Raw genomic sequence first — 127942 nt, 5'->3', positions numbered from 1 at the left:
CTCTTGGGAATGATGCAACAAGTTTTTCACATCTGGATTTGGGGATCCTCTGCCATTCTTCCATGCAGATCCTCTCCAGTTCCATGTGCACTTGAGTGGAGCTGGGGTGGACTTTGTTATCTGCCATGCATAGACAGATCAGGAGGGTAGGGGGCGGCAGGTTTCTTTGTTGCCAGTGGGGGGAGGGGGATCAGTAATGTGTCTGGTGGGCTTTCTTAGTGTTTTTGGGGAGTTCAGGAGGGTGTGGTTAGGCCCCCTCTTGTGTCACACTGATGGGTCTTTTTTGGGAACTGGGTGTTTGATCCTTCGGCCTTTGCCCCTCATTCTTTTAGGACTGGGGCGGCTATGGAAGCCACGGTGTGGGGGTTGGGTCGTGACATGGTGCAGCGCAACGATTGATGGGTATTCGGTCGTTTTCTGTCCTACGTTCGCCCTCATTTGCTGTAACATGGGTGTGTGAAAGGCGAGTGGTTGCTCTGTGTGTGTGCGTGTGGGGGGGTCATTATTTCTGTTTGTGTTGCAGGGTCAGGGTGTGTGCGTGTGTTTGTGTGTGCGTGGAAGGGGGGGTTGTTTGGTAGCTTACGATTGTGTTTTTTCTGTGTTCCAGGTCCTCCCCCTTGCTTGGTATGGATAGTGGGTCATTCATATGTCCACTGGGGGACTGAGCGTGCGGAAATGCGCCCCAATGGTCGGCAGTTGGGCTTCTCAAGGTTGGTGGCAGTGGTTCGGTGGTTGGGCTTCCGCGGAATGCTTTGGGGGCGTATGCTGAGGGAACTTACCAGATTTGTACAGTTAGATCGGGCTGGATCGAGGTGTTGGTGTTGCACTTGGGCAGGAACGATCTGGGGTCTCCCCCCTTTAGAGATCTAGTACGTGATGTAAAGCATGACTTGCTTTGTCTGTGGGTCCAGTGTCCGGTAGTAGTGGTGGTGTGGTTGCATATTTTCCCACGGCACACGTGGCGGGGGGTTAGGTTGGTTCCCAGGATTAACCGGGCAATGGCTAAGGTCAATACGGCTGTGGGGGCTTTTGTGGTTCGGCGTGGTGGTCTGTCATCATGAACTGGAGGAGCTGGCAGGTGGTTTTTGGTTAGCTGATGGCGTTCATTTAAATGCAGTCGGGATCAAGTTTGGGCCCTGGGTTTGCAGGGCAGTATTGAACGTTCCGTGGCTCTGTGGGGAGGGGGCTCAGCCTTGAGGTGGTCAAGGCGTGTGCCCTGTGGTGGGTCCTTGGAGTTAGGTGGAAGCCGGGTTGGGGTAGACATGATGGTAGTCTCCTTCACCATTTACTACTGTTTTTTGGTTAGTCTAAATGTGTTTGGGCTCCTGCTGGGTGGTGTCCCGGTTTTGTTATGTTGTGGGAGACTGCCATTTGGTTTTACGGTGCCCGAGCCTGTGGTTTTGCGGCTGGGGGTGACTTGGTGTGGTGGACAATCTGGCAGCCAGATCTATGTAGCTCCAAGGATCTCCCCCTCAAGGGTTAAATGTCATTTTTGGTATATGTTTGTTTAGTTAATTTTTGTTTATTTAGGTTAATTATCTTATTTTGAATTATTTACGGTGATATTTTATTTAATAGGGGGATATTTAGGTAGGTAGGTGGGGTTTACTGGTTATTGAGTTAAATGCTTGACAATAAATTGTTTGTACTGTTTCTTAATAAAACGGCTGCTGTGGCCAATTTATCCAACTTTTGTGCTTCTTTCTTCTTTTTAGGTACACCTAGGGGAAGGTGGGTGGTGTTTGGGAGGATGGTGGGGGCCACGAGCCGGTATGGGTAAGTGTTAAGACAGGTAGGCTGGGGTCATCAGTGCCAATGTCATGGCAAGACAACCATGGTGGAAATTATCCTGCAAGCTGTGAAGCAGGGGTCGAAGGTGAGTGCGTCTGTGTCTGCACTTATCAGGACATTGCGTTCCTGGTTGCAAACTATTTTGTTCTGTAATATAATTCTGATTCCCGTCACTTTATTAGGTCACCTTCTGTGGAGAAATGACAAAAATGTTGTTTGTTGGACCTCGGTGGCGAGCCGTGACGCCGCCTTGTCATTGTATTTTCTCGCTTAGAACAAGCGCTGGTTAAATGGTGTATAAGGATGGAAATGCAAAGCTTGTGATGTAGCCATGATACCTCTAGGTGACAGCAAGGCATTGCCTTATAGAACGGAGGTGGCCAGCATGTCACATTATAGGGACCTCATATGCAGCCTTGACACCACCAGTGGGTGACACATTCCACCTGGAACACATCAAGGTGCAGATACAGGGCATTGTTTTTGGGGAGAGAATGATAACTTATTCTCCATATGAATTTGCCTTGCTCTCCATGCACACGATTGTAGGATCTGAGAAAAACAGACCGGACTGCACACAGATGGCATCCATTTTCTATCCGTGTTTTCTACTCCTGGAATGAATGAGCCTGGATTGCAGAATGGACAAGAGTAGGACGTGCTCTGCATTTTGTGGCGCAGGTTTGTGAAAACCACATTGTGTACATGCACATGAAAATGAAGGGGGCCGTATACTATCCATAAAAGCAGATCCATAGTTAGTATATGGAAAGTAAATACGGTCATGTGCATGGGACCTTAAAGAGGTTGTTGTAAACCTAACTATGCCACATGTCCTGCCCCTATCCACAAACCAGCACATTTTGGCAGGACTGTTTCAATTGCATTTCTTATTCCTTCCCCAGGTCCTTTGCTGTGCTCCATCTAACATAGCTGTGGACAACCTGGTGGAGCGATTGGCTGTGTATAAAGAGAAGATATTACATCTGGGTCATCCTACAAGACTTACAGCATCATTCTCTGGACGTGGAGTTGGCCCGCAGCGATAATGCACAACTTGTGGCTGATATACGGAAGGATATTGACCTGACCTTTGTGAGTATTATGGAGAGGGCCTACAGTAAATATCTGCTTTGGTTTCTAATTACTTTATACTTTGTTTCATTTACAGAAATCAAATTGAATTCTTTATGCAAATAATATAAATGCTATACCTGAGCCTCACATTGCACTCCTCTACAGTGTCCTTTCCGACCTTCTTATTTCGGCACATCAGGCTCCCTGCAAACCTTCATCTCAGGTTCGTTCGGGCTTCTGGTGTCCAAACATAAAAAAAACAAAAACTGTCTGTGGTGTCAAAGGGCGGAGAAATGAAAGATGAACTCTGACCTTTTTTTTTTCAATGACAGAAATTTAATAATTTAGGCCTTTTGGTAACGAATGAAATTTTGCAGCATTTGCATGTAAATGTAAAACATCTTTCCATTAAGGGGTGTAGAGACTGCGGCTGTGTGACTGCGGTGTCATATCATTTACTATTCTATCGCTATGTTATAGGTCATTGCTATTATTTGAAAATTTTCTCTTCATCTTGAAAGGCAAAAATGAGAAAACTGCAGAACAGAGATGAAAAGTTCGGATTCAAGACGGAAATCAGGGCTCTGAGGAAGGAGCTGAAGGAAAGAAAGGATGTGGCCATGACAGAGACATTGAGAAATGCCAATGTCATCCTGGCCACAAACACAGGTCAGTCGAGGGCGGGGCTAAGCGCCATCCATTGGGCTTTAATCACATTTCGGCCATTTCCACTGGTCATGATGAAATCCTCATCGAGCTTTATGATTCATATGTAGTCTATGTTCTGTCTCCCAATGGATATAAATAGAGCAGCTGTTATGAGTCATTTCTGTAAATCAATGTACAAAATATTTTCACATTTAGGGTCATTCCGTGTCAAGTGAACCAATGATTTTTCCCTCTATATTTTAATTCTTTTGAGATTTTGTTATTTGGTAATAGTGTGTCAGAGAATGCAAAATGTGAAGAAAAAAAATTCTAGAAATTTTTTTGGATTTTTAATTGATTTTCAAAGTTCAGAAAAAGTGCGAATTTCTGTGTTGCCTGCCTTTACATTTCTCCTCATAACTTAGGCTAGAAAAAAGATAGAGAAACAAAATAAACGCCATTCTACTCAGAACTATACAGGCTTTCACCAAATATGTCACAAGAGTATCTTTGTTAATATTTTACCCATGTGAACGCAAACGCAAAATTTTAAAACGCATTTCTGAAAAAAAACGTTTTATTTAAAAAAATTTTAAAAATGCACATGGGCCTGCTATGCTCCAAGCCACATGTGTACCAAAATTCAAGTTGGGATCGCGATGGGATAATATTTTAAAATATAACTATTACAGTGTCATTCTGAAAATCTTGAATTCAGATCTGTTCAGCCTGTGGTCTAAAAGTGTGGGGTCTATATGTGAGATATGTACAGAGAATGAGCCACCTCACAAAATTTTAATGTTAACTAGTGTCAGACTAGCAGTATACAGGTCCTGTAATATGACACTAGAGTGGGACCATCTCTCTTAGGGGTGTGTTTCTGGTAGGACACTTATTGTAGTTCACCTCAGATAACCACAAGAAGGGAGGTTCCAATCTTCATGTTTGATGCATGTCCCTTATTATTAAAGGTAGAGTAGAGTAATTAATACAGAAGTCATGTTGTTATGTTCTCATATTGCATTGCTCAGTATATGTTGATGCAGTCACTGATGTAAGGAATGACTGAGGACTTGATGCTAATGTACAATTACTAGGTAGTATGGAAGGACACTTATTGTAGTGCACCTCAGATAACAAGGAGAAGGGAGGTCCTAATCTCCGTGTTTGATGCATGTCCCTTATTATTACAGATGAATGTTAATAAAGAATATAACCCCCCCCCCCAACCACACCAGTGTCAACTCATTAGGTGTGCAACATATAATTACCAAATAATCCATGATTTTTAGATATCACTGTATTATTTTATTATGTTGATGATAAAAGGCCAGTAGTTTAAAAATGTCCTATTAATTGTTTGATTAGTTCATATTTTATAGAATGAGGATTTATCTACTGGACTATTTTTCTTAATAAATTACATGTTTAGTGATATAATAAAAAACAATTGTTACATGTAGAAATAGGTGTTATAAATATTGGTTCTTGTACTCTTGTTAACATCTACCGTATTTTTCGGACTATAAGACGCACTGGACTATAAGACGCACCTAGGTTTTAGAGGAGGAAAATAGGGGAAAAAAAATTTGAAGCAAAAATGGTAAAATATTTAATATATGGGAGTTGTAGTTTTGCAACAGCTGCAAGGCCACATTGACAGGTGACCCTGCAGCTGTACGGGGATGTATAGAGTGGGTTTTTTTGCGGGGCCAGAAGTACTTTTTAGTTATACCATTTTGGGGAATATCTATTGCTTAGATCACCTTGTATTGAAAAAAAAAACCGGTGGTTTATGACATATGATTTTCTACTTTTATATATATATTCTAGGGACAGGAGGTGATTTAGAACTTTTATTTTTCATATTTTTATTATATATTTTTAAAGGTGTTTTTTTTTTTTTTTTTTTACTATTTTATTCCCCCCCGGGGGCTTGAACCTGCGGTCACTTGATCGCAAGTCCCATAGACGGCAATACAAGTGTATTGCCGTCTATGGGACATTCTGTCTATTAGTATTACGGCTGGTCATAGAGACCAGCCGCAATACTAATACAGCAGTGACAGGCCGGGGAGCCTCATTAGGCTCCCGGCTGTCACCCGAACAGGTCGGCTCCTGCGATATCGCCGCGCAGGAGCCGGCCTGCAACTCTACAGGTACGGGGCCGGTGGGGACCGGCCCCGGGGGAGAAGAGGCCGCTGACAGACTGCAGACCCGGCATCCGCTGTACTAGAGAGGCGGATGCCGGGAAGGGCTAGACGCCGGGGCCTGAGACATCGCTCCTCTGCCCTGCCTGAAGCCAGCGGCGGGGGGACGGAGGAGCGGAATAGCATCACTCCTCCCGCTGCTGGCTTCATTCAGGGCAGAGGATCGCAGCGATGTCTCAGGTCCCGGCGTCTATCACTTGCCGGCATTCACCTCTCTATTACGGCGGGTGCCAGGCCAGGCACATTCAGACTATAAGACGCACCCTTCTTTTCCCCCCAAATTTTGGGGAAAAAAAGTGCGTCTTATAGTCCGAAAAATACAGTAATTAGGATGAGACTATTTAGAAAATCGCACTTGAGGATACGAGCAGCTTTTTTCTTTCGGTTTGTTCAATGCATTCAGGTTGAAAATGCTGGACAAGTTGTGTTCTGATGATATTTGTTCTGGCACTTACAATATTTGTTTTTTATGTTTTTTTATTGTTGCATATAAATGTTGAATTCAGCAAGTTGTAATTTGAAAAGAAAAAAGGAAGAAGCTCACACAAACATAAAATCAGATGATTCAAGGCTTAAAAAAAAAAATTGATCCCAATTTGGTCCCAAGTTGAAAACCTGTACAAATATAACCAAGAACACAAGTAACACAAATGCATTTTTTCACAATTTTAAAACATACGGTTTTTTCACAATTGTGCATCAAAATTTTGAATTTGATTTCTCCAAAACAAAATATAAAGAAACATCATCTTGTGACATATCAAATGAAAGCCTGTATCGCTCTGAGAAAAATGATGCCTCTCCCACCTATTTATCTTAATTCTAGCCCAAGATATGTTAAAAAATGTAAAGCCATACCAGGCCAAAATTCACACTTTTTCAAAACTTTAGAAGTCTATAAAAAATTAACTGATGAAGAAAAAAATTCGAAACTTTTTATTTGTAATTAACTTAAGTTGTACTTCATAAAAAATAAAAATAAAAAAAATCCAAAGACGTCAGGTAAAAAAAATATTCCTATTTGGATCACTTGATATGGAATGACCCTTTAATATTATTTTATAACAATTATAGCAATGTAATAATCATCAGCACAAACCTCCAAGAACCTGGCAAGGATACAGCGAAATGAAAGGGGTATTCCCAGCAAAAGTAGTGATGTCAGGGGAGAAAGTAGGAATAATACAGTGATATCACAGTACAGAGATAATACACACCGCGATGTTACAGTGCAGAGATAATACACACAGTGATGTCACAGTACAGAGATAATACACACAGCGATGTTACAGTGCAGAGATAATACACACAGTGATGTCACAGTACAGGGATAATACACACAGTGATGTCACAGTACAGGGATAATACACACAGTGATGTCACAGTACAGGGATGATACACACAGTGATGTCACAGTAAAGGATAATACACACAGTGATGTCACATTACAGGGATAATACACACAGTGATGTCACATTACAGGGATAATACACACAGTGATGTCACAGTACAGTGATAATACACACAGTGATGTCACAGTACAGCGATAATACACACAGTGATGTCACATTACAGGGATAATACACACAGTGATGTCACATTACAGGGATAATACACACATTGATGTCACATTACAGGGATAATACACAGTACATAACATTCAGGTAATATATAACATAATATATAATATAGATTCCATCTTGACCTCTTGTATATGCCTAGTCTTTCCTCGTCATTTTCCTTCCATGTGTCACTCCTGCATTTTTCCAGACATGATCTTCTATTCTTGCAGACAGTTTTTGAAGATCTTCAGGGGAATAGATGGGGCAGGTTCTCAAGAGATGTGACTGGTTTGTAGATTATTGTTACCTGACCACACGGTAAAGCTTGTTTCGGTAGGATCTGACTATTGTAGGATCCAGTCTACCAAAGTCCGTCCTTCGGCTGTTTCTTCACAGCAGCTTTTACGTAGATGTATAAATGGATAAGGGGATGGAGGGATTTCTCCTGCTGTGCAGTGCAATGTGCATCAATCCCTGGCACAGAGGGGGAGTCCACATTGTAAAATAGTCCTGATACTGTGTGGGGGCATTAATAGGGCGTTATACTGTACAACAGCCACTAATGGAACATTGTACTGTATTGGGTCACTATTGGGGCATTATACTGTGTAGATGGTATAAATGGAGCACTAAACTGTAGGGGGCACTAATGTAACAGTGGACTGTGTGGGGGCACTAATGAGGCATTATATTGCATAGTAGGTACAAATGTGGCATTGTACTTTATGGAGGTACTAATGGGGCATCATATTGTGTGTCAGGCTCCTTGGAGCTTTATACTGCATGGGGGACTAATAAAGCATTATACGGTATTGGGGCACTTATTAGGCATGATACTGCATAGTAGGTACAAATGGTGAATTATAATATATGGGGCCCTAATGGGCATTACACTGTATGAGGGCACTAATGGGGCATTAAACTGTATGGGGGAACTAATGCGGTATTAAACTGTAAGGGGGCACTAATGGGGCATTAAACTGTATGGGGGAACTAATGCGGTATTAAACTGTAAGGGGGCACTAATGGGGCATTAAACTGTATGGGGGCACTAATGGGGCACTATGCTATATGGAGTTTGATATGGTGAAACCTGATTCTACTCTATTATTTCAGATACTTCAGATACCAAAATCTGTCTAACCTGTCATGCTTCACATTTATTAATTAATGCAAAATGGGGCAGGACCTATTGAGAAAGGGGTGTGGTCTAAGTTGCAACTTTGTGCATCAAAAGTGCAGCAAGAACTTTAAAGACAATTAATAAGTGGAGTAATGTAAACTAGACAGTGCAACAATACGCCAGACAGCAAAAAGCACCTTGGTAAATCTGGTGCAGTTTAAGGCTAAACCTTAGACATCAGTAAATCTGCCCCATGACAGAATATTCATTATTTTGATTCCTTATTATGTAAAAGACATGCTGTGGTTTTATGTAGTTATTTAATAAAGATATAACATTCAAAAAAAAATCTGCAGATGTCACAGAATGTTGCGGATTGTTAGCTCTGCTAGAATGTTATGACATCACGCACCTTATATAACGGGCCCGCACGGACATTCCCTTGAGGGTTACAGTTGTTGGTGTAGTGAAGAAGTTACAGAGTTTCTGAACATAAAAGTATCAGTCAGTATGGAGAACATGGAGGAGTTTCCTGACAAAAAATGGATACCCATGGTCAAGAATGCAAAGCCAGCGTTCAAGCCTTATCGATTTAGAAAGGTCTCACGTTGGCCCTATCTGGAGACCATAATTGAAGAGGAGGAGGAAATGGAAGATGACATGGAAGAGATCTCATTGTACTCCAGTGAGATAAGAACACCCCAGTATTTTTATGATTCTGATAGCATGTATGAGGAAGAGAACAACATGGAGGAAGCTCAAGAGAGCATAAGTGAGGACGTCTACAAGACAGTGCAGGCTCCGTTGGACTATACTATGAAAAATCAGGTGAAGGCAGCATGCCCGAGCTGCGAATCAGTAACATCCCAAAGAAAATGGTGGATACCAAAATGTTGCCGGAGGAACAGAAACCCCACAGTAGAAGAGGCCCGACCATCATGGCTCCTTAGAGCATTTCTATGCTTGTGGGGAGTGAACGTTGATTAAATAATTTAACATCCAATTTAAAATTTATGATGATTATAATTTATGATGATTAAAAATGTATCAATAAAATTTTTTGTGTATCGTTCACTTCTTGTGTTTTCTGACTCATATATTATAGGCAGATCAGCCCTGGGGTCCTGGATACTTATCTGACCAAGTACAATGCCTGTAAGGAGTTTGTATGTTCTCCTGTGTCTGGTGGGTTGTTTCCTCTGGGGATTAGTTTCTTCCCAGACCAGTAGCTCAGACCTGATAGGGAATGTAGATTGTGAGCTCTACTGGGGACAGTGATGACAATGGGGGATTTATTAAGACTCACATTTCTGATGCCCGCCTTAATATACTGGCTCTGTGAGATGCGACAGAATTATTAACCATCTCTGGCATCTTAATAATTCCAGCACATCTTGGAAGGTCGCGTGCGCCAGAATGGAAATCTACATCACTGAGACAACTGGCACAAGTTATAGGAAAGTGGCATTCACACTTACGCCAGTGTCTGCCCTGTGTCATTCCGATGGGTTTCCGTCCTCAGTGCCGAACTGGACAGTGGACGGCTACCCGGCGGTCAGTCCTGAATGTCCGACTTTGTATCTGGCCAAAAAAAATGGTTTCTTCTTGGAGAGGCTACAGGCAGATACTGGCGGTATGCTTTTAAAACCCATTCAAATGAATGGGTTTTAAAACTGACTGTTGGGTAGCCGCCCCCTGTTCAGTTTCAGCGGGGCTGAGGATGGAAACCCGGCAGAATGACACAGGGCAGACACGGGCACAAGTTTGAAGGCCCCCATCCTGACCTCTATGTCCGTCATTCCCCCTACCTATACCCCTGCCCTCCCCCCTACCTGTAAGCCCGCGCTCCCCCTTACCTGTACGCCCACTGTTCCCCCTACCTACCTATATGTTAGGGCGAGTTCACATCTGCGCCCGTGTACGTTTTAAGCAATCCTGCTTGGTTTCCGTGTTCTGCCCCAAGAAACTGGACAGGGGAAACCCGGCAGTCAGTTTTCAAACCCATTCAAGTGAATGAGTTTGAAAAGTGAGCGCCCGTGAGCGTTTTGTACCTGTCCGCTGCAAAATCGTTTTTTTTAACCGGACTCAACGTTGGACATGCAGGATGGGTTTGAAAACTGACTGCCGGGTTTGCGTCCCCTGTCCAGTTTCTCAGGACAGCAGACAGAAACCCAGCAGGATTGCTTAAAGTGCGTACGGGCGCAGATGTGAACCCGCCCTTAAGCACCTTTTCTGTCACGGAATAATGTATGAATAAAAGAACACTTTATTCATCACAAGAAACAAGAGTGTGTGCAGCAATATTTATACTTTAAGGGAGGGATCACATGGTGTAACGTGCCGCGTGATGTGGCACGTCTACGCCGCGAGACCCTTTGCAGGCCGTACACGCTCCCAGTGATTTCGATGGGAGCGGGGATCGTATGCGCCACCCTAGTTTTCGGCCGTGACGCAAACTGTTTGTGTCTGATAAGTAGCGGAGCTTCTCAGATAGGGGAGGTGAGAACTCCAGGATTTCTGAGCTCTTATCAGTCGGTTTAATTGAATTTGGCTGATAAGGGCTGAGATAGGGAGTCCTTTACCTCTGTATGTAATGCAAACTGACTCAAATCCAGCTCTGCTACATCAGCTTCACACTGTGGTAATTCATTTACAACAAATCCTGTGCAAGTGAAACCCCGCCCACCTATGTGCCGAGAGAAGCAGGAAGTGAAGAGAGCACAACAGCCTGCAGGTTAGTGAACAATAGAGATGAGCGAACACTAAAATGTTCGAGGTTCGAAATTCGATTCGAACAGCCGCTCAATGTTCGTGTGTTCGAACGGGTTTCGAACCCCATTATAGTCTATGGGGAACAGATACTCGTTAAGGGGGAAACCCAAATCCGTGTCTGGAGGGTCACCAAGTCCACTATGACACCCCAGGAAATGATGCCAACACCTCTGGAATGACACTGGGACAGCAGGGGAAGCATGTCTGGGGGCATCTAACACACCAAAGACCCTCTATTACCCCAACATCACAGCCTAACAACTACACACTTTACACACTCAATACCACCTCTCTGACAGTAGGAAAACACCTTGAAACATGTGTATTTGGCACTTGCAGTGAGGAGAGCTTGTCACCAGCAGTGAATTTGGCCCTTGTAGTAAGTTGAGGTTGGCACCAACATTTGTTTTGAAAATCAGGGTGGATTGAGCCTCTAACCAGCAGAGTTTGGGCAAATTCATGGTGGAGGGAGCCTCTAAACACCCCAGTTTGGGCAAATTCATGGTGGAGGGAGCCTCTAAAAACCCCAGTTTGGACCAATTCATGGTGGAGGGAGCCTCTAACCAGCCCAGTGTGGGCAAATTCATGGTGGAGGGAGCCTCTAAAAAACCCAGTTTGGACCAATTCATGGTGGAGGGAGCCTCTAACCAGCCCAGTTTGGGCAAATTCATGGTGGAGGGAGCCTCTAAAAAACCCAGTTTGGACCAATTCATGGTGGAGGGAGCCTCTAACCAGCCCAGTTTGGGCAAATTCATGGTGGAGGGAGCCTCTAAAAAACCCAGTTTGGACCAATTCATGGTGGAGGGAGCCTCTAACCAGCCCAGTTTGGGCAAATTCATGGTGGAGGGAGCCTCTAAACAGCCCAGTTTGGGCAAATTCATGGTGGAGGGAGCCTCTAAACAGCCCAGTTTGGGCAAATTCATGGTGGAGGGAGCCTCTAACCAGCCCAGTTTGGACCAATTAATGGTGGAGGGAGCCTCTAAACAGCCCAGTTTGGGCAAATTCATGGTGGAGGGAGCCTCTAAACAGCCCAGTTTGGACCAATTCATGGTGGAGGGAGCCTCTAAAAAACCCAGTTTGGACCAATTCATGGTGGAGGGAGCCTCTAAAAAACCCAGTTTGGACCAATTCATGGTGGAGGGAGCCTCTAAACAGCCCAGTTTGGGCAAATTCATGGTGGAGGGAGCCTCTAACCAGCCCAGTTTGGACCAATTCATGGTGGAGGGAGCCTCTAAACAGCCAAGTTTTGGGAAATTCATGGTGGAGGGAGCCTCTAACCAGCCCAGTTTGGACCAATTCATGGTGGAGGGAGCCTCTAAACAGCCCAGTTTGGGCAAATTCATGGTGGAGGGAGCCTCTAAAAAACCCAGTTTGGACCAATTCATGGTGGAGGGAGCCTCTAACCAGCCCAGTTTGGACCAATTAATGGTGGAGGGAGCCTCTAAACAGCCAAGTTTGGACCAATTCATGGTGGAGGGAGCCTCTAAAAACCCCAGTTTGGACCAATTCATGGTGGAGGGAGCCTCTAACCAGCCCAGTTTGGGCAAATTCATGGTGGAGGGAGCCTCTAACCAGCCCAGTTTGGACCAATTAATGGTGGAGGGAGCCTCTAAACAGCCAAGTTTGGACCAATTCATGGTGGAGGGAGCCTCTAAAAACCCCAGTTTGGACCAATTCATGGTGGAGGGAGCCTCTAACCAGCCCAGTTTGGGCAAATTCATGGTGGAGGGAGCCTCTAAACAGCCCAGTTTGGGCACATTCATGGTGGAGGGAGCCTCTAACCAGCCCAGTTTGGACCAATTAATGGTGGAGGGAGCCGCTAAACAGCCCAGTTTGGACCAATTCATGGTGGAGGGAGCCTCTAAAAACCCCAGTTTGGACCAATTCATGGTGGAGGGAGCCTCTAAAAAACCCAGTTTGGACCGATTCATGGTGGAGGGAGCCTCTAACCAGCCCAGTTTGGACCAATTAATGGTGGAGGGAGCCTCTAAACAGCCAAGTTTGGACCAATTCATGGTGGAGGGAGCCTCTAAAAACCCCAGTTTGGACCAATTCATGGTGGAGGGAGCCTCTAACCAGCCCAGTTTGGGCAAATTCATGGTGGAGGGAGCCTCTAAACAGCCCAGTTTGGACCAATTCATGGTGGAGGGAGCCTCTAACCAGCCCAGTTTGGGCAAATTCATGGTGGAGGGAGCCTCTAAAAAACCCAGTTTGGACCAATTCATGGTGGAGGGAGCCTCTAACCAGCCCAGTTTGGGCAAATTCATGGTGGAGGGAGCCTCTAAACAGCCCAGTTTGGGCAAATTCATGGTGGAGGGAGCCTCTAAACAGCCCAGTTTGGGCAAATTCATGGTGGAGGGAGCCTCTAACCAGCCCAGTTTGGACCAGTTAATGGTGGAGGGAGCCTCTAACCAGCCCAGTTTGGGCAAATTCATGGTGGAGGGAGCCTCTAACCAGCCCAGTTTGGACCAATTCATGGTGGAGGGAGCCTCTAAAAAACCCAGTTTGGACCAATTCATGGTGGAGGGAGCCTCTAAACAGCCCAGTTTGGGCAAATTCATGGTGGAGGGAGCCTCTAACCAGCCCAGTTTGGACCAATTCATGCTGGAGGGAGCCTCTAACCAGCCCAGTTTGGGCAAATTCATGGTGGAGGGAGCCTCTAAACAGCCCAGTTTGGACCAATTCATGGTGGAGGGAGCCTCTAAAAAACCCAGTTTGGACCAATTCATGGTGGAGGGAGCCTCTAAACAGCCCAGTTTGGGCAAATTCATGGTGGAGGGAGCCTCTAACCAGCCCAGTTTGGACCAATTCATGGTGGAGGGAGCCTCTAAACAGCCAAGTTTTGGGAAATTCATGGTGGAGGGAGCCTCTAACCAGCCCAGTTTGGACCAATTCATGGTGGAGGGAGCCTCTAAACAGCCCAGTTTGGGCAAATTCATGGTGGAGGGAGCCTCTAACCAGCCCAGTTTGGACCAATTAATGGTGGAGGGAGCCTCTAAACAGCCCAGTTTGGACCAATTAATGGTGGAGGGAGCCTCTAAACAGCCAAGTTTGGACCAATTCATGGTGGAGGGAGCCTCTAAAAACCCCAGTTTGGACCAATTCATGGTGGAGGGAGCCTCTAACCAGCCCAGTTTGGGCAAATTCATGGTGGAGGGAGCCTCTAACCAGCCCAGTTTGGACCAATTAATGGTGGAGGGAGCCTCTAAACAGCCAAGTTTGGACCAATTCATGGTGGAGGGAGCCTCTAAAAACCCCAGTTTGGACCAATTCATGGTGGAGGGAGCCTCTAACCAGCCCAGTTTGGGCAAATTCATGGTGGAGGGAGCCTCTAAACAGCCAAGTTTTGGGAAATTCATGGTGGAGGGAGCCTCTAACCAGCCCAGTTTGGACCAATTCATGGTGGAGGGAGCCTCTAAACAGCCCAGTTTGGGCAAATTCATGGTGGAGGGAGCCTCTAACCAGCCCAGTTTGGACCAATTAATGGTGGAGGGAGCCTCTAAACAGCCCAGTTTGGACCAATTAATGGTGGAGGGAGCCTCTAAACAGCCAAGTTTGGACCAATTCATGGTGGAGGGAGCCTCTAAAAACCCCAGTTTGGACCAATTCATGGTGGAGGGAGCCTCTAACCAGCCCAGTTTGGGCAAATTCATGGTGGAGGGAGCCTCTAAACAGCCCAGTTTGGGCACATTCATGGTGGAGGGAGCCTCTAACCAGCCCAGTTTGGACCAATTAATGGTGGAGGGAGCCTCTAAACAGCCAAGTTTGGACCAATTCATGGTGGAGGGAGCCTCTAAAAACCCCAGTTTGGACCAATTCATGGTGGAGGGAGCCTCTAACCAGCCCAGTTTGGGCAAATTCATGGTGGAGGGAGCCTCTAAACAGCCCAGTTTGGGCACATTCATGGTGGAGGGAGCCTCTAACCAGCCCAGTTTGGACCAATTAATGGTGGAGGGAGCCGCTAAACAGCCCAGTTTGGACCAATTCATGGTGGAGGGAGCCTCTAAAAACCCCAGTTTGGACCAATTCATGGTGGAGGGAGCCTCTAAAAAACCCAGTTTGGACCAATTCATGGTGGAGGGAGCCTCTAACCAGCCCAGTGTGGGCAAATTCATGGTGGAGGGAGCCTCTAAAAAACCCAGTTTGGACCAATTCATGGTGGAGGGAGCCTCTAACCAGCCCAGTTTGGGCAAATTCATGGTGGAGGGAGCCTCTAAAAAACCCAGTTTGGACCAATTCATGGTGGAGGGAGCCTCTAACCAGCCCAGTTTGGGCAAATTCATGGTGGAGGGAGCCTCTAAAAAACCCAGTTTGGACCAATTCATGGTGGAGGGAGCCTCTAACCAGCCCAGTTTGGGCAAATTCATGGTGGAGGGAGCCTCTAAACAGCCCAGTTTGGGCAAATTCATGGTGGAGGGAGCCTCTAAACAGCCCAGTTTGGGCAAATTCATGGTGGAGGGAGCCTCTAACCAGCCCAGTTTGGACCAATTAATGGTGGAGGGAGCCTCTAAACAGCCCAGTTTGGGCAAATTCATGGTGGAGGGAGCCTCTAAACAGCCCAGTTTGGACCAATTCATGGTGGAGGGAGCCTCTAAAAAACCCAGTTTGGACCAATTCATGGTGGAGGGAGCCTCTAAAAAACCCAGTTTGGACCAATTCATGGTGGAGGGAGCCTCTAAACAGCCCAGTTTGGGCAAATTCATGGTGGAGGGAGCCTCTAACCAGCCCAGTTTGGACCAATTCATGGTGGAGGGAGCCTCTAAACAGCCAAGTTTTGGGAAATTCATGGTGGAGGGAGCCTCTAACCAGCCCAGTTTGGACCAATTCATGGTGGAGGGAGCCTCTAAACAGCCCAGTTTGGGCAAATTCATGGTGGAGGGAGCCTCTAAAAAACCCAGTTTGGACCAATTCATGGTGGAGGGAGCCTCTAACCAGCCCAGTTTGGACCAATTAATGGTGGAGGGAGCCTCTAAACAGCCAAGTTTGGACCAATTCATGGTGGAGGGAGCCTCTAAAAACCCCAGTTTGGACCAATTCATGGTGGAGGGAGCCTCTAACCAGCCCAGTTTGGGCAAATTCATGGTGGAGGGAGCCTCTAACCAGCCCAGTTTGGACCAATTAATGGTGGAGGGAGCCTCTAAACAGCCAAGTTTGGACCAATTCATGGTGGAGGGAGCCTCTAAAAACCCCAGTTTGGACCAATTCATGGTGGAGGGAGCCTCTAACCAGCCCAGTTTGGGCAAATTCATGGTGGAGGGAGCCTCTAAACAGCCCAGTTTGGGCACATTCATGGTGGAGGGAGCCTCTAACCAGCCCAGTTTGGACCAATTAATGGTGGAGGGAGCCGCTAAACAGCCCAGTTTGGACCAATTCATGGTGGAGGGAGCCTCTAAAAACCCCAGTTTGGACCAATTCATGGTGGAGGGAGCCTCTAAAAAACCCAGTTTGGACCGATTCATGGTGGAGGGAGCCTCTAACCAGCCCAGTTTGGACCAATTAATGGTGGAGGGAGCCTCTAAACAGCCAAGTTTGGACCAATTCATGGTGGAGGGAGCCTCTAAAAACCCCAGTTTGGACCAATTCATGGTGGAGGGAGCCTCTAACCAGCCCAGTTTGGGCAAATTCATGGTGGAGGGAGCCTCTAAACAGCCCAGTTTGGACCAATTCATGGTGGAGGGAGCCTCTAACCAGCCCAGTTTGGGCAAATTCATGGTGGAGGGAGCCTCTAAAAAACCCAGTTTGGACCAATTCATGGTGGAGGGAGCCTCTAACCAGCCCAGTTTGGGCAAATTCATGGTGGAGGGAGCCTCTAAACAGCCCAGTTTGGGCAAATTCATGGTGGAGGGAGCCTCTAAACAGCCCAGTTTGGGCAAATTCATGGTGGAGGGAGCCTCTAACCAGCCCAGTTTGGACCAATTAATGGTGGAGGGAGCCTCTAACCAGCCCAGTTTGGGCAAATTCATGGTGGAGGGAGCCTCTAAACAGCCCAGTTTGGACCAATTCATGGTGGAGGGAGCCTCTAAAAAACCCAGTTTGGACCAATTCATGGTGGAGGGAGCCTCTAAACAGCCCAGTTTGGGCAAATTCATGGTGGAGGGAGCCTCTAACCAGCCCAGTTTGGACCAATTCATGGTGGAGGGAGCCTCTAACCAGCCCAGTTTGGGCAAATTCATGGTGGAGGGAGCCTCTAAACAGCCCAGTTTGGACCAATTCATGGTGGAGGGAGCCTCTAAAAAACCCAGTTTGGACCAATTCATGGTGGAGGGAGCCTCTAAACAGCCCAGTTTGGGCAAATTCATGGTGGAGGGAGCCTCTAACCAGCCCAGTTTGGACCAATTCATGGTGGAGGGAGCCTCTAAACAGCCAAGTTTTGGGAAATTCATGGTGGAGGGAGCCTCTAACCAGCCCAGTTTGGACCAATTCATGGTGGAGGGAGCCTCTAAACAGCCCAGTTTGGGCAAATTCATGGTGGAGGGAGCCTCTAACCAGCCCAGTTTGGACCAATTAATGGTGGAGGGAGCCTCTAAACAGCCCAGTTTGGACCAATTAATGGTGGAGGGAGCCTCTAAACAGCCAAGTTTGGACCAATTCATGGTGGAGGGAGCCTCTAAAAACCCCAGTTTGGACCAATTCATGGTGGAGGGAGCCTCTAACCAGCCCAGTTTGGGCAAATTCATGGTGGAGGGAGCCTCTAACCAGCCCAGTTTGGACCAATTAATGGTGGAGGGAGCCTCTAAACAGCCAAGTTTGGACCAATTCATGGTGGAGGGAGCCTCTAAAAACCCCAGTTTGGACCAATTCATGGTGGAGGGAGCCTCTAACCAGCCCAGTTTGGGCAAATTCATGGTGGAGGGAGCCTCTAAACAGCCCAGTTTGGGCACATTCATGGTGGAGGGAGCCTCTAACCAGCCCAGTTTGGACCAATTCATGGTGGAGGGAGCCTCTAAAAACCCCAGTTTGGACCAATTCATGGTGGAGGGAGCCTCTAAAAAACCCAGTTTGGACCGATTCATGGTGGAGGGAGCCTCTAACCAGCCCAGTTTGGACCAATTAATGGTGGAGGGAGCCTCTAAACAGCCAAGTTTGGACCAATTCATGGTGGAGGGAGCCTCTAAAAACCCCAGTTTGGACCAATTCATGGTGGAGGGAGCCTCTAACCAGCCCAGTTTGGGCAAATTCATGGTGGAGGGAGCCTCTAAACAGCCCAGTTTGGGCACATTCATGGTGGAGGGAGCCTCTAACCAGCCCAGTTTGGACCAATTAATGGTGGAGGGAGCCTCTAAACAGCCAAGTTTGGACCAATTCATGGTGGAGGGAGCCTCTAAAAACCCCAGTTTGGACCAATTCATGGTGGAGGGAGCCTCTAACCAGCCCAGTTTGGGCAAATTCATGGTGGAGGGAGCCTCTAAACAGCCCAGTTTGGGCACATTCATGGTGGAGGGAGCCTCTAACCAGCCCAGTTTGGACCAATTAATGGTGGAGGGAGCCGCTAAACAGCCCAGTTTGGACCAATTCATGGTGGAGGGAGCCTCTAAAAACCCCAGTTTGGACCAATTCATGGTGGAGGGAGCCTCTAAAAAACCCAGTTTGGACCAATTCATGGTGGAGGGAGCCTCTAACCAGCCCAGTTTGGACCAATTAATGGTGGAGGGAGCCTCTAAACAGCCAAGTTTGGACCAATTCATGGTGGAGGGAGCCTCTAAAAACCCCAGTTTGGACCAATTCATGGTGGAGGGAGCCTCTAACCAGCCCAGTTTGGGCAAATTCATGGTGGAGGGAGCCTCTAAACAGCCCAGTTTGGGCAAATTCATGGTGGAGGGAGCCTCTAACCAGCCCAGTTTGGACCAATTAATGGTGGATGGAGCCTCTAAACAGCCAAGTTTGGACCAATTAATGGTGGAGGGAGCCGCTAAACAGCCCAGTTTGGACCAATTCATGGTGGAGGGAGCCTCTAAAAACCCCAGTTTGGACCAATTCATGGTGGAGGGAGCCTCTAAACAGCCCAGTTTGGGCAAATTCATGGTGGAGGGAGCCTCTAACCAGCAGAGTTGGTGGAAATCAGGGTGGAGGGAGCCTCTAACCAGCAGAGTTGGGGGAAATCAGGGTGGAGGGAGCCTAGTATTAGCAGAATTGTGCAACGCTTATGGTGGATGAGTATGAGGATGCGGAGGAATTGGAGAGGTTGAGTACAGACATGGAGTTTCATGTTGGGGTGCTTTACACAGGTGGGCACAAAAATGACGGCTCTACCCAGTGGTGGTTCATTTTTATCAAAGTGAGCCGGTCGGCACTCTCAGCTGACAGACGGGTGCGCTTGTCAGTGATGATGCCACCGGCTGCACTGAACACCCTCTCAGATAGGACGCTGGCGGCAGGACAGGACAGCACCTCCAAGGCATATAGGGCAAGTTCAAGCCACAGGTCCAACTTCGACACCCAATACGTGTAGGGCGCAGAGGGGTCGGAGAGGACAGGGCTGTGGTCGGAAAGGTATTCCCGCAACATGCGCCTATACTTCTCACGCCTGGTGACACTAGGACCCTCCGTGGCGGCACTTTGGCGAGGGGGTGCCATCAAGGTGTCCCAGACCTTAGACAGTGTGCCCCTCGTTTGTGTGGACCGGTGAGAACTTGGTTGCCTACTGGAGGAACTGCCCTCCCTGCCGCCAACGTCACATGCTGGAAACATCTCCATCATATTCTGCACCAATTGCCTGTGGCAAGCATTGATGCGATTGGCCCTCCCCTCTACCGGAATAAAAGACGAGATGTTGTTTTTATACCGGGGGTCAAGGATAGCAAAGATCCAGTACTGGTTGTCCTCCATGATTTTGACAATACGCTTGTCGGTTGTAAAGCACCCCAACATGAACTCAGCCATGTCTGCCACAGTGTTAGTTGGCATGACTCCTCTGGCCCCACCGGAAAGTTCAATCTCCATTTCCTCCTCATCCTCCATGTCTACCCATCCGCGCTGCAACAATGGGACGATTCGAAGTTGCCCGGAAGCCTCCTGTATCACCATCACATCATCGGACAACTCTTCTTCCTCCTCCTCCTCCTCCTCCTCCATTAAACGCAGTGAAGCGGACAGATGTGTGGACCTACTCTCCAGCTGTGACGGATCGGATGCTATCCCTAACTCCTCTGTGTGATCTGAGTTATCCCTGATGTCAATCAGGGATTCTCTCAGAACACACAAGAGCGGGATTGTAAGGCTCACCATCGCATCCTCAGAGCTCACCCTCCTTGTGGACTCCTCAAAGACCCGTAGGATGTCACAAAGGTCTCTCATCCATGGCCACTCATGGATGTGAAACTGAGGCAGCTGACTTTGTGGCACCCTAGGGTTTTGTAGCTGGTATTCCATCAAAGGTCTCTGCTGCTCAACCACTCTATTCAACATCTGAAACGTTGAGTTCCAGCGTGTGGGGACGTCGCACAAAAGCCGGTGTTGTGGCACATGCAGGCGTTGCTGGAGAGATTTTAAGCTAGCAGCGGCTACTGTCGACTTGCGAAAGTGGGCGCACATGCGCCGCACTTTCACCAGTAGCTCTGGAACATTGGGGTAGCTCTTTAGGAAACGTTGCACCACTAGGTTGAAGACGTGGGCCAGGCATGGAACATGTTGGAGTCCGGCAAGCTCCAGAGCTGCTACCAGGTTCCGGCCGTTATCACAAACGACCATGCCTGGGCCCAGGTGCAGCGGCTCAAACCATATTGCCGTCTCATCGAGGAGGGCATCCCTCACCTCGGAGGCAGTGTGCTGTCTGTCCCCCAAGCTGATCAGCTTCAGCACAGCCTGCTGACGTCTACCAACGCCAGTGCTGCAACGTTTCCAACTCGTAGCTGGGGTCAATCTAACAGCGGAGGAGGAGGCGGTGGCGGAGGAGGAGGCGGTGGCGGAGGAGGAGGCGGTAGAGGAGGAGGAGGAGGGGGGTGTTCTTCTCGTGTCCCTGCCAGGAATGTTAGGCGGGGAGACGAGGTACACCGGGCCAGTTTGGGAAGCAGTCCCAGCCTCAACTACATTCACCCAGTGTGCCGTCAGTGAAATGTAGCGTCCCTGTCCGCATGCACTTGTCCACGCGTCGGTGGTCAAGTGGACCTTTGTGCAAAGCGCGGAACTAAGGGCCCGCCTGATGTTGAGTGACACGTGCTGGTGCAAGGCGGGGACGGCACACCGGGAGAAGTAGTGACGGCTAGGGACGGCATAGCGAGGTGCCGCAGTTGCCATCAGGTCCAGGAAGGCGGGAGTTTCAACAAGCCGGAACGCCAACATCTCCTGGGCCAGCAGTTTAGCGATGTTGGCGTTCAAGGCTTGCGCGTGTGGGTGGTTAGCAGTGTATTTCTGCCGCCGCTCCAATGTCTGAGAGATGGTGGGTTGTTGTAAAGAAACGCCTGATGGTGCCTTTGATGGTGCAGGAGAAGGAGATAAGACAGGACCAGGGGAGGATGAGGTAGAAGTCAACAAAGTGGCGGAGGCAGATGAAGTGGTGTCCTGGCTCGTCCTCTGGAGTGCATCGCCAGCACAGTCAGCAGTGGCAGTGGCAGAGGCAGAGGCAGTGGCAGAGGCAGTGGCAGTGGCGTGAACGGCAGGCGGCCTTTGTCCTGCCGTTGCTGCCTGCCACTGATTCCAGTGCTTGGATTCCAAATGACGGCGCATTGAAGTGGTGGACAGGTTGCTCTTCTCAGAGCCCCTAATCAATTTCGAGAGGCAAATTGTGCAGACAACACTATATCTGTCCTCGGCGCATTCCTTGAAAAAACTCCACACCTTCGAGAAACGTGCCCTCGAGGTGGGAGTTTTTCGGGGCTGGGTACGAACTGGAACATCTTGGGAGATTCCAGGTGTGGCCTGGCTTCGCCTAAGCTGCTGACCTCTGCCTCTGCCTCTAGCTACCCTTTTTGGTGCTGCACCTGCCTCAACATCCACACTACTTTCCCCGCTTGACATCCCCCCTGTCCAGGTCGGGTCAGTGTCTTCATCATCCACCACTTCCTCTTCCAACTCCTGTCTCATCTCCTCCTCCCGCACAATGCGCCGGTCAACTGGATGCCCTGACGGCAACTGCGTCACATCATCGTCGATGAGGGTGGGTTGCTGGTCATCCACCACCAAATCGAACGGAGATGGAGGAGACTCTAGTGTTTGAGCATCTGGACACAGATGCTCCTCTGTTAGGTTCGTGGAATCGTGACGTGGAGAGGCAGGTTGAGGGACAATGAAAGGAGCGGAGAACAGCTCTGGGGAGCAGGGACAGTTTGGGTTATTGTTCTGTAAAGCTTCGGAATTTTGGGAGGAAGGAAGACAAGACTGTTGGGTAATAGGAGGAGAGGAGGCAGAGTCTGACTGGCTGCTGGACAATGTGCTGTAAGCGTTCTCTGACAGCCATTGCAAGACCTGTTCCTGGTTCTCGGGCCTACTAAGGTTTGTACCCTGCAGTTTAGTTAATGTGGCAAGCAACCCTGGCACTGTGGAGTGGCGCAATGCTTGCTGCCCCACAGGAGTAGGCACGGGACGCCCTGTGGCTTCACTGCTACCTTGCTCCCCAGAACCATTCCCCCGACCTCGCCCACGGCCTCGTCCACGTCCCTTTCCGGGAGCCTTGCGCATTTTGAATTCCTAGTTAGAAATTGGCACTGTATACCAGTAGTAAAAATTGTGGGTGCACGTAACCCCAATATATTCTTTGAATTCCCAGTCAGACACTGGCACTATATGGCAGTAGCAAGAAATGAGGGTATTTGTATTCCCAATATATTCTTTGAATTCCCAGTCAGACAATGGCACTGTATACCAGTAGTAAAAATTGTGGGTGCACGTAACCACAATATATTCTTTGAATTACCAGTCAGAAACTGGCACTATATGGCAGTAGCAAGAAATGAGGGTATTTATAACCCCAATATATTCTTTGAATTCCCAGTCAGACAATGGCACTGTATACCAGTAGTAAAAATTGTGGGTGCACGTAACCCCAATATATTCTTTGAATTACCAGTCAGAAACTGGCACTATATGGCAGTAGCAAGAAATGAGGGTATTTGTATTCCCAATATATTCTTTGAATTCCCAGTCAGACAATGGCACTGTATACCAGTAGTAAAAATTGTGGGTGCACGTAACCCCAATATATTCTTTGAATTCCCAGTCAGACACTGGCACTATATGGCAGTAGCAAGAAATGAGGGTATTTGTATTCCCAATATATTCTTTGAATTCCCAGTCAGACAATGGCACTGTATACCAGTAGTAAAAATTGTGGGTGCACGTAACCACAATATATTCTTTGAATTACCAGTCAGAAACTGGCACTATATGGCAGTAGCAAGAAATGAGGGTATTTGTATTCCCAATATATTCTTTGAATTCCCAGTCAGACAATAGCACTGTATACCAGTAGTAAAAATTGTGGGTGCACGTAACCACAATATATTCTTTGAATTACCAGTCAGAAACTGGCACTATATAGCAGTAGCAAGAAATGAGGGTATTTGTATTCCCAATATATTCTTTGAATTCCCAGTCAGACAATGGCACTGTATACCAGTAGTAAAAATTGTGGGTGCACGTAACCACAATATATTCTTTGAATTACCAGTCAGAAACTGGCACTATATGGCAGTAGCAAGAAATGAGGGTATTTGTATTCCCAATATATTCTTTGAATTCCCAGTCAGACAATGGCACTATATGGCAGTAGCAAGAAATGAGGGTATTTGTATTCCCAATATATTCTTTGAATTCCCAGTCAGACAATGGCACTGTATACCAGTAGTAAAAATTGTGGGTGCACGTAACCACAATATATTCTTTGAATTACCAGTCAGAAACTGGCACTATATGGCAGTAGCAAGAAATGAGGGTATTTGTATTCCCAATATATTCTTTGAATTCCCAGTCAGACAATGGCACTGTATACCAGTAGTAAAAATTGTGGGTGCACGTAACCACAATATATTCTTTGAATTACCAGTCAGAAACTGGCACTATATGGCAGTAGCAAGAAATGAGGGTATTTGTATTCCCAATATATTCTTTGAATTCCCAGTCAGACAATGGCACTGTATACCAGTAGTAAAAATTGTGGGTGCACGTAACCCCAATATATTCTTTGAATTACCAGTCAGAAACTGGCACTATATGGCAGTAGCAAGAAATGAGGGTATTTGTATTCCCAATATATTCTTTGAATTCCCAGTCAGACAATGGCACTGTATACCAGTAGTAAAAATTGTGGGTGCACGTAACCCCAATATATTCTTTGAATTACCAGTCAGAAACTGGCACTATATGGCAGTAGCAAGAAATGAGGGTATTTATAACCCCAATATATTCTTTGAATTCCCAGTCAGACAATGGCACTGTATACCAGTAGTAAAAATTGTGGGTGCACGTAACCCCAATATATTCTTTGAATTACCAGTCAGACACTGGCACTATATGGCAGTAGCAAGAAATGAGGGTATTTGTATTCCCAATATATTCTTTGAATTCCCAGTCAGACAATGGCACTGTATACCAGTAGTAAAAATTGTGGGTGCACGTAACCCCAATATATTCTTTGAATTCCCAGTCAGACACTGGCACTATATGGCAGTAGCAAGAAATGAGGGTATTTGTATTCCCAATATATTCTTTGAATTCCCAGTCAGACAATGGCACTGTATACCAGTAGTAAAAATTGTGGGTGCACGTAACCACAATATATTCTTTGAATTACCAGTCAGAAACTGGCACTATATGGCAGTAGCAAGAAATGAGGGTATTTATAACCCCAATATATTCTTTGAATTCCCAGTCAGACAATGGCACTGTATACCAGTAGTAAAAATTGTGGGTGCACGTAACCCCAATATATTCTTTGAATTACCAGTCAGAAACTGGCACTATATGGCAGTAGCAAGAAATGAGGGTATTTGTATTCCCAATATATTCTTTGAATTCCCAGTCAGACAATGGCACTGTATACCAGTAGTAAAAATTGTGGGTGCACGTAACCCCAATATATTCTTTGAATTACCAGTCAGACAATGGCACTGTATACCAGTAGTAAAAATTGTGGGTGTATATAGCCCCAATTCTATTGCTAGGGGACTTGCAGGGTATTTCTGGGGTGAAGGTGGGGGGGCACACCGTTGGAACGGGTATCGGGGTATATATCGGGTATACGGGAATACACTGACAGTGTATTCCATTCAGGATCCTGGGAAAGCTGGGTTGCGGCGATTGAGCCCGTCAGTGCCACGTTACACTGACAAGCTTCTCCCTGGAATTTAGCTCTTACAAGAGCTGTTGGTTGTCTTCTCCTTCCTATCCTAGCCTGTCCCTGCCTACCCAGAATCTAAGCCCTAGCTAGCTGGACGGAAACCTCCGTCCTCGGTGAATTGCAAGCTCAGAATGACGCGAACCTGGGCGGCGCTGTTCTTTTAAATTAGAGGTCACATGTTTTCGGCAGCCAATGGGTTTTGCCTACTTTTCTCAACGTCACCGGTGTCGTAGTTCCTGTCCCACCTACCCTGCGCTGTTATTGGAGCAAAAAAGGCGCCAGGGAAGGTGGGAGGGGAATCGAGTAATGGCGCACTTTACCACGTGGTGTTCGATTCGATTCGAACATGCCGAACAGCCTAATATCCGATCGAACATGAGTTCGATAGAACACTGTTCGCTCATCTCTAGTGAACAAGCGTCATGGGAATACCCCTTTAACTTGTTAACCTTTAAGATAGCGATTTTGGTCGCTATTACCATGGCTAGGAGAGTGATGGAGTTGCAGGCTTTCTCTTGTCAGCCTCCGTAGCTCACTATATTAGAGGATAGGATTTTGTGAAACACCAATCCTCCTTCCTTCCCAAAGTATTTTTCAGATTCCACTGCTCTCAGAAGATTGTCTTACCATCTTTCTGTCAGAATCCTAAATCTGAGAAGGAAGCTAAGTTTAACAACTTAAATGTCAGGTGCTGTCTCCTCTCCTATTTAAATAGATTAGCGGATTTCAGAAAGTCAGACCTCCTGTTCGTTCAGTTTCAGGGAAGGAATAAGGGTTTAGCAGCCAGCAAGGTCTCTATTGCAAGGTGGATTGTTCAGGCCATTTCTTTGGCTTATGAAGCCAAGGACTGGGCCACCCCGGAGGGTGAGTTGGGCTGAGTCGGCTCATGCTTCGGTTGAACAGATCTGCAAGGCAGCCACCTGGTCTAATCCTGACAATTTTTTTAGACATTACAAACTAGATGTAATCCCTAATATAGATTTGGCCTTTGGACGCAAGGTCCTCTCGGCTGTTGTCCCCACCCCACCCCCCCTGAGATTACTCTGGTATATCTCCAGCACTACTGCCATTGTGGAAGCTGGAGGAATAAAGACAATTACTCTTACCGGTAATCTGTTTTCCCTTGACTTCCACAACGGCAGGGGGGTTAATTTACCTGACCCATAGGTTGACCTAGGTGACAGTGTTTATATATGCTGTCCCAGGCAGTTTTTTGCTTTTATAAATATTTTGTGATAGTGCTAACGATTGTGCTTGAGTGAAGGTACTCTGGTAATGACTGGAGGTGGTTCACGGAGGGATCTATTTAAATGGTGTCATTTCCTGTCCCGGAGGGTGGAATTCCTCCAGCTATACTGCCGTTGTGGAAGTCAAGGAAAAACAGATTACCGGTAAGAGTAATTGTCTTTATTCTTCCCTGTATATGAAACTGAATCTTTCAAATACTGAACTACTGCTGTTTCCACTATCAGCTAACTGATCTAACTTCTCTATTACTCAACCCATGTTCCCCATTTGGCCAATAACCTAAGACTAGCATTCTCTATTATCAGAACTTCCCATCCCAGTCCTCTTTCCAAGATTTCTCCCAGGTTGCACCACTTCTCTGGAACGCTCTACCCAGCACCGCACCTCTAATGAGGCGACCTGAAGCGACTGCCTCAGGCGGCGCTATGTCGGGGGGTGGCCTTTTTACTGACCTAAGCCAGTCCAGGACAATCTGTGTGCAAACTGTCCTGGACTGGCTTAGCATTACGGCAGCCCGGCAGGGGAAGCGAGCAGTGGCTTGGGGCGGGCCTGTGGACGGAGCTAATTCACACCTATTAGCAGCAGCACTGCTCGAGCGGCTGCCCCTCATCCCTAGCAGAGAGCAGGTCGTCTCTCCCTGCCTGCTCTATACATTCTAACTCCCTTTCTGTCATCCGCCTCAGGCAGCAAAGAGGCTAGGTTCACCACTGGCTCTACCCTGGACAATCTGATTAACTCACAATTCCTAGATTGTAAACCCTTGTGGTCTGGGCCCTAAATCCTACTTATACCACTTGATCACTGTTAGTATTGTACTTTTTTGTACATTTTAAGTAGTGTATGTAAACCCTCAAATGTTCAGCACCATGGAATTAATATAATAATGTACAGCACCATGGAATTAATATAATAATGTACAGCACCATGGAATTAATATAATAATGTACAGCACCATGGAATTAATATAATAATGTACAGCACCATGGAATTAATATAATAATGTACAGCACCATGGAATTAATAGTGCTCTATAAATAGATAATAACTTCAAAAGCTTCAAGTGCATCCTAAAGACACATCTCTCATTTCCTAGTCTAAATCCTTCTGCAGTTATGTTCCCTAAAACTAACCCTCTTCTGTCTACAGCCCACCCACCCGTTATCAAACAGGATATGATGCTTTTATCGGACTGTAACTCTGTATGCCCAGGCACTTTGGATCTGTTCATAAAAGGACACTGGCTTGTGATTCAAAACAAGAACAGAGACACCGAGCGCTCTAAGTGTGTTATCACTTATGAGAGAAAAATATAATTTATATTGGAGGAAAAAAACGACGAATAAAGCCTCTCACCTGGAGGGGTTGTGAAGAAGTCACAACACCTAAATCCGCAATGCAAGATAGATGGGCCAAATGAGAGTGGCAGCGGTTCCGTCAGAAAACACCGGAGGACCGGGAGAAGCACAAGAAGGTGGATGGGATCAGGGATCCGTGCTCAAAAGGTTGTGTGAGAGAATAATGGGTCCAAAAGCCATTTGGTTAGAACGGAATATTTTTTAATATGGAAAAAACAGTAGGCACAAAGCGTTTAGGATTGCAAAAAATCCTTTTTCAAGTGCAGGAAATTACTGTATAATAAAACAAACAAAAACACATATAGAAGGAATCAATAAAAATAGTGGAGCCCCTAGTAGGTGGGGCATAGTATAGCATCATGCCCCTTATAGATATTAGAATGATTAACAAAGGATGTTTAGAAGGAATGATAGCACCAACTTTAAGCTAGATTTATGTTATAAACCATGTATTGTCCTTGTCATATCCAATCCATATATATATATATATATATATATATATATATATATATATATATACATCCACTCAGAACATCCCTGAGCTACCAACATCAGATTCTACCGTCGATATATTGACGATCTGATTTTTATTTGGGAAGGTACACAGGAGAATTTCGACTCTTTTTGCATGTTTCTGAATGATAACACATATGGGATCCAACTCACGGGGAAGTCTGACCCAATATCCATAGAATACCTAGATCTATTCTTAGTTGGTGACAAAGATGAGATATTCACTAAAACCTACTTTAAGAGTGTGGATTGTAACAACTTACTGCACTTTGAAAGTCTGCATTACTCGAAGTGGAAGCACAATATACCCTTTGGACAGTTCCGCCGTATCAGACGGAACTGCACGAGGGATGAGGATTATGTGTCTCAAAGTCAGGTACTAGTTAATAGATTCAGAGAGAAATATTATCCACCCAACATCATTATGGATGCAAGAGAAAAAGCAAGCACCCTATCACAAAAGGATTGTCTCGAATCAGTACAAAAACCTGTGAATAACGATTTTCACTGTAATTTTATTACAGCATATAGTTCATCACACAAAAATATACATTCCATCCTAAACACCCATTGGCATGTGCTACTTAATGACCCTTTTCTGAAAGGAATTCTGCCTGTTCGACCAGGAGTTACCTACAGAAGGGCCAAATCTTTAAAAAATTTTGTAGCGCCAAGCAGACTTAAACCCTTGACTAATAGTGATGGCAACTCAGTTGCCACCACACCAGGGTGCTTCAGATGTCAGAGCAAACGCTGTAAATGTTGCCTCACAATCGGCCATCAACTTAATTCCATCACCAGCTTCACCACAAAGGAACCATTTGATCTACAGTATCATTTGGATTGCTCTTCCGCCTGGGTGGTATATGTACTGGAGTGCCCTTGTGGCTTCCAGTATGTTGGCTGTACCACCAGACCCCTGAGAGAACGCGTGAGTAAGCATAGGTGTAATGTAACAAACGGGTTTAAAATGCATAGCGTTTCCCGCCACGCCCTCATGTACCACAAAAGGGATTTTTCGAAATTCCGAGTCTTCCCTATCGATAGAGTCCCTCCCTCCACCCCAGATCGCCTCAAAGTCCTAAACCGGAGAGAGATGTTTTGGATGTACTGTCTAAACACCTTATACCCTGCGGGGCTAAATATTGCTTCCGAAGATGTCACCAAATGAATATTGATAAATATTTGTACATCCACCCATCCATCACCTCCCCCTTCTACATACAGTTCTGTTCCCTTCTCTTTCCCTCTCCCCCCCTTCTTTTTTCTTCACTTTTCCCCACTATAACTATAGTTGGAGACCATTGGTTCCCCTACTCCATCATTTGCTAGAGAACTTTTGTCCCCCCCCCCTTTAAGTTATCCCATACAACTTACGAATATATAATTTTTTAACCAAAAGTCAGCACTCAACAAGCATGGCTTTCTATCCCCTTCTTACATATCTGGTTACCTATGTTTTGTAAATGTCAAAATAAAAATCTCATCCAATAAACAACACATCAGACATAGAACCCCTAATCCTTTATTATATCTTTTATTTGACATATATATATATATATATTTTGTAGACCTCTGTAATTTATATATCCTTAGGATATGTTGCGCACAATCCATAGGGTCCTCTTTGTTTTAAGACTTTCATCTGAAATTACAAAAGAATGATTGCTTTATTTAAAAATCCAGCCGTTTCAAATAAGTGCCATACTCTTTTTTTTCCCCACTAGATGTAATAATAGCCTCCGCTGCTCACATCATTTAATAGCTGCTAACACGCATCTCGCCACACTCTATGAGTCATATAGACTAGAGATGAGCGAACACTAAAATGTTCGAGGTTCGAAATTCGATTCGAACAGCCGCTCAATGTTCGTGTGTTCGAACGGGTTTCGAACCCCATTATAGTCTATGGGGAACAGATACTCGTTAAGGGGGAAACCCAAATCCGTGTCTGGAGGGTCACCAAGTCCACTATGACAACCCAGGAAATGATGCCAACACCTCTGGAATGACACTGGGACAGCAGGGGAAGCATGTCTGGGGGCATCTAACACACCAAAGACCCTCTATTACCCCAACATCACAGCCTAACAACTACACACTTTACACATTAAAAAAAACCTCTATCAAAGTGGGAAAATACCTGGAAACCTTCTTTACTCCCCAAATGGATGGACACAAACCCCAATTTAAGCTCAACAAACAGTAACAACCACCCCTTTAAATCACGTTCCCCATGACAACCACAAATGGAATAGGCAATGGGAATTCCAAAAGCCCTCACCCTTAACTGTCATTTTGAGTGTGTGTGTGTGTGTGTGTGTGTGATGTGGTAAGACCTTCCAAAATTCACTTTTCTAGCCCTTAACATGAGCCCTTCCAAACAAAGTTACAGGACCTTAAGCTGAGCTACCAGCAGAGATTGAGGCCCTTGGCATGAGTAGAGCCTTGCACCAGCAGTGTTTTTGGCACTTAGGGTGAGTTGAGCCTTGTACCAGCGTGTGTCCCTTAACATCAGGCGGGCCCTAAGTTCTGCGCTTTGCACAAAAGTTCCACATTAACTAGGCTGAATGGTACAAAGATTAGTAGGCCCGAGAACCAGGAACAGGTCTTGCAATGGCTGTCGGATAACGCTTAAAGCACATTGTCCACCAGCCAGGCAGCCTCTACCTCCTCTTACCCAACAGTCTTGTCCTCCTTCCACCCAAAATTCCCAATCTTCCCAGAACAATAACCCCAACTGTCCCTGCTCCCCAGAGCTGTTCTCCTTTCCTTTGACTGTACCGCAACCTGCCCCTCCATTTCGCGATTCCACGGACCTAACAGACGAGTATCTGTGTCCAGATGCTCAAACACTAGAGTCTCCTCCATTCCATCTCCGGTCGATTTGGTGGCGGATGACCAGCAACCCACCCTCATCGACGACGATGAGACGCAGTTGCTGTCAGGGCAGCCAGTTGACATGCGCATTGTGCAGGAGGAGGAGGCGAGACAGGAGTTGGAAGAGGAGGTGGTGGACGACGAGGACACCGACCCCACCTGGACAAGGCAGATGTCAAGCTGGGAAAGTAGTGTGGATGTTGAGGCAGGTGCAGCACCAAAAAGGGTAGCTAGAGGCAGAGACATGTCCAGAGGCAGAGGTCAGCTGCTTTGCCGAAGCCAGGCCAGACCCGGAATGTCCGAAGATGTTCCCTTTTGTACCCAGCCCAGAAAAACTCCCCCATCGAGGGCACGTTTCTTGAAGGTGTAGAGTTTTTTCAAGGAATGCGCCGAGGACAGATATAGTGTCGTCTACACAATTTGCCTCTCGAAATCGAGTAGGGGCCCTGAGAAGAGCAACCTGTCCACCACTTCAATGCACCGTCATTTGGAATCCAAGCAATGGAATCAGTGGCAGGCAGCAACGGCAGGACAAACGTCGCCCGCCGTTCATGCCACTGCCTCTGCTCACAGTGCTGGCGATGCACTCCAGAGGACGAGCCAGGACATCACTTCATCTGCCTCCGCCACTTTGTTGACTTCTCCCTCATCCTCCCCTGTTTCTGTCTTATCTCCTTCTCCTGCACCATCAAAGGCACCATCAGGCGCTTCTTTACAACAACCCACCATCTCTCAGACATTGGAGCGCCGGCAGAAATACACCGCTAACCACCCACCCACGCAAGCCTAGAACGCCAACATCGCTAAACTGCTGGCCCAGGAGAGGTTGGCGTTCCGGCTTGTTAAAACTCCCGCCTTCCCGGACCTGATGGCAACTGTGGCACCTCACTATGCCGTCCCTAGCCGTCTCAACTTCTCCCGGTGTGGCGTCCCCGCCTTGCACCAGCACGTGTCACTCAACATCAGGTGGGCCCTTAGTTCCGCGCTTTGCTGCAAGGTCCACTTGACCACCGACACATGGACAAGCGCCTGTGGTCAGGGATGCTGCAGTGCTTCTCTTTAATGACAGGCAGGGTGAATGTGGTGGAGTCTGTTCCCCGGGTGCAAACTGGGGTGGCCTATCTCCTCTCCCTGGCCAAAATTCATGGCAGGAGTAGACTGAAACCCTACGAAGCTGCAACCTCCACCCCAGCTACTAGCGGAAAACACTGTAACACTGGCATGGGGAGATGTCAGCAGGCCGTGCTGAAACTGATCAGCTTGGGGGACAGACAGCACAGTGCCTCCGAGGTCAGGGATGCCATCCTGGCTGAGATGGCATTTTTTTTTCCCTGCTACACCTGGGGCCTGGCATTTTTACGCCTGTGATAATGGCTGGAACCTGGTAGCGGCTCTGGAGCTTGCCAGCCTCCAACACGTTCCATGTTTGGCCCACGTCTAACCTAGTGGTGCAAAGTTTTTTAAAAACATACCCAAATGTACCGAAGCTACTGTTGAAAATGCGGCGCTTGTGCGCCCACTTTTGCAAGTGCACAGGAGTCGCTGCTAGCCTAAAAACACTCTAGCAAGGCCTACATCTGTCCAAACACAGGCTGTTGTCCGTCATTCACACACGCTGAAACCCTACAATACCATATCTTGAGCAGGGTGTGTGAGCTGCACAGACCTTTGATGGAGTTCCATCTACAAAACCCAAGGGTTCCTCAAAGTCAGCAACCAAAGTTTCTGCACCATGAGTTTCCAGGGGTGGCAGAGTTATGGCTAGGGGCAGAGGCATGGATAGGGATGATGTCTAGGGGCAAAAGCAGTGTGGATGTGGAGGCAAGCTAAGCAGGAAAAACTGGGGGTACAAGCTAAGGCATGGACTGGGGTGATGTCTAGGGACAAAAGCAGTGTGGATGTGGAGGCAAGCTAAGCAGGAAAAACTGGGGGTACAAGCTAAGGCATGGACTGGGGTGATGTCTAGGGGCAAAAGCAGTGTGGATGTGGAGGCAAGCAAAGCAGGGAAAATGGTGGCTAGAGGCAAAGGGATGTCCATAGGCAGCAAGGGCAAAGATGCAAAACTCTCCCGTTTCAAGAATTTTCCTGACTTGTCTCCCCACAAAACATTCCTGGGAGGAGGGCTGAAACACCACCCTCCTCCGCTGTTAAATTGACCCCAGCTACGAGCTGGAAACGCTGCAACACTGGTGTGGGGAGACGTCAGCGGGCCGTGCTGAAGCTCATCAGCTTGGGGGCCAGACAGCACACTGCCTACAAAGTGAGTCATGCCATCCTCGATGAGACGGCAATGTGGTTTTTGCCACTGCACCTGGGCCCAGGCATGTTGTCATGTGTGATAATGGCCGTAACCTGGGATTGGCTCTGTAGCTTGGCAGCCTGCAACATATTCCATGCCTGGGCCACGTTTTTAACTCATTGCTGCTAATCTTTTGAAAAAGGTACCCCAATGTTCCTGAGCTACTGGTGAAAGTGTGGCGCTTGTGCGGATAGTTTTTAAAGTCTATAGTTGCCGCTGCTAGCCTCTATGCACTCCTACAACGCCTGTACCTGCTGGAACAACGGCTGTTGTGCGACGTCTCCACACTGCTGGCACTAAACATATCATGTGTTGAGCAGAGTGTGTGAGCAGCACAGACCTTTGATGTAGTTCCAACTCCAAAACCCTCGGGTTCGTCAAAGTCAACTCCCTCAGTTGCTCAACCATGAGTGGCCATGGGTGGCAGACTTATGTGAAATCCCATCCCATCCATTGCACTGGACACGAAACATTAGCATGCGCTCAGCACAACTTCGGATATGGCAGCTGCGTTAAGCAGGGTGCAGGGTACAACACAGACCAGGCCCGAGCACCAGGAACAGGTGTTAGAAATACTGCAGCATCTGCCATTTCCTTCCAATTTTGGGGTTTTGGACCCGCCACCGACTTGTCTGGACCTAAGTGGGGATCATGAGACACAGTTGCCATCAAGGCAAGCTGTGGTCATGTGCGGTTTGCAGTAAGGGGGCAGTGCGCAATTGGAAGAGGAGTTGGTGGATGACGAGGCCACCGACCCCACATGGACAGGGGTGATGTCTAGGGGCTAAAGCAGTGTAGATGTAGAGGGAAGCTAAATCAACAAAAATCCTGGGTAGAAGCAAAGGCATAAACTGGGGTGATGTTTAGGGGCTAAAGCAGTGTAGATGTGGAGGGAAGCTAATTCAACAGAAAAAAAAGGGTAGAAGCAAAGGCATAAACTGGGGTGATGTTTAGGGGCTAAAGCAGTGTAGATGTGGAGGGAAGCTAATTCAACAAAAAAAAAGGGTAGAAGCAAAGGCATAAACTGGGGTGATGTTTAGGGGTGAAAGCAGTGTAGATGTGGAGGGAAGCTAAGCAGCAAAAACAGTGGGTAGAAGCAAAGGCATGCAAAACTCTACCCTGTTGGAAGACTTATTCCTAGGTCTGGAACACGTTAATGGCCCCCCTGGACAAATTACTGCCACTCAGGGGCCTAGTGTCACCAGGAGGGACAAGTATAAGCGCATGTTGTGGGAATACCTGGCCGACACCAGCTCTGTCCTCTCCGATCCCTCTGTGCTCTACAGCCTACACTTATTTTCTCATCTTTTTTTCTGAACTGCACATCTCTTGCCTGCTTCCTTTGGGATCTTAGAAATGGTGGTCCACTTCCACAGATGGTAACTTCAATAGACAGTGTAACGGGAGTAGCTGAGGGATCGCTGTCTTAACCACTTTTTGGCACAAAATTAACTTCCAAAGCCAAATATGGTGCAAGTATATGATGCAAGGACACCTACACACCTATCTCTGACACATTGGGGAGTTCACCCTCATGCGCCCTTTTGGCCTGCACCATCATGCGCCTCTTCCCAGCCACTCCACATTTCCCAAGCTTTTCATTGCAGGCAGAAGTACAACACAACCCACCCCCATGCCCAAGCCTTTAACAGCCTCATCGATAAACTGCTGGCCCTGAAGATGTTGGTGTTTGTTTATGCTTCTGGAGACCCAGGCCTTCCGTCAGCAGATGGCAGCTGGGGCACCTCCCTATGCTGGGCCTAGCCGTTACTACTTCTCTTGGTGTGCTGTCTCTGCCTTGCGCCTGCATGTGTCCCATAACATCAGTCGGGCCCAGAGCTCTGCGCTTTGCTGCAAGGTCCACTTGACCACCGACACATGGACAAGCGCCTGTGGTCAGGGATGCTGCAGTGCTTATCTTTAATGACAGGCAGGGTGAATGTGGTGGAGTCTGTTCCCCGGGTGCAAACTGGGGTGGCCTATCTCCTCTCCCAGGCCAAAATTCATGGCAGGAGTAGACTGAAACCCTACGAAGCTGCAACCTCCACCCCAGCTACTAGCGGAAAACACTGTAACACTGGCATGGGGAGATGTCAGCAGGCCGTGCTGAAACTGATCAGCTTGGGGGACAGACAGCACAGTGCCTCCGAGGTCAGGGATGCCATCCTGGCTGAGATGGCATTTTTTTTCCCTGCTACACCTGGGGCCTGGCATTTTTGCGCCTGTGATAATGGCTGGAACCTGGTAGCAGATCTGGAGCTTGCCAGACTCAAACACGGTCCACGCATGGCCCACGTTTTCCAACTTGTTGGTGCCATGTTTCTTTGAAACCTACACCATTGTGCCTGATATACAGGTCAAAGTGGGGCCATTTTCGTAAGTGAGAACTAGCCTCTGCTAGGCAGAAAACATTCAGAGCACACTCCTCTCATCTTCGCACCGTTGGCTGGCGGAGGAAGACGAGGGGGTTGGAGTGGCATCTGATGTCCCTATCCCACACGAGGCTAGAGGGTGCACTTCAGTGCATCCCATTGCTTCACCACAAATGGTGTGAAGGGGAGTGGAAAATGGAGGAAATGGAGAGTGACCCTTACAGTTGGGGCCAGCAAAGGCATGCCAAGTAACACACTGGCACACATGGCTGACTTCATCTTGGGTTGCTTTTCAACACATATTTCACATCATGAAGAACAAATAATACTGGATTTTTACAAGCCTCGAACCCCGGTCTAGGTCTAATGTCTGTTCCTTTCTTATATTAGGGGAGAGGGAAAAAAAATTACTTCAGTGATACGTTTAGCGTACATAGACTGACTATTAATGTGTATCCCACTTAGTGTTGTTAGGGTTACACACCGTCACAACCTGGCTAAAGCTTCTATAGCTGTTAATAAAGTCAACATAACTTTACGGTATCCAAAAAGACAGCTGGTACCGACAGAGAGCAAGACAAATGTCACCCAAAGCTGTGAGCTCTGAACACCCACAGTGACTTTGGTGTCATCATCATTATTAGGGAGCGGGTGGTAATAAATAACTTGGCAGTGCCTAAAACCCAAAAAGCTTATACAACTATATTTACATTAAGATACACAAATGACACTTTTCAGTAGCATGTCATGAGACAAGCTGATAAGCTCTTCCTTTGTGCAGTGCTATTTGAAAGTTAAACGCTGCCTTTATTTTAATTCTGGAGAAGGTGCAGACATTAGATTTAGAACATGTTGTCTTCATTGTCCAAATCCTCTATATAGGTAACGTGTTTTTCGGGCCGAGCTGTCTGGGAACGAGCTGGTGCAGCACTGACAACCTGGGTGAATATGGCAAGAGCCTGAGATGTAGGGTGAATGAATCCCCAAATTATTTGTGGAATTCCCAGTGAGACAATGGCACTATCTACCAGTAGCAAAAATTGTGGGTGCACGTAACCCCAATATATTCTTTGAATTCCCAGTGAGACAATGGCACTGTATAGCAGTAGCAAAAATTGTGGGTGCACATAACCCCAATATATTCTTTGAATTACCAGTGAGACAATGGCACTGTATACCAGTAGTAAAAATTGTGGGTGCACGTAACCCCAATATATTCTTTGAATTCCCAGTCAGACAATGGCACTGTATACCAGTAGTAAAAATTGTGGGTGCACGTAACCCCCATATATTCTTTGAATTCCCAGTGAGACAATGGCACTGTATACCAGTAGTAAAAATTGTGGGTGCACATAACCCCAATATATTCTTTGAATTCCCAGTGAGACAATGGCACTGTATAGCAGTAGCAAAAATTGTGGGTGCACGTAACCCCCATATATTCTTTGAATTCCCAGTCAGACAATGGCACTATATACCAGTAGCAAAAATTGTGGGTGCACATAACCCCAATATATTCTTTGAATTACCAGTGAGACAATGGCACTGTATACCAGTAGTAAAAATTGTGGGTGCACATAACCCCAATATATTCTTTGAATTCCCAGTCAGACAATGGCACTATATACCAGTAGCAAAAATTGTGGGTGCACATAACCCCAATATATTCTTTGAATTACCAGTGAGACAATGGCACTGTATACCAGTAGTAAAAATTGTGGGTGCACATAACCCCAATATATTCTTTGAATTCCCAGTCAGACAATGGCACTATATACCAGTAGCAAAAATTGTGGGTGCACGTAACCCCAATATATTCTTTGAATTCCCAGTGAGACAATGGCACTGTATACCAGTAGTAAAAATTGTGGGTGCACATAACCCCAATATATTCTTTGAATTCCCAGTGAGACAATGGCACTGTATAGCAGTAGCAAAAATTGTGGGTGCACGTAACCCCCATATATTCTTTTAATTCCCAGTCAGACAATGGCACTATATACCAGTAGCAAAAATTGTGGGTGCACATAACCCCAATATATTCTTTGAATTACCAGTGAGACAATGGCACTGTATACCAGTAGTAAAAATTGTGGGTGCACATAACCCCAATATATTCTTTGAATTCCCAGTCAGACAATGGCACTGTATACCAGTAGTAAAAATTGTGGGTGCACATAACCCCAATATATTCTTTGAATTCCCAGTGAGACAATGGCACTGTATAGCAGTAGTAAAAATTGTGGGTGCACGTAACCCCCATATATTCTTTGAATTCCCAGTCAGACAATGGCACTATATACCAGTAGCAAAAATTGTGGGTGCACATAACCCCAATATATTCTTTGAATTACCAGTGAGACAATGGCACTGTATACCAGTAGTAAAAATTGTGGGTGCACGTAACCCCAATATATTCTTTGAATTCCCAGTGAGACAATGGCACTGTATAGCAGTAGCAAAAATTGTGGGTGCACATAACCCCAATATATTCTTTGAATTACCAGTGAGACAATGGCACTGTATACCAGTAGTAAAAATTGTGGGTGCACGTAACCCCCATATATTCTTTGAATTCCCAGTCAGACAATGGCACTATATACCAGTAGCAAAAATTGTGGGTGCACATAACCCCAATATATTCTTTGAATTACCAGTGAGACAATGGCACTGTATACCAGTAGTAAAAATTGTGGGTGCACGTAACCCCCATATATTCTTTGAATTCCCAGTCAGACAATGGCACTATATACCAGTAGCAAAAATTGTGGGTGCACATAACCCCAATATATTCTTTGAATTACCAGTGAGACAATGGCACTATATACCAGTAGCAAGAAATGAGGGTATTTATAACCCCAATATATTCTTTGAATTCCCAGTCAGAAACTGGCACTATATGGCAGTAGCAAGAAATGAGGGTATTTATAAACCCAATATATTCTTTGAATTCCCAGTCAGACAATGGCACTGTATACCAGTAGTAAAAACTGTGGGTGCACGTAACCCCCATATATTCTTTGAATTCCCAGTCAGACAATGGCACTATATACCAGTAGCAAAAATTGTGGGTGTATATAGCCCCAATTCTATTGCTAGGGGACTTGCAGGGTATTTCTGAGGTGAAGGTGGGGGGGCACACTGTTGGAACGGTGATTTGGGGTGTATATATGGGGTATACGGGAATACACTGTCAGTGTGTTCCATTCAGGATCCTGGGAAAGCTGGGTTGCGGCGATTGAGCCCGTCAGTGCCACGTTACACTGACAAGCTTCTCCCTGGAATTGAAGTTATATGTAAGCCCAATATATTCTTTGAATTCCCAGTGAGACAATGGCACTATATGGCAGTAGCAAAAATAGTGGGTGTATATAGCCCCAATTCTATTGCTAGGGGACTTGCAGGGTATTTCTGGGGTGAAGGTGGGGGGGCACACCGTTGGAACGGGTATCGGGGGTATATATCGGGTATACGGGAATACACTGACAGTGTATTCCATTCAGGATCCTGGGAAAGCTGGGTTGCGGCGATTGAGCCCGTCAGTGCCACGTTACACTGACAAGCTTCTCCCTGGAATTTAGCTCTTACAAGAGCTGTTGTGGTTGTCTTCTCCTTCCTATCCTAGCCTGTCCCTGCCTACCCAGAATCTAAGCCCTAGCTAGTGGACGGAAACCTCCGTCCTCGGTGAATTGCAAGCTCAGAATGACGCGAACCTGGGCGGCGCTGTTCTTTTAAATTAGAGGTCACATGTTTTCGGCAGCCAATGGGTTTTGCCTACTTTTTTCAACGTCACCGGTGTCGTAGTTCCTGTCCCACCTACCCTGCGCTGTTATTGGAGCAAAAAAGGCGCCAGGGAAGGTGGGAGGGGAATCGAGTAATGGCGCACTTTACCACGCGGTGTTCGATTCGATTCGAACATGCCGAACAGCCTAATATCCGATCGAACATGAGTTCGATAGAACACTGTTCGCTCATCTCTAATATAGACGCTTGGTTGGAGGCGCGGGTGCACGTGCACTGGACAGACCCGGACGCCGTTGGCTTGGCGCTCGAACTCCACGTGCGGCCCAGCGCACATGCGCGCTCGCAGTTCCGAGCGCGTGATCTTTCCCTTCATAACCAGTGGAACATCCCTCAGACGGGCATGCATCCCGCCCGATGTGATCTCGGTAAGTGAGTTTCTCACTTGTATTGTTACCCAACCACATTATGTCTATACATCTATGTGTCACTACCCTTAAGCTGCTGTCTGTGGATTCCATTCTATGGATCCCTTTCTAATCCAATGACGATTAGGAAATCCCCTGCAGAGAACCTTTAACTCTATGCATTGCCTATTGTGTTTGAGAGTAAAATTTGTTTATTTATTTATTTGTGCTACATGCATCTATTTAGAATTAATCAAGGTTCTTATTTCTAGTGTACATATTTGAATTCAATTTTATGTTTTAGATTGGGTCAACACTCATAACTGATTTTCCTCCATCTGACCCTTCTCTACAGCTACCCCACAGTGGGATGTATGTTTTATTGTATGTTTTACACATGTTTTGAGCTTTTAGCCTTCTTTTTTTATGTAAATTATTAACACTTCCATATATATATATATATATATATATATATATATATATATATATGGATTGGATATGACAAGGACAATACATGGTTTATAACATAAATCTAGCTTAAAGTTGGTGCTATCATTCCTTCTAAACATCCTTTGTTAATCATTCTAATATCTATAAGGGGCGTGATGCTATACTATGCCCCACCTACTAGGGGCTCCACTATTTTTATTGATTCCTTCTATATGTGTTTTTGTTTGTTTTATTATACAGTAATTTCCTGCACTTGAAAAAGGATTTTTTTGCAATCCGAAACGCGTTGTGCCTACTGTTTTTTCCATATTAAAAAATCTTCCGTTCTAACCAAATGGCTTTTGGACCCATTATTCTCTCACACAACCTTTTGAGCGCGGATACCTGAGCCCATCCACCTTCTTTCACTGGCTTGTGATTGGCTTAGGCTGGTCTTACACGACAGTAAGTTTAGTCCGCAAATCATACGCAATTGAGAACCCACAATGGGGGTTCTCAATTGCGGACCATTTGCAGACACATTGTATTCCGTGCGGCCTCTTACACCACCGGATATTTTATGGTCGTGCCATGACCGTGGTCCGCACTGAATACCGCAGGTCCGCAAAGTCACAGATATCACTGCATGGCATGGACTGTCCCATGGAACTCTATGGGCGCGTGCCGATGGGCACGGACATCTGCCGAATGACTTTTTGAAATGAAATTTAGTGTTTCTGATCAGCAAATTGCGAACCACAAAACCGCTACAGTCGTGTAAGACCAGCCTTACATTGATTTATTTGTGTAATTATAGTGAACCTTTTTCATAAACTATGTGGGTCTATTGTATAAGCAAAGCTACCTCTTGTGTCAAGCCCTATATCTCATAGATTGTAAGCACTTGTGAGCATGGCCCTCACTCCTATTCTGTAAAATAATGTATTAATCTGTAATGTTTCATTTTGTCTGTTTTTGAACCCTATGACTTATAAAGTGCTGCAGAATATGATGGCGCCATATAAAAATTATTATTATATTATTATTATTATATGTCACCATGTCATAGAGTTACAATGCAATGCAGCTCTCTGAATACATAATTTTCATTGTAATGGCAAGGAATTGTGGCATGTTATATGAAGTTATCAATGGTGAACCTAGCCTCTCTGCTGCCTGAGGCAGATGATTAAAAGACACCCCCCCCCCCCCATACTCCAGGGGATATACCAGCAGGTAGTGGCCTATTATAAAACAAACAAAAAAAAAAGGTATGTTACTCACCAACCTCGCTGCTGCCTCCTCTTCACGCTGCAATAAGACATCTACGTCTCGGCGTAGGCGGCGTGTTGACGCTGCCTGCTCTGAATCGCAGAGATCTAAACCAGCGCAGGAGAGGGGTTGCTCGGGTTGTTTTCAGGGCGGCCCTTCTCCTGCGCTAGTTTAGGGAAAAAAAGTTTTAAAAAAATCGACGTGGCAGCCGCCTCCTCCGGAGCGCCGCCTCATCAGAGGTTCGGTGCTGGAAGTTATGTACAAGGTTTACTTACACAAACCCTTGGTGTAGGATTTTCATATAATGCAAATATATGGAAATAAACTAGTTCTGTGTAAAAATATACAAAAAAGTATGTTTTTCAGCTCACCATATAAATAACAATGAAGCCTTCAATCCAGGAGCAGGAATACCAAACGGACTCAGGTAGGTTGGAACGATATGAAAAGACGGTAAAAAAATTCCGCTCTTACTGGCCAAGGACCCAGGAGACGTCCAGATATAAAATTTAACTTTTATTCATAACGTATAAAACAGTTACAAAAAGTAACCATGGAGTTAATAGAGTAGAAGAGTGCTACGCGTTTCGGTACACAAGTACCTTCGTCATGGCATACCAACATACTAAACTCCAGGCTATTTAAAACACATAAGCCCTAAAAAACTCCGCCCTTAATTGTTAACCCACTATTAACCAACTACTAATGTAATACAAGGAAAACCTGAACATGATATAAAGAACACATCATTGACATTATTCTTATTTGTTATACATAACATGATTTTAATACAGTATATGTTCCTCAATATTGCATTTACCTCCATGTTATGGTCATCCCCAGCATCCAGAATGCAAGAAAACATATCTCCTTGTCTATATCCTCTCAAGTCACGTGATCGCATCAAGCATCACGTGACTCCTATTCATTCATATTGCCACCTTTTCACCTTCTCTGGCCAATTTATATTTATCTTGGTGGGAGGAATTGAATATTTTTTTCTTTAAATAACCCATTTCATGACAATATACTCTGGTATGGCCGCTACATAGATGACGTCCTCATCGTCTGGGCGGGTGATGTAGCGGCCGTGCCAGAGTTTGTGGAATACTTGAATTCTAATAAATTGAATTTAAAGTTTACATTTTCTGTTGATTCAGATGAAATATCATTTTTGGATTTTAGTTTGAGGGGAAACAATGCTACTGGCAGAGTAGATACAGGCTTATTTAGAAAACCCACATCAGGGAATTCAATTTTGTCAGCAACCAGCCATCACCCAAACCACACAATAAGATCAATTCCGGTGGGGGAGTTAATTCGCACCCGTAGAGCATGTTCAACAGATAGTGAATATAGTAAACAAGAAGCAATTACACTGAATAGGTTACGATCTAGAGGATACCCAGAGTGGTCTTTAACAAGAGCTAAAAATATAGTTAATAAAAGATCTCGAGGCGAATTACTCAAAGATTCTAATAAAATACGCAAAAGTACATCTAATTTAGTGTTTTCGACACCTTATAGTGTTCAGTTCACGGACGTTATTAATATTTTTTTAAAAAACTTACCATTGCTAATGGTTGATGAAATTACGGATAAAATATTGGATGAAGGAATACGCTTTGTAGCAAAACGGGGGCGGACCATTGGTGATATGTTATCCCCTAGTAGATTTTGCAGTAAAGACAGAAGTGGTACAAGAACATGGTTGGATTTAACAGGATTTTTTGCATGTGGTGGTAATCGCTGCAATATGTGTAAATATGGTAAGAAAACCAAAACTTTCCAAAGTAGCGATAGAAAACGTTCGTATGACATAAAAACGTTTTTAAACTGCAATAGCACCCATGTGATCTATATTATTGAATGCACGCAATGTGATCTGTTATATGTAGGTTGTACCACTAGGTCACTCAAAATCAGAATGGCAGAACACATATCCGATTGCAATAATGCTAGAAGTGGAGATGGCATTTCTAATGCATCTAGACATTTTTTGACAATCCATCATGGTGATTTAACATGTTTCAAATTTTATGCTATCGAACAGGTCCATAGATCGCTGCGTGGAGGAGACTGGAAAAAGAAAGTGTTATTGCGAGAAGCACATTGGATTATGTGCCTAGGCACTAGATCCCCGCAGGGATTGAATATACGTTCTGATTTGTCGTATATTTATTGAATAAAGACTTTTCATTGTACCCTAATAAGTTGTTCCTTTGTTAATTGACTTAGTGTTAATATATTTCCATTCTTATGGGACTTAGACATATTTGATACATGTAACATATTCACAAATTAGCTTGTGTGGGATAATGCGGGACATGTATTTTATTCACACACTAAAAATATAGCTTTTTACATCATGTGATGTTTTCTCCGGTCATGTGATAGGCGATTAGAAGGGGGCAGTCTCCTCCGTGGCAATATGAATGAATAGGAGTCACGTGATGCTTGATGCGATTACGTGACTTGAGAGGATATAGACAAGGAGATATGTTTTCTTGCATTCTGGATGCTGGGGATGACCATAACATGGAGGTAAATGCAATATTGAGGAACATATACTGTATTAAAATCATGTTATGTATAACAAATAAGAATAATGTCAATGATGTGTTCTTTATATCATGTTCAGGTTTTCCTTGTATTACATTAGTAGTTGGTTAATAGTGGGTTAACAATTAAGGGCGGAGTTTTTTAGTGCTTATGTGTTTTAAATAGCCTGGAGTTTAGTATGTTGGTATGCCATGACGAAGGTACTTGTGTACCGAAACGCGTAGCACTCTTCTACTCTATTAACTCCATGGTTACTTTTTGTAACTGTTTTATACGTTATGAATAAAAGTTAAATTTTATATCTGGACGTCTCCTGGGTCCTTGGCCAGTAAGAGCAGAATTTTTTTACCGTCTTTTCATATAGTTCTGTGTAAACCAATGGTTAAAAGTCTACAGTATTTAACTCATATTTATGTATTTATGTGTTGCTATGCAATACACTAGATTGCAACAGAGTATTCTTACTGATACTAAAGTGCAATACTTCAGTATCGTATCACCTAGTCTTGGTTAATCATGTGTATAAAATGTCTGCTGGATGCTTTCAATAGCTGTAGAAAAGAATTTGTTGAAGTTTTTACGTACCTGTACTGCCCTCTGCTGCATAGCATATGTATTGTTTAATATGTCCCACAAAGAATCTGACTGTATCGGGTTTTCATAAAGGTAGTAAAATAGTCCTGATATTGTGTGGGGGCATTAATAGGGCGTTATACTGTACAGCAGACACTAAAGGAACATTGTACTGTATTGGGGGCACTATTGGGGCATTATACTGTATAGATGGTATAAATGGAGCACTAAACTGTAGGGGGCACTAATGTAACATTGGACTGTATGGGGGCACTAATGAGGCATTATATTGCATAGTAGGTACAAATGTGGCATTATACTTTATGAGGGTACTAATGGGGCATCATATTGTGTGGCAGACACCATGGAGCTTTATACTGCATGGGGGACTAATAAAGCATTAGGGTGCATGCACACTGAGTAACGCCGGGCGTGTATGAGAGCCGTACACGCCGGCATTACAGCAGACTGCCGAACACTTCCCATTCACTTCAATGGGAGCGCTCGTAACAGCGGCGTTTACGAGCGCTCCCATTGAAGTGAATGGGAAGTGTTCGGCAGTCTGCCGTAATGCCGGCGTGTACGGCTCTCATACACGCCCGGCGTTACGTAGTGTGCATGCACCCTTATACTGTATTGGGCCACTTATTAGGCACGATACTGCATAGTAGGTACAAATGGTGCATTATAATATATGGGGTACTAATGGGGCATTAAACTGTACGGGGGCACTAATGGGGCATTATACTGTATGGGGGCACTAATGGGGCACTATGCTATATGGAGAGCACATTGATATGGTGGAACCTGATTCTACTCAATTATTTTAGATACCTCTTTATGTTGGATTGATGTTATCTGATGACTTTACTGGAGATTTATTAAACAAAATGTTGTAATTTGAACCAAAATCAGTCTAACATGTCATGCTTCACATTTATTAATTAATGCAAAAAGGGGCGTGACCTATTGAGAAAGGGGTGTGGCCTAAAATGCACAAAAAGTGTGGCAAGAACTTTAAAGCCAAATAATAAGTGGAGTATTGTAAACTAGACAGTGCAACAATACATGAGACAACAACAAGCACCTTGGTAAATCTGATGCGGTTTAAGACTTAGGGGGCATTCACACTACCGTCGTGTCCGACAGCTAGTGTCCGCTGCTAATGTCTGTGCAAAATCTTGTGTGGACATTAGCATCAGACACTAGCTGTGTCCGTGACATTTTGCATTGATTTAAAGTGCCCCTTTCATCAGATTGGGCACAGGCAGTTCTATATACTGCTGGAAAGCTGACAGTGTGCTGAATACAGCGCACTATCGGCTTTCCCGATCTGTGCCCCGGGTAAAGCGCTATCAGTCCCGGTACCGTAGTGCTTTACAGTCAGAAGGGCGTTTCTGACCATTAGCCAGGGACGCCCTTCTGCACAGCAGCGCCTATCGCACTGTGCTGTGTGAGCGGGGAGGAACGCCCCCTCCCTCTGCTCACACAGCTCGTCCATAGACGAGTATTATCAGGAGAGGGAGGGGGGAGTTTCTCCCCGCTCCACAGTACAGCGCGATAGGCGCCGCTGGGCAGAAGGGCGTCCCTGGCTAACTGTCATAAACGCCCTTCTGACTGTAAAGCGCTACGGTACCGGGACCGATAGCGCTTTACCCGGGTCACAGATTGGGAAAGCCGACAGTGCGCTGAATTCAGCGCACTGTCAGCTTTCCAGCAGTATATAGAACTGCCTGTGCCCAATCTGATGAAAGGTCCTCTTTAAATGGACATCGGGTGCGTTCTATTACTGTCCGTGGGTGTCCTTAACTGTCCTTTCCTTAAGATGTCTGACTTTTCAAGCGGACAGCAAAACCCGATATGTAGGTTTTTGCTGTCTGCTTGAAAAGTCGGACATCTTTGGGAACGGACAGTTAAGGACACCCACAGACAGTAAAAGAACGCACCCGATGTCCATTTAAATCAATGCAAAATGTCATGGACACAGCTAGTGTCTGATGCTAATGTCTGCACATGATTTTGCACGGACATTAGCAGCGGACACTAGCTGTCGGACGCCGACGGTAGTGTGAACGCTCCCTAAACCTTAGACGTCAGTAAATCTACCCCTTGACAGAATATTCATTATTTTGATTCCTTATTATGTAACAGATCTGCTGTGGTTTTATGCTGTTATTTAATAAAGATATAATGTTCAAAATAAAAAATCTGCAGATGTCACGGAATGTTGCGGATTGTTAGCTCTGCTAGAATGTTATGACTTCACGGACCTTATATAAAGGGCCCGCACGGACATTCCCTTGAGGGTTACAGTTGTTGGTGTAGTTGAGAAGTTGCAGTATAAACATATCAGTGAGTATGGAGAATATGGAGGCGTTTCCTGACCAAAAACGGACATTCATGGTCAAGAATGCAAAGCCAGCGTTCAAGCCTTATCGCTTTAGAAAGATCTCACGTTGGCCCTATCTGGAGACCATAATTGAAGAGGAGGAGGAAATGGAAGATGACATGGAAGAGGTGTCATTGTATTCCAGTGAGATAAGAACACCTCAATATTACTTTGATTCTGACAGCATGTATGAGGAAGAGGACAACAAGGAGGAAGCTCGAGATAGCATAAGTGAGGACATCTACGAGACAGTGCAGGCTCCTTTGAACGATCTTATGAAGGATCAGGTGAAAGCAGCATGTCCAAGACGCGAATCAATAACATCCGAAGGAAAATGGTGGATACCAAAATGCTGCAGGAGCAACAGAAACCCCACAACAGCAGAGGCCCGTCCATCATGGCTCCTTAGAGTAATGCTATGCTGCTGGGGAGTGAACGTTGATTGAATAATTTAATACCCAACTTGGCCAGATCATGATGACTCCAGAACATCAGGGAGACAAGAACATCATCTCCAGATTTGCATCATCCTGATCTGCCAGGCTGGAGACTCTATGAAGATCTCATCTAAGGCCGGGTTCACACGGAGTTACGTGCCACGAGATTTGGCACGTAGACGCCGCGTGACCCTTTGCGTGCCGTACACGCTCCCATTGAGTTCAATGGGAGCGGGGATTGTATGCGCCGTGCTAGTTTGCGGCCGTGCATTTATTCACGGCCGCAAACTAGCGCGGCGCATACGCTCCCCGCTCCCATTGAACTCAATGGGAGCGTGTACGGCACGCAAAGGGTCACGCGGCGTCTACGTGCCAAATCTCGCGGCACGTAACTCCGTGTGAACCCGGCCTAAGAGTTTGCTTTGATTGACAAATTATTATAATTTATAATGATTAAAAAATGTATCAATAAATTTTTTTGTTTTTCGTTCACTTCTTGTTTTTTCTGACTCATATATTATAGGCAGGAATGGGGATCAGTAAGCAAATAGGGCCAGTTACCTGCAGGGATTACGCGTGCAGGTAATAGCCTATTAGCTGGAGTGCTAAGGAAAGACTTTATTTCCCTTTATTTCCCTTATTCCAGTGGATGGATCTATCCATATGAAGGCCAGTTGACGAAACCTTTGCAATTTTTGATCTATAGCTCCACTCTACCATATACTACATAGTATGGCATTGTTAATGAATGTATATGTTAGGGAGGGTTCACATCTGCGCCCGTGCACGCTTTACGCAATCTTGCTGGGTTTTCTTTCTTCTGCCCCGAGAAACTGGACAGGGGACAGAAACCCGGCAGTCAGTTTTCAAACCCATTCAAGTGAATTGGTTTGAAAAGTGAGCGCCCGTGAGCGTTTTGTACCTGTCCGCGGTGAAACCGTTTTTTTTAACCGGACACAAAGTTGGACAAGCAGGATGGGTTTGAAAACTGACTGCCGGGTTTCTGTCCCCTGTCCAGTTTCTCGGGGCAGAAGATGGAAACCCAGCAGGATTGCTTAAAGCGCGCATGAGCGCAGATGTGAACCCGCCCTTAAGCACCTTTTCTGTCACGGAATAATGTATGAATAAAAGAACACTTTATTCATCACAAGAAACAAGAGTGTGTGCAACAATATTTATACTTTAAGGGGGATTTGTCACCAAAAATGGCCTATTTTGTAAACTTAGTTTTTATGTGAAACATAGTTTTTAGGAATTCGTGATGATTTTATTTTTAATTTTTCATGTCACTGTATATTTTAAAAATGTAGTATATCCTGCAATTTTTTCTTTGGTTACTAAACCTAATAATGGACTGACACTTGCAAATTCTGTTGGGGAGTTTCTGTGTAGCACTCTCCTCATTAGGTCATGTTCACACTTCTGTTGCAGCTTGTATGCCAGATCTGTTGTCGTCCTCTGGTAAAGTAACAACTAGGGTTGAGCCGATCTTGAGATTTCAGGATCAATTTTAAAATCCAATTTCCGATCATTTTCCATTCGAACCCGATCCCAATTCCAATCCCAATGCAAGTCAATGGGATTTTTTTAATAATCGAAGATCGGATTTTAAAAAACGATCCAGTTCACTACACAGCGTGGAGTCCAAAAATTGAAGCCTGCACACTGTGAAGTTATTAGAAAATCTGCCGGCCACTGAGTCCCCCCCCCCCACTTACCTACACAGAACTGCTCCTGCCTCCTCTCCCGATGTGTACGCCGCTCCCCAGTTCCGGGCCGTTGTTCTCTCCTCTCCTCTCTTTCTGCGCACGCCAGCAGAGCGCTGTGCGCGCCCCCACCTCCCAGGCTAGTGTGACTGATGCTGGGAGAAGGCGGGACTTGTAGTTGCTTAGGAGAGTGTGGGCGGGTACAGGGCGGGGAGACGTGAGTGCATCACTCACGTCTCCCCTCCCAGTACCCGCCCACACTCTCCTAAGCAACTACAAGCCCCGCCTTCTTCCTAGGTCTGTAACACTAACCTGGGAGGCAGGGGCGCGCACGGACCGAGAAGAACAAGGAGCGGCAGCGGAAGTGTGCAGGTGTTAGCTACTAGAGATGTTATCTAGTGAGATAAGCGAGTACTATTCGAAACTGCCGTTTCAAATAGCACAATCCCATTAGAATGAATGGACGCAGCTGGCGCACAGGGGGGTAAGCGGCCAGACGCCGGCACAGGCTGTGTGCCAGCTGCATCCATTCATTCCTATGGGAGCGTGCTATTCGAAAAGTATTCGTGCTGCTCATCCTTGACTAATCATGCTTTATTGTGAGTGATTGCATCACCAATATCACAAAGAAATGTAAGCATAGCACATTAGTGACTAAAGAAGATAAAGTTATTTATTGAACCTTTTAAAGGGGCAGCTAGAGCGGATTAGAGCAGACTCCTAGAAGATCACATATGGTTCACCTATTCTTTACACTTTCTTGAATTGTCTATCTATGTATATATTACCTTTGGTGCCATTTAACTTGAGAAAGGTGAAAGATCTTCACAATGCTGTTGTAGTCAATTTTATGTACTTTTTAACCCCTTGCCGGGTGTTTAAGTGTGGCGGCTGCCCAAGAGACGGGCGGCCACCATACAGTAGACACCCAGCGTTAATGCCCCCGGTCAGTGCCCGCACCGATCCGGGGCATTAACCCCTCCGACGACTCGGTCAAAGCTGACCGAGACGCCATTTTCGTGCGTGGGCGCTGCCATTTTTGCTGTGATCGCCGGCACCCTGAGTAATAACCCGGGGCCGACGTCAAATTGCTGTGACAGCCGGGAGCCTAGTGAAGGCTCCTCAGCCTGTCATTCTGTTGCTTCTATTGTAGGCTACACTAGGTAGCAATTGCAATAGAAGCGCCAGTATTTTGCAATGTATTGCAATGCCTTAGCATTGTAATGCATTGTATTAGTGATCAGACCCCCCAAGCTTCGAGACCCCTATGGGGTTTAACAAATGCAAAATAAAATATTTTTTAAAAAGTAAAAAAAAAAATATTTTAAAAAAATTTAAATATTAAAAGTTCAAATCACCCCCTTTTCCCTAGAACACATATAAAAGTAGTTAAATACTGTGAAACACATACATGTTAGGGACCCCTGTGTCCGAAAATGCCCACTCTACAAATCTATAAAAATATTTTTCCTGTACAGTATACGCCGTAGCGGGAACAAAAGTCCACAGTGCCAAACTGCCGTTTCTTCAGTATTTTGCCTTTAATAAAAATTTTTTTTTAAAGTGATCAAAGCATTAGCAATTCCCCAAAATGGTATAACTAAAAAGTACACCCGGCCCTGCAAAAAAAGACACCCTATGCATCCCTGTACACGGAAGTATAAAAAAAGTAACGGGTGTCAGAACATGGAGACATTTAGAAAAAAAATGTTTAACATAGTTTTGGATTTTTGTTAAGGGGTTAAAAATGTAAATAAAATCATACAAATTTGGTATCCCTAGAATCGTACCAAAACAGAATAAAGATCACGTCATTTTGGCTGCACAGTGAACACTGTAAAACCGAAGCCCCGTAAGAAAGTCGCACAAATGCATTTTTTCTTCAAATCCACCCCATTTTAAAACATTTTCCAGCTTCCCAGTACATTATACAGAACAATTAATGGTAGCAACATGAAGAAAAACTTGTCTCGCAAAGATTAAGACCTCATAGAGTGGAGAAATAAAAAAGTTATGGGGTTTGGAAGGAGGGGAGTCAAAAATAGAGATGAGCGAACAGTGAAATATTTGAGATTTGATGTTCGTTTCAAATAGCCCCTCAATATTCAACTACTCGAACGAATATCGAACCCCATTATAGTCTATGGGGAAAAATGCTTCGTTTCAGGGGAAGCTACACTTCGACTCAGAAGAGTCACCAAGTCCACTATGATACCCCAGGAAATTATGCCAACACCCTGGAATGCAACTGGGACAGTAGAGGAAGCATGCCTGGGGGCATCTAACATGCCCAAGTACCTGTATTACGCGACTATCTTGTCGGGATCCCTGTCAGCTTGCGATATGCAGGAGCTGACTTTTTCCCATAGGAATGCATTGACCAGCATTGATTGGCCGAATGCCATACAGAGTACAGCATTTGGCCAATCAACGCTGGTTCTGCCGGAGGAGGCGGAGTCTAAGATCGGTCCACAGCAGTCTCCATTCTGGCCTGATCTCGGATGTAGCAGTGTTGAGTGCACAGCTCTGCTACACCGGAGATGTAGCAGAGCTGGCCGTGCGCTGAGCTCTGCTACATCCAGAGATGTAGCAGAGCTGAGTGTGCGCTGAGCTCTGCTATACCCGAGATGTAGCAGAGCTGAGTGTGCGCTGAGCTCTGCTACACCCGAGATGTAGCAGAGCTGAGTGTGCGCTGCGCACTGCTACATCCAGAGATGTGTAGCAGAGCTGAGTGTGTGCTGAGCTCTTCTACACCAGAGATGCAGCAGAGCTGAGTGTACGCTGAGCTCTACTACTCCTGAGATGTAGCAGAGCTGAGTGTGCGCTGAGCTCTGCTACACCCTAGATGTAGCAGAGCTGAGTGTGCGCTGAGCTCTGCTACACCAGAGATGTAGCAGAGCTGAGTGTGTGCTGAGCTCTGCTACATCCAGAAATATAGCAGAGCTGAGTGTGCGTTGAGCGCTACACCAGAGATGTAGCAGAGCTGAGTGGCGGAGGAAGCGGAGTCTAAGATCGGTCCACAGTCCGATCTCAGATGTAGCAGTGTTGAGCGCACGCTTCTGCTACACCGGAGATGTAGCTGAGCTAGAGCACGTGGGTGACACCATTTTGCCGGGGATCACTGGCACCTGGAGTAAGCTCCGGGGCCGGCCTCCCGTTGGCATGACAGCCAGGACCCTTGTGAAGGCTTCCAAGCCTGTCTGGAATCATTTTCTTTTGCAGGCTACTCTATGTAGTCTGCAAAAGAAATTATGTTCTATTGCAATGTATTAGCATTGTAATGACTTGCATTAGTGATCAGACCCCTTGGGGTTCAAGATCCTTAGGGGTCTAAAAATTGCAAAAAAAAAGGTAAAAAAAAGTATTAAAAATACAAATTCCCTAGAACACGTATACGTGTATAACACACACACACACACACACACACACACACACACACACACACACACATATATAATTGGTTTTCCTCCAATTCCTTTCACTTTCAAAATTTTGTAACTCTTCTCTCCTGGAATTCTGACCATGATGCGCAAAGCTGGTAGACATACCCCAAAAGCAGCTTTAATTGCAGCCAAACTTGGCTCTGCAAAGTATTGATATAGGGGGCTGAATACTTTTGCACATCACACTTTTCAGATTAATTGATTAACCCCTTAGCGACCCTTGACGTAACTGTACGTCATGGGTCGCATGGGGATGTATAGAGCGAGCTCACACGCTGAGCTCGCTCCATACACGGCAGATGCCGGCTGTATAATACAGCCAGGACCTGCCAATAACAGCAGCGGTCGCTGCCCGAGCCGATCGCTGCTGTTAACCCTTTACACACTGCGGTCAAACGCGACCGCAGCGTGTAAACAGCGCAGGCGGCATGGGCGCCGCCATGTTTCCCCGATCGCCGCCCTCCTGAACGTCACATGAGGGCGGTGATCAGTTGCTATGACAGCCGGAAGCCTATTGAAGGCTTCCAGGCTTGTCTCTGCCCGAGATCTATTAGACGATGCCAGAGGCATCGTCTAATAGAAGTGCTGCGATTCTGCTATTCACTGCAGTACTGTAGTATTGCAGTGAATAGTATGAGCGATCAGACCCCCTAGGTTTCAAGGTACCTAAGGGGTCTGATCATAAATGTAACAGAAGAAAAAAAAAAGTTTTTAAAAATATTAAAAAAATAAAAAAAATATAAAAGTTCAAATCACCCCCCTTTCCCTAGATTAGCTATAAAAGTAATTAAAGAACATTAAACATAAACATATTAGGTATCCCCGCGCTCCAAAATGCCCGAACTATTAGAATATTAAAACATTTATCCCGTACTGCGAACGGCGTAGCGGCAAAAAAAATAAAAACAGCCAAAAAGCGTTTTTTTCAACACTTTGCCTCCTATAAAAAATTGAATAAAAAGTGATCAAACCATCAGATCTTTCCCTAAATGGTATCAATAGAAACGTCATCTTGTCCCGCATAAAAAGACACCACAACCAGCTCCATACATGGAAATATGAAAAAGTTACAGGTGTTAGAACATGATGACACAAAATTTTTTTTCTATTTTGCAAAGTTTATCATTTTTTTAAAAGTATCAAAACATTTCAAATACTATATAAATTTGGTATCACCGCGTTCGTACTGACACGTAGAACACAGGTAACATGTCATTTGTACCAAACAGTGAACGCTGTAAAAATTAAACCCATAAGAAAATGGCGCAAATGCATTTTTTCTCCAATTGCACCTCATTCTGAATTTTTTTCCAGCTTCCCAGTACATTGCACAGCATATTGAATGATGCCATTACAAAGTACAATTTGTCCCGCAAACAATAAGCCATCATGTGACTCTGTGAACTGAAAAATGAAAAAGTTATGGCTCTTGAAATGTGAGGAGGGAAAAACGAAAATGCGAAACCAAAAAATGGCCTGGTCCTTAAGGGGTTAAAATTTTGAAACCATGCATCATTCTCATTCCACTTCACAATTATCTGCTATTTTGCATTGGTCTGTCACTTACAATCTTAATAAAATACACTGTACATGTATGGTGTATATGTTACTAAGTATATTAGCAGAGTAACCAAAAAGGCACAAAGCAAAAGGGTTAATACAAGCCTATCATATTAAATAGATTACAAGCAGTGGCGTAACTACCGTGGTAGCAGCAGTAGCAGCTGCCACAGGGCCCGGGACATTAGGGGGCCCGGTGACAGCCGCTACCGCTGCGTTTTTTGTTTTTTTTAATAGGCCGTTACCGGCTGGAATTACTCCAGCCGGTAACGGGCCCCATATACTTACCGATCCTGGCAGGGGCCGGGATCGGTAAGTGACACCGCAGGCCCCACAAGCACTGTTATACTCGGGGGTCTTTTCGGACCCCCGATTATAACGATCGGAGGCCCGGAGAGGTAAGAAACATAAAAAACACTGTTACTTACCTCTCCAGGCTCCGCGCAGGCTTCGGCCTACTTGCGTGACGTCATATGACCTGCGACGCAGGGCCCTGTCACATGACGTCCCGGAAAATGGCCGACGGAGAGGAGGGGAGTCGGGAGAAAGGTAAGTAAGAGAGATTTTTATGTTTGTATCCCCCCCTTGGGTCTCCGATTATTATACTCTGGGGTCTGAAAAGACCCCAGAGTATAATAATTGTTCATGGGTGTCCACTATAGGGACATAATACTGTGTGCAGGGGCCACTATAGGGACATAATACTGTGTACTGAGGCCACTATGGGACATAATACTGTGTGCAGGGGCCACTATGGGGACATAATACTGTGTGCAGGGGCCACTATGGGAACATAATACTGTGTGCAGGCACCACTATGGGGACATAATACTGTGTGCAGGAGCCACTATGGGGACACAATACTGTGTGCAGGGGCCAATATGGAGGCCAATATAGTGTGTGCAGAAATGCGCGGGAGGGTGGCGGTGGTGGTAGGGGTCAGTTGGTCGAGGTCTTCAGCGTCGGTCGGGGGGGCCATGTCAAAAGTTCGCCACGGGGCCCCGCCATTCCTAGTTACGCCACTGATTACAAGTTTAATCTATTTTCTCGTAGAGCCTCCTCTAAATATCCACTGTTCGATTCCTGAATTGTCTTGTATGTGTTTTACCCACATGATTTCATGGACATGGGCAACAGACGAGATAAATTATACCCATTGTAGTGCAACTGATAAAGTCTCTACATCTATATTTAAGACCGGTTGAGACACTACTGAACTTCTTGTTCCGATTTATAAAATCACATATACTGCAGTGTCCACAGTTAAATGCCCTTTTTGGTTGTCAGAAAACTGTGGACCAGTCAATCTTGCAAATTGCGCCCTCGTCTGTATGCGATCTGAGGATGGGAAGCCAGTGTGCCATGAATGTCTTGATCAGCTAGAAGAATCTGCCAGTATCGCTTCAGAATATTTCTGACGTTCTTATTCTGGAAATCAAAGGTACCAATAACAGGTGATTTATTAGGATCCACTACCTTAGGTGACAATAGTGTGGACCGGGCTGTTGTCTTAGCCCTACTATGTACATGGGTTATTGTTCCAAAAGGGAAGCCTATATCCATGACCGAACCGAAAGTTCTTCTGATTTTTTTTTCAAAGTTAGTCACAGATGAACAATTCCTGTGAATTCGCAGAAATTGTCCAGTAGGAATCCCAAAAAGAAAATTCTGCTGCACACTCTATTTTTGCAGTGAAACACAAAGTCTTTTATTGTAGATATAACAAACTGTTATCTTCCTCATGCCTAATCTATGTAGGAAATGCAAAGTGCTCCCATGGATCTTTGAGCACATACAGCACTTTGAGCACATCCTTTAGTGGGTTACTGATGTTACTCCATGTCACAAATGTGTCAATAACTCGATAATGAATAAAGCTACATTAAAAATGAGCACACTGTTGTTTTTCTTGTGAAATTCTCCATGTGTTTGATGTGTCACATGACCCACTTCCCATTAAGCTTTGCAGATGGCCGCCATGAGCATCACCTGGCCTCAAATGTTTCTCTCTTTCCATGTACTAATATGATAAGGTGATATCAGCAACCACTTCCATTTTATCTGGGTATATCCATACTTATAGCCCACCCTATATTTAAAACTTACCCTCTATTAAACAGAATCCGTTATACACACAATATAGTTGTGACTGTGTGATTCTCTGAGCTGGATCACATACCAATTGTAATAATTTGGAATTCAATATGGTGATACTTAGAGTGGATTACACTCACAGCATTATCATATGTTCCCTGGGTGAGGTAGGCAAAGCTAGCAAAGACCAGAAAGAATTGCAAATAAGCTAAGGAATCAGAGAAAGCTCAATGTAATGCCAGAAATAATGGCATCAAGCTCATCATGTGACCTTATTTTAACTATTTTCACTGGGTTAGGTTAAAAAAAAATGAAATGAATTCATTTTATTTAAGGGCTAGTTCACACGTGAATACGCGTGTGCATATTCCGTCGCGGATACCGCTGCAGTGCAAATGAATGGGCCTAGTCTGGAGGATGCTGTCGCGAGGCGGACACCGCGGCTGATTCAGCCTCAGAATCCGTCTGAAGAAAGGGCAACTCGTTTCTTTTTTCCGCTAGCAGCAACATGCCGCTAGCGGAAAAAAGAACGCTAGCGGTCTACAAAGACCACCATTGTGAGAGGGCGGATTATGACGTGGATTCCGCGCCAAAATCCGCCCCCTCTTGCCTCGTGTGAACGGTGCCTAATGGATAGTAAAAAACGGTTGCCATAAGGAAACAGAATGGGCAGAAACAAAAAGAGAAAATTGAACAGATGCCAAATGGCATTAAAAAACAAAACAGACTGCTCTATCCGTTTTTGACAGCCTCTCACTTTATATGATCATGTGAATATGGCTACCTCCATTACAATTTTTATCATGTTCCTTTCTAACAGACAAAAAAGAATAAAGCCCTGGGAGTGTCACTTTAATAGTGTTGTTTTTATTGTGACGTTGTTATACTGCGCATATTGTTTTATTAGAGACATCACAGGATGTAGTGTTCATAGCCAGCATTTATTTGTCTGACTTCTTGCAGAACTGAGCATCTGGCTTTATCTGGAAGGAAAACTATGACTCATCCCGTGTGAGATGTGTATGTACACTCCAAAGTGGGTGTGTGCGGAGATATGAACACAAAGCAGGGAAGCTCTAGAAGCTGGAACCTAAGTAACCTCAAGCACTGCCCACCATTTAGGGCTGGATTCACACAGAACCCACTGAAGAACTGCATGCAGTTTTTAAGTAGAACTACGAGCAGGACATTTTTACTAAGCAGTGGCGTAGGAATGGTGGGGCCCCCTGGCGAACTTTTGACATGGGGCCCCCCTCGATCGACACCGAAGACCTCAACTGACCCCCTCCTATGCATTCCTGCGCACTCTATTATGCCCCATAGTGGCCCCTGCACACAGTATTATGTCCCTTAGTGGCCCCTGCACACACTATTATGCCCCATAGTGGCCCCTGCACACAGTATTATCCCCCATAGTGGCCCCCACACACAGTATTATCCCCCATAGTGGCCCCCACACACAGTATTATCCCCCATAGTGCCCCCCTACACAGTATTGTACCCCATAGTGGCCCCTGCACACAGTATTGTACCCCATAGTGGCCCCTGCACACAGTATTGTACCCCATAGTGGCCCCTGCACACAGCATTGTACCCCATAGTGGCCCCTGCACACAGTATTGTACCCCATAGTGGCCCCTGCACACAGTATTATCCCCCATAGTGGCCCCTGCACACAGTATTGTACCCCATAGTGGCCCCTGCACACAGTATTGTACCCCATAGTGGCCCCTGCACACAGTATTGTACCCCATAGTGGCCCCTGCACACAGTATTGTACCCCATAGTGGCCCCTGCACACAGTATTATGTCCCACTGTGGACACCTATAAACAATTATTATACTCTGGGGTCTTTTCAGACCCCAGAGTATAATAATCGGTGACCCAGGGGGGAGAAAAACATAAAAAACCTCTGTTACTCACCTATCTCCGGTCTCCTACACTGTCGGCCTCTGAAGTAGTCCATCTTCAACGATGTCAGACGTCACATGACCCGGGACGCAGGCCAGGGTCATGAGACCTCAGACGACTAGGCGGAAGCCTGCCCAGATCGTGGAGAGGTAAGTAACAGTGTTTTTTATGTTTCTTACCTCTCCCGGTCCACCGAACATTATACTCGGGGGTCGGAAAAGACCCCCCCCCCCCGAGTATAATGATAGCAGCGGTAGCGGCTGTCACCAGGCCCCTAATGTCCCAGGCCCTGTGGCAGCTGCCTCTGCTGCTATGGCGGTAGTTACGCCACTGCTACTAAGCATCTCACCTATATACTAGCAGCCAGTAAACCAGGTGTTTCATTGAACCCTTCCCTGACATCTGCTGTACTATTACGGTATTATTACTACTATGATATATGGCGGCCAGCCTGTAATACAAGCATAGGGATTTTACAATGCATTGTATAAGTGATCAGACCCCCTGGGGTTATTTTAAAAATAAAAGTTTATGAAAATACAAAACAAATTAAAAAGAAATCTAAATTGCCCCTTTTTTCCCTACAAGACTACCACAGTTTTTTTTGCCCCTCCCCCCATAAAAATGTAAATAAAAAATGATCAAAACAATATATATTCCCCAAAATGATATAAATAAAAAGTACATCTGGCCCCACAATAAAACATGCCTTATGCAGGTTCATACATGGAAATACAAAGAAGTTACAAGTGTCAGAATAAGGTGACTCCAATTTTTTTTCGATGTTTCTAAGTTTGTTTGTTTTTTAACGTGATAAAACGTAAAAAACAAAACAATAAACTATATGGCTGTGGCCCCATGTTGCAGAAAAACAGTTGTTTTTTTTTATGTTGTAGAATTTGCTGAGATTCATAGGTTTGGTATCTCTTTAATCATACTGACACATATGATACAGGTGGTATCTCATTTTGGCTGTGCAATGAATGCCATAAAATGAAAATCAATGCAGTTCACACGGGGGGGCAAAGAGGCTAAGGGCTCGTTCACATCTGCGTTCATGTGTCCTTATTGCAGGTTTCCGTTTCCTGCATAAAACAGATGCAGGAGACGGAAGCCTGCAGGAGACTTTCTCACCCATTCATTTGAATGGGTGAGAAAGCTGTCCGGCTGTGAGCGGCGGTGAGCGTTTTGCGCTCTCCGCCGCGAAACCGGGTTTTATAATCCGGACACAGAGTCGGACATGCACTACTCTGTGTCCGGATAAAAAAATCTGGTTTCGCGGCGGAGAGCCTAAAACGCTCACCGCCGCGCACGGCCGGACCCGGTCTATGGTTTCCGTCTTCTGCCATGCAGAAGACGGAAACCATAGAACGGAGACATGAACGCAGGTGTGAACCCAGTGTCATTTTGACAGCGGATTTCGCTTCAAAATCCACCCCTTTACAATAGTGGTCTATGTAGACTGCTAGCTTTTTTTTCTGCTAGCAGAAAAAAAGAAGCGACATGACCTTTCTTCAGGCGTTTTCCGTCTGAAGAAAGCAATAAAAGTGAATGGGAGGCGAAAAACGCACATTTTTTTCCACGCGTTTTTTTGCAAAAAAAAGTGTCGCTTTTTTTGGCCCATTCACTTTACGAGAGGGGAAAACAGCCTGGCTTTTTTGAAGCGGTTTTTACAAAAAGGACGCTCCAAAAAAAGCTACAAAAAACGCGGCAAGGTCCAAAAAAAGCTTCCTAATTCAGGAGATGAATACCTGACGGCATGTTTCAATCCCATTCATTTGAATGGGCTTGAAAAGTCTCTGGCTGTGTATGCCGGTGAGCGTTTTATGCGCTCCGTGGCAAAACCGTTTTTTTAAAACCGGACACAGAGTAGGACATGCAGTACTCTGTGTCCGGTTTTAAAAAGACGGTTTCGCTGCAGAGCGCAGAAAACGCTCACCAGCGCTCACAGTTGGACTCGGCATGACAGGTTTCCATCTTCTGCATGCAGAAGACAGAAACCAGAAAATGGAGTTCAGGTGCTGGTGTGAACCCAGCGTAAGGGTAGGTTCACATGGAGTTTTTGGTCAGGGTTTTGAGGCTGTATTCGCTTCAAAACCGTGACCAAAAAAATGGGAGGCGCTCAGGTCTTTTTTCTGGGAGCTGTTTCTTCCAGCTCCCAGAAAAAAGAAGCGAGATGCTCATTCTTCAGGCGGAGTTGCCTCGTGATTCGACCTGAAGACACATCTTCCTCCGGACTAGGCCTATTCATTGGGCCTAATCCGGAGCGGAGTGCGTGGCTGGATGCCGGTGCAATGCACCAGATTTCAGTTGCGGCTACCTGGTTTTTGGATCAGAACCTGAGGCGGCCTCCGTCTCAGGTTCCGATCCAAAAGACCCCATGTGAACTTACCCTGAGGTGTAGCAGAGCTTTCTGCTTCCGGCCCCGTATTGTGTACAGGTCAGGCGCCCAAAGCAGCTCCATAAAGCTGATGGCCTTTACCAATTAGGTATTTAGACCCCTACCAATTAGGTATTTCTGGACTATCCTGAGCATAGATCATAAAAAAAAAATAAACCCGGCAACCGCTTTATTATTCTCCCCACACACTTTAATGTCCCTCCAACAGAATGTTAACCTGATCACCGCCCCCACTCAATATAATGGCCCCATCTGTGGTCCCCATACAGTATGGGGGAGACCGGTGAAATCAGGCCGTGTCAACCGCTTTAAAGAGATTTCCATAAATTGGGCCACGGAGGTGTAAAATAAAAAAACAAAAACAAATAAACATCCCTGTCCCTGCAGGACTCCCAGCAAGAAGGTGTTGGCACAATACTTATGGACACTGGTGGCGGACAATGGAGTACTGGGGACAGGTGAGAATTATTCACGTTTTGTTATTTTTACACCTCTCCTGCCACATGGGTTTGCTCCAGTTCCTGTACATCCTCTTTAAAGAGTTTATCCATCTTTCTAACTTTGAGGCCTGTCTTTTGGATAGGCCATCAATATTACATCTGTGGGGGTCCGAAAGCCAAGACCTCTGCACACCATCTTTTCCAGGACAGTGCAGCTACAGGTAAAGTTAACAATTTCTGGAGCCCCACTGCTAGCATGCCATAAAGAGTGTAGCTGTGGGTTTAGGTAGTTCAGAGGTGCGTATAGTATGGAAGGTGAGCAGCAAGGCATTGTCATTATCTGTAGCTGTGCTGTCTTGGTACATCAAGTCTGCAGGGGTCCTATCTGTGGGCCCTAGGCATCTCAGTCCTACACTGGTCAACATTTTAAACCATGGAAGGCAGAAAAAAAAAACACTAGCATTGTTTTGCAGCATGATTTTGGAACTTTTGTTTTTGCAAAAAAATGAAATATCCTAGCTAGCATTTTTTTTCTGCCTCACATTCATTTCAATGGATTTGCAAGGCAGACACTGCTTGAAAAATCAGTTAGAAAAAAAAATCTGCCTGATTCCCATTGAAATGTATGAGAGAGTTGGGAGGTGTTTTTGAGGTGGATTCTGCCTCAAAATTCTGTTTGCAAAAAAAAAAAAAAGGGTTTCTCTGCTTAAATAGTCTGCTTAGCATTATTATGCCTACGTATCATTTCTTTCCGTTGCTGTGTACTTCATACTCAGTGGATAAAAATACTCCTCAATAATAAGGCTCTGTGTTCTCAGAACTTATTTTCAGTACCTTACCCTGTTTGCGGAACTCCTGGTTTCCTACCTTGGCTTGCACTCCTGGATTACCCCCTATTTGGGGTGACTTCCTTGATTTGACTGTGACTTTCACATGGACATACCTCTGCTTTCTTTTTGGCAATTTCATGCTACCTCCCTACACAATCTCCAAAATGTACAAGACCTTCTTCATTATGTTACACATTGTTACCATTAGGCTTCTCAGACATGTGACAGGTCCCCTCTAAATAGTAACTAGGTTCCAAGAATGTGACTATCTAACCTAAGATCAGAGAATAGTGTTTGCAGATTTAGATTTTCCACACACTTTACCTAATTCCTGAGACATTTTCGCTGCTGTTATTCAGAGAAAGTGGAAATGAAAGAAGAGGAATACCAGGCTTTCCTTTGTACTTACCACGGAAGTGTTATACTAAAGGGCTGAACAAGCTGTCTCAGTAATGTATGAACTCAGGAAACTCCTGAAGTCACTACTGAGTGATTTACGGTAGTTCTGGCTGAGTCAATGGTCATTTCTTATTAGGGCTTAATGTTTTAACCCCTTCCCGCCGATGGCATTTTTTGATTTTCGTTTTTGACTCCCCTCCTTCTAAACCCCATAACTTTTTTATTTCTCCGCTCCCAGAGTCATATGAGGTCTTAATTTTTGCGGGACAATTTTTTCTTCATGATGCCACCATTAATTATTCTATATAATGTACTGGGAAGCAGGAAAAAAATTCAGAATGGGGTGGATTTGAAGAAAACATGCATTTCTGCGACTTTCTTACGGGCTTTGGTTTACGGCGTTCACTGTGCAGCCAAAATGACATGTCCCCTGTATTCTGTGTTTCGGTACGGTTCCAGGGATACCAAATTTATATGGTTTTATTTACATTTTGACCCCTAAAAAAAATTCCAAAACGGTGTTAAAATTTTTTTTTTCTAAAAGTCGCCATATTCCGACGGCCGTAACTTTTTTATACATAGGTGTACGGGGATGCATAGGGCGTCTTTTTTTGCGGGGCCGGGTGTACTTTTTAGTTCTACCATTTTCGGGAAATGTTATTGCTTTGATCACTTTTTATTCAAATTTTTATCAGAATTAAAACAGTGAAAAAATGGCGGTTTGGCACTTTTGACTATTTTTCCTGCTACGGCGTTTACCGAACAGGAAAAATATTTTTATAGATTTGTAGAGCGGGCGATTTCGGACGCGGGGATACCTAACATGTATGTGTTTCACAGTTTTTAACTACTTTTATATTTGTTCTAGGGAAAGGGGGGTGATTTGAACTTTTAATAATTTTTATATTTTTTTATTTTTTTTTTATTTTTTTTTTGCATTTATTAGACCCCCTAGCGGTGTTGAACCCCAGGGGGTCTGATCACTAATGCAATGCATTACAATGCTAATGCATTGCAAAAAATCATCATCTCTTTTGCAGGCTGTATACACCAGCCTGCAAAAGAGAGAATTTGCAGATCGGCTGGGAGCCTTTAACAAGGCTCCCGGCTGTCATGGCAACGGGGGGGGGTCGGCCCTGGAGCATGCTCCAGGAGCCGGCGATCCCTGCCAAAATGGCGGCGCCCATGCGCCGCTGGGAAGATGGCGCCTCCGGCGCCTTTGACAGCAGCGCCGGAGGGGTTAATGCCTCCGATCGGTCCGGGGGCTTAAAGCAGTAGACACCCGGCGGCTATGACGGCCGCCCGGCTCCCGGGCGGTCGCCATAGTTACAGACCCGACACGCGCCGTACTATTACGGCGCATGTCGGGAAGGGGTTAAAGGGGCTCTATCAGCAAAATCATGCTGATAGAGCCCCACATATGCGTGAATAGCCTTTAAAAAGGCTATTCAGGCACCGCTAAAGTTATATTAAACTACCCCCCAGTTTTACAATAAAACCCTAAAAAAGAATATGTTGTACTTACCATACCTCCTCTTCCAGCGATATCCTACTACTACTGCCACAGCGCATGCACCCGCGACATTATTTATCAATGGCAGTTTGCGAGCGTCTTGAGGAAGACGGGACCCGAGGACATTGCTGGAAGAGGAGGCGTGGCTGAAGATGCCGTCGGACCCTGAATGCCTGCCCACCGTGCACGATAGATAAGTACAACATATTCTTTTTTAGGGTTTTATTTTAAAATGGGGGGGGGGGGTAGTTTAATATAATAAAGGCTATTCACGCATATGTGGGTCTCTATCAGCATAATGTTGCTGATACAGCCCCTTTAAAGACGGAGTTCCTACAGGATGACTCTGCTTCTGATTGTTCTTCAGGGGCTTAGGCTACATGCAAAAAAAGTCTGCATCTACCTATGGCTCACGGATGCCAACCACTAACACAGTCACTTTATGTAATGAGTTCGGACTACAAAATGGACAGGAATAGGTCCTGTCTTTTGTCCCTGCTCACAGCCCTCTGATAATACATGGCCGTGTGTATGGTACATGGACAAAGCTAAGGTCCATTAACATAGAGGCCAGTTCACATTCCGTTGTATAGAGTTCGCTCGGGGACCCCCGAATGGAATACTGAACGCATTAAAAAGTGGTTAACTGTGGTTAGTGGTTAGACTATAATGGGGTCCGTGTGGTTTCTGCACAAAACATGCTGAGAGAAAAGTGCTGCTTGCATTTTTAAAGCAGAATGGGTAATGGTGCATTCACACGGAGGAAAATGGCGCTGAATTTGGTGTGCAATCCGCATCAGGTTCAGCGCTGAAAAAAAAAGCCTCCCATTGACTTTAATTTGTTCCTTTTCCATTGACGTCATTGGGAGGCATTTTTTTCAGCGCTGAATGAGGCGGATTCCACACCAAAGTCAGTACCATTTTCCTCTGTGTGAATGCACTTTAACAGAATACCCAAATGCCCACTGAGTGTAGGTGTGAACCCAGCCTTACTCTGATGTCATGGATGGCAAACCTTGCTGAAATAGGAGGTGGTGGGGGGGGGTCTGCACTCTCACCTTTGCCATAACAAATCTGCTGTACAAGCTGACAGCCTGCAGATTACAAAGTTACAGGGCTGGTACATTTGCTCTTGTGGTTTCTGTGCGGTGTGGCTGACTAGAGCCTTTGCCTTGGTGCAGTATTGGGGACCCTGACTCTGGGGGTACTCTAGTTGGAGCCGACAGTATGTTTTGGTTAATAGTATATAATGAATGACTCTATCTGTCCATTATTAGCAGGGTGTGCAGCCTGTACACGGATACCCCGGCAGGTGCCGTCCTCCTGAGCATGCTCAGGCACACACCTAGATCCCACAGCCAATACGTACACAATCCTCCCACAGGAAATCCCGCGCCGCTCCCTCCTCCTCCTCCTCAATGGTTTCTTCTCTGCTGTAAAAGACTGAGCGAGGATTTCCTAATAGAATAATTAGCGGGGGGAGCCTTCCCTCCACCCCTCCCGCCCCTCCATGAGCACGAGCTGCCCCCTGCCGCTCAGCTGCGATGGCTGAGCCTCTATGGAGCCATGAGATGATTCATCAGCAGTTGGGAGCCAGGGATGCTGCGCACTGAGACGTCCTATGAGAGGGGGCTGGGACATCATTAAACCCTGGGCTTAGCATCATCATCCCTATCACAGCCTGGAAACATGGAAGAGATTCTGAGAAAGCTGCTGAAGGAAGCCACTGGCAACAAGCACAGGGCTATCAAGGATAACTGTGCCCTGGCAATCGGTGAGTGTCCTGGCCTATGTTATATGATGGCTGTTTACATATCTGCAGCAGGTGCAGAGGATCCTTGCTGTCAGCTGTATGCTACATCATGACATGTCCTCTTACCTGTACTGATGTGGTGGAGGCCATGGTAAGAAATGCTACCACCTGAACATCTGCTGGGTCCATCCTAAACTTACATACATGTACATATACACATATGTACTAAGCTCTACCTGCTGAGGTGGATCCTGGTGATGTGACAGATCATCAACTTGGAAACATCATCAGGCTTGTATGATCATAACTGAATCCATTGTATTGTGTATTGTTTGTATAGGGATCTGCCTACATATAAGTCCCCGATGCATGGCTTATATATATTGTCACTCCCTTTACTAGTAGTACTGACCTGCGAACAGAGCAATGTTGGGTAATGTACCTGCAGAGTATAAACTGCAGCTGTTTATGGCAGCCTGGAGGATTCATATGGCGTTGTATGTATATTCAGCCGGGAAGCCTGATAGATTATTGTGTGATGGAGGAGAAAGTATGGTAATATATGTGTAATATATGTGTATTGGGTCACCGGACAATGTGTAAGGCTTTACACAAGTAAAATGACTAAAGAAGTGCAGTTTGCTATGATTTCTGAAGGCCACAGTTCCAACTTCTTCAAGGAACCTAAATACAATTTTAGTAATGTATACTATTTAGATAGTGACGGTAGATCCAAGTGGATCACATCCCTCTGCTACAGATACAATGTGACTGGCACTACAGATTCCAGACTGCTACATGCCTATTCCTATCCTCTATACACTGCAGATCATTGCACTGTCATTGAGATTGTCCAAACACTGTGCCCTGACATAGACAAGCACTAAACACTGGGCTCAAACTGGCCACAAATTTTAACATTAGGGGTCAATGGGGAAACAATTTCCCCATCTTGGTGTTGTTGTTATGGAGACATGTGACATTGTGATGACATCACTGACTTCCTCCAGTAACATAGGGCAGGGTGCTGGGAGCATCTGATGTATTCGCTCCCTGGGTTACTCTGTATGCAGATCACTACTACTCGGCATCTAATGGCCTGATCCTTTAGATCACTGTTATGAGTGACCTGTGTATAGATGTTGGAATAACAAATATTATCTTATCTCTCCTGCAGCCATAATAACAGGAATACATAAAAATGTAAAACAAAGAATTACAACAAATATGGTTTCGTTGCTCCTGCACTCCTTTCATACCCATCACTGTGACATAAAGATAATGGGGAATGACATCATTAGTCTGTGTCCATCTGCCGCACTCTTAACTTCTAACTATAGGTGTCAGTTCAGTCTATACCAGTGGCTGTCATTAATTTTTCATGTGTATTGTTTTTTTGCTGACTTTTTCTTTTTTGATGTCTGGTTTTTTTTTTCAGCTCTCCAATGATTTAATTTACATTCTCATAACTATTTTTTTTCCTCCAATGCTCATAATAGGGTCTGTTGGGTATTGCCTTTACACGGGATCCTACCCTACTAATATTATAAATGTGCAAGTTTGTATGTTTGTTACTCAATCACGCAAAAACGGCTGAACGGATTTGGCTGAAATTTAGCACATGCATATATAGGAACCCCGATTAAAATATAGGCTGCTTTTAAATGACATCACAACATGACCATTAAGCACGAATTTAGACACACACTACGTTTGAGGACCTTTGATGACGTCATCACAGCCCCTTCAGCCATCCCATAGGATCACGCTATGTGGTGGGCGGAGATGCATGCTAATTTGGGGGCGGAGCTAAACTGGAGGCAGCCAGACAGTGTGAAAGCTGAAGAAAATGGAGTCTCATAGAGGATCAGGAGACTACAGAACATACAGGCTGTGTGTGGACAACAGGAGTATATCAGCTGTAGAGTTTCAGTAAGTAGAACGGGGAATCTGTTGTTCTGCCTCGGAGGGGGGAGAACTGTTGCACATTTCAGCAACAGCTGTTCAGCCATGTCTAACACACAAGCTGCTCAGACACTCTTACGCGACACAAGCCCTGTATTCAAAATCTGCAGATGTAGCAGAGCTGAGGCAGCGCGCTAGCAGTGTGTGTGCGTAACACAGGGGCATGTGGTCTTTGGACTGTGCTGGGGGGGAAGGACGAACTGTGTCAAATTTGGAGCTGCTGCGCATATGCACAGATGTAGCAGAGCCGACACGCGGACGCAGGCGGATCACCGCCAACCACATTTGCCTAATTAGAAGCGGCTCGCCAACAACAACCCGCAGACGAAGTCACGGGCAGAAGCTATTAGCTAATAAATGTGTTATTGCTGTAGGCCCCACCAGTGGGACCCGTAGGTATCAGTAGAAGAGGGGTCCTATGTTCTTTTTACTCTATTATTATAGTTGAACACAGTGGTGGTCACACATTCTGCTCAGTCCACTAACTGACTTAGGTGCTGTTCACATGTAGGAATTCAGCAGCAGATTCTGCTCAGATTGTGCCTCCCATTTTTTTTCAATGCAATTTTTTTTTGCAATTTTTTTCAATGCATTTTTTTTCACAGCAAGATGCTGAAAAAACAAGCATCTTGCTTGATCTTGTTGCGGATGCCATGGCTGATCTAGCTATGGACCCGCTGCCTGAGACTCCCTGCTGACCTGTCCATTCACCTTGGCAGAAAGCCACGATGGAATGCTGATGCTCTACATCGCCATTCTGCCGTAGGTAGCTGGGAAGTGAAGAGGGATCTTTATTTTCTGCTGTGTGAATGACCCCAAACAGATACCTATGTGCAATGCTCAGGATCCTGTTTTGATGTTTGGTATGGCTCCCACTGAGCATACAGCATGTGTCACAGTCATGTGCACGGGACCATAGAAAAGAATAGATCAGTGTGCGATCGTGAATTACACGGATATCGCACTGACCCACACCACGGTCGTCTGCAACCGGCCTTAGGGTAAGTTAAAAAGTGTTTGTTTTTTTTTTATGTTGGCAGATTTTGAGAAAAAAACAGAATGAGGAAAGATCAACTGCCTGTCTCCCACTGAAATGAATAGGAGAGTTGGGAGGTGTTTTGTTTTTTTAGGCAGATTCTGTCTCAAAAATCCACCTGCAAAACACTCTGTGTAACTTTACCCTTAGTTTGTAAGGCCCTTTATAATCTCTTAATTTTTTTTTTTCTTTTAGAAATCTGTTTACTGACAGTGTGTTTTAATATTTTCACCCCAGGAGGCAGTGATGTTACTGTGTGAAGATCACCATCTAGCTCCAGTCTTTCTCAGATTTTAATAAAGATTTCAAGGAGTTTTCCCATCTTCAACGCGATTACATATCTACAGGATATGCAATAAATGATTAATATATGACTCGCACCTCACACTCGCATCATGATGGTTGCTCACTTTCTCTGGGGTCCTGAAAATACTCAAGTGTCTTGTTAGGGTATGTGGATGTCATAGATGGGTCTTCCCTGTTCAGGATCCCACTGGAAATGGTCGTCCCAGTAGATTTATTGTGACCATGGATTATATGGTTTCTAAGTTATGTTAATCGGGGCAGGTTCCTAATAACACTGGTCATAATATGTTCCAAATGAGATGTCACGTACATTTGCATTTCTAGCGCACCTATAATGGCCTTAAAAAAAGAACGCTACTCTCCCTGGGCTAATGTTTTCGGTAGGTGCAGGATCCGTATCCTGTCTATATGTCCCCCGGCTGACATCACTAGTGAAGTTCTGTTTGTGCTGAGTGACCACTATAGTCAATCACAGGCCTTATTTCTACAAAATGGCCCGTGACAGCAGTTACATGGTGCAAACAGCCTGGGGACCTGTAAATGGAGGACCAGATCTGCCTTTGCTTTAAACGGAGGCCCAAGGAGAGGTGTGTAAAGTATTTGTGAAAGCTGAAAAGTGCAGTGTCCCTCTTCCAGTAATACTGTCTGACAGCGTTAAGTATCCCTGATCTTAGGGCTGGGAAGTTTTACCAAAAATATTATCTCTAATCTGTGTCTTCTTTTCAAGCTTATGAAAAAAAGAGTAGTCATATGTATCCAATACAGACTTCCTCATACTGCCACCTATGGACTACAGTGAAGACACTGTTAATCATATCTTGGAGTGGAAGGAGAATGCCGCCATGGAATGTATCAGACTCTGGGGTGGGGGTAATATTTAATTCACAATGCTGATGAAAATCACATTTGAGCTTCTTTGAAATGGTGAATGAATTTATTTGCCCAGCCCTACCGAATCTATATAACCCATTTTTCTCCTGCACCATTGCTCTTTTCAGTTGCAGTCTTGTTGCACTTATTATTCTTAATAGTAGTATTAAATATGTTCTGTTTATTCTGAATCTGCAGACATTGTTTGTCGCAGTAAAACATTCATTTGAATGACTTTTTTCTCATTAATTTGTGTGTTTTATTTTTACAATATACAGATGTACTAGAAGCTCCAGAGGGTATAGCAAAGATCCCTCCATACCAACTAAGGTAAGAGTATGTTGCTTTCTCTCTATATAAATATGCCAAAATCTTAAAGAGGACCTTTCACCACCTCCCCAACGTCCAACTCTCTATATCAATTAATAGGTGTTGCTCCACTGATTCCAGTCTGGTGCTCAGTGTTAGAGCAAAGTATCATACCCAGCGCCACACCTCCCATGAGACGACCTGAAGCGACCGCTTCAGGCGGCACTATGCCAGGGCCCCAGGGAGGGCGGCATTTTTGCTTACCTAAGCCAGTCCAGGACAAGCTGTCCTGGACTGGCTTAGCACCGAGCGGTGGATTACGGAGGCCGCCTGCTCTCTGCCTACGAACGCCGCGTCGCCCCGCCCCCTTCGCCCCGCCCCCTTTGCTTCGCCCCCTTCTCTCCGCCACGCCCCGCTCTGCCCCCTCTTCCGGGGGGGTGAGGGGCGGCAGTTTCTGTCGTCCGCCTCGGGCGGCAAAAAGGGCAGGTTCACCCCTGATCATACCCCTATCTTTCTCTTGCCTGACACTGTCATTGGATCTCTGAATCACACCCCCTTGTCTGCTCTTGCCTGACACTGCCCACCTGACAGTACAGAACCTATATGACATTTCAGGCACCAAAACTAACAGCAATGATGGCTCAGGATCTGCGAGGGCTAGAGAAATAATTCCAACTGTGTAGGAATAAGTGGAGCAGTGCCTATTAACATGCTAAAAGTTAGTAGAAGTTGTGAAATGTCCTATTTTAATGAGGTGAATACCACTGATTATTTTGTGACAAGGGGTGGGACACATGGTTCAGCAACTAAACAATCCATTCTTTAAGTTGATGCATTGTTGATAAAAAATATGGGAAAGCAAAAGAATCTGAGCACCTTTGACAAGGACCAAATTGTGATGCAAAGTCAGAGTGTCTCCAGACTACCCGGTCTTGTGGGGTATTCCTGGTACTCAGTGGTTAGTAGTTATCAAAAGTAGCTCCAAAAATGGCAGTCATTGAATTGGTGTTGTGGCCATTGGTATCTAAAGTGTGAGGGGCTAGCCTACCTAATCTGACCCCACAGATGAGCTAATGTAGCAGAATAGCTATAGAAGAAAGGTTTCAGAACAGAGAGTACATCACAGCTTGCTTATGGTGCTGCTGGTCACAGTCGATATGATAATGCCTCTTTGTCACCAAATGCACAAAAAATGGGCACATCAGCCACTAGATCATTGTTTATTGGAAGAAGGTGGCCTGGACTGTTAAATCATGTTTTTTACATTGCATGAACCAGCAGGAGTGTGCATAACTTACTTACAAAGGGCACTATAATTCAGTATTAGAAAAAGCCCAGCTGAGTGAGGAAGTATGATGTTCTGGGCACCCTAGTGTACCTTGCTTCAACATTTTGTTTGTCAAAAATTTCTGCTTCTATAAAATGGCCCCTACATAGCACGACTATAGGTTTAGGAAGCATTTTCACCTGACAGACTCCCTTTAACAGTGTTGCAGACCAGGTATACCCTTTCACGACAACCGGTTTCCATAATGTCAATGGCTTCTTACAGCAGGAAGATGCACTCCAACATGCTGCAAAAATTGTTTAGGAAAGGTTTCACAAGCATATGACAAGGTACAAGGTGTTGACTTGGCCTATAGGTTGACCAAATCTGAATACAGTCTGTTTTATGCTAGAAAAACAAGCCTCATCCTCGGAGGGCTCAAATTGCAATTTACAGGACTGAAAGGAACTACTGATAACCTATTGGTGCACATTACAACCAATACCTTCACCGGTCTTGTAGTCAGTATTGGACATAGTCATAGATTGTCATTGTCCTGGATCATCTACGGATCCCTACCTTACCGCTCATGTAGTCCTGCTGCCAATGTATTAGTATCTTTCATAGGACTTGAGAGTGTTGCAGTTATGTTATTTAACCATATGAGTGCTTTCTCTACTTTATTTGTATCTGACTGTGTCCAGTGCACTTATAGGCGGTAAAGAATGAACAATATACAATATAGACAGAAAACTGGGGTGCTGATCCACTTCTGTACAGATGTGCCCACTCCTCCCAGCTACTATCAAGACATCATTTCTGCAAAGAATTATTTGATAGCTGATGTAAAATAGACAGACTCTTCAAATAGACAGTAGCTGTGTGAGATATGAGCGGTTTCCAAATCCTGTCATGCTCCGAGTACCAATATTTACCAAGCATTTAACTTTAGTTCTTTTATTGTATTAGGTTGCCTCATATAAATGGCTTATACTGTATAGTGGATGCTGATGTGCTGGGAACATAAATTTACATAATGGAATTGTTTTAGGACATATGTTAAATAATGAGGTATTTTTTAAAATTTTTAAGAAAATAAAATATTTTTTTAACAATTATGATTGTTCTCATCATAATACTCATAATTCTTTAGGACACAGGGACTGTAAAAGAAGCTCTTCAGTGTGGGAACCCTGTAAACATGTTTAGAGATTAAAAAGTACTATCTAAAAAAACTATATAAAACTATATAAAAAGTAGGCCACACTGCAAACATAGTAAAAAATTTACTTTATTTAGCCCAGTTTCAGCTTATTACGAATCTTTTTCATGTATTACGAATCGAATTGTTGCATCAGTGAATTTTTTTTCACTATTTCCAGAGTGCTGTATTTTTTATACATATATACACACACAGTGCCTTGCGAAAGTATTCGGCCCCCTTGAACTTTTCAACCTTTTGCCACATTTCAGGCTTCAAAAATAAAGATATAAGATTTTAATTTTGGGGGGGGAAGAATCCACAACAAGTGGGACACAATTGTGAAGTCGAATGAAATTTATTGGATATTTTAAACTTTTTTAACAAAGAAAAAACTGGAAATTTGAGTGTGCAATATTATTCGGCCCCCTTGTGTTAATACTTTGTAGCGCCACCTTTTGCTGCGATTACAGCTGCAAGTCACTTGGGGTATGTCTCTATCAGTTTTGCACATCGAGAGACTGGAATTCTTGCCCATTCTTCCTTGCAAAACAGCTGGAGCTCAGTGAGGTTGGATGGAGAGTGTTTGTGAACAGCAGTTTTCAGCTCTTTCCACAGATTCTCGATTGGATTCAGGTCTGGACTTTGACTTGGCCATTCTAACACCTGGATACGTTTATTTGTGAACCATTCCATTGTAGATTTTGCTTTATGTTTTGGATCATTGCCTTTTTGGAAGATAAATCTCCGTCCCAGTCTCAGGTCTTTTGCGGACTCACACAGGTTTTCTTCCAGAATGGTCCTGTATTTGACTCCATCCATCTTCCCATCAATTTTAACCATCTTCCCTGTCCCTGCTGAAGAAAAGCAGGCCCAAACCATGATGCTGCCACCACCGTGTTTGACAGTGGGGATGGTGTGTTCAGGGTGATGAGCTGTGTTGCTTTTACGCCAAACATATAGTTTTGCATTGTGGCCATAAAGTTGGATTTTGGTTTCATCTGACCAGAGCACCTTCTTCCACATGTTTGGTGTCTCCTAGGTGGCTTGTGGCAAACTTTAAACAAGACTTTTTATGGATATCTTTGAGAAATGGCTTTCTTCTTGCCACTCTTCCATAAAGGCCAGATATATGCAGTGTATTACTGATTGTTGTCCTATGGACAGACTCTCCCACCTCAGCTGTAGATCTCCGTAGTTCATCCAGAGTGATCATGGGCTTCTTGGCTGCGTCTTCTCCTTGTTTGAGCTGAAAGTTTAGAGGGACGGCCGGGTCTTGGTAGATTTGCAGTGGTCTGATACTTCTTCCATTTCAATATGATTGCTTGCACAGCGCTCCTTGGGATGTTTAAAGCTTGGGAAATCTTTTTGTATCCAAATACGGCTTTAAACTTCTCCACAACAATATCTTGGACCTGCCTGGTGTGTTCCTTGGTCTTCATGATGCTCTCTGCACTTTAAACAGAACCCTGAGACTATCACAGAGCATGTGCTTTTATACGGAGACTTGGTTACACACAGGTGGATTCTATTTATCATCATTTATAAGTCATTTAGGACAACATTGGATCATTCAGAGATCCTGCCTGAACTGAACAGAGTGATTTTACTGCTCTGAAAGTAAAGGGGCCAAATAATATTGCGCGCCCCACTTTTCAGTTTTTCCTTTTTTTAAAAAAAGTTTAAAATATCCAATAAATTTCGTTCCACTTCACAATTGTGTCTCACTTTTTGTTGATTCTTCCCCCAAAAATTTTAATTTTATATCTTTATGTTTGAAGCCTGAAATGTGACAAAAGGTTGAAAAGTTCAAGGGGGCCGAATACTTTCACAAGGCACTGTACATATGTGTGTGTATATATATATATATATATATATATATATATATATATATATATATATATATATATATATATATATATATATATATATTCATGTCTTCCCTATAGCTGACTGTGAAACAATATGTCAGCTAAAGATAATAATTGAAATGTTTTTATGATAACCCCAGGTTATTAAACATATCTGTGATAATATTTAATCTGAGACTGACTTGCAAAGGTAGTTGGCAGTAAGCTATTTATGAGATTATCTGTCAAGTAAGCTTATTTTTTGTGATTCAGATTTATTTGGTGTTTTTCATTGCTTTTTTAAGGCAAAGATGCCTTCTCCCCCTTCAACTTGCGCTGGAGTCAAAGAATATGAAGTTAGCCCAACAAGCACTAGCTGGCATGCAGGTAACATAACGAAAACCAAGGGGTATAAATAGTGTCTGAATCTTTTATGAGGGTATAAATGCATTTGTCAGTCTCCAGAGGGGTGTCCTGTCATTTCTACATCACTACAAACAGTTTGAAGCCATTTACCACAATAAAGACCCCTGACCACAATGATAATCTAAGTGACCTTCTGGGGATAATGTAGGTAATATCCTTATTAAACAATTTACACAGAATATCCCTTGGTGTACTCTTCTTTTCCTGGCATTTCTTCCTATCAGCGATTACTACTGGCCATCTTGTATTGCAAACTTCAGGGGACTCCTGTTCTCCTAGGCAGGTCTCCCACCTACCAGACACTTCAGCACATCCTAAAGTTATGCCATAAATGCCTTTGTCTGAAATGATACTTTAACGTAATGTGCTGACATTTTTGATACTTATACATAAATGAAGCCCTGAAAACATCTCAATCAATAACATAACCTTTTATGAGATGTATAAAATGATTGTCTAGACATTTTTTTTTATAGACCATAGATTACATTAGGATGTGAAAAACTAGGAGAATAAATTTTAGGCTCGGATGACTGGTCGCACAAATCACAAGAATTAGTGACCTCAGATCTGACTCATTGCTTTTATGCTGCATTTTTCTATAGAAACTTCTTGCAGATGACAGATTTGTATCCGTGGAAACAGAATCTGATGAGCGGCAGCTACTTAACCAGATGCTGAATGCGGTAAAAGTCACCCCATCTCTACATGAAGATCTACAAGTTGAAGTTATGAAAGTAAGTACTTAAATATTATAATATGTATGAATATATTTCTGCCAAAAAGCTGCAGGTTGTGAGTCTACAAGTTTGGATGGGTAGGTTTATTATTCTAAATTTTATATATTAAAAATGGAACTCTATATATAAAAGAGATGTATAATTATAACCTGTTATATAGATTCTAGAACATTTAAGGAACAGTTTAAAAAATTTTAAAACCTGCCATACACTTTCCGTAGCTTGTTTGTCTGACAGGTATTCGTCCTAAACACCTTATACAAACACATACTCATTCTGGCTGATTCTTCATGTGTTCCAAGTGGGTAAAGGGGAATTTGCTGCTGCTTGATGCTTCTTATCTTCCTTGAGAACGATAGACCAGGAAGTTAATATTTAACATACCCCATAAATTTTTCCCCATACATACACCGAATGAACATTCAGCATGTGACTGGGGAAAGTGTATCACATAATGGGGCTTTGCTGCAATACCAGAGTCAGGACCAAGCAGTCCTGGGTCTGGTAAAAACTTATGGTGTCCACTCATTTTAGTGATCATGGGGAGTGCTTGTGGCATGATATACCCATATAAGTCATTCAAGTTAAACTTGTTCAGGACCCTTTACTTATTAGCGACAGTCTACTCAGAGCATCTCTCACTCTGAAAAACCTGTCCACCTGTTACATGGACACTCCTGTAATTTCACATAGCACTATATTTCATATGTAGTGGCTCTACAAGGATATTGAACATTTTATTTATTGTTAGCTGAGCCTTCTAACAAAAAGGACAAACTCTTTAAAAAGAGTTTTCTAGTCCGTGTAAAGGACATCATTAAACATTGATTTTGAGAACTTGGACACTTTTGGCCAAAACCACGGGTAGCAGAAAGTGAAGAAGAATTTGAGGTTGGCATCCCTCTTTATCCCTTTCCTTTCTAAGGTCAAATGAAAAGCCTAGGGCTCTTCAACTATATTAGCCACGGAATGTGTGGCAAGATAGACAGCATGATTACTTTTTCAGCATCATGCTTCAGTCTCTGCCTCCCATTGAATACAATGGAAGGTAGATTCATGACAGAATCTGTCCCTGATTTTGGAGTGGAATCTGCATCAAATTCAATGCCAGATTCTACTGCGTCATGAGGCCCTTACCGCTATCACATTGCAGACAAGTTACAGTAAATACTGAAGGTGACCATACACATTAGAATATTGGTTGGCCAAACTGTTGATTTTTGGCAGAACCGGCCAACCATATAATTGTATTGCATATGTCTCTGTATATGTTTGCTCAACCTAGTCTGCAAAAGGAAGGATTAGACTGTTGAATTTCAACATGGCTAATCCTTAGTTCTCTAGAGAGATATACCACCATCATAGGTGTCTGTCAGAGGCTACCAGCTGTTCAGCTACACGTTCAGCAGCTGGTAGCCTCTGACAGACACACAGTAAACCACAGTAACAGTGACCACAGTAAAACACTATCAGGAAACTGTTCTGTAAATGCGTGAATGGTATTGTGTCCCTGTGTAGAAATCACACGGAAGCTATAAAGTGCTATGTGAAAATCAGTCCACACTGTGTACTTAAAAACCAGAATAACTTGTCAGGTTCATAGCAATAGAGCTCTTATTCCTCGCCATCATGTGACAGATGTCTTCTGCATGTGGTTGGCTCAGAATCGCAGTATAATAGATGGTAACACCTGCTAACATGTCAATGGCAATAATCTGCTGAATTATGGAAAAACATTCACACAAACACTACATATATAGCCAGCAGCGATGAATGTTATCTAGTGTGTCTGTCTGCACATACAAGCATTCAATGCAAATGGCAGAAAATTGTGTTCCCTCATACACGTTTCTCTAAATTAAGAAGCTGAATCTTTACTATGTTATTTACATATTATGTGACTACATAAAGATGAGGCATTCTTATTACTATGGGTAATACTCTGGGTAAAACTGACCAAAACTGTATTCTGCCTAGTTCTGCACCTGTAGGGGCAGTGCACAACACACCTTAATCATCCTTCTCATAAATATCAAAAAATAAAATAAAAAAATAAGATATGCCCTATTATTGTAAGTTTTTCAGAGATCTGTCAGTAGACTTGAATCTGTGGGATCTGGGATCTGTGAAAATGGGTCCCAGATGGATACAAATGGCTGTGAAAAAATGGACTACTTCATTTATTTTTTATCCACATTTATGTGAGAATATTCAAAGTGCACGGCATAGTTAAGATATTGCTCTGTGTATGTAGCGTGTCCCGTTACGGTTAATTCACACAGCAGAAAAGTTTTTTGGCATGGCTAGCTGTAACGGGATGCCAATGCACTGAATCGGCATTTTGTCACGCCATCCCGCTTCTGATTAGGCCCAAATGAATGGGTCTAAACCAGAGTGTGTCTCGAGTTGTGAATGCCGCAGTTGACTCAGCCGTGGAATCCACAGAAGGATAGGGCATGTTGCTTCTTTTTTCCGCTATTAGCTAGTGGAAAAAAAAGCGAGTGGCTCCCATTGATGTCAATGAGAGCCTTTTTTGCAGGCGGATTCCGTGTCAAAATCCGTCTGCAAAAAACTCTGTGTGAACATACCCTTAGGGTTCAGGAGCTTTGGACCTGTACTATATATAAACAGTGAGGCAAGTTTAAAAGGGTTTTCGAAACTAAAATGTCCTAAATATAGGTCTTCAATCTCAGATCAGTAGGTCTGAGAACCTGACACCACCATAGCTGTCGCTATCTGTGTCCTGCTCCTTTGTCATCAGCTTCTAATTCTGGATAACCATTTTAAGGCTCATGATATAATAAATTATTACAGAGCATGCTCACCTAGAATCCAGAATCACCATTAGATATATATATAATTTGGTAGCCCTTCACTTCTCATGTCTCCACATTGCAAAGCTGGGGTCACAAATGGCATACACACAGGTTAGTCACCAGCAGAGTCATAGAAATCAGTGTCTCCATGGGATCTGTAATGATATTATCATCTCTCTCTAAGTATTAAATATTAATAAATGCTGAATGAGTTTGGGTATCTATTTGGTTTACTAACCTTATTATTATTTGTGTAGGTCTTACTCTGCATCACATATACGTCCACATTTGAGCTGAATGGTAGCTCAGTGCTGAAGATTGCTGAAGTAAGTTATGGCAGATAAAGCAAATCTATTAATACTAATAAATCTACCACCTTGTATAATTCACAGTGCTTGTCTATTTCTTTCTGCGTTCAGTGTAACAATCTTGCAATTAACTCTTTTCTAACATTTACAAATAAAGATAACACTATGGGAAACTGCACACGATTGTAAGGATCTGGCATTGTCATTCACTCATTGCAATGCGTTTCTGTTACCCCTGTGAAACTAAATAGTATAGTCTCTCATGCTATACTGGGCACTAAAGGGTCTCGACAGATGTGTTAAAAGTCTTATGGGATTGAATAATTACTAAACTGGCTAAACTGTAAAACCAATTTTTTTATTCTATTTTCTGTATTTGATTATGAGGGTGCAATCTTGCCTGAGCTTTTCCTCTGTTCTTAATAACAATTATTATATGAATTAATATTAATTTTAGGATTACAATAGAAGATAACACCTCTATTGAAAACATATCTAATATTAGGATTAGGCAAAATATAGATAGTGACATGGAAAATGAAAAAAATAAATAAATAAATTTATAAAACTTGGTGACACATTTAAAGCATATCTCCAATTAAAAACAATTTTTCAGAAATGAGTAGTGTAGGTGAATATATGTTGTAATATATTTTATTTATGGGATCTTTTTCCTTCATCACTTATTAAGCTGTTCTCCTGCTCCTTATCTACAATTATACTGTTTACATACCGTACGTATGCAGCCTCACACACACAGAACTCTATGGAGAAGGAAGGGGGAAAGCTAGAAGGTTGCTGCAGGCTGGTTAATTGATTTGTTGCTTCATTCTGTGCACTGGTAGCTTCTTATTTACAAGCACTGAAATGTTAAAAGTGCACAAAGTAGCAGAGTGCAGCAGCATTTATTTTAGGTGTTTTTTTTCTAGCAGCCTCATCTTACCCCTTCCCTCTTCATAGACTAATATGTAGAAAATACCTCAGTCTGACATGTGGAGAAAAAACACAAGCTATATTACAAAGTTTCTTATATTCGGGGGCAACACGGTGGCTCAGTGGTTATCACTGCAGCCTTGCAGTGCTGGAGTCCTGGGTTCGAATCCCGCCAGGAACAACATCTGCAAGGAGTTTGTATGTTTAACCCATGTTTGCATGGATTTCCTCCCATTCTACAAAGACATACTGATAGGAAAAAAAAAGTATATTGTGATCTGTATATGGGTCTCACAATCTACAAAAAAAAGAAGCTTCTCACTTGATCTTGAAGTTGTTTATAATTGAAGGTATGCTTTAAGTACTGTCGCATTATTCCAGTCCATTACTATCCGCTACATTATATATCGCACTTTAAGGAAATTGATCTTCCTTACTTGCTAGTTACTTGCTAGTTTTCCCCAGTGTTTTATAAATGATTTAAGTACAGGTATGTGCAGGAAGTAATAAGATGCCTATGGTAAGTTAAGGTGCTTCATGTGGTGTTTTTTTTGGTAGAGTTTGTCATATACATTTTGTAAGATAAGACTTGGTAAACATCAGGTATTGCAGGGATGCACACATAACTATTTGCCAATTTGGACAATTTTCCAAAATATAGATAGACCTGCTGTGTTTCTCTGACAACATCAGAAGGCCCAGGCTTTGGCAGAGCAAAACTCAAATTCTGCTGTGTAAGCCTAAGCTAAAACTGTATCCGTGCGTGTTAAAAACAGACTAGAAATGGAAGTAAATTATCCGCAATCTTGCATCTGGTGATGTCTTATCTCCCACTTAAACAGAGAGTTGGGCATGATAAAATGCAGCATGCCTAATGTATCTTTCTTCCCTAGACTTCTGTTGGGATAATAAAGAATGGGATAACATTTGTCTCATTTATATGGTGGCTGTATCACATCTATTGGCTTATTGATAATAAGAATGACTCTCATTATTTTATTTCATGAGAGATATTTGTGGGCTGCTTTATTTTCTGTGCAAAGAGTCTTCTAGCTGATGTGTGGCTTCTTGTAATGGATTATGCTTTAGAGATGTACTCAAATGGACTGCTTGCAGTATACTATGTAGACTGTCCTACCACATATTGCTTAAATGTGAAGTTATTCAGCCTCAGCGCCTATTTAATACTAGGATATATTTCTTTTGTGCACCTGGATCCATATTTGTGCATCTCATTTCTGTGTTGCATGTCTTAGTTTTTCTGTTTGCATTACGCTTTTACTTCTTTTTATTTTCTTCCATCTGTAGTTGTGTTTGGCTTGCCATAAAAAAGGAGCCTCTCGAATTCATGAAATGATAAAAGAATCCATTGCACACATCCTAATTGCTTTATGCCATCGCATTACCCTTGGTCCTTTACATCCCACTACTTTCTTAGAGGTATCCTGCTTCAACGTAAATTATTCTTTAGCTGGTCTTCCATTTTATAGATGACGAAAATCTAAGGTTTAATGTTCTTACTTCCTATAAACATATGCATGATATATATATATATATATATATATATATATATATATATATATATATATATATATATATTACTTGTACCTGTCTTTTACTCATGTTGGAGATGGTTCTGTTGTTCCCTTTTCCCATTCAGATCTGTATTGAGACCTATGTATCAAGTTGTCATCAGCGGAGCATAAACACGGCTGTGCGGGCAACACTCAGTCAAATGTTAAGTGACCTGACCTTACAATTACGCCAAAAGCAGGACAGTCCGGTGAGATGTCATTTTGTTATATTATATGCTTTATATATTCCATAAATTAAGAGATTTGCAGCTTTACATATGTCATATTGTTAAAATTTGTCAGACATACAACTGTACTGGTTATGATATTTCACAACAAAGCAAGCAATCTATTATCCCCTATAATATAGTATATATATCATATATGATATTATGATATTGTCCTTGTTTTCTGCAAATCAATAAAATAACTATATAAAGTAACCCAAACTAAATCTTAGTCTAGTGAGAAAAACTGTGAAAAAGTCTTCCAATTTATTCTACTATTGCAATTTTCATTCTAATGAGAACATACAGGAATTTTTCAAAAAGGCCATGCAATGATATTCTTATAATAGTTTATCTGCTGGATTATCATTGTTTGAAATCACAAGCCCATAACTGCATTGCTTTCCTAGTGTTGTCTGTCCTTTCCTACCATATATTCTTCTCATGGGGACAATATAGATCTTTTGGAACTGGATCTGGTTACAGGGTTTTTTCCATGAACATAACCATATTAAGACCCCATGCACACAACCTAGTAGGATAGGGCTTACCCTATGATCATTTGTGTCATCAGAACAGATTGGATTGGATGTCTAGGGAAGCCTCCATAGACGTGAATGCATCTTATCCCTCTGAGTGCATTCTGCTGTAAATTCACAGTGGAAATATAGTTGGTTGTTTGCATAGGGCCTTAAACTTGTAGAAAATTCATAGTTTTACATTATGGTAACTATAAGTGATTAAAACTTTTGCAGAGTTCTCTAACCATTTTACTGGGTGACAGTCTGATGTCTTGATCAGTTGCCAATGAATGCAGCCATTAATGCAGGAGCTTTCTGTGGTCTGACACTGACTATAAACCCAGCCATTATTCTCTAATTGTGGGCGGGTTATCATGCAGAGACACTACATGAATAAGAAGAGAACCTGGAGACAATAAGGAAATTGTGGCTGGGTTTCTGACAAGTGCCAGACCATAACAGGTTTCTGCATTCATGATCATATCCAATGGCAATCGATCAAGACAAAAGCCTGTCGCCTAGTAAAATAGTTAGAGAACTCTGCAAAAGTTTCAATCACTTTTAGTTGCCAAAGTAACATTTTTAATGTTACATGTATAAAAATGAGTTTTTGTCTGTCGATTTTATATGAGCGACCAAATGACTGGACCGATCCTCACCAGATTTGGCACACAGATACATCAGGTGTACGGGAAAGTTTAAAACTGAGCCTCAACTGTCTTGGCCATACCATTCTGGAGATACACTATCCGTAAAACAATGACCGCATTAGCCAATACAAACCTGCAAGTCTTTCACTCATATTTCAACTACCATACACACAGTCACTCCACATGCACAATCCACTGATATCAAAACTGAGATACACGCATCAGAGGATTAGATACGCACCTCTGCACACAGTACCACACGCCGGAGAATTAGATGCGCGCCTCTGCACACAGTACCACAAGCCGGAGGATTCGATACGAGCCTCAGCACACAGTACCACATGCTGGAGGACTGGATACGCTCCTCTGAACACAGTAACACACGCCAGAGGATTAGATACGTGCCGCAGCACACAGTATTACACATCAGAGCTTTACTCCAGGTTTCCATAGCAACCCAGCCATTTTTCTTCACTGCTGTATGTCAGCTTTAAAGGGGCAAGGCACGGTGTATGACACTGTTACACAAGATCACAGTCACACAGCTTTACTCCAGGTCTCCATAACAACCGATCGCAGGTTTTTCACTGATATCCAAACTGAGATACACATGATCACATGATGCTTATGGACACACACAAACAACATACAAAATACACCAGTGCAAAACTGGACAACTCTGATGGGGCCACTACACAAACCAAAAAAAAGTAATAAAATAAAATATATATATATATATATATATATATATATATATATATATATATATATATATAGCAAAATTTGGTTGACTTTTAATTGTCTACTAGTTTGATTAAAGTTTTTTTCATGGTAAAAACCCCTCTAATAGTGGCAGGTGTGTACGTTTATCTGTGCAGATATCTATGTGTGTAGATATTTCAAGGAACACCATCTCCAATGGCATAATTGGGAGGAATAGCAAATGGGAGGAATTAGCAATTGGAAGACTTTCAGTTCCCAGTCCTTCTGATCACTGGAGGATCCAGCGACCAGTCTCCCAATGATTGGACACATATCCTCTATTGACAGGACACAGAATGAATGTCCATAACAGGACAACACCTATAAGCAAAATTAGATCTACAGAGAACTTAGTTTTTCTCATTGCTCTCTTGTTAAAGAGCACACCTACAGTATTCATTGAGTAATGCATATTTCAAGTCTTTAGTACAAGTTGTCTTAAGAGACTGTGGCTATAATTTTATTTTATTTTGATAATTGCATTTTCAGGAGATAAAATAATGTATCTTTTGCAGAATACAGAAATCCATGAAGCTCTTTTAGAATTCCGTAGCCAAGGTATGTAAGTTTTACCTGCTAAATCATAGTAACTAGTAAGTGTTGTAGACAGTAAACAATCTATGACTAAGAACATACCTCTGTTCCCAAATTTATTCACCTCTGTATGTGATGGACACACGTAGCATCCTACAGCAACAAAGCGCTGCGGGAAAAACGTGATGGCAGTGCATTGTGGTTATTCCCGCAGAGCATTTCACAGAAAGTTCAGAGAGGTTTCCTCTGCGGACTTTCCTCTTCAATTATACCTATAAGAAAACTGCCAGTGTTTCCGTAGGTATGATTTACAAAAACGCAATGCTATTTTAACACTCTGTGGGTATGGGATTTGCTAGAATATTATCCACTACAAAGTGACTATAAAACACTGCTTTTTTTTCCTCCATGGGTAAACTGCAGCAGTTACGCCATATGGGGCCCCCGGCCTTAGGCTAAGGCCATTCTGCGGAAAAAACAATGGAAATGAAGCAGAAATTAATAGGAGTAAAAATGCTATAGGAAAACTCCAAGGCCAAAAATCTCTATAAAAACGCAAAGCATTACATTATGCAATTATGAAATAATTGTGTGAAGGTTGTCTTAATCCGATTTAGTTTAGAGAACAAGAAAACAAAGCAACGCACGTCATATGATCAAAACAATGGACTGAAAAGCTAATCGAATGACTGATGCAGTTGAGCACATCTCCCTGCAGTCGTCTCCATTATTTGTAATGTTAAAAACCAGGGGAAAGGAATAAAAAGTTCTGCATGCAAAATAATAAACAAAAAAAACAAAACTTACATGTTGTTTTTAATGTTTCAGAACAGTAACTGATACAGGAGCTCCTTATGTATGTATCATTCTTTCGGCTTTTCAGTCCGTTGTTTTGATAACATGCCGGAGCAGAACAACATTTTCAAACAATGGCAATGTGTACTTAGCCTAAGGCATCATGGCTCTTTTCCTGCTCTATAGTCAATAGTAACTTTAGAATATTGGTTACTACGCACTTCCTGTCTGACAACCACATTGAAGAGACAACACCTTTGAATCACGTGCATGGCGCGCCTGTACAAAATACACTGAGCCCCTGTGACATTTTATATGGTGGGATGCCATTTGTTGCTCCATATCCCAAAATTATTTTCCATTGAAGAAGTCCCTGTGTCAGGCAATGTCAGAGGAGTAACTTGAAGCTCAGATTCACTGTAGTCTTCATATACTCCAGCTTGTGATATCTGTCACTGATTTGGGAGTTTTTATCCATAAAATATTTTTATTTTCTTCTTTTTTTTTATTTTTGAGTATGTGGAAGTAGTACCAGTTGGTGTACCGGCATGCCTGAGAGGTAGCTTAGAGTACATGCAAAATATATTACAGGACTCTTGTAAAATACATATACTTGGGTGATGTATAATTCTTACTCACACGTGACCCATAATATTGGAGGACTTGGCTTCTTAAAAATACAAGGAAATTTATTTAAGACACGTGGATGTAATCCAATAATATATAACAGCCCTTAATTATCATTTTGCATTCATGGTATTGACCTCCTCTTATTAGACAGTGGGTCCGTATAGACGTCCTCCGACTTTGGGGCTCAATTGTGAATACAAACTTTTGATCCTTCATAGTTGTGCCACTGAGTGTATCTTCAGCAATCCGTCACGTATGACTCCGATTGTAGGTGCAGAGGTGGATTGGCACAATTCCCATGGCACAGAAGAGGAAAACAGACTGATACACATAAGTGATGCTAATATTTTTTATTTCCTGTTGCTTACATAGCAGCAATGTATTCAGCAGCTCAAGAAAGCAGCCATCACTTTGTCAGCACCCTTGCCATCATACATATACATATGTATACAGTCACACACAAGAGCTAGTTTCATAGGGAGACAGTTATCCTATCGTTATTTTTCAGACGTGTAGATGGGAACTAGAATAAGCTCATAAACAGCAGGATAATATGCAGCCACAACTAGAGGTTCTAAAGTGTATTTTCTATTGTGTTCCTTGATGCTTTCATCTATAACCTAGAATCTGGACCCTCCGTAGAGTCGCTGTGTGATGATGTTGTATCTGTCCTGACTGTCCTGTGTGACAAGTTGCAGGCAGTTATTAAGTAAGTATGATATAGCCTTTTTCTAGTGTTGTTAGTGTTATGTGTTATAAATTTTACACATTTCCTGGATTTTAACAACACACTTTTAGAAATCATTAAATCTCACTTCATATCACATCTGTTTTGCACAATTGCCATATATGCTTGGAAAAATCTTCCGATGAATACACTTACATGTTCACGGACCCTAAGTGCCAAACCAATGGCAAAGGATTTTCCATTAGCGTGCATTGACTGGGCATAAATAGGAATTATTCGGACTCTGTGCTTTTCAGTGACACTGTACGACCTTGCAGGTTAAATCTATAGCTGGAGACCCCAATATCGGTTTTAGGGTGTTGCTTGGAGCGTCAGGTCTGTGCTGCAATATCAAAACTGTTAACAAATGTTGAAACTTTTTAGAACATGCAGTCACCCATCTGTGTATGTTTGCAGTGAGAATCACCCCTTGCAGCTCCTATATTTGGAATGTATATTGTCTATGCTGAACAGTTCATCTCCTACAATGCACAACCACAAAGGCTTTATGGACTTAATATGGTAAGTAGTCATTCAAAAATAAAAATGAAAAGGATTTTACTATGCATTAAAGTGTTATTGTAAGTAGTAAGGTATATGATTTTTATTTTCCAGGAAGCATCTCTGTCCAGCATTGGTAGTGATCCTTGGAAATCCAGTCCATGACAAAACAATAACTTCTGCCCACAATAACACCTTTGCTGATTCAGAATGTCAATCAACGGGCGTAGCGGACCAGGGTCGGGGGTCAGCATGTTCTTCTACAGCACCAGCTCTGAGTGGACCAGTGGCCAGAACCATTTATTACATTGCCGCTGAGTTAGTTCGCCTAATGGGTTCTGTTGAATCCATGAGACCTGTCCTGCAGTCGCTCTATCACCGCATTCTACTATACGCACCACCCCAGAATCGTGTGGAAGCTATAAAAATTATGAAGGAGGTAAGTACGAATCTAGTAAATTTTACCGCTCCTCAACTGAACAAGGAATGAATTCCTCTTTATTCTTTACTTGTCTGCATTAAGCATATGGAGGTCTCCAGTTAAGACTGCTAATGAATGTTTATAGAGGAGGAATTGCAGTAATCTGCTTCTTTTATTCACTGCCTAAACTCTGGCTTTCTTCTCTACGATATAGAGAAAATAAAGGAATGAGTCACTGAAGGTTACGTGTAATGATATGTAATTATGGAACTCTTTCATGAATTCCTTAAAACCCACAAAACTGTGCATGGCTCGTACTATGAATTCTTCGCTACAGGGCATGTATATGGTGGCACTTCTTACTTGCATAAGAATGAAAGCAGTCAACTACTTGGATAAACATTGGCAGTAAAATATCTCAGAAGTCATTAGATTGTTGTTTAAGTCTATTCAGATCATGTTTTTTTACGGATCCATTGAATGTATGTAAAAAACAGATGTCAACAGATGCAGATGGGTTGCCAACTCTTTACATAGAGATCAAGCTAAAAAAAAAAAGACTGATCCATTTCAGCCCTTTTTAAGTGTTCATCCAAAAAATGTATAGAAGGTATAGAAATGGATCAATTTTTGCTTAAGATTGATTTCAATTTCAATATGAAATAATGGCCGTCTGCTTGTGTTTTTTTTTTGTTTTTTTTTGATCCATTAAACAGACCTGCTAAATGGATGTAAAAAATATGTGATATGAATGGAGCCTAATGTGTATTGTATTTTAAATATGATTTTTATTGAAAAGAGAAAACAAAGAAAAATTTTACAATGTAATGTAAAAAAAAAAACAGTTACAAACATAAGAAAAACCAGCAGAGGTCCAATCAGTAGAACAAAAATTACAAGGTTGGAATTTCGGATTGCAACCTAAGTGCAGGGGTGTCACAAACATAACCAAATAAACAAAGACCCTAATGTGTATTGTAGACTGTCCTGACTTTCCCCAGATGGCAGGGAAAAGAATTTGTTTGGATTTTAACCCATCATTTTGTTTTTAGGGAAGAAAAGCTGGCTCCAAAGGTTTTTAGCACTGGCTTATTCCACTCTCCTCATTGAAAAGTCATACACGCCTCACTGAGCTGAGCATGCATGTCTATATTATATTCTTTTTCTGCAGCCAGTGATATGATCTCATTTCCCTATCTATAGGTAACCAAGGGAACTGTAAAGCCATATATGTTTAGTAACCATTGCATCCAGCACAATTGCTTGACACAACTGAACTCCGGAATTACTTTTATATCTGTCTTTGAAAGCCCGGCACAGATTTATGAGACAAACCCACTGTGACAGTGACCTATGCACATGGATAAACTCCTGTACATTGGCAGTGCTTAACATTGTATTTATTTTGCCATTGCTTTAAGTATAGCCATCTGGTGTATTGTGTTCTATGTCTTGGAAAATGTACATTGAGTCAGCGGAACCATTAAAACAAATAGCTGTGTCCGTGACATTCTCCTGTTACATTATTGACCTTGCTTTGAGATGCTCTCAGGCAGAGAAGCAGTGGAAATTTTCACATAGACTCATAGATTTCGTGGGCTGCACCTGAATCACACAACATTGAACTATTGCAGGAGTGTTCCCAGTACATGTTTCATAGCCAGTCAGTTTATCTCTCTTCCTCTAGATACTTAGCAGTCCTCAAAGACTTTTCGATCTTGCTGGACCATGCACTTCTGAGCCAGAAACCAGGAAAAGGTCCATATCAAAGAGAAAGTCACATCTGGACCTGCTCAAGCTGTAAGTATTTCCATAGGTGGTAACGCTTGACGGTGACATGGAAATATTGTGTTTGTCACTGGGGTTCTGATAATAGATTCTATGTTGTAACTCCCAATATAAAGACATATTTTAGTATGGGCTCTTCAATGTTATGATCATACTTTATAAGTGGTCAAAGATGGACACTAGTGTGAAGGACATACACTGCAGTAGATTTACCATCTTGTCTAATAGTAAGATGGTGTAAACCATAGACTGGACAATCTTTAAAAATATACCTGATTTATCACAGTCAACCCTTTTATATAACTTTACACCGACTATAATTTTGGTTCTAATTTAATACCATTTTGCAGTTTTTCAGGTTTTAAGCTTGAAAATTGAAATAGGCAAACTAGGCATAAACGATTATTCTTTTTGGCGTATTTTCTTCATAAATGTGTCTAAATCTTCATGCAACATTATGTGCCAAAAATGACAAGCATATGGGAGTAGAAACAGCACATACATGTTATTGTGCATACTTCAAGCACAGCCTAGACCAGGCGTGGGCAATTAATTTTATCATGGGGCCGCATAAGAAATTAAAACTATTCTAGAGGGCCGCATTGCGGCAAATTTAGCTTCATCCACTTCTATGTTGACTCCGCCCATTCTCAATCATCTTTTCATGTGCCCCCACACAGTATAATCCTCCTACAGTCACCCGTATATTATATGTCCCCACATTATAATGTTCCCTTCCAACTGCCCCACAGTATTAAGTCCCTCTCCTGGTGCCCCAGTATAAACTGGTAGAAACTAGAGGGGGCATGAAACTTGAGCAGCTGGAGGGTGACATTAAACAGTGGCAGTAATTGGAGGGGGGCAATAAATGAATGGCAGCTGGTACAGGACATAAACCTGGGGGCAACTAGAGGGGGACATGAAACTGGAGCAGCTGGAGGGGGACGTTAGCAGTAGGGGTATTGGAGGGGAACAATAAATTAATGGCAGATAAAGTGGGACATTAAACTGGGGGCAACTAGAGGGAGACAGGTTCCCCCTCCAGCTACCTCCACAGTTTAATGCCCGCTCCAGCTGTCCCCAGTTTAATGTGCGAGAAACTGGACAGAGGATGGAAACCCGGTGGTCAGTTTTCAAACTTATTCACTTGAATGGGTTTGCAAAGTGAACGCCCGTGTACGTCTTCTGGCTCTCTGTGGAGGAACCGTTTTTTCTTTAACCTCGCCGCGGAGAGGCAGAAGACGTACACGGGAGGTCACTTTTCAAATCCATTCAATCTGTGTCATCAAAGTAGGTCCAAAATGGAGGAGCCTAATTTAAGACATTCATATGCCCTAAAATATCATTAAAGAAAGGGGTTGCCATGACAAGACAACCTATTTAAGCCATGTAGATGTAATACAGAAAAGGTTATGCTATGAAATTTCATTGCTTTATTAATGGTATGTGGTATAGCCCAATTTTGGCTAGAATTGTTTTGAGGACTGATAAAGTAACTTATTCCAGCATTTCCTAATGTTCACTGTCTCCACAGTGTGCACTCTGGTGATTTATACTGTAATTGGGATGATATTATTCATATTAGTATTGAGCAGGATTGTGAATGCAGCTCTGGACTATAAGTAGGCTGTAATTCACATAGTCAAGATAATAATACACTGTTTTTACAAAGCTGCTCAACCTGTTACATAGATTCTGTAACCCAATGTTCAACCTATGCTTTAATATATAATTTCTTGGTTTCAGTATATGTGTGAATAGAATGTCTTGTATTTTTATTATATAGTGATTAACTCCTATGTGAATAGAGATGGGTAAGACTTCAAGCATTTTTAAGGCACAACATCAAAAAATGTTTAATTTATTTGTAGGATCATGGATGGAATGGCAGAAGCATGTATGAAAGGAGGCATTGAAGCTTGTTATGCCTCAGTGTCATGTGTCTGTGCATTACTTGGTGCTTTAGATGAAATGAGCCAAGGGAAAGGTCTTAAAGAAGTTCATGTTCAGCATCTACTAAGGCGTCTTGAGGAGCTGAGAGATGGAGCAGAATCAAGCAGGGAATCCATGGAAATCAATGAGGCAGATTTCCGGTGGCAAAGACGCATTCTGTCATCTGAACATACACCATGGGAGCTTGGAACAGAGAAGAGTCCTGACATTAGCATTAGCGTGACCACAGATACTGGACAGACCACATTAGAAGGAGATTTAGGCCAGACTACTCCAGAAGATAACCTTGATGGGCAAGGAAATAATGCACAGTCTCCGTCTCTTAATCGTAATAAAGATACGGAGCTGGATGTCGTAGACCAACCGGATGTTGTTCAAAGGAGTCATGTGACCGTTTTTCCTGACATAACAAATTTCTTGTCTGTTGACAGCAGGACAAGATCTTATGGGTCGAGATACAGTGAGAGTAATTTTAGTGTTGATGAACAGGATCTGTCCAGGACTGAGTTTGATTCATGTGATCAATATTCAATGGCTGCAGAAAAGGATTCCGGTAGATCTGATGTTTCTGACATTGGTTCTGATAACTGCTCCCTGGCAGATGAAGACCAGACACCCAGAGACTGTCCAGCCCATAGATCATTACGGACTGCTGCATTGTCCTTAAAACTACTGAAAAACCAGGAGGCAGATCAGCAAAGTGCAAGACTCTTTGTACAATCTCTTGAAGGTCTTATCCCTCGACTCCTGACGCTGCAGAGGATGGAGGAAGTGGATTCCACTTTGCAGAATTTTGCGTCAACATTTTGTTCAAGTTTACAAGCTGGTAAGTATTCTGAAATAATTGTGTATTATTGTGTACCTCCACAGTGAGACTTGCTTAGCTATTTTTCAGTGTTATGATTTTAAACTTTTTACCTTTAAAGGCGTATTTCCAACTTAGATGTTTATGGATTACCCATTGGACAGATGCATGTCCCACCTTTATCTCCAAAACAGGGTACTGGCTGTTTTTGTGCTTAAGGCCGGGGCCCCATGTTGTGTAAAAGATGCGTCATGTCCACTGTGAAAAGGTCGCATACAAAACCAGGACATTTTACAGTCACGGTGTAGTTGTTGGGATTGTAGCAAATCCCATCCCCACAGTCATGGGAAAATACGCTATGGACATGCTGTGATTTCAGAAATCGCAGTATGTCAAATATACGTATGGAAACGCTGGTGGTTTTCCTATAAGTATAATTGAAGCAGAAAGTCTGCAGAGGAAACCTGTGAAAAAGTGCAGCGGGGAAAATTGCTGTGTATTGCTGCTGCAGTTTCTCCCGTAGCGCTTTTTTTTGATGCGGGATGCTACGTGGGGCCTTAGCTTAACTGTTTTGGAGACTCCAGCAAAAGTGACTGGAGAGAGCCCAGATAACCTTTTTATTCCCTCTCTACCTGCGTGCAGCTGTGATTTGCCAAGTGAGAGGAATCCTGTTCTCTACATAGTTGTAATTTCAGAGGTGAAAGATGCATCTGCCAGACATTTATGATATATCTTGTGGAGGTGCGACAGTCGCTATGTAGGTGCAGATCAACACAATATGAATACAGTGCCCATTCATAGGCTCTTGGAACAATAGGCAAAATTGACCACACTTTATGTAACCCAGAAATATCCAATTGTAAGTGAGTAGAGTCCATCTAGCACCAGTGGTGTCCTTTATGCAACTGATCTGACACAATGTTGTGGATTCCATTTTAATTGACACATAGCAGTTGGTAACAAACCCTTAACCTAGAATTTCATGATCTCATTGGGTCTTCACAAACCCAACCTAACCTGTGATATGTCCCAGTTATTTTCCATCTTTCAGGTGGACACGGTGGGGCAGATTTATTAATATTGTCTAAGGCTGAGGCTTCATGTTGTGCAGCTCTTTTAACGTTTTAAAATATTTTATTATAAAGTACTAGTTACTTTTGCTCATTCCATTCCTGCCTGTGGCACAAAAGAAACGCAGCAAAATCTACAAAAAAAATAAATAAAAATGCTATGTTTCTGCAAAGTGGGGCCTTAGCCTAAAAGTTAGAGAGTGTAGTCTTACACTGACACAGTTATCAAAAAGTCTGATGCTGTTTGATAAATTTGTTGTATTCTTAGGCTGTCTAGTATCACTTTACTCTACATATTAGCTGGCTTAGTTTACACCACGAAAGTGTGCCAAATTTTAGCACCTTTTTGCACCACAGTGCCACAGGTCACAGTGTCACATCCCTTCCCATAAAGCCATTCTCCCTTTGGTGCACAAGTCATAAGTGTCTAAAAAAAAATTGATAAATGTGGTGGCCCTTTACAGTGTCTGCAAAGTGGATGGGATTCTGGCTAATCCCATCCACACACTGCAGAAAAAAATCCACAGCAGATATGCTGCGATTTCAAAATCTATGGAAAGGCCGGCATTTTCCGTAAAATTATAATAGAAGGAAAAATGTATGGAATTTCTGTGAAAAACTCATTCTTTTCCACACTGTTTTTCGGCTGTGGGGCCTTATAGCCTTAGACAATTTTTTTTTGTCACCAATTGCACCATAATTGCTTGATAAATCTCACCCTATGTCCCTGTCTGCCTTTAGTTTAGTCCCTCTGAGCTCCTGTGATCCTGTCCTGAACGTAGACGTGTGAATTTGGCCTTACTATCAGTCTTTCTCTTGGATATGTTGTGTGTTTAATAAAATCCCTTTACTCTGCCATTATGTTTTTTACAGGTGTCATGCATTCTCCTGGCTTTGAATCTAATGGTGGAGCATGCGCCCAAACCCTCCTGAACGCAGACAGTTTATATGTTGCCTCCTATTATACTCTTCTGCTGAACCTAAAACTTGCCAACAGTGATTATTACAGGAAGAAAACTGCCTTGGCTCCAGTGACAGTTGTAAGTGAAATTTTACTATCATATGAAAACCATATCACTAGCTGGGCCTATTTTCTAGCAAAGATTTAGAACATGTGGCTGTTTATGTAGGTTGATGTCTGACAACCACAGTTTTCTGACGTTTTTATGGTTCATGGCACATACAAATCGAAATGTCTGTCTTAAATGTTGGCAGGGATATGTTGGAAGAAGAGTCAGTTTCTTGTCAGGAATATATTGAGCACAGCACTTATTGCTGACGTGTAGATTTACGTGAAATGTATGTGCGGCCAGCTGAAAAAGAGCAGACAGCCCAACCTAACAAACTGCAAGTGTGAAAAGTGCAATGATGTTTCTGTGGCAAAGCCCAGTTCTCTAGTGTTAACTGGTGTCACGCATATGATCTTTGATGTCAGATGCCAAGGTACACAGAGATCTTAAAACCACCAAAAGATAAGGGGGTGCATGTAGAGAGGTAAGAGCGACACGTGGCTACTGAGTGACTCTTGCAAGAAATTTCTAGCGTTTAGTCAATGGCAATATGACCAGATTTATTTTGTATGTTTTGTGCAGAAAGAATTCATGAAGCACGTACAGTCCAGTGGCGTGGTCATAGTGTTCTCCCAGGCTTGGATTGAGGAACTGTATCATCAAATCCTGGACAGGAACATGCTTGGAGAGTCTGGTTACTGGGGAACCCCAGAAGGGCAATGTCTACCCCTTATTACTATGCTCATAAGTGAGTCATCTATTATTCAGTGAATCTGTTCTGTTTGTTGCTTAGTACATGGAATATTATACTGTATGTCTTGGACAAGTTTCTTAGTGCTCTGCTTCGGGCTGTAGTTCCTTCTCTAAATGTATGGGCAGCACAGTGGCTCAGAGAATATCACTCCTGCAACACTGGAGTCTTTTCGATTCCAAACAAGAACAACATCTGCAAGGAGTTTGTATGTTTTCCCTGTATTTGCATGGGTTTCCTCCTGGTACTCTGGCTTTCTCCCACACTTCAGGGAATTTAGATTGTGAGCAGCGGAATATAATGGCATTATAATGGCAGGTGAATTGACATGTCAAATGGCATGTGCTGACAGTGCTAGACTGTGTAGAGACACAATCTGTGGACAAAGGTTTGACCTCATCAGACATCTCCTTTAAATGTACAAACACAAATTAAGCTAGGTTTTCACATTATAGTTTTGTGCCCCTAATGCATGTTTAATACAGATATACTATCCATACCGTATCAGTTTTCTGATCTGTTGGGGTTGTGACACATGGGCTGGACCCCTTACAGATCAGCTGTTATGGCAGCAGGGTTTGCATGGACTTTGCTGGAAGAGCTAATCTGTCAGCAGTATTAACCATGTATTAGGGGCCACACACATACTCATACAGAAGATGAAGGGGTTGTTGTGATTATGAGAAAATAGTTCTTGGACATGTATTTCTCCATGTATGCTTTATAATAGAATTCTGCCATCACGAATGAGTAGCAATAAGTAACTGTAAAACAAAATAAGTAAATAGAATGTACAAAACATTTCTAATTTATACCTTGTACTCATGTACTTTGTATTTCTGTGCCATTATTTGTAGACATTTTACGTTATTATGATTTTGTTTTTATAATCAAGATATCGATGGTTTGGGGAGCAGTGCCATCGGTGGACAGCTTCAAGCATGTATGGCAACACAATCTCCCCTCCCTCCTGACAAGAATATGGACCCAACAACTGTTGCAGGTGTGCAGAATGGAAAACGCTAATGTGCATGGTGCCTTAGCTTGTTTGTATTTGTATTACTGAGGAAAATAACATAATCTAACCTTAAGTCAAAATTCATCTATAAACTCAAAATAATAAAACAGTATTTGAAAGTGGGTTTTCCAAGCCCCTTTAACATACAGTATAAACATCCAACTAATCTGGTTAAAATATATATTCCTAATATTGTATTGGATATTTATGTGCCAGTGAACTTCTCTGTATGGCAAATGAATGTGTTAAAGGGAGTTTGTCACCAGAACCCAGCATATCTACCCAGCCTGTATAGATAGTCTAGGGTCACCTGAATCAATCAAAATTTTCCCCTTAGGAATCAGTGCCTATCTATCTGCAAGGTGGGGATAACATGTAGGGTTCTGAGTAGAGATGAGCGAACACCGTTTAATCGACTAGGTATTTGATCGAATATCAGGCCGTTCAAGGTATTCGTTCCCAATCGAATACCACGTGGCATACGCAGTAAACATTTGTGTCCCCTCCCACCTTCCCTGGCATGTTTTTTGCACCAATAACTGTGCAGGGGAGGTGGGACAGCAACTACAACAACGGAGGCAGTGAAAAAATTTGAAAAAGCCATTGGCTGCCGAAAATATGTGACCTCCCATTCATAAGAACGGCCGCTGCCATATTCGTGTCATTTTGCAGTGAGAGATAGGGAGAGAAACATATCTGCTGAGGGCTAGATAGGCATTAGCTTCAGATAGGCAGGGAAAAAACGAAGAACAACAACAGTTCTTCTCAGAGCTATACACTGCAGGGAAAGGAGTCCAGCTTTCCACAGACGCTGGAAAACAGGGATACAGAACAGTTACTTGTTGCTATATACATGCACACCAGCTTTTGGTAGGGGTGGCCCCCCACAAAATAGCAGGAATCCACAGCAGTTACTTCTTGCTATATACGTGCAAACCAGCTTTTCTTTGGGGTGTGCCCCCCCCACACACACACACACAAATTTGCAGGAATACAGAGCAGTTACCTCCTGCTATATACGTGCAAACCAGCTTTTCTCAGGGGTGTCCACCCAAAAAATAGCAGGAATCCACAGCAGTTACTTCTTGCTATAAGAGACAGACCAGCTTTTATTAGGGGTTTGAAAGAGTCCTACAGCTTTCTGTCTCCTGCTCTGTTTTGTGCAGGAAACGGAAACCTGTATGAACAGAGACCGGGCGCAGATGTGAACGATCCTTTACAATGACCGTTCTTCTGCAATGCATGTTTAGCATTTTACAGTACATAGGTTAAATACCAAACTACTATGGTGATCTCTCATATCATTGTTTCTCCTGTCTCAGGTGTTGCTTTTGCACGGTTTATACTTATTGGATGCTGGAAGAACTTAATAGATACATTATCGGCTCCATTAACTGGGCGTATGGCAGGGAGCTCAAAAGGATTGTCATTTATTTTGGGTGCAGAAGGTGTGAAGGAACAAAATCAGAAAGAAAGAGATTCTATTTGTATGAGCCTTGATGGTCTCAGAAAAGCTGCTCGTCTCAGCTGTGCCTTAGGTATTTTTCTATTATCTATAGTAATTTCTTTCTGTAATGTGGGAATATATGGTTACTTGTTTAGAATATTAATTTACTGCTTTATGCCATTGTATATTATCTGGAATAGAAAGTTGGGTTCGTATCAGTTATGTCTTGCTTAAAGGCAACCCATTAGCAAGAAATGCAGTCTAATCTGCAGCCATTATGCTACAGAGCAGGAGGAGATCAGCAGACTGATATGTAGTTTTGTGGGAAAAGAATCACTATAACTTGTCATTTATTAATGTATTTCATAGTTCTTTCTACTGTATACTTGGAAGGAGCAGTTGAGTCACAAAGATTTTGCATACAGTGATGGCTATCAATCACTAATAGGACCCCCACTGGACTCAAATACTCCTAAGCATTGCCCAAATGCAAAATACATAACAAGGCCCTAATTAGAATAATGGTGGGCAGACAGCGGTGCAAGTGTGAACACCTCCTTACAGGGAAACCCTTTTGTGCTGTATTTGGATGCTCCTGATTGTAGCTGAATATCTGGATCTAAGAAAGGGTTAATGTCAGGGTAAAGCAGTAGGTTAATTCTTTCTGATGAAGAACAGGATCTGATTCTGTTCTTGCTTCTACATATAACATGAACTCTCAGTCTTAAAGTGTCCTAAATGTGGTTATCACATTGGGCAGTATTGTAAAGTCTTCCCCAGGTTGTTTTCTGTTGTCATAAATTGACGTGTGTGTACGTGTATTTGTATGTAAAACTTCCCACCCATCTCTCTATTTTATGAACAGGCTAAAATGTTTGCTATAGGCTTTATTTGCCTTGTCATTTACAGGGGTGGCTGCCAACTGTGCATCAGCATTAGCTCAAATGGCTGCAGCGTCCTGTGTGCAGGAGGAGAAGGACGACAAGGAAAATGTGGAACAAAATGACACAATTTCACAAGGTAACTATATTGTGCAGAATGGGAGCATATACACACAACAACGGTCACATTCTAATTTTCTATAGTCTCAGAACATCAATCTGGTTGTCAGAGTTTCAGAGAATAGAGTGTGCGTGGGAAAATAGATAATGTCCAAATCTTTTTGTCCATACAGAAGGGAACTCATGTAGAGGTCTCTATACAGTCTGTGCACAAACTGTTCAACTCTTGCCAGTAGTACAGTAGTAACCCATGAGACACATGGGGAATAAAAAATTTGTCTTTACACAGTTGCATTGCTGTCAGTGGTGCAATTCACGCGCCCACTGTTTTTCACGGACTGTGAGGCAATGAAAAAAAAAAAAAAAATAGTGGCATGCAATTGTCATTTCTCTACTCTTCTCAGCCATGCAAGTCTATGGGTGTGAGAATAAAATGCCATCCATCTTCTGCCAGTGTGCTGTTCATTTATCACAGATACATTGCTAGGCGATTGCTGAAAAATATACAGCGGGTGCAAAATGAAAACAGATGGCACATGGGAAAAAGACTATGATTTACAACATCCATGGCTTTGTAGTGTAAAGAACAGTCTGAAAGCAGTCTAGATTTTATAACATTAATGTTAGAACTGGTTTCAGCCATACATTTGTATCCCAACATTTACAAAAAAGATGTGGCCTGCACTTCCCAATAGTGTACATTTGCTCTATCTGTCACAGCAAAATCTACACAAATGAACACAAGGATCTTTATCAAGGTGTGTATGCCCATTAGGCACGTCACATTGTCCTGTTTAGTGGATCCCTACTGTACAGTGCTGCACAGTAACCACCACCACTTCAACACCACACCCGCAGTGTAGTGACCCAGCTTACTAATAGCCCCCCTGCTGTCATGCTAAGCTCCCAGGCTCTTGGCCACCCCACCATGTGAACAGATCTAAAGAAAAAGTTCACCTTACCATATGGCCTCAGTCAAAAGACCTGGGGCAAATGGGAGGCGTGCTGGTACCAAGACAAAACAAAAAATGTATAGGGGAACGGGGGCAGAATTTTAGTATACTGACATTTTATAACTGTACTTCTCAGTCACCTGAAATACAGGGAGCTCTGATGCTGAGGGTTAGTAAATACTGACAATAACATATATTATAGAGTCAATCCACGCCTGGATAAATATATAGTGCCCCTCAGGATCTTTTACAACAAGGCCTGGCTCCCATCTGAGTCTTCAGTGTATCATAATGGATATCCCCCTAGAACAGGAAGTGTACGTACAATGGGTGGCTCACTGATCCCAGGGCTGCTGGGGTTGTCTAACCCTGTCTGGTGGGTCTCTTGAAGGATTATTGTGCTTTATTTTTAATGAATGGAAGATCAAAAAGATGGAAAACTCTACATTGTGATTTTTTTTAAATGACCGGATTTGATATCTGTCCTCTCTTTGTTTTTAAAACAGTAAAGCAAAAAGTAGAGCAAAAACTGGAGCAGATGGGTAAACATGGAGGGTACCGTCTACACAATGCCCATGTTCTATGTATGGATGCCATACTTAATGTTGGTTTGGAGATGGGAAGTCACAATCAGGACTGCTGGCCACATGTGTTCAGGTAGACTTTGCTGTAATCTGTGTATTTGGTGGGATTAAATATCAATACAAAATATTTTTTTTCATGCAAAATTTTAAAATTCTTTATTTTCTAATGTTCCAAGTAGACTTTATTCAAAGGTAATACTCTGTTCTTCCTGGCAGGGTGTGTGAATATATCAGCACCTTGGAGCACACGCACTTTAGTGAGGGGACATCGCAGCTGCCACTGACAATCACCCAGTCTCAGTCCACAGATTCACAGGGCCTCTCCTCTGACTTTTCACAAGAACATACTAAAGAACAGGAGGCTTCACTTGGAAAGAGTCCCATCATCCAGCCAGTCCCAATCCAAGAGCTTATCAAGGAGGGTAACAAGGGCCGGTCATTTGACTTTCGTGGAAATACCTTGATGAGTGCAACCAATGCCGCAAAAGCTGTTTGCACTTTGTCCACACAAGCAGACAAGTGAGATACTTTATTTGTATTTTCTGTATTTATGACACTATTTTATAATTTATGGTTCAACCACAAGCTTGTCTAGTACTTGGTAATGTAAAATTGCATTTTCAATTATTCGCAGACTATTTGAAGGTGCTGCTGATAAACTCAATCTGGTTGCACTGAGTGGGTTTCTCTACCAGTTAAAGAAGGCATCCCAGGCTCAGCTTTTTCATTCAGTCACTGATACAGTGGATTATTCCCTTGCAATGCCAGGTAAGACCTTTATTGGAATGGAAACGTTTGATAAGTAATATCTTCTTGGAAAGATGGAAAGATTAATCTTCGATTGACTTCACTGCAGTAGTTAAAGGGGTTGTCCAGGCAAAATTGGACAACCTTTAAACTTTTAAATCATTTGGGGCAGTGAAAAAAAATGCATACTAAAGTCCCGGTTCTTCTGCTCTGGCGGTTTCTCTTGGGTCTCTTCTTGGGTTCTGTGGCCTCAGCAGGCCTCAGAAAGAGACCCTTGATGTCGCAGGTAGTGATAATGCATGCCCTTCGCTGATTGGCCTCAACGGTCATGTGACCTCTGAAGCCAATCAGTGGCTTTAGTGGAACTCCGGAGAAGACCCATTCGGCAGGACCAGAATGCGCCAGGAGGACATCGGGACAGAGTATCAATTTTTAGTTTTTTCACTGACCCCAGCTGATTTAAAAGTTAAAGGGGTTGTCCATTTTTGCCTGGATAACCCCTTTAATTTATCACAAGGGATGCATAAGGCATTCACCACTTTGTCTTCTCCTCAGTGAATATTTTAACTAGGAAATATAAAAAACAAAAAACTTGAGAGTCTTCAGTAGTTGATGCCTTTTTTATGGCTAACTAATATTGATGACAGATTACAAGCTTTCGAAGCTCTCGGCTTCTTCCTCAGGTTAATTTAAAATTAATTTCTGAAGGATGCACACTTATGTATAAAAGGACACTTAGGAATAGAATTTTAGGAGGGAGGTATTCTGGTGGCCCTGGTGATTGTAAGAGGGAATTTTTTAATTTACAGGTGAGATTAAATCTACTCAGGATAAAAGAAGTGCTCTACACCTCTTCCGTCTTGGCGATGTCATGTTACGCATCATCCGAAGCAAATCTCGTCCTCTTCTTCACATTATGCGATGTTGGAGTATAGTGGCACCTCATTTTGTAGAGGTAACTATAAAGATATTCATTACTTTACGTTATATAGGATTGCATACTTTACACAAACCAGTGTACCCAACCTTTTCAGACTCCGGTTTGATCTGTTAGTTTTTTATCTCTTTGAATTTACAGGTGAAACATATTTTTTTTTTTTGTAAAACCTTACCAAAATCCGTATCAATACGGAATATAGTGGCACTTACAAATGTGACCCCAAATGATGCACCATCCTATACTTCCCAATGAGCCATAAGCACTGAGCACATTCATCATCCACCTTCACCCACAGTATATTTGCCATCACCATGTACTAAATAGGACTGAAGAATTTGATCGCCCCTTCCAGAGCTGCCAAGTTTTTGGCTGATTTAAGGATGGCACAACCCATCTTTGCTTGACTGACGTGAATAATACCTCAGGCATCTCCAAAACTAGCTAAACTGGCGCAGGCACTGAATAAAAAAGTATTTTCCACTCAAAGCAAGGAATTCGTAGTGCGCATGCGCTGGTTAACTTATTTATGGAACAAGCACATTGCATTCTAACCACATGTAACACACTGCCATTTTGTTTGAATGATGCAATGTATAGAATATATACCCAGTAATAGAAATCTCTGAAAAATGCCAAAGGGGTTTAAATTTCCATTAAAGCTTTTTTGTTACTGAAAATCAATGGTGGTCTAAGCTCGCAGACGTTATAACTGTGATCTCCTCTTATATCTGAATGTTTTGTCATTTCCTGTAATTTTGATGCTTTTCTTCAGTGCTACAATACTAATCACTTCCCTGTTATGTTAGGCAGCCTGTCACAAAGAAAGACGTGTCTCCAAGAAAGCTGTCTCCTTCATACATGACATTATGACGGAGGTCCTGACTGACTGGAATGAGCCGCCACACTTTCACTTTAATGAAGCGCTCTTCCGTCCTTTTGAGCGGATCATGCAGCTAGAGTTATGTGATGAAGATGTCCAGGACCAGGTGACTTATATGTACAAATTGAGATTAAAATGCAGTTCTAAATCTTAAGTGCTTGAAGCAGCCAAGATCCATGAGTATGAGTGCAACGATTCTACTTACTGACTACCTAAGTAAAATGTAATTTTCCATCTGAAATAGTTGCCACAGTACATCATATTATTAAAATTTACATATTTAATATATAGATAAATATATCCGCACTTCATATAGATTGAAAAATCTGAATATACTGTACGGCTACATGCACACGACAGAGTGTGCATGCCTAGGTGGGAACGATGTCATAGTTGAAAGCACTCAAATGACACTTGGATGTAATCGGAGTGTCAGCTAAATGCAATCTGTCTCCTATTGACTTCAGTTGGGGGTTCTGTTCTGCTGTGTTGCGATGTTACAAAGCAGGATATAACTAGCTCTATAGTTATCGGAACAGCACATCGGACCCAGACTCCCCCATCGGGAGACTCTACCTGCACACTCTGTTGTGTGCATGAGACCTATGTTGTATTACAGTAGGGACTGAGTGAGTAAATAAATGCATTATAGAAGGACTGCAGAAAATGTCACTTGGATGTCATTTACAGATCCTGCCATCCACAAGATGGTAATATTAAACTAACATATAAATGTATTTGTAAGGTTAAGTTCAAATGGAGATTTTGCAGCAGGACCCAGTATGCAAAATTCATCGTAGAGATCTTCTGTTACCTCACTGTCACTGGTTCACCTCAATGGGGGTTCCAGTGGGATCCACCTGAGAGTGAGTGTCTGGGGAGTAGTAATTTACTTACCTGGTCCCAGGATCCCTGATGATGGACCCAGGTGTCCCCCAATTAATTTGATTTGAAGCATTATTGCACCCTTCCCCCCTTTCCGTCACTGCGCCTCCTTCCGCTCCAACACAGGTAATTGACATGGAATGCTTCTTCAAATCACATGACTCAGTGGCGATGAAGTTGGTCTATTGCCAGTGACTCCCCCCTTTAAGATCAGACAGCATGCTGCTTTTTCTTCTAGCTGATTTTTTTTTATTTTTTTAATAAAATACATTTTTTAAAGGAATTTTTTTCCCATAGAAATGAATGCAAGGCAGAATTTCGGCTCTGTGAACTTATCCTAAAATATGAAATTTTAGCTTTTATTTCCACTTTTGATATTGAATATTAAAGGACAATCAGTGATCAATACAAGATTAGTGTATTTGTTTGTACAACTTTTAGGTTGTCACATCGATTGGCGAGCTGGTGGAAGTGTGCTCTCCTCGAATCCAGTCTGGATGGAGACCTTTGTTTAGTGCCCTGGAAACCGTTCACAGCAGCAAGTCTGATGTTAAAGAGTATCTTGTAGGAGAATACTCAATGGGTATGTTCAGTGCTAAATAAAACATTTAAAGCTTGGTTCACATCTGCGCCCAGTCTCCGTACAGGCACTCCGTTGGCCTCGCAGCATGAAAAATGCAAAGAGAGAAGCAGTGCAAGCAGTCTTCTCTACGCATTTTTCACCTTTTTCGGGCGGAAACCGAACAAAAACCAAGCGGACTGGGCTTTTTGTGCGGATTAGGTTTCTCCAAGCAGACCTCCTGAACGGAAACCTGTGCGCAGATGTGAACCGAGCCAAAGTACAATTTCTGCAAAATGCTTCATGTTTCATGGCTTTTAAACTGTTGCCATCGCTGAAATGTTAGGGCTGTATTGGTGGACTAGAAAGGAGGGGATGAGCTGCAAGTAAAGCCAGAAATGACCTAGTCATTTAGTGACTCTAAGTGGACGTTGCATGATCATTTCATCAGCCCCCTAGCCAATAAGATATGTGCGCCTATGAATGAAAAAAGCTGAATGGCACTTTCACAATGAACCAGAAGCAGATTTTTTTCAAGAAAATGTTTTTTATTGGGGAATAATGTTTTTCTACTTTTTTTTGTGTTTCCATGATGTCCTGGTGATAAGGTTAGGGTAAACACAGCAGATTTTTCTCTAGCTGAAAAATTCAGCTTCAGGAATTTGTCTCAAAATTTTTCCACTTGACCAAATTCCATGTCAGTTGCCGCATCTGCGAGGCAGAATTTTCCACCTCTCATTCACTTAAAGAGGACCTTTCACCATCTGGGACACATGCGGTTTAATACAACGCACTCGGCTTCCCCATTCTGTGCCCCCGGTGAAGAGCTATCAGTGCCGATACCGTACCTCATCATTGTCAGTGATTGACAGTCAGTCAGGAACGCCCTTCCTCACAGTAGCGTTTATTACGCTGTACTGTGGAAGTGGTGAGGTACGCCTCCCTCCCCTCCTGATAATACTCGTCCATAGACTGGTATGGGGGGGTGGGCGATCCTCACCCCTCAGCGTCATCGCTGGGCGGTAAGGAATGCTCCCCTTCTCACATTACAGCGCTATAGACGCTGCTGTGAGGAAGGGCATTCCTGACTGTCAGGAACACCCTTCTGACAGTGAAGAGAGAGGGTACCGGCACCTATAGCTCTTCACTGGGGACACAGAACGGGAAAGCTTTCTAGCAGTGTATTAAACCGCATGTGCCCCAGGAGGTGAAATGTCCTCTTTAAATGGGAGTTATCAGGTGGAATTCACCTGAAGATTGAACATGATGTTTATTTTTTCTCTGGCTGAAAAAATCAACCTCTGTTTCCTATTGAAATGAATGCAGGCTGGTTTCAGGCAGAATTTGAAGTGGAATCCATCTCAAATTCACTGCCAAATTCCTTTGTATGAACATACACTACAAAGAGGAATTTGAAGCAGATTTTTTTCTGCTTTACAAAAACAGATGTGAATTTTGACACTGAATTTAAAGTGGAATTTAGAGTGGCGCAGAATTTTGCTTTTTTCAGGCAGAGCCATATTCTGTGAGCAGAGTTTGACAGACTACGCACCAAAAGAAAAGGTGTATTTTCTGCCTCCCATTCATTTCAATGGGAGTTCTCAGTCGGAATCTGCCCGAAGAACCAGCAGTCAGCTACTGCCGTGCTTTGAAATGAATAAGAAACAGATTTCAGACTAAATTCATGGTGAATTTAGAGGCTGATTCCACTTCAAATTCAGCGTCATATTCCTACTTGTGAATATCCCTAAGAATCATGATTGCTGGACTGTTCCTTTTAGTTCTCTAACCTATTGTCTTACTTGTTTTTTTTCTCCTAGGAAAACGCCAGGCTCCGGTGTTTGATGTGTTTGAAGCATTTCTCAATACAGACAACATTCAAGTTTTTGCCAATGCAGCCACGGATTATATTATGTGCCTTATGAAGTTTGTGAAAGGATTAGGTACATTCCACAGTTTAACCACTGGTTATTGACTGACAGTAATGCTATATAAGGAGGTTGGTAGGGATACAAAACTATAAAATGCATATAAATACACTCACCCAGTGGCCGAATATGCATCACTGTACTGTACTAACTATCATGTAGAGTCCAGGTAGAAACTTCTATCTTCCAAATTTGTGACCACAAATTCATGGCAGTGCACCTACTGTAAGTTTGTGTTCAATGTGATATCTCCTGCATGATATACAGAGTTCTCTCCCCATTATTTTCAAGGGCCTTACAGCAGAGCTTTTAATCACACTGCAGCAGTCCCCCCTTCCTGAGCTGCTGAGCTTGTAAACACTGGGCATAATACAATAGTGATCAGGTCAAGATGAATATTCTGCAGTGTTATACTCCTATCAACCATTGAACAGTTAGATAATACAACTCTTTCACTGCCTTAACATATATTCACATTTACTGGTAGTGGTTCTGCTTTTTCTGGTGCTCAGAATGATGTTGGTATTTAATATTGATTCAGGTGAGAATGACGTGAAAGAAATTGGTGACTGCGTACCATCTACTGCGTCATCCTCCACAGACCTTTGCCTACCAGCTTTGGATTATTTAAGAAAATGTTCTCAGGTAAAGCAGCATTTTAGTTTCCTTGTACTCTGCAGGCAGTAAGCATTGCTACACATGGTTTACAGTGAATTCATAGAGTATGTTAAAGGAGTTGTGAGGGATAAAATTTAATTCCTACACTAATCTAAACATCTTTCCCCGCCTACTTTCTAAATTCCATAATTTATCAAAATTGTCACTAATACTCCACCCCACCCCATCATACTTACCTGTCTTCCTTTCAGATTTCCTCCTGTGGGACAGTGCCTCACTCCTTTCTGACTCTGCCGACGTGCTGCACTACAGCTTGGCGATCCTCCTCTACTGTGTAGGTGTGGTAGCACTAGCCTCTCATGCCTGGGCAGTAAAGGTGAATTGCCGGCTGCATCGCAGCATCGGGACTATTGCGCGCGCTGGCAGAGTCAGAAGAGAGGGAGGAGCCGTCCCGCAGGAGGAAGTCTGGAAGAAAGGGGTGGAGGGATGGGCTGAGTTAGGTGGAAAGGGCTAGTAGTGGGCGGGATAGCTACAGAGACAGAGAGGGGGTGTAAGAGGGAGGAGTACATAGTGAGAGGGAGATGGTGTAAGTTAGTCTACGAGTACTATGATGCGTTAGCTAAGACAGCAAGAAGCTACATCATGTAAACAAATGCAGAAAATACCAGGCGCTCCCACAGAAACCCAGAAATCACTCAAAACACTACTAAAGGTATTTGAGTGCACTTACTGAATCATTAATAGCATGAACAGACCTTTTTTTTAAAAAAAAAAAAGTTTGGCCTGGAAAACCCCTTTAAGTATTTAGAGATATGTAAATTATACCTGAAAAAGAAGACCGCTTTCAGACCTAACCCTAAAAAAAATGTGTGCCAAAGGACAGCATTTTTTTCTCTGCAAAACAGAAGCTTTAAGAATATTTTACAGTGTATATTTTTTTTTTTATAAAGTCACCACATAGTAAAAGAACCATGTTTTATTTAACATGTAGTTACTGGCTAAAATCTACAAGATGCCAATGAAGCCAATCTTCTTGTGTGGGCGTCTGAACACTTTACCCCACCGAGTTCAAGAAAGGTCAGCAAGCAGTGAAGATGGTATTGACGCTGTATTATCCGAGTTTGATGATGACACTGGTAGGTTATGTAGTAACCTTCTCTAATACATGTCTGTGCTAGAACTTCTCTTTCCATCTACATCCCATATCCCACAACACAGAATGTTAAGAACATGTGCTGTAAAATTGTGTTATGGGGAATACAAGTATTTACTAAAACTGATAAATCTATTGTATTGTTCCTCTGTAATTCTTCCTAGAAATTCATAAATAAATTGACTATGGTTATGTGTTATCATTTGTGTGTCATTTAGACATTGTCCAGTCCAGACTGTGCAGGATCAAACATCTGGTAATACTGATTTGTCAATGTATTCTTGAATTTATAGGAGGAATAACAGAGGGGCAGTATAACAGCGATTTATATGTGTACATCCTGAATTGCAGCCAATCACATCTCTCACTGTCACAGTCAGTCTTGTGATGGGAGACTGGTTGGGAAGAGTCAAAGGTTGGACTATGCACTTGTATGGGGAATATCGAGGCTTCCACATGAAGATGCTGCTAATTACAATTCTGGACGTACACTTTTTAAAGGGGCTCTATCAGCAAAATCATGCTGCTAGAGCCCCACATATGCATGAATAGCCTTTAAAAGGGCTATTCAGGCACCGTAAATGTTATATTAAACTACCCCCCCCCCCCCCCCCCCCGTTTTAAAATAAAACCCTAAAAAAGAATGTTATCTACTTACACATCGTGCACTGTGGGCAGGCATTCAGGGTGTGTCTTCTTCTTCATCCACGCCTCTTCTTCCTCCGATGTCCTCTGGTCCCGTCCTCCTCCGGCGCTCGCAAACTGACACTGATATTAAAAAATGGCCTGGGCGCATGCGCAGTAGCATGCGGCTTCTACTACAGCTACTGCGCAGGCGCCCAGGCCATTTGTGTGTCAGTTCGCAAGCGAGGAGGACGGGACTGGAGGACATCGAAGGAAGAAGAGGCGTGGATGAAGAAGACGGCGCACCCTGAATGCCCGCCCAGCGTGCACGATGCGTGATAGAGCCCCTTTAAGAGGGTACTCAAAATGTGAAAAAGTTGTATAATAATAAATGGAAAAGCAGGTAATATTTAATAATTGTATTAGTTTTTAGTATTATTTTTACTCTCCTAGATATTGGTGGTGCTTGCGGTGCATTTGTGCAGAGTATCAACAGGAATTGCAGTATATTTCTAAAGATAATTCAGAAGTGACAACTCATATAGCTGTAAATAGTAGTCAAATAGAAATATTTGACTAAATTAAAATTAAAATTATTTATTAAATGTTGTCTGCTTTCTAATGTAATTTCTGATTTACTAAAAGGTATCTGATTAGAATTTTGTATATTTTTAAGTCCTTTGTCATATGTAAGTTGAATGGTGGCAATGCATTCCTACATATGGACATATGTAAAAATAATTAAGCATGTGTGTGTATGTTTGATATACCATATATACTAGAGTATAAGCCGACCCGAATATAAGCCAAGGCCCCTAATTTTACCACAAAAAACTGGGAAAACTTATTGACTCGAGTATAAGCCGAGGGGGGGGAAATGCAGCAGCTACTGGAAAATTTCAAAAATTAAAATGGTCGGAGTTTTTGGGTGCCGTAGTTGCTGGGGAAGGGGAGGGGGTGTTTTGGTTGTCTGTCCTCCCCTTCCCTGAGCTTGAGGACTGGGTTTTTTCCCCCACTTGGAATTCAGCCTGGCTGACTATAGGGTATCTGCAGTGCTCCTATTAACCCCTTCGCGACGGAACAGGAGCACTGCAGATCCCCTATATTCAGTAGACCGGGCACTCTCAGACACAGGGATACCTAATGTGTGTGTGTTTCACAGTCATTTTCTACTTTTACATGTATTCTAAGGAAAGGAGGGATTTAGAACTTTTATTTATTTTATTTTTTTATTATATTTTCTTTAAAGCTTTTTTTTTCACTATTTCATGGGAGATTCTATAAATTACTATTGCGGCTGGTCATAGACAACCCCCCCCCCCCCTCAAAATTATTATTTTTTTTTTGCTTGACTCGAGTATGAGCCGAGGGGGGCTTTTTCAGCACAAAAACTGTGCTGAAAAAGTCGGCTTATACTCGAGTATATACGGTATATGCATTATATGATGGTAAGTAACATGCTTCATTTCTGGGATCTCCTGAAACCATTATGCTCCATTATAGGGATTCTGTTTGGCATCAGTTCTGTTCCATTTTTCCATTATTGATGTCATCAGTTTTTAACTGTCAGTGAAAACAACACATGAATTTCATTGGTCATTGTCACTTTTTTTTTTCTTAGACATTTTACATTTCCTAAATAAAATAGATTGCATGACGTATGGACCACAAGGGGAGCACCAATAAAAAGAAAAAAAAAAGTAAATTATATGGTATGATCTTGAGTGCTGACTGTTTGTCTTCCTTTAGGTCTTATTGATGTATGGATAAACCTTCTAGAACAACTTACAGCTGCTGTTTCAAATTGCCCCCGTCAACATCAACCGCCCACCTTGGATTTACTGTTTGAGCTATTGAGGGAAGTTGCCAAAGTGCCAGGTAAATGCACATACAGTGAAACCTCTGGCAGTTGTCAGAAACCAAGCTATGATTTCCTTTTTGTGGACAGGTTATCGGGCAGGGATAGTGCATACATGAGGAGATAACCCAACCACAATAACGGAACAATAATTGGGTTTCTGACAAATGCAAGACCAACGTTCCTGCATTCATGGTCGTATCAATCGGTAAATCTTCAAGACAACAGAATGTTAAGATGATTTGTGAAAATCTTTAAAACCTCTCTAAAATTTTTAAATCCTTATATTTGACACAAAAAACTTGAATTTTTGGGGCCACACGGTGGCTCAGTGGTTAGCACTGCAGCCTTGCAGCGCTGGGACCTGGTGTTCAAATCCCACCAAGGGCAAAAAACCATCTGCAAGGAGTTTGTATGTTCTCCCTGTGTTTGCATGGATTTCCATCCCATATTCCAAAAAGACATACTGATAGGGAAAAATGTACATTGTGAGCTCTATGTAGGGCTCACAATCTACATTTTAAAAAAAAAAAAAACTTGAATTTTTTATTATTTCAAATTTAAATATAATTATATTAATGCCCACCAGAATACCCAATTTGGTTTGGACCACATAAAAACTGTGTTTGTGTTCCAGTTTTTGGAATAGTTCCAGCAAAATTGAATCTATTGGCATGCATGTTTGGCACCTCAGTGGGATAATGCATTCTCCAATGTTTAGCAGTTATGTATTGGGCATGACATGGGCTCTCTGCATTAGAGTGATGCTGGCAAATGTTTCTTTCATGTCCCTTGCAAATGTCTTGTTCCTGCTTTGCTCCAGTGATGCAGCACGGCACAGCGCTGCACCTTACTGGTCTCACAGTGGAACCAGTTGTGTCGGCTTTTTAGAGGCAGCTTTCATAGAGTGTAGCTGGCGGAAACTTAGTCACTGAAAAAATGGGGAAATTTGTATTTGCAATGAAACCTCTCTTCTGGAGAGGTTTCATTGTAAGTATAAATAAAGAACATGTAGACAGTAGCGATCCATTTTTATTAAGGTTAAACTGACAGTAAAAGCAATAATAATATTGATGTAGGTAAAATATTAGTTTATAAAATATTTGTAATAGACTAGCATTGAGACTCTAAGTTACAGACTTCCATACAGAATTATGTCACTCAGAAGCTAGATTCATACCAGCATTTGGCTCTCTGTTATTCGGATTACAAAGCAGTACCCGCAGATACCTACTGACCCCATAGACTATAATGGGGTTTTCCTTGCATGACTTTTCTCTCTGCTGATTTTAGGCAAAGTCTCATATGGAGACTCAATACAGATGTGACTCCAGCCTGGCAGTCATGGTGAACTTGAAAGTGTCCCATTCACAGTTGGATTTGTGTAATATTTGACCACTGCATAAAAATGCTTGTGCATGGATAAGATGTCAAACACCCAGTGTGTTTTAGTGGTTATCAGAAAGTATGATACTAGAAATTATACTGTGTCAAAGAGAAGCTTGTGGTTTCAAGGAGGGCTTCTATTTCTCATTCTATGACATGTATGCTATATTTGTAAATGTTTTGCCTTAAATCATTTTTGCTTATAAACCTTACAGCAATTGTCCAATAAGATTAGGTTGCTCATACTTACAGACTACTTTTGTCTTGCAGGACCTGGATTTGCTATTTACGCTGTTGTACACCTGTTATTACCGGTCATGTCCATGTGGCTGGGACGCAGCCAGGGTGACCATGCTTATTGGGATGCAGCTTCTGCCAACTTCAAACACGCAATTGGATTGTCTTGTGAACTAGTAGTTGAACACATTCAAAGCTTCATAAATTCAGGTGAAATATAGGGTTTGTTGTGTGCAGTATTACAACGCTGTACTATTACGACGCTTAGCATTAATAATACCGTAATAGTACGGCACCGAAAAGGAAGGGGATAACCCTTTCTCACAGATGGACATAACTTTAGCTGGCACATTTTGGATGCCACAAGAAAACAGGCTGTGGTGGTGCCGACATCAGCAGGTTATGGCTGCAATTTACCACCTTTGACGTCCTGCAGTAGAGCCCAGGTTTGCCGTTGCTTATTATCCTTATTATCAATATCAATCTTGACTGTGGTGTCTCTGTACTTAAACAGAGGGGAAGTCTCCTTTTGTTATACTGTTGGTGCCATTCAAACAAGTAGCAGAAGGAAAGTGTGGTTATTACTAACAGAGCTAATGCCTTGTTCTATGGAGTATACCAAAATATTATATAATTGTTGAACAGATCTCTTTGTGAAGTTCCCTGATATGCCTAAAAAATAAGTATTGTACCTGTAAACACTAGGGCCCCACCATACACTTCCCTACCCTCAGAACAAAAACATAACCTGCAACCTTCATTTCAGATGAAAAAATGAAAACTGCAACAGAGAAATCCCTAAGTCTGCTAAGTCAAAAGGCCTGCCAACCTTGACGCCAATTTACATCCTTGACTGTCCAAGTCAAAATCTGTACCATTCTCTGCCAATGTCTAGGGTTGGCCTATTTTTCCTAATTGGAGGCCCTTGCCTTGTCACCCATTTCTTGCTATGAGGAGTGTAGCTTCAGTAAGGGGCTGGACTCATATTCTTGGGTCTCATATTGCAGGTTGAGCTAAAGAAGCTGCTGCAGCCAGTTACCTTACAGGCAGAGAAGCATTGTGAGGAATGGTGGCTAAACATCACAGCTGACCGAGTGCTCAACACATGTAGCGCATCTGTTTTGTTTTCTGGTGTTAACCCATGAATTCGGTACGCTGGGGGGCCTTTAGTTAACCATCCAATGCCTCTGATGATCTGGAGTAGCCGGGGAAAAGCATTAGGCAGAGTAGTTTAGGCCTATGTGTCAGTACCTGCATGTGAGAATGCGGCTCTAGCCAGCTAATCAATACTCTGGCTTGAGTACAACTGCATGTAGTACTAGGTCTGCTGTATTGGACTCAGTGCTAGTAGTTTGTGTGGTGTATTGGAGTTCTATGGGTGAAAGGGGATCTCCTTCTAGGGAATCATGCTAACTAGGATCCAGGCAATGGATTCAGCAAAGTTATAGGAGGTTACCTAGTACCCAAGATATTTCCTAAACCACTAATTTAGTATAACAGCCTGTTTGTCATACACGCAGTTTAGCCCTTTTTCTACCATTTTTATCATATGGATAGCTAGCTTTTAATGAACATTAATAAAAGTAAAATTTTAGTGCACTTTTTTTCTTTATTTGTTTTGTATACCCCTGGGTGCATTACCTACCGATCTATTCAATTATTTTTGTTTGTTTGTTCAGTCCATTGTGAGGAGTTGCTGTAATATTTTTTTGTGAGGTTTATATTTTTAAATATTCACTTTTTTTACATCATTTATAATTTCATAATATCATTCCATGTAAGAGCTTCTATTATAATTGAGAGTGATATACCGTAGGTAATAGAAACAGGGCTCTTATCAAGAATTACAGGGCCTCATATAGACAGATTTTGTGGGTCCCAACCCCAGACCACAAGCTAGGACAGCCCTTTAGAAGGTGATTTGCCAATGGCAGATCACAGTAAAAAATAGGAGTGACCTTTATAAAAGGGCACAGCTAAATCTGTTCAGACCCCCCTATAATAATATTGGACCTCAGATTGTTACTAGAGTTGAGAGAGTACTGTTCGGATCAGCCGATCCGAACAGCACGCACGCATTGAAATCAATGCACGCGGCGGGTTAAGCGGCCAGCTGCCGTCAAACCGGAAGCACCAGGTGCTTCCATTCATTTCAATGCGTGCGTGCTGTTCGGATCGCTGATCCGAACAGTACTCGCTCAACTCTAACTGTTACTGGTTAAATAAAAAAAAAAACAATTTCAATATTTTTATTTACACCATTTAGCAATCATTCTAAATATTGGGTTCATTTTATTGAATGGGTTATAATGAATATGGTGATTCCAAATATATCTATGTTACGTAAAATGTTTTGTGAGGTTCATTTAATAAAGTGCATTACAAAACTGAATTTGTTATAACTTACTTTTCTATGTTAACCCTTGCAAGGATGAATGGTAGTTTGGGCGTTAGGACTTAGCAACTATTTTTTGTATTTTGCATCTCCACCTTCCAAGATTTATAGATGTTATCTTATAGTGTTCATCTACATGATGAATAATATTAATTTTGGATTCTGCAGACTTGCATGCATACAGACCTAATAATATGTTCATTTTTATTTTTTTCTATTATTATTATTATTATTATTATTATTGCAGACATTGGATATGAGAATATGATTAACACAATGCTGAAAGAATTATTTAAGCTGCTTGTGTCATGTGTGGCTGAACCCACTGAAACCATCTCTCGAGTGGGCTGTTCCTGTATTAGGTGGGTATCGCTTGATAGTTAAATGATCACATGTTGGGAGCTGAAAGCAGATCGCTTTTACCTGTTTTCTCCAATACTTACAATGTATATTTCTGTAACAATTTTTTGTTTTCTGGTCTCATCCTATAGTCTTTTTCTCTGTTTATAGATATGTATTGGTAACTGCAGGACCAGTCTTTACAGAGGAGATGTGGAGATTGGCTTGTTGTGCTTTGCAGGATGCATTTTCTGCTACATTAGAACCTATGAAGGTGAGACAAGAGGAGTCATTTATTTTAATTAAAAAAAATAAGCCATGTCACTGTTCATGCATAACAAAATATCCATCATCTTGCAGAATCTACTAGGTTATTTCCATAGTGGGTCAGAAAGTTTTTCTGGAGACGCCTGCGAAGTAAAGGTGGCAGCACCGTCTTTATCCCCCAATGCAGAAGCCGAATACTGGAGAATCCGGGCCATGACACAACAGGTAAGTATAACTTAGAGTAATAGCACATAGGATGGTGTAATAGGATGTTTTATTGCATCTGCACACTACATAACGCATGCTATGACCATGTTGACTTACTGCTGTTGAGAAATTCACATTCTTCTGCCAGGAGCTGGTTAGCGTGCCTGAAAAAAGTCTTGATAGGACTGAAACATCACATCTTGAGCTAGTACAGTATATATTTTTCTGTTTATGGATTGCTGTCTAGTTCTTGTTGTACAATCTATGTATGTACATATATAAAATCTCTTAGGGTATGTTCACACAGGTTTTTGCAGCCAGATTTTAAGGTTGTATCCACCTCAGAAAACACATCACTACTCTCACATTTATTTCAGTGCTCTTCAGCAGCAGATTTTTTCCTCTGGCTGATTTTTCAGGTTGAGGAAAAATGAAGAATCGTGGCAGATGCCATCTTATGGTAGATTCCTCTTTGCAAAGCTCATTTAAATAAATAATAGGTAGAGAAAAGAGCTAAATTTTTTTGGAGAAGGTTTTTCTGGCTTTCCATTCATTTCAATGGGCTTTGCAAGGTGGAATCCTTCTAAGAATAGGTCTTAATTATTTTTTTTTTTCTGAAGCTGAAAAATCAGATGGTGGAAAAAATCTGCTACTGACTTCTATTAAAATAAAAAATCCACTTTTCAAAATGAACTTAACCTTAAAGAGGACCTTTCACCACCTGGGAGGAACACCTCCCTACCCTCCTTATAGTACTTGTCCATAGACGAGTACTGGTGGGACGTTCCTCATCGCTCTCACATTACAGCGCTATAGGCACTGCTGTGAGGAAGGGCGTTCCTGACTGTCAGAAACGCCCTTCTGACAGTGAAGAGCTATGGTCCCGGCACCGATAGCGCTTTCCCGATCTGTGCCCCGATCTGTGCCCCTGCTTTCTAGCGGTTTCTGAAACTGCATGTGCCCCAGGTGGTGAAAATCCCTCTTTAAGATTTAATAATTATATTTTGCACCATTGGTTTATTATCATTTTGCAACAATAATCCTTGATATTATTTTTATTGACAGGTGTTCATGTTAGATGCCCAGTGCTCACCAAAAACCCCAAACAATAAGGAGGGCTTTGAACATGCCCAGTCATGTGTACTTATTATTGAGCTGCCTCCAGATGAGAAGCCCAATGGGCACACACAGAAAAGGTAAGGTAGATCATACTTGCCATATTTTGCATAAGACACATCCAGGAATGGCCATGCCACTTTTAGTAAAGCCTGATGTGACACATCCCTTTTTATATTTTTTGTAATATGGACACGCAAAAGTAACAGTCACACCCTTCTCTTATGACATGACTGGCACATAATGTACTCACATTATATGTAACATGATTCAGAACCTGGTGGAAGAGGAACCATTCTGCCCAATCTTTCAGTCCTTCAGGAGGTGACCCCTTTTTGCAAGACCTCCAAGACGTTTTAGGAGAGTTGGCATATATGAGATTCATAAGTAGGTAGGTAGATAGATAGATAGGTTAGGATTTAAATCTCTCTACCTATTAGAAACAGTCCAAAGAGATGTCGCAATACAGTTTCCATATCTTTACACTTTAGTCCATTTCTCATCAGATGCTAGATGCCAGAGAATAGTCACATGATGCGGACTAACATTGCAGATGTTTAGAATTCCATATCTGCTAGTCTACCCTTATTTGTTGCATCTTTTTTGTTGATGTACTTTGTGTTAATAAATGAAAGTTGAAATAAAGTTATCTGAGGTAGAAAACCTTAAATGGTAAATGCTAAACATTTCTTAAGGGAATGTATAAACACATATTATAGAAACAAGATTTCTGTTGGCCACTAGGTCAGATGCAGTGTGCTGATGTTTTATTTTTCCTGTAACTCATAATGTCGGCTTTGCTGTATATACTGGGAAAGTCTCAGCAGTGCTCTGTCATTGTCAGTAGAGAGTGGGTGAGTCATTGGCAACTTTATTCTGGTGCCAGGTGCTAAAGTAGGAGAGCAACCACATGGAGTATTTGTATTTCCCCTTTTACTCTCAGGCAAGGGGCTGAGGTGGGAATTGACTCACTTTCTGAAGTCATTTCACACCTGTTGTTATAAAGCACATGCTCCCTTCAGAAGTCATGCCTTTTTGTTTTATACAGAAAAGGACCTATCCAACCAACTTCTACAGAAGTATCAAATGGATAAAAGGATCCGCGCTTACCAACCGTAGTTCTTGTTGCATTCATTTATTAAAGCGTTTCGAAACCGGAAGCTGGTTTCTTCTTCAGGTGTACAAAGGACAAGTTTTGAGTTTGGGCCACCAAAGGGGCATTATACTCTGTTGGGGTACAATGGAACTGTGTAGGACTGTACAAGGTCAAAGGGGGCATGGGTAGAGGTGTGGTTTATATGCAGTTTTGCCAGGGCCCTCTTTCTGTAATCTGAAAGTTGGGGAAAATATAGAGATATAAAATGTTATCTCATGGGGTAGCTCTATGACTTTTACAATTAAAGGGGTGTTTGAATTCAATTTTCCCCCTGTTTTGGCTTAGAATAGCAAAACAAGGATACTCATGTCTCTGTTTGCTTGGTGATCCAACAGAAAAGTGTATTTTCGGGTCCCCGATCTTTGTTGACCTTTTGTCCACATATTAGTAATAAGCAGTGATGCTCCATTTACCCTGGAGCCGGAGAAGAACCTGGAACATCCCTTTAAGATTTCCAGCAATTCTGTACAAACTGCTGCAGCATAATTAGGAATTTGCGGCGAGCTTTTCTTATCTAGCGGTTACTGGCCAGTCAATAGTTTGACCACTAAGGGGGCTTTCACACTTGCGCCCATGTCCGATGTGTGCATTCTGCCGGGTTTCCATTCTCAGCCCCAATGAAACTGGACAGGGGACGGAAATCCAGTGGTCATCTTTAAAACACATTCACTTGAATGGGTTTGTAAAGGTGACCGCCGGTGTACGCCTGCGGCCTGTCTGCGGGGAAACCGTTTTTGCAGGACTTTGTGTCCGGCTAAAAAAACGATTTCCCCGCAGACAGGAAGCATAATAAGTTTTATTTTGTGTATTGTGTACAGTATATTGTTTACATTGTTTCGCTCTTGTGACATACTAGCTCTTTATATAGTTATAGGCTTATTTCTGCTTTTCCAAGCTTTTATAAATATTTGGCTTTGATCTATTGTGCTAATATTGCACATGTACTTAGGGACAGTACACTGATTCTCTGTACATTCCTATTACATGGCATGGCTTTTGCTACTTGGCATTCTCATGATAGCAAGGAGTAGGTTGGTAAACTGGAAAGGTCATTTATTCCTATATGTGCTGGCCTTCAACCTACACAGACAGAGCAAATAGTCCTTGTGCACTTTTGTTTAATGGTTACGGAAACCTCTATAATGTGATCAATTCTATGATTATAAATTGATACATAGTCTCTTAATATCTAAAACCCTTATGCCTTAAAAAAAACCTATGCCCTTAATTCTGCTTTCTGAAAAGACAATAGAAGACATTAAGAAAACTCCTTATAGTTTACTTCTTTAAAACATATAAGTGACTTCTATTCTCTTTCGTGTGATGTAATATTTGTGATCAAATTCTGATAACACTGTCACCTGTCATGGGCAGCGTAATGTATAGATAGAGACTGTGCTGTCCATCACCGGTTCATGTTATCGCCGTTGCCCTTTGTTATGTGTCTTGGTGTAATTTTTGCATGTTCAGCTTTTAACTCTCTGCCTTTTTCTTTCCTGCCTGTAACTAACGCTGTGCTACTAAACAGAAAGCTGGGGTAAGATCTTTATGTTGCTTGGAGCTATTATGTCTAAAGCTGTATCTGCCTTGATCATAGGTCAGCAGTTATCACTCTTTTCCCCCTATAATAAGGAGTATATTAGCCTTCTCTTACAGTTGGAGCATTTTCATTACAACTGTGTACCGTGCATAGACTTACATGTATTTGGCACTAAATGCCAAACCAGCGCTAAACATGAAAGTCGTTGCGGGAATTTTGCCAACTAAATGTATTCATTAATGGATGCTGATTATCTATATGTATAAAAACTGTAAATGTGGAAGAGCACTAAAATCAAACCATACATATAGCTATGTAGCACAAATTACCAAACAATCTCAATATATAGCAGTAGATGTGTCACCCAAGACCATCCATTATAGATTGTATTGCACTTATCCCAAGCTCCTACTACAAGTTGCAGATTGGCAATATATACCACAGCAAATGTTCTGGTGGATAAACTGGCTATATACTGAATATAGACCACTTAGCCAGCAAACTCTGGCTCAAAATTTTTTGGTGTTTGTTACACATTATATATTATTCTTTGGAGTCAGTCACTATAGTATCATATATGGAGGTCTAGGGGAGGTCAGGAAAAATAACAAGCACTTATACTTACCTCTCCTGGACATCCAGTGGTCCCTGGCGTTGTCTCAGGCATTAGACATTATGCGCCCAATCACAGGCCTCACTCCTGACTCCGGGGCACATGTCAGCCAGAGACTGGGAGAGTCTTGAAGAGGACTCCTGGTGGGGAAGAGAAAGCACCGCATGCTGCCCAGGAGGGGTAAGGCAAAGTGAGTATAACTTATACTCACTTTGTTATTTTTCCTCACCTCCACAGGCATTCTCGTGGCATCTGGTGGTCTGCTGGTGTTCTCTTCAGGCCTCTTCCTTGTATACTTTATGCAAGAATATCTACTTTAAATGGAGTAAAAGGCAGCAGTCCTGTGTAAATTACAGTTTGAGTTCCACTTGGTTACATAAGGTACACTGCCTATTCCTCCATATAAAACAGTCCTATGTACTGTAATTATGCACAAAATTGCTTTACATGGAGGGAGAGGCAGCAGTCCTATCCCTTTGTGTAAAGCAACTTTCCCCACCCACTTCTGATGACTCCACCTACTTGCACTGAACCCACCTATAAAATTGTAAAATGAGGTCACTTTTAGATTTTTTCCAAGGGCCTCTTTCAGGTACCAATCCAGTCCTGCTAACTATTAGGGTGCATTCACACTAAGTATACGCTGAGCTGATTCTGAACGTAAAACACGTTCAGAATCAGCGCGTACAAAGCAGATCCCATTCATTTCAATGGGAGCTGGCATACGAGCGCTCCCCATTGAAATGAATGGGCTGCTTTTTTCCCTATTGGTTTCAATGTGATACGCGCGTATAACTACATACATACATACATACATACATACAGAAAGTGGAGACATTTGGGCAGATTAATGAAGACTAGCATTACTAACGCCAGTTTTCATTGCCCAGGAGCTGGTGAAGGATTTATGATGAGTCAAATGCTTCTTCATAAATGACGCTCACCTTCTGCTTGGCTGTGTGCTCCAGGGGGAATCTTTATAGCCCTAGAGCTGGTGGACGGTGTGCATCATTTATGATAAATGATGCACATCCTCTGCCCTTACCAGATTTTTGTGCAAAAAAAATTGCAACTATTAATACCTTGCACAACAGAAAACTGTTATACAAGGCATAATAGATCTGCCCCTTTTTTTGGAAGGGGCTTACCTGTTTCTGAACACTGCTAAATAAGGCTAAGATGGTTGTCCTATCCTTATAACCTATGAGACTATAGATTTTATAGAGGGTGGCACCTGTTTATGGGCCCAAACAGTACCAGTAGGAAGGTGCAGCAGGCAACTTTTTCTTTTTTGAATGTGTTATCATAATGATAAGAAAAAGATTCAGCACCATCTAGAAAGGCTTAACATGATATTGTGTTTCAGCAACAGGGTCATCTGGAGTGAAACTGAAGGCTAGAATTTAATTCTACAACTATCAAAAGTAACCTCACACCTACAATTTCACTTATAAGTAAAATCAGTATATAAAAAGTAATGGGAATCAATATATTAGTAAACAATCTTTAATGTAATACAATATTTAATGTCCAACAAATTAGAAATGATCTGCAATGCTAATACCGATATGCCCTTCTAATGTCATTTATCTCTCTCTTAAAGTATTCCGTTTAGGACAATTGTAGTCAGTTTGCTTTCTCATCAAGTTCTGCTACAAAACCTATATGACATTCTGTTGGAGGAATTTGTAAAATGCCCTACGGTGACTGAGGATAAATCTGCTTCTCCGCCCGACGCCAAAACGGTTGGATTTCTAAGATACATTTCAATGCAAAACTTGGCTGTTATTTTTGACCTGTTGTTGGACTCCTATAGGACTGCCAGGGAATTTGATGCACGTCCTGGCTTGAAATGCTTACTAATGAAAGTTTCTGGCATTGGTGGAGCGGCAAATCTTTATCGACAGTCGGCAATGAGCTTTAACATCTACTTCCAGGCTTTAATTTGTGCCTTGTTGACCAATCAAGACAATATAACTGCTGATGTTGTAAAGAAGATACTTTTTGAAGAAGAGGAGCATAGTACAGATTCCTCTCAACAGTGTTCATCAGAGGATGAAGACATATTTGAAGAAACAGCTCAAGTCAGTCCTCCAAGAGGAAAGGAGAAACGACAATGGAGGGCTCGAGTTCCATCACTGAGTGTTCAACCTGTCAGTAATGCAGACTGGGCTTGGCTGGTTAAAAGACTTCACAAGCTGTGCATGGAACTTTGTAATAACTACATTCAGATGCATCTGGACCTGGAGAATAATGATGATCATCCAGGTATCAAGGGAGATCCGTTCTTTATCCTACCATCATTTCAATCGGAAACCTCAACCCCATCAACTGGAGGTCTCTCAGGAAAGGAAACACCATCTGAAGATGACCGATATCTAAATAAGGAACACCCGATTGATGGTTTACCACCAAGAGGTTTTGCTGTATCAATGCCTCAAAGTCCAAAGCTAGAGAAAAGGGATCAGGGCAGAAAGAAAGAATGGTGGGAGAATGCTGGCAACAAAATCTACACCATAGCTACCGATAAAACAATAGCAAAACTCATGACCGAATACAAAAAGAGAAAGCAACAACATAACTTGACTACGTTTGTGAAAGACACAAAGGTGGATAAAAAGGGAGAAATGATATCTTCCAGAGGGCCAGAATCACCTATGCCACAAAGGCCCCAACATCTTGTTGACCAGACTCAGATGAGACACTCTTTCAGTGCTGGCCCTGAGATATTAAGGCAGGAGAAGAGATCTCGTTCTGGATCCACAGTTAGCACATTCAATATTTCGACAAGGGATGCAGAAGCGCAAATACAGGTAATCCAACTTTGCTGTATTACATTGGCCTAGAAAGAGTTGAAGAGAGAGGGGAGCCCTTGAACAGAAAACATATAGCTGTAGGTTGTAAAACCACTTTTCTACGATCTGAGAGCAAGAATATTTTTTTAAGTAAAGGCTTAGCCTTAAGGAGAACCTATTTTCTAAATGAGGACCCATTTGTGATCAGCTGTTACTAGCATATGGCTGCAGAGGTAATGTGGTATTAGATAATGGCTAATCAGTTGAATAAGTAACCAAATAATACAGGGGTCCTCAAACTTTTTAAAAAGGAGGCTAGTTCACTGTCCCACAGAGCATTGGAGGGCCGAAATATAGTTTAAAAAAATTAAAATGATACGCTCCACAGTAGCTCCCCCACCGTATTATATGTTCCACAGAAGGCCCCCCACACAGTATTATCTGCTCCTCTGTACACCCCACCCCCACACTGTATTATATGCTCCTCAGTACGCCCCCACGCACACACAGTATTATATGCTCCTCAGTACGCCCCCCACACAGGATTATATCCTCCTCAGTACACCCCACCCCCACACTGTATTATATGCTCCTCAGTACGCCCCCCACGCACACACAGTATTATATGCTCCTCAGTACGCCCCCCACGCACACACAGTATTATATGCTCCTCAGTACGCCCCCCCTACACCGTATTATATGCTCCTCAGTACGCCCCACCCACACACACAGTATTATACTTACCCATGAAGAGCTGCCAGGAGTCCTCCTTCTTCTGACTGCAGGAGCTGATGACATACGTCATCGTTCCTGCATTGGGGGAAGAGGTCACACTTTGCAGTCAATGTAGGTCACGTGCACATACGAACGGCATGTGGCCGCGGGCCGTAATTTGAGGACCCCTGATATTACACCATGGTCATGTTGAGTCACCCAGATCAGGAGCTGTGTTTCAGTGGCTCTGTCCCTTTTAAAACAACACGGAAACTAAAAATTCCTACAGTTATATGGGAAGACCTTTCTCACCTACTGTATCTTTCACCTTCCAATTTGTTCTTGTGTTAACCCTTTAAGCCTATTTGTGATTTCAATGTACTAGCATTGCATTACTGTTTTTTTATTGCATTGTACAGATGACTGAATATACTGGAGCTGTATAAACCAATACTTTTTTGTATTTTAGGCATGGACCAACATGGTGTTAACTATTCTCAATCAAATCCAAATTCTGCCAGACCAGATGTTTGCTGCTCTGCAACCTGCCGTGTTTCCTTGCATCAGCCAGCTGACCTGTCATGTCAATGACATACGTGTGCGTCAAGCAGTCAGGGAATGGTTGGGTAGAGTCGGTAGAATTTATGACATTATTTTATAAGTTCATTGTAGGGTGACACTATTATTTTTACATATGAAATTCCTATCTCAAAATCTATTCTGATTAAGATTTATTACATTTTGTAAGTAGAATACATCATGAATATTTACAGTTCTTAAATATTTTGCCTATCCTGCTTTACATTTATAACTTGGTCTTGTCCATTTCTAAGAATGTCTAATAATTGTATTATTTCATGTATGTATGTAGTCATGTTTCTTGCCGAGACATTACAGTACTCTGTTTAAAGCAACACGACAAATAAGAACGTATTACCTTTGTGTCCTGCTTAGCTTATCTTATTTTTAGTAGCCCAACCTCAACTCTTACTTGTAGTGCCAGGCTGGCTTTTTGCTGGTAGAAGAGTGGGAATAAGCACAGTCAGCTCTGCTCCTTTATTTGCCAGTATGTAGTTGGCATTACAAGAGACCATGCTGTATTCGCTATACACTTAAGTATATTCACTCTTCTACAGTTTATTACTAGAGATAAGCGAGTATATTCGATCGAATACCTCCCCCTGCATAGACTATATTGTTGTAAAAAAAAAAAGCGCCAGGGAAGGTGGGAGGGGAATCGAATACCGCATGGTATTCGACCAAGTACACCAATAACTATGCAGGGGAAGTATTCGATCGAATGCAACTATTCAATCGAATACTATTCGCTCATCTCTATTTATTACCCTAACCATAATGCATTTCAGAGTTTTTTTTTCTGTTTCTCATTTTTCCATAAAGACCACAGTACAAGTAAGAAATGAAGTAAAAATATGCTAGGTGTATTCTGTCTGTGCTGTCAAGGATTTTGGACTTTTTTTGTGTCATAGAAAAATATCTAGCCTTTCATAGGGATTGTCCAGACAGAGCAAAATTAGTCTCAGTTGGTTGCAAAATCTAATGACCTGGCATTGACTGAGGGGAGGCATTCCTCTGTCCACAAGCTGAACTTTCATCTTTCCGAGTAGAATAAGTATTGGAGAAGCAACATTGTAGTGTTTAGGGGCTCATCAGCTGATGTATTGGGAGATTCTCTATATGCATAGTTTTTGTATTGGAGAGTATACAGCAAGAGGCAATTGTGGTGATGTTAGCGACTACACGTATGTATGTATATAGGTATACATGTATTGCCTAAATAGAAAGTTGGATGATGAAGGTTAACGGTCTGTAAATGATTGTATTATGCACTCTACTGTTCATCCATCATTCATAGCAAATATATATATATATATATATATATATATATATATATATTATGGTATATATTGGTAAAAGTTAACCAATAATATAACTAAACTAGGATTCTCTTAGCCAATATTATGCTAAATTAAAATGTTCATGTAAAGCATTGCTAAGAATTGAATGTTCTATAATAATAATGATCGTATGGTACAATAATTACGTAAACTATATACCATAATTATATATCATGTCTGAGGATGGGTCCGCTTAGTTTATCTTTCTAAAGTAAGGTAAGTACAGAAATTCATTTATTAAGATGAGTGCCCAACCTGTCCTTTGAGGTTTTCAGTGTTTTGGATGACTAGAATAGAGCAGCCTACTAGACATTTGGAACCCAAGAGAACCATGGCAAGAGTACTGAGCAAAGGTTACAGTATAGTTCTCATGCATATGCTAGAATTTTAAACCGCCATATTGGTGAAATGCATGTACTGCCTGGCTGACTAGGAGCAGCTCCATGCTGTTTTTTCTGGTTCATGGTGTATACATTTTTAACCCTGTACATGCTACTGTCATCACCAGACTAGGTATGTGATTTCCTTCCTTCCTTCCTTCCGTCCGTCCGCCCGTCCTTCCTTCCTTCCGTCCTTCCTTCCGTCCTTTTTTCTCTCTCTCTCTATATATATAGATATATATATAAATTATTTTGTTTTAGATCTTCAGCATCTTCTTATTTGATTTAGGAGATGTTTATTACCGGTAGTTAAGGTTGCAAGCTACAGTACAGAGGTTTCAAGTTAAAATGGTTACTTCAGATACAAAACTAGAAACCTGATCCTATTACTCCTCTTATTCTCCAAGTTGGTGGTAACATTTAATTTTCCCTGAGTGAATTTACATGTCAGGTCTTCTTTTAAAGCCATTCTCTGCATATAGGTACATGTAGCCTTTTAGAAATATATTGGAGTTCTAGCAGTGTTCATACTAAGATGCAAATGCCTAATGTTCATCACTGTGTTATCTGCTGATGGCTAGCGTTATACTTATATATAAGAGGACAATGATGACTGATATAGGTATAGTAAGAGCTTTTCAATAAGTTCTTACATGAAGGGATAAAGTAAATTTTTGATGGTCAGTTATCCATTAAAAAGCATCCCTATCCTCCAAGTACATGGATTATATACATCAGGAACTCTGCCAGTTCACAAGTGCTGTAAATACATGGAGATCCTTGATGTTTTCTTATAGCTCCTGCATATTGGCTAAGTAGGTGCTAAGTGAAATGCCTTTAACTTTATTCACTTCAAGATAATGGTTAAAGTTCCTAAGAATATACTTTCTAAAAGCGCTGTGGCCTGCTCACATTTTATACAGCTGTATACAGCGATTTTGGCATTGGGCACTGTTGAATTACACATTATTGACTTTGCTGCTTACAAAGTACTAGACACATAGTTTTTATTTCTTTTTTTTTCGCTATATAAAAACCAGATATATGACGTAATATGCTGTGTTTTTGTTTGCCCTAAGCAAGGCTACATTGGCACCCATCGTCAAGCTTGACCAGAATACTGTGGACACACTGGGCCTGTGAGGCCTATGGCATTCTGGGAATACACATACTTTTGTCCAGATGAAAGACTTGTAGGCACCCAAAGGCTGAGCTGGTTATGTCATTACCTGGCAAACCACTGACCCTACCTTGCCTTACTAAACATGGATAGAAACTTTTTTAGGGACTCAGAATATCGTGCTGTAAATGTTATACCTGCTCAGAGTTTCATATATAGCTCAGCCCCTGCTTACAAAATAGTTGCATAAAGCATTTACAAAGCATGTGCGGGGAGTGAAAATGGGAGTAAATATTTTTGTAAATGGCAGTTTTGCCCTATGTTGTTATGGTTTTTATACAAGTTGCCCAACAGTGCTGGCTCACTTTAAACTTCTTCAATTATAGATTGTCATTTTTATGTTATTTTTTTGTTATTTGGCCTTAATCTCTTTAAGAAAACATTCTCATAGACCAGAAATATATATGCCTTGGTCCTAAGGCCCCGTTCTCATCTGCTTTCTGGTTTCTGTTCGGGGATTCCGCTTGGGGATCCCTCGATTGGAAACCTATTTGCATCAAAAAGTGATTACCTAAGGAAACCCACAGACTATAATGGGGTCAGTGTGGTTTCTGCATGAAAAATGCAGAGAGAAAAGTGCTGCTTACATGCAGATAGGGGAACGGAAAGGACAGAACACAGATGTGAACGGGGCCTTATAGATTTCAATAGTATCACACTGTCAGCACCTCCAGTGCGGTAGGTTATGGTATGACTTATTGTCTACATGGATATAAGGTTATTGTAGTCTTAGGGTCAGTTCACATGTGAACCGTCCGCGCGGGTTTTGACACAGAGAGAGACGCCATCGCGGTCACAGCTTTCCCGTCCTATGTCGGCTCAAATGAACGAGCCAGAACAGGAGGGTGCTGCCGCTAGGCGGAAGCCGCGGCCCAGCGAGCCGCGGCTTCCACCTGAAGATAGAACTTGTTGCTTCTTTTCTCCACTAGCAGCAGCCTGCCGCTAGCGGAAAAAAGAAGCCCGACGGTCTGCATAGACCACCATTGTAAAGGGGCGGATTTTGAAGCGAAATCCGCTCCTTTGCCCACGTGTGAACTAGCCCTTAAACTTAGTTCTAAAGTATCTGGCAAACCAAGCATTTCTCTACAGTAATCGCCCGCCATTCCTGGTCCTCTGGTGTGCAGGACCTAAGGGTGACGTGCAATGGAGAAAATAGCTTAGAAACTGAAAAATTTCTGTATCTCAGACAACTCCACCCCAAATTCTGATACTGGCATTACAGTTTGACCATGAAATACATACTAAAATGGATTACTTACTGCTGATAACTTGCACCTCTCCTTTTTACTTTTTTTTATTTTATAGACTTGTCAATAGCTTTGCTTGCGATACTCCGCCTATCAATGCCACCTATCGCACATTTATTTTTCAGTTTTCATGCCTCATTATTCTTGAACAAGTGTGCACTGAAGTTATGTTATAGAGAATCTGTCACATGAGAAATACAGTCCAATCTACAGGCAGTATGGTATAGAGCAGAAAGAACTAGCGGACTGATGTATAGTTTTGTGGGAAAAGATTCAGTATAAGCTGCCATTTATCCATTGAATTCTCTGCTCCTTTCTACCATGTCAAGTATGTGGTCCTATCTCTGTATCATTCATATGACCACCTCCTTGACTTCACATCTTAGTAAGAACAGAGACTTCAATAGATAAAGGTCAAGTCATACAAAATTTTTCCATGCAAAACTATACATCACCCTGCTCAGCTCCTCCAGCTCCCCAACATGCTGACTGCAGATTGAACAGTATTTTCCAGGTTATAGGTTCCCTTT

The 127942-nt window shown here is 42.8% G+C and overlaps 1 protein-coding gene across 2 annotated transcripts; it reads left to right on the top strand.

Annotated features, from left to right (window-relative positions):
- The first annotated feature begins 65694 nt into the window (after nucleotides 1-65694).
- Nucleotides 65695-123819, top strand: ARFGEF3 (ARFGEF family member 3). 2 transcript variants are annotated; one of them, XM_075267912.1, is made up of 34 exons: nucleotides 65695-66001; nucleotides 70436-70487; nucleotides 75090-75171; nucleotides 75816-75947; nucleotides 79024-79092; nucleotides 81668-81790; nucleotides 84257-84299; nucleotides 86325-86409; nucleotides 86845-86949; nucleotides 87043-87367; nucleotides 89037-89149; nucleotides 91009-91916; nucleotides 93839-94005; nucleotides 94558-94723; nucleotides 95622-95729; nucleotides 97067-97282; nucleotides 98101-98211; nucleotides 99652-99802; nucleotides 99946-100248; nucleotides 100364-100497; nucleotides 101286-101431; nucleotides 102223-102402; nucleotides 103623-103764; nucleotides 105561-105683; nucleotides 106210-106313; nucleotides 107278-107422; nucleotides 109813-109941; nucleotides 111578-111754; nucleotides 114187-114301; nucleotides 114450-114552; nucleotides 114639-114770; nucleotides 115818-115948; nucleotides 120781-121990; nucleotides 123156-123819. In XM_075267912.1, exons 1-34 carry the CDS (start codon nucleotides 65917-65919, stop codon nucleotides 123345-123347), a joined length of 6507 nt encoding a protein of 2168 aa, XP_075124013.1. In that variant the 5' UTR covers nucleotides 65695-65916; the 3' UTR covers nucleotides 123348-123819. The 2 variants fall into 2 exon arrangements, with proteins under 2 accessions (XP_075124013.1, XP_075124012.1); XM_075267911.1 differs by having other exon boundaries at nucleotides 86812-86949.
- The last annotated feature ends 4123 nt before the right edge of the window (nucleotides 123820-127942 follow it).

Source organism: Leptodactylus fuscus, chromosome 3, assembly GCF_031893055.1.
Source record: "Leptodactylus fuscus isolate aLepFus1 chromosome 3, aLepFus1.hap2, whole genome shotgun sequence".
Taxonomy (NCBI): domain Eukaryota; kingdom Metazoa; phylum Chordata; class Amphibia; order Anura; family Leptodactylidae; genus Leptodactylus; species Leptodactylus fuscus.
Note: the sequence above shows the minus strand (reverse complement) of the source record. Positions and strands in the feature narration are given on the sequence as shown.

What these genes read in the sequence shown, in the direction of transcription:
- ARFGEF3 (XM_075267911.1), top strand. Translation starts at nt 65,917, where the DNA reads ATGGAAGAGATTCTGAGAAAGCTGCTGAAGGAAGCCACTGGCAACAAG. An exon ending in GGACCCAACAACTGTTGCAG is followed by an intron (nt 95,730 to 97,066) that starts GTGTGCAGAATG and finishes CTCCTGTCTCAG; the next exon opens with GTGTTGCTTTTGCACGGTTT. An exon ending in TCGTCTCAGCTGTGCCTTAG is followed by an intron (nt 97,283 to 98,100) that starts GTATTTTTCTAT and finishes TGTCATTTACAG; the next exon opens with GGGTGGCTGCCAACTGTGCA.